This window comes from Scleropages formosus, unplaced genomic scaffold, assembly GCF_900964775.1.
Source record: "Scleropages formosus unplaced genomic scaffold, fSclFor1.1, whole genome shotgun sequence".
In the NCBI taxonomy this organism is placed as follows: Eukaryota; Metazoa; Chordata; class Actinopteri; order Osteoglossiformes; family Osteoglossidae; genus Scleropages; species Scleropages formosus.
This window is the reverse complement of record NW_021641046.1, coordinates 2,083-140,761: the sequence shown is the minus strand read 5'-3', so window position 1 is coordinate 140,761 and position 138,679 is coordinate 2,083. Positions and strand designations below refer to the sequence as shown.

Here is a 138,679-nt window from a genome sequence, read left to right as displayed (position 1 = left end):
GGTTGGACTGGGTCCTGCTCTCCGGTGGGTCTGGGGTTTGAGTCCCGCTTGGGGTGCCTTGTGATGGACTCGCGTCCCATCCTGGGTGTGTCCCCTCCCCCTCCAGCCTTATGCCCTGTGTTGCCGGGTTAGGCTCCGGTTCCCCGTGACCCTGTATAGGACAACTGGGTCAGAAAGTGTGTGTGTGTGTGTGTGTGGGGGGGCTTTTCTGGTACGTTCTTCACAAGTGCATGCATTTGTGCTGTACTTGGTGTTGTGGCTCCTGTCCATAACAATGTGGAATGAATGGCCTAACGGTAATTTTTCTTTCATTCTTTCAGAGCCAAGTAAGAAACAAGGTGTCCATTAAATGCAACTTTGAAAATTAATGTTTCTTAAAATAAACATACTGGAATTCAGTTTTGATTCTTTTAAACAATATGTATGAACATGAGCCATGATACCAAGTACAGCACAAATGCATGCACTTGTGAAGAACATATCAGAAAAGCCAGGATTGTTGAAATAGATTATTTTTGAAATGAACAAACTGAATAGCATAACTAATTTTAATGCGTGACTTAATTGCTGTTATCTTTCGCTTGTGTCAAAGACTTTACATGTCAGATTTAAAGATGAAATGGAATTATCCCAGGATTATCGGGCTAATCGGGAAACACATGTTCCAACCTAAAATATTATTGCCACTGTTAATTAATGTCCAGCTGTCTGTCTCACATACATGTCTGCAGGCTGCCTTTCAGTGCTGATACATGGTATGCAACCCTTCTGCCTATAAGTTGTTGTTAAGTGTCATTAAATTGATGTTGACTCTTGGTGTCCGCATAAATAGAATGGCTCTGGAAACTGTCATCCCTGCTTGTGTCTTTAGTGTTGAAAGGGGTGTGTTCATTGTCATCGTCACTGGCTCTGTCTGGTCTGCCTACCTGTTTCAGTACCCAGTAATCTAAATTGTAATAGTACACATTTTTATAGAATGTCCATGGAGAGTCAGAGACTGAGATTGCTCTTAAGAAGAGACTTCCTGATTTCACCAACTGTGACACCAGTGTAGCATGGTACTACTTTCCAGAACCAGGATGTGGCTTATAATGCAGTTTTAACCCAGCTTGTGCAAGGCAGAAGCATAACGGGAACCAATCATATTGTCTGTGCTATAACACACACACACACACACACACACACACACACACACACACACACACACACACACACACACACACACACAGATCACTTGTCCCAAGCGGGGCTGCGGTGAACGAGAGCCTAATCGAACAACACAGGGCACAAGGCTGGAGGGGAGGGGACACACCCAGGACAGGACACCAGTCAGTCGCAAGGCGACCCAAGCAGGACTTGAACCCCAGACCTACCCAAGAGCGGGACCCAGCCAAACCTCCTGCATCACTGCACCCTCCTGTGCTATAACAGTTATATTTTAAAGTTCCTTTGTGACTGTTTTCCTACATGAATTTTTAGATTCATATAGACAACATTACAGACCAACATTTTGATGAAGCAGAACGTTTATTGCGAAGTTCTCCATACAGTTGCTATATGGGTGTACTGTATATACTGTAGCAAAAAGGAAATGCTTCTCCCCCTACAGAGGGAATGGACCACAGGTCTCCTCCCTCTCTCCCATATTTCTGCAGCCAAACCCCTCAGACCCCCCCACGGTAGTGAAAACACACCATCTTTTCTCCTTCATCACTGCAGTCATTGTGATGTTCTCTCCACATTAAAATAGAGAATTGTTGTCATATTCTTTGAAGAATTACATCATTTTTCACAACCTGCTGATGGTGCAGGTTCATCCTTTCTGGAATCACCGAGTACTCGATTGTTTCCAGGTGCTTCTTGTTGGATGTCAGAGCCTGCCTTTGCTTTCGATGATAGGCTTGACATGAAGTCATGCTGGCCCTGGGTTGCTAAGCCATTGTGAGGAAACAGAGTTCTGCTCTGGGATGTGCAGCATCTTACGCCTAGTGTTTTGTTCATTGTGTACAGTGCATACACGTAGAAGTGCAGTGAAAAGTGAAATCTGTCAAAACTCAGATGATGTCAACAAATTTCTAGTTTACGATTCAGTTTCATCTTCTTACTCTTACAAACAGTAAGATTAAATGTAGGGATCAATTGCCTTGACCTTCTGGAGAAGTTATTTAGCCTACTTAAGGAAACTGAGCTTGCCATAGACATTACTTCGAAATGTCTGTTCATGGCGTTAACCCCTGCTTTGACTACTTGCGCAAACCAGGTCCTTAAACTGCACATCTCATCATCCCATCTTCCCGCCGGCTAATTGGATCCTTGTCTTGCCATGGCAACCACTGCCGAAGGCTGGGTGGGTGCCATGTGTCACTCAGCTGCTGTTTGACAGCAAAGTGAATGAACAAATGGGTATTTGTTAAGTGTCAGTTTAGTTTATGCTCTCACATACAGCTGTTAGCAATAGAAAGGAATTAGCACTGGTTAAGGTTAACCTCAGTATGGCAAAAAAAGGCTGGTTGTAATAAGCCCTACAAAGTGCTTCCAGCTCTTGAGACGGGTTTTGGAATTGTTTGCTGTCAGAGGTGATGTTTTGGCTGACCCCTGTCTCGGAGTTACGCTACGAGCCTACTATGGAAAATGTGCTGGGACACAAAGGATAAAACTGTGTCCCATTCACTTACAGCAGCAGCTTTTGAAGCACAAAATGGGATTACAAAAATGGATTTCTGGAAAAGGGATTAGGAAGGGGGTTTAGCAGTACAGGGACATGAAATCCTGTGGAAGGAGGGGAAGTGGCTGTTATAAAAAAAAAAAAAAAAAAAAAAAAGGAATAAGTGACACCAGTCCTAAATATACTCATTCTACTGAAGATCCTCAACACACTCATGGGTCCCTCCTATGGTATGCCTGTCAAATCACTATAAAGTCTCTCTCCCTGTATTTCTATGGCATGCAGAAGCAACTTACATTTGTTTTTCATCACCAGATGGTGCGGTGAATGTGGTGTGGAGGGTTGATGTGGTGGTTTTGCTTATGAGTCCTGGTGTTGCTACTGTTCTGTTGGTGTTATGGTTGTGAATGCTGTGCTTGATGTTCTGGTCACAACTACTGGTGCTGTATCTGGTGATTCTGTGGTGGTGAGTATTGGTGTTACTGGTGTTTTGGCTGTGATGGTGGTGTTGCTGCTGTTTTGTTGGTGAGTGAGTGCTGGTGGTGTTGTGGTTGATTTAGTATTCCGTTTGTGAATGTCATTGTTATGTTCGTGTTATTGGTATTGTTATGGTGAGTGAATTTTGTTGTGCTTGGCTGCAGTGCTGAGTAAAGACTTGTGGCAGATAACCAAGTTTAGCTTGAGGCTGAGGTTATGTGGAGCCTACCAGTAAGGAATTACCGTAGCAGAATAACAGTGCCATTAAACATAATTATCTGCACACTGGCTCTTTAGCTTAGGGGAACAACTGGGACCAGATGTGTTCATAATTTGATTTGTTTGTAATTCTGATGTCACTTAATCTACTAAGTCACAGTCAATAGAAGGTTAACGATACAGATGTCTCTCAGCATATTAACAGGTTAGGTCCTGTAAAAGTCCTGGATAAAGCTATCATAATAAAAATGTTATGGACATTTTAGAGGTACATTACAATGTGTCTTATTCACAGCATGAGAAAAGGCAAAGGGGGAAAGAAAGAAAGATTGAAGACAAGCGTGTGGAAGAGAGCCACCCCCCCCCCAAAAAAAAAAAGAAAATTAAGCAAAACCAGCTCCGATGGTGCATTCGCCCGTGAGCCTTCCAACAGAGGACTGAAAAAGTTTCTCTGAAAAAAGCCTTCAGTAAAAAAAACACAAAGTGTTTCTCTGGTGGTTTACAAATTGCTGTTAAAGGTAACACTGATGGTTTAAAAAAAAAAAAAATTCACTCCCCTGCAGAATTCATAGTGCCTATTTAAATAATTTGGTGACTGAAGTCATTAATAATAAATCTGTTATACATATATGTCGGTGTTATTCGTGCCCTGCATAAAATACTTTATTTGTATATTAATGCCATTTTAATCTAGTTTTCATCTGTTATTTCCAAAAGAAATAAGGCTATACTTTGACCCCCTCACAGTGGGAATTTGGGTGACTTCATGGAGCAAATAACATTGTTAAGCAAGCAATGGGTGTGTCTATAAAAATGTCCAACTGCACAGTTTCTAGCAGGAGCCAGTGTACATCTCCACAAAGTGTGCTATTTTAACTTAGGGGGAGTTCATGTATAATGAAATTTTGTATGTTCTGTTAAAATGTTGTGGTGAGTATGTATGTAATAGAAAAATGTACAGGAGGATGTGTGAAATCAAGGTAAACAATTTGTTCTTTTTCTGTATGCTTCATTTCATAATTTTTACTGATGCATTAAGCCTAAAGGAGCTCCAATCCTTTGAATTTATGTTCTTTTCCTTAGAAGAGTCTAGAAACAGTGTATGGTTAAAAAAAAAAGCCTTGAATAGTGGTTTTCATGACTGAAATCTGTGCTGATTGTGACATCATCAGGGCTTCCTGCATGGCATGTGTGAGGTGCTGACATAGGTTCTTCACTACAGCAGGTCTGGCTAAATTTGACGAGTGTGAATTTAACATTTGCCTATAGGTTCATTTCTTTTGTCCTCTGCTTCATTCAGATGAGTTGACCAGAGTCCTCTGTCAGTACAAACCCATCTAACACAGAGTGTGGTTCATTAAAGCAGAGGAAACTTTGTGTGATACTTTAGGAGTGGACTTACATTCAGGGTCATAAAAATATGTTGTGCTCAGCTGGCACGAAGGAGATGCTTTTGATCTTTAAAAGTTTGAACACTTAAGAAACCTCAGAAGCCCAGCAGCTATCCTGTGTCAAGCCAAACATTGTGTAAAAAAGCAGACAGCGCTCCCTACAGGAGGAAGTATAATGATGCCATACACAGTTTGCAGTTCATTTCTTCAACTGTTTGTATTGCACACATGACACGATTTCAAAGATAATGAATTTCATTAAGTTTATCATTCCTTGGGAAATAGTGTACTGTACTTAAAAAATAAAGATGCATGCATGTGGATAATACAACTGAAAGGCAAAGGGTTGCAGTGTTTAGCAGGGGTGGTGATATAGTACCAACTAGGAAGATCCAAAAAGACTTTCACAACTGGAGACTTTGGATTTTAAAGATGGGGGGTGCAGGGCGGGCACAGTAGCACAGCAAGTAGTACTGCTGTCTCACAGCACCTGGGAGATATGAGTTCAAGCCCTGCTTAGTCTATGTGGAGTTTGCGCTTTTTTGCATGTCGAGCTGGCCATGGATGGAGCGAGAAGCTCCTCTCTATATCTTCATCACTCCGGCTATGCTAGAATATTTCAGGTCATTTTACCTAAATTCATTCATTCATTCATTAAATGTTACACATTTCACCATCACCAAGAAGTGAATGGCACCATTAACAGTGTTTGGACAAACAGATTTTATTTCATTGCACTGCCTGCATTTTCATCATAAACCTATACATTAACAAAGATGTACCACCTGTGTTCCACCCACTGAACAGCATACAAACGCATGTTTGTAAACCCACCATGGCCTTCTTTTACCCCATCCTGAAGCCGATTTTCCCAACTACTGATTAGGATTTATGTTTTCGTTTTTAATTAGACCTAGAAAACTATGAGCGAGAGAAATTATCCTGAATGGTGAGTCACCCAACTTTCCATAAAGCAGGAACTGTGAGACTCAGTTAGTCATACCAATGAGTGAGCACGGTGGCACAGTGAGTGGTGCTGCTGTCTCTCAGTACCTGGGTGGTGTGAGAGGATGTGGATTCGATCCCTACTCAGTCTATGTGGAGTTTGGATGTTCTCCCCCTGTCTGCATGGGTTTCCTCTGGGTGCTCTGGTTTCCTTCCACAGTCCAAAGACATGCTGTTCAGGTTCACCCATAGTGTGTGAGTGAGTGACAGAGAGAGTGTATTCCAGTGATGCATGGATGAGGGACCCACTGTAAGTAGTGTATCTAGCAGTGTAAGTCACCTTGGTGAATAAGGTGTGTGGGCTGATAACACTACATAGAGTTCAGTAGAAGTCTCTTTGGACAGAAGTGTCTGCTAAACATAAATGTAAATAAACCAATGTCACTATATTGTACGTACTGTATATATGGGTGTTAGAGCTGCCACTTGGTGAATTTTACAGGGGGCAAGGATATAAAAAACAGGGAGTGGTTGCATGTGCCCCACATTACTCCAGTAAAATTATCCCCATTCCAACTTACAATGTCAAGTTGCTGTGGATAAAAGTGTCAATGAATAAATATAAATGTATATATTCTCCACAATTCCAAAGTACATTGTCACTACTAAGCACACTCACATGATTCTCTGTTTTATCAACTAGACTGAAACAACCAATTGAATCAAATGAAACTGCTCTGTTGTCTGACACTCGTGCCATCCTCAGGACACTGGCAGTCACCAGTGGCATCAGCACTATCATACTGAGAACTAATGTGTAATGGGATTCCTTAGAAGAGTCATCTGCTAATGTTAAATTCTGCAATGGTGTCAACAACAGGGTGTATCCCACTTCTACCACCAAAAAAAGTTATAGGGCTAAGGCATAGAAAGACAGATAAAGCATTAGAGGGCTTCACTGTGGCTGTTTAACAGCAAAATTCCTTTCTCTGCAGGTAAGCCTGGGAAGAAGACTCGTTCCAAGCACTGCACACTGGATGAATCTAGTGCAGTGAAAACTTGGGATCTCTGGAACTTGTTGGCCAAGGGAGTTGAAACAGAAATTTTACCCCCCTGTGTTCAAGAGAGAAGGCACAGGCCATGCACAGCAAAGGAGCACAGTAATGAATATTCCAGGCATGTCTAATTATACAAAGTGTCACATCTCATCTCTTCTTCAGCTCATTGTGCCTTTGCTACTGAGATAAACCTAACTGTGACAATATTTACTATATCATTCCTCAGGTTTCTTTATACACTTATATACCATAAATATGATTTCTTTCATCAGACTGTTATAAGGCTTCATGAGATCCACCACACTAGGCATCTGAACATATAAAAATTAGTGATCACCACATTCACTGAATTTTACATGTTTTATTCAGATTTGGTACAGCTAGGGTGTGTCTAATCGGGTCTGGCTAGTTACAGGAAATTAATGGGTGAAACTCTAATAAAGAACAGAGCACCAAAAGCTAGATTCAGAAGTCCAAACACATACAGTATCATTTCAAGTAAATAAGGTCTCTAAACCCCATCACGCACACTAGTTGAAGCTGCTTGTCCCATACAGGGTTGCAGCAAGCCAGAGCCTTCCCTGGCAACACAGAGCATAAGGCCAGTGACACACCCAGGATGGGCCACCAGTCCATTGCAAGGCACCCCAAGTGGAACTCAAACCCCAGGCCCACGAGAGAGCAGGACCCAGCCAAACCCCCTGTGCCACCACGGGTCTGTGGACCATACGTTCCAAAAAGAAGTATAGAACTTGTGCTAATGACTAGGAATGACATTAAAGGGTGTAACACATTAAGTGATTGTCAAGGTTAAGGGGGGATTCTCCTCAGTGTTGATTTCCCTTCACAGCAAAACCTTTGATTCATTTAAGCAATATTTTTTTTTATTCAAGCAATGCCTTTTGAAGGTTGTGTTTTATACATCAAGTTAACTGGATTGTGTAATACAAAATTAGTTCAATTAGCAGGGGGTGCGGTGGCACAGTGGGTTTGGCTAGGTCCTGCTCTCTGGTGGGTCTGGGGGTTGAGTCCCGCTTCGGGTGCCTTGTGATGGACTGGCATCCCATCCTGGATGTGCGCCCTCCCCCTCCAGCCTTACGCCCTGTGTTGCCTGGTTAAGCTCCGGTTTGCCACGATCTTGCTTGGGACAAGCAGTTTCAGCCAGTGTGTGTGTGAGCTCAATTACCAAAAAAATAAATGAAGGACCTCAGTTTAAAAAGAATACTCTGTAACAGACTGCTATCTATACTATGGTTTTCCCTGCATCAGCTATTGCCCTATCCTTGCAGTATGGATTCTGAACCACTATGAACCTATGCTGGCAAAAGCAGTTATGGATAGTTAGTGAATGTATAAGTTAGTTTCACAAAAAAGCAGAGGTGAAAAGCTAATCTTAAAACACATCAATATGTTCAGTCTGTGCTCACTGTCTGACAAACAGCTAAGAGTGACAGAGCTGGGATGAAGCTCACCACTTCTAGTGGTGATGTTCTCTCTTTTTGGGAGAATAACAAATGCTGCCCCAGGTGGAGGGACTTCAGTACCTTGAGGTCCTTTATACACATGAAGGCAAGGAACTGCTAGACTGACCAGTGCTTCAGTAGGGCAGCTGCAGTACTGAGAATGCTGTATAGGACGATGGTGGTACAGTGGTACAGAAGCTCAGTTCATGGGGAAAGCTTGAGTTTTTAGTCTTGGTCTACATCTCCATCATCACTTATAGTAACAGATTTTGGATAGTGACCATATGGAATACAATGTAGGTGTAATCAGTGAAAATTCACACCTGGAAACAAAGGAAAGAGCTTGGCAGTTACAGAGGCCCTTGGAGTTGAGCTGCTACTCCTTCAGACTGAATGGAGATACTTATGGTTAAAGCATCCGTTTCAAGATGTATGCTGCGCAAACCCCAAGGAAAAGAGGACCCAGAGCAGAATCAGTATATGCTGGAAAGATCATATTGGTCAGTTGGCTTGGGAATGCCTGGAGAAGTTTCAGGAGTTGGAGACAACTGTTGCAGAAAGCCAAGTCTGCTCTGCCCTATTTGGCCTGTTGCTCCATAAGGATGATGAGGTTTCTGAAAATTCATGGCGTAAATGGATAGTTCACAGTGCTGTACTGCTGCTAACATAGTTCAGTGTGATATAATCCTGCTGGCTGACAATACTGTAGTTCTGCTATCTAAAATACTGGAGGTAGCACATCTAAACTACATCGATCACTGAAATGTCATTTTGTTACCTAACATGGACCACTTTGCTGCAGTGCTATTGGACCTGTGAGCATTGCAGAGCTGCATCCACAGGGCTTGTTCGTGAGGCTACACAATTCCTCAAGGGAAGAGCAGGATGTCGGAGACTTCCGTCTTCAGCAGAACATAGAAGGGCACCCCACTGCAGTCTTCCACTTCCCTCACAGGGCCCTCATCCCACCTCATGCTTCTCTTATGGTGAGCCACTCCCTCTGTAACTAACTTCTCCAGTGTAGACTCTTGTCTTCTAGATGTTTTACATTTATTCATTTACCTGACACTTTTCTCTTACAATGTTAAAGTTACAATTACCCATTTATACAGCTGGGTAATTTCACTGGAGCAATTTTAGGGTAAGTACATTGCTCAAGGGTACTACAGCCTAAGCTGGCGATCAAACCTACAACCTTTGGATCCAAAGACAGTAACTCTAACTACTATGCTACCACCTGTCACATTTTCTTCACCACCATCCTTAGTGCAAGTCACTAGTGTGCTAGTTGAAAGTTTGCATGTGCTGTGTGTTGATGTAGGAAAGCAGCTTTATGAAATATAGCTTTCCTTTCTGACGTATCTTCTTCCATTTAAACAGGTCTGTCATGTGTTATCTTATTGCACTAATAAATACAACATTTTGAAAACTAGTGAATGTGGTGAGAGGGGGTGCGGTGGCGCAGTGGGTTGGACCGCAGTCCTGCTCTCCCGTGGGTCTGGGGTTCAAGTCCCGCTTGGGGTGCCTTGTGGTGGACTGGCGTTCCGTCCTGGGTGTGTCCCCTTCCCCCTCTGGCCTTACGCCCTGTGTTGCCGGGTAGGCTCCGGTTCCCCGTGACCCTGTAAGGGACAAGCGGTTCTGAAGATGTGTGTGTGTGTGTGTGTGTGAATGTGGTGAGAGGGGGGTGCAGCGGGCTTGGCTGGGTCCCACTCTCTGGTGGGTCTGGGATTCGAGTCCTGCTTGGGGTGCCAAGCGACGGACTGGGGTCATGTCCGGGGTGTGTCCCCTCCCCCCTTGGCCTTGCGCCCTGTGGTGCTGGATTAGGCCCCGGTTTGCCATGTCCCCGCTCGGGACAAGTGGTTTCAGACGGCATGAATGTGGTGATCATTAAAAATATGGGAATTGTTTATAAACACTTTTTCATAAACCTAAAAGGGATATATTGACGGTCTTCACAACTCAGAAGTTCTGCAAGGGCTGAAAGTCTATCTGTGTTGAAATCTACAGTAGGTGTATGCAGGTACAGGGTTATGGAGGGCTATGCTCTTGGCAAATAAAGTTCCTTATTAATAACATCTTATCAAGCAAAATGCAAATGTATGATCACAACTCAAAATGCACAAAAGGGCAATGCATTTTTCCACTGCCGTGTCCTCAGTCTTGTGAGGGTTAACTGTATTATGTAGCAAAAAAATAATTTGGTACATATCATCTGAAGTTCACTGATGATGCAGCAGTAAGGATTGCCGTCTTCATTCAAAGGTGTGGGCAGAGGCTTCACAAAGACCTCATATTCCTCCAGCGCAATTCCTCTGGAGAGGAATGGACCACCTTGGAGCAGAGCCATGGGTCACCACCATACTATGTCAGGAGGACGGACAGGTAATAATGATATCACCTTCTTCAACTTCCTGAAGGAGATGGCCAATAATTCAGTCAACAGGACTAGGTCTGTCCATTCAGTAAACAATACTGTATTACTCTTAGTACAGGTAACAGGAGAAAATGATACTAGGCTTTACTGTAGTTTTGAAGCCACAATTCTGAAAGTTTCTTACACTTCCTAAGTCTTTGTGTTCGGCTCCTCAACTTAAATGTAGCTCCCCATAGACCAAAGCAGAAGACCCTCTTCACACCTTCATCCGGCAGACTCACAGCTGCTCACCGTCTTTGTGATCCACTCAGGTCGTAGCATGGTACACCCCAGCACTCTGCACCACTGAGTCATGGCAAGCCTGGAAAAGACCACATCATCATGGGAGTGTTCAGACAAGGTGCCAGTCATCTCTGCTGTCCAGAGACCAGAAGATGGGCAAGGAAGCACGTCAATACCCATTTTACACTCCTCCAGGGGGAGTGACCTATTCAGACAGAAAGGACAAGAGGCCCTTTTTACTGCTAAAAAGGTAAGGTTGGACTGCAAGACCCTCAATTATGGCAGCACAGTCATTCAGGGTGGATACTTGTGTTTTGCCTGTGGGGTAAGTGGTTGTGACTTATTTTGGACATTTTCACAGCTTGCAATGCTGATGACATGGTGTAATTGTCTTATTTATGTTTTTATGTTGGCTGACTCTGGAAGCACTGGTACAGTTAGCATGGTACAGGTAGCATGCGAGTTAAACTTGCTGCTTTGCAGTCGATATGTCCTGGGTTCATATCTCCACTCGTGCTGTAGTACACTTGAGCAAAGTACTTAATTTAAATTATTCAAATGAAAAAGTCCTGAGGTGAAATTAGAAAATAATTGCAAGTGGCTTAGTATACAAACACAAGTCGCTTTGGAGAACACACACATTTTCTAAACCGCCTGTCCCATTCGGGGTTGCGGGGAGCCGGAGCCTAACCCGACAACACGGGGCGTAAGGCTGGAGGGGGAGGGGACACACCCAGGACAGGATGCCAGTCTGTCACGAGGCACCCCAAGCAGGACTTGAACCCCAGACCCACTGGAGAGCAGGCCCCAGGCCAACCCACTGCCCCACCACGCCCCCTCGCTTTGGAGGACAGTATCAGCTAAACTAATAATAATAATAATAATAATAATAATAATAATAATAATAATAATAAACTAGCAGTGATGCAGATATCCAGGCAGAAGCTGCTCATCAGTCCAGCTCTATGTCCAATTTCCCACAGGAAGATGCAGACTACCCGGATGTCCTGCAGCCCCTGGACCCAGGACCCCTGCTGCTTAACACACCCTGCACACATTCAGCCAGGCAAAGTGGACTTCAGGGGCCTGCCAAATAGGAATAACTGGCCATTGCTGTGCCAGTCTAACCCTGCCCCAGCAAAGATCATCATTGGTGAGGGTTGTCCATTTTATCTGTATCTCATTGCCCAGACACCTCCAGCTGGTCTCCAGCGTTAGTCTAACTCATGTTTGTTTGCTTGTTTGTTTGTTTGTATTTTTTTGTGGACATGCAGGAGATCAGCATGGAAAAACTGCCAGTTCCAGAAGAAGGCCGACTCGCTCAGCAGGGGTAGGGGGTGCCGTCAGTCATTTCCATTCCATTTCTTTTGCAGGCTTTCTAATGTAAGGGCTTTCTGCAGCTGGGCAAGTTACTGTAAGTCTAGTGAATCTGCCTAACAAAATGTTTCTGCTCCTTTTTCACCAGCCCTGTCTAGGAGGAGTGATGTTTGTGGGCCCTGTCTCTCCTTTAACTTCCCCTCTCCAGCGCTACTGTGATGCTAACTGTTACACCAGCAAGATCTGCTTCAGCAAGCTTCCCAATACCTAGGACCACATTTGCTGGGAGACACTGTTACCCTGAGGAAGAGAAATTAAGCTACTCTGGGAAAGTTTACTTATTCCATTGCAGAACTAAAGATAGTTTATATTTGTATCTAATATGAGTGGCGCAGTGGCGCAGTGGGTTGGACCGCAGTCCTGCTCTCCGGTGGGTCTGGGGTTCGAGTCCCGCTTGGGGTGCCTTGCCGCGGACTGGCGTCCCCTCCCCCTCCAGCCTTACGCCCTGTGTTGCTGGGTTAGGCTCCGGTTCCCCGTGACCCCCTATGGGACGAGCGGTTCTGAAAGTGTGTGTGTATCTAATATGCTAAAAGTTTTCTAACTACAGTACATGTAGTTTTAGAAGACAGTTGCATTGTTTTAACAACTTATTAATGATGCAGGAAATTCAACTTTATAGACGAATATCAGCAAATATATTCAGTATTTTTGGTTATAGCTTTCACTATTCTACCCATGCAGTGGCACAGCAGGTTTGGCTGGGGCCCGCTGTGTGGTGGGTCTGGGGTTCAAGTTCTTTACTCTGGGGTGCCTTGCAGTGGACTGGCATCCTCTCTGGGGTGTGTCCCCTCTAGCTTTGCGCCCTGTGTTGCTGGGTTAGGCTCTGGTTCACTGCGACCCTGCTTGGGACAAGCGGTTGTGGATATTGTGTGTGTACCCATCCATTTTAATCAGTTATTGTGTGTTACAGTGATCCATAAAGATGGGACACTTCTGTTGCAGAGCAATCACATGATGCACACAGCCACAGTTGTTTAAGCAACTCTTGCATTTCTAAAAATGTTTTTACTGCCAATTAGATTCATAGCAACAGTGGAGTTGCAGTGCCATGTGGGGCTGCAAATAAATCTGAATAAAACTGAAATCATGACAACTTCCTCCACAATGAACATTAGCTTCAATGGTGAAGACACAGACGTACCTGACAACTTTGGCCCTTGGGAACAACAGCAGCAAGGGGCTGAACATTCGAGAGATGCACAGAAAACTAGCACTTAAAGCTTCAGTGGAATATCTAGAAAGGGTCCTCAAATGTGCTCATGTTTTCAGTAGAACAAGGATTAGAATTGTTCAGGCAATGGCAGTCATTTTCAGTAAGGCAACAAGGATATGATAGCTGGACATTGAAAAAGTGGCATAGGACAAACACACTGTGCTGCTGGAGAAGACTTCTTAGAATATCCTGGAAGGCCAGGAGAGCAACCAGATGGATCTTTGATCAAATCCAGCCAGAAATCACACTGGAAGCACAGATGAAGGCACTGATGTTAAAATTCACACTTTGAACTCATCATGAGAAGACCTGACTCTGTCAAAAAGACCATAATGCTCAGAAAAGCTTGATTAAAAGCAAAAAAGATGACCAGCAAGCACATGAATGGAGTCAGTCACAATGACAAGACGCACTCTCCTCCAGCTCAAGGAGGCAATCTATAGCAATGGGCTCACCGAGAGTTGACATGAACTGTTTAACAACCGAGGGAATGGTTTGCATAGTAAGTTTGAAGATCTCATCTATTATTGAATTATGAACTTAAATTGTATCTGCATTGTAAGACCCTTTTGGCGAAAAACCCAAATGAACCAGTGGTCCACGTAAACAATACCAAAGCCAGACTAAATCGTGACTAATGTTAATAAAAATGCTTTTAGGACTTAAGTTATTTTAAGAATGCTACTACAGGTGTACCGCGTAACACTAACGCGTGGGAGCGCTGTCTCCCTCGCAGTCGCGTGCCCGGTTTTGCGTAGGGTTGCGACGGGCAGGACGCTGACCAATCACATTTTGCACAGGCAGTGACGAAGTTTCTAGGTCCTTCCGGGTGTATTTATAGAGCCTATTTAAAGGCTGCACCGAGCTTAGTGCGCGATTGTTGTCTGCAGTGAAACAGTGCGCATATTGCACTGACACGTAGTAGCGTCTCCTTGTGAATGACGCAAAGTCTACATTAAAACACCTTTGTTTTCTCCTTCAGTTGCTATCATAAGTAGGCGAAGTGCAAACGGTAGCTCTAAACCAAGCGTGTGAACTCCATTGAATCTGGATTTCATTTCGTTCGTTCGATTGTTTTGTTCTCCGCATTAGGACCACAACATATTATTTTGAACGCATAGCCTGCATGCGGACTGTCTGACCTTCCAGTAAACACTCGCTGTGATCAAAGCGGGGGGGTTTCGTGTCGTTTTCTTAACGGCCCCTACTCGGGTGAAGTGGCTTATTGTAAGTGATCTGGGGCTGTTCTTCTCCCTCTGCCCCGTCAGGGAACCCAAACGCTCCTCCCGGCCACTTCACCATAATCTCTACTTTAAAAACAAAAACAAAACAAAACAAAAAAAAAACTACAATGGTGGAATAATAATACTGTAGTGGCGACAAGGAAAGGAACGGGACGGAAAGGGAAGGGAAGGAGGGGAAACTAGGAAGCCAGCGGCTTCCCTCTTTCGGCTTTCTGGGTAAGTGATGAACTCGGCGAATGAACTCTCCCAACACTCGATATCCGCCCGGCGAGGACGCGCACTCGCCTGTGTGCAAGTAATCGTTTGCCGGCGTGGCCGTGGGAAGGTCCGCTTCTCGCCGTTTACAACATTGCTCGTGTCCGCATCGTCGCTCGTGAACGAAGTATCCGCCACGATGCCGGAATCGCGCCCAGGAAGGTCCCAGTAACGGTGGGTGTCGGGAAGAGCGAAGAGGGCGGCGGAGCGCCGACTCTCCGAGGTAACACGCGCGCTCCTTTCCGCCGCGTCCCGGCGCACGGTAGCCAGCAACACTTCACACATTTCGCTGCATTTCCTCCTCAGTCATAGTTAAATACTAATCCTAATAATTATAATGAAGTCAAGAGCCCGAGAAGTGCTCGCTCCGCGACCCTACCGAGGCGAGGTGCGAGCCGGCCCGGGCCCCGGGTGACTCGTGTCGTGCTCTCTCTCACTCACACACACACACACACACGACACAAAAAAAGCTGTTAAACCCACCCAGTAAGTAACACACATGATTTTAGCGCTTTATTGCTCCACCGCGGTGTAGTTTTGCTCCGAGGATGAAATGAAACCGTGTAGGAGCCGATCGGCGGTTAACACAGTCAGTGTGTCTGCCGGCCTGCTGCAGTGCCCACACGCCCATCATCATGTGGCTCTTTCTGGACGTTCGCTGTTGGGTTCCCCTCCTCTGTTTGAAGTGTGTCGCCATTAATGACATTGCGGTCTCTCTCAGCGGACTGAATGCGCCCAGACGTCTCGAGGAATGCTCCTGCAAGCCTCTTATCGCTATCACCGTTCTCTTACTCTCTTCTGCCAGCGCGCGTCTCCCTTCGGACTTCCGTGCGCGCAAATTACGGGCGAAAAGATGACAAAAGAGCGCGAGGCTGACGTGCGGAATGCGCTCTCGCGGACGTCGTTGTGGTTGAGCGGTTCCTGCGGGCGCGCGACGCAGCGCGTTTTGCCCATCGTTGTATGGCGCTCATTTGAAGCAAATTGTAAAGTAAAGCGATAATTGTTGATAAGCGGTGTGTCTGCTGGCCACCCTGCTGCGTGCAGAGAGTGAATCAGTTTTCACATTCATTGGCCCAGAAAAAAGAATGGACCATTGTGTTATTGACTGTTCGGGTGTATACCCAGCTGTATAAAAATGGGTACAAATAGTAGGTAGCTAAACATTGCAAGTTGTTTTGGAGAAAACCCGAAAAGCATCAGCTGTGCAAATAAATGTGAATGTTATAACCAAAGTGACACCCAGGCCTGGGAGGGTGCTGTACCATTTGCCTTTCCTGCTGACTAGTTGTTGGTGTGCCTTTCAATCCGAATGGACCGGAGGGGTCCCCACCCTGACCCCCATCTTTGCTGAAGGAAAAGGGTAAATTGTAGGAATTTGAAGAAAATTGAAACTTTATGAAAATAAAAACTTGTTCATGGGAATGTGTGGAGGCCACATTTTTCAAAGTCCTGGGTGTTTTTTGAGGTGTGTCATTTTTACAGTGGCCTGTGTCACAGTTGGGCACAGAGGCGATACGTTCACATTCTTTCCTGGAATTTCAGCCCATGGCTCTACAGCCCTGCTCCAGCAAGACCGCAGGTATTGTATGCAGGTGAACCGACAGGCTGGACTGGTTAGTCCATCGCAGGTCTTGCGGCGATGTGCTCCGAGCAGTCGGCCTGAGGTCTGTGTCACGCACGCCGTCCGCACGCGCTGACTCTATAAACCCCCTGCAGGTGAGCCATGACGGAGTACAAGCTGGTGGTGGTGGGGGCGGGAGGCGTCGGGAAGAGTGCGCTGACAATACAGCTGATTCAGAACCACTTTGTGGACGAGTACGATCCCACCATTGAGGTAATGTCTACTTCGCGCTTCGGTCATTCTTCATGTCCCCCGTGCGTTGCGCAATGAGGTACATGTCTCAGCTTCCAGCCAGAAGTACTTTTGGAAGAAAAAATTAGTAAGAGCAGGTTTGACTTGCTGAGGATTGAACACCCAGCTGTGGTTATGAATTAGTGGCTTCTTGTGTACGATTATGTACCTTTAATGTTTGAGACTGCGTTGTTGCCATAATAATGTTTTCTTTGGCTTAATACGTGTTTTATACTTGGATTCAAGACAACCCTTAGTGTTCTCGTACCTGCGGGTGGTAGAGCTTCCGTTCAGTGATGAGATGCAGTATCCAGCTATAGCCTGGGTCCTGAGAGGCTGTAGGCTATCTCAGAAAGGTGTTTGGCGTCACTATGGGTTCTTTCTCATGCTCCCTCTTCTTTTTCCTCATAGGACTCCTATCGTAAGCAGGTGGTGATCGACGGGGAGACATGTCTGCTGGACATTCTGGACACGGCAGGGCAGGAAGAGTATAGCGCCATGCGAGACCAGTATATGAGAACAGGAGAGGGCTTCCTATGTGTCTTTGCCATCAACAATAGCAAGTCGTTCGAGGACATTCACAACTACAGGTAATGAGCGATAGGAACATTCACAGCTGATTGGTAAAGGTGATAATGTAGGTAGGTCTGTGGTTGACTGCTGTCCCCTTCTGTTACACCAGAGAACAGATCAAGCGTGTGAAAGACTCTGAGGATGTCCCAATGGTGCTGGTGGGAAACAAGTGTGACCTGCCATCCCGAACAGTGGACACAAAGCAAGCTCAGGATCTGGCCAGGAGCTATGGCATTCCCTTCATAGAGACATCTGCTAAGACAAGACAGGTAAGTGCAGCGGTAGCTGAAGCGGACTTGTTCTTGAATTGCCTCATTTTTTTTCCTTGGGTTGTCGGTATCTAGATGATGCTTATGCCCCAGAAAGAGCACTATGCTCCTCTGTTTTGGTACCTTGTTCACAAGGGGTCCAAAACCACAAGTCTACTGGTTCTTAGTTTCAAGTCAGTTTCACTGTGTTAGAATCAGCTCATTTTCTCCCTCAGAACTGCTGAATCCTTTCCAGCATTCCTGAAGGGCCCGAAACACCATCTTTCTTGATCAGTTCTTTAACAATCACCTGACAGAACATTAGTCCAATACATTCTGTTACTACTGTGCATGTGTATGCTATTTAAATGTTGCTATAGATAACACCATTTTACTGACATATAACTAGCTATCAGATGAAGTTCTGCTTTTATATTTGAATATGCATATAAAGCTCTTTGTCTTCTGTTGAATACACCTTTGTGCGTTCAGTCTTATCTTGCTTTGTAGGGAAAAGCGCACGAGAGACGCACATGAAAATGTAACTACAGATTTCTTAATTTAACCGCGGTGGCGAGGCTGGGGATGCATCTGTAAGTGTATGTTCTATCTCGTCTTCCAGGGTGTGGATGACGCCTTCTACACTTTAGTGAGGGAAATTCGCAAACACAAGGAGAAGATGAGCAAAGAGGGGAAGAAGAAAAAGAAGTCAAAGAACAAGTGTATGGTCATGTGAAGGGTTGTTGTTCCCTGTAGCACAAGCAAACCAGCAAATGGCATCCTAAATACTCTCTGTCAAGAGTGTTACATTTTTGTAATTCACACTAAATTATTAACCCTGTCCACTCTGATGTTGGTGTAAATGAAACCCTTGAGCTGTCTTCCCTGCTTACTGATCCAGTGAGTGCTGTGTTGTGCTAAGACAGCTGTGCTGACATGATCCTCAATAACCTTGCCTGGCCTGTGCTTACCAGTCCCCTAAGGCTGTGCTCTGGCTGCTTCAAGGACCTTAAACATGGAAGTGTACAAAATGCAAGTGGAACAGCCAGCTGAGTTTATTCACATACAGGCAACCTAGTCTGTAGATGCACAGCTCTGGACAGGATACATAACCTTTTTTTTTTTTTTTTTTTTTTTTTTTTTAAATTTAACTGGCTAACTGTTTTTCAGTTAAATGAAAGGTTAAGTTCTCATTTTCTGGTTGAAATTTTTATAGTGTAATCCATCCCCATAGTAATACAAGTTGCCAAAGAATTTTTAACTGTACAGCATAATACCAATAGTGTCTTAGCATCTTAGAGAAGGTGCTGAAACTGTGAGGAAAACATACAAACGGTACACCCAGCCATCCAGATCAGTGTAAATTTTTTTGTTGTTGTCTCGGATATAGTTCAAATTTCATTGGGCATTTTTGTAAACTTTAAGTGATGGAAGATCTGAACGGTAACCTTTGTTACACCAGATCTTGTCTTGCTTCTTGTCAGATGAGACTTTTTGAAATGCTGTGTGTTAATCTCTAGAACTCTCCAGCCCTCTTGTAACAGATGGGACTTCTGCATTTTTTAAGAAAAACCCTTCTTTCCTCTTCTCTCTGAAGACAAGCCTCACTCCTCAGTGGATGAATCGCACAATCTGATGTGACGTTGTTACGCTGAGTATCCTGCTTCAGAATTAGTTGTGGAAGCGGTCCTATCCCTGCAGGAGGAAGCTTCTCTGTAATCACGAACTTGTGATACAGTGAGAATTCAGTGGTTCATCATTTGCAGTCACTTCTTACGAATATTGGCTGGGATTGCAGTTTTAATGTTGGATGTAAGAAGCAGCTCCAAAACACTGTTAGTGCTGGGGGAAAGCAGACTTCTGGTTTAAGGATGCGCTCTAACATACTGGAAGCAGTCACTTTTTCAACACCTTGTCTGTAACGGCAGGCTATAATAGTATTGACTGAAACCAAACTACAGTTCTCTCAAAATAGCATACACACTTTGTCATTCCTTCTTTTGAACTTTTTTGCATCTTTTCTGCTTTTTATAAAATATGCAATGTATGTGTATTAAGACCAGAAAAATTTTGTGATAAATGCTCTAAAAAGCATGTGAAGCAAAAAGGTTTGCAATTACACCCCCCCAGATTTCTTTTTTGGGTGCCAAGCTCGGGCTAAATTACTGATATATAATTTTTATGTAAAATGTTTTGTCATGGTTGTATGGTAACAATTGTGAAGGTGCGTAAGATTGTGCTTTATTTTCAATGAATGGTGCTGTGATCCAGGTTCAACCTTTTTCTTTCTTTGAGTGTGGACTGTGGAAGGGTCCGCTTCATGTCTGGAAACTGACCACTATTTAACAAGTTCTTGTATGGTGTTTGAAGGGGTTGTGCTGTATGGTGGGATGAAATTACTATATTTTGTCATAAATTTCACCACTGCTATTTAATGTATAATAAAAAAATCTAGTAAGGAATTCATTACTTTCTTTTAATTTTATCCTTATCAAAGAAGTGAAAAGTTGTCTTTTCATTGGAAGAGCAGCCTGCACCGCTCATCCCCGTCCTTACTGTCTTATGAAACAAGTAATTGCACCTGAGCTTAGTTTTTGCTGGTTATTCCTTGATTGTCCAGGAGAGGTCATGTTTGAGTAGAATACTTCTGATGTAGTACTTCTGCCCTCAATGTGTGGTAGTCCCAGGTTTGAGCTCTGGAGCAGAGAACGTTGACCATGTACATGTCTGTGCCAGGCAAAAGTTGACTGTACTCAGTGGGTGTGGAACCAGTGAAAAATAATAAAAAGGAATGGTCGTTACTCCCAGCCCCCAGTGCTCCCTCTATGTTTTGAGAAAGTAATTTCCTTCAGCTGAAGCTTTCATTTTTCAGCCACTTGGTGCATAACAGTTTAACTGGAACCAGTAAAATGCTTTCTGGCTGCGAGCTGTAAAGCTGAGATTAAGTTGGGCTCCATTTCCAATGACATTCATTTGCTGTGTCAGAATTCCTACCAATATATTTGCCTTTGTTTAGCTTCTTCCTGAGAGCTTTGCCTGAGAAATCCATACGTAGTTTCCTCCTGACATCCGTTTACAAAGGTGATAGCAGCTTATGTGATGAATCTGTTTATCACAGCAGCTGCAAGATCCAGTGGTGCAGAGGAAGGCTGATGTGGTAGCAACTGTAATCCATGGCGGGGCATTTTAATCAGCGTAGCGTAGGAGGTTAAACACAGGAGCAAACCTCCTGCCTCGCCTTCTCCACTGTGCTCTCCAAAGACAGAAATAATTCAGTCTTCTTACAATTAAGTTGCACACAGCTCACCGGAATGAGTTCTGCCTGACTCGGCTATTGTTTCCAGGGAGAATTGAGCACCTGTGACAGGCTTCCACACCCCAGTCTTGATTTCCAGTGTAGGCCCCCGACGCTGTGGCATCAAATGCTCTTCATTGGCTTCGACAGGGCGGTCATGTGAAGGACTGGGCTTAAGATATATATTAAAGGTTTGTGTTGAGGTCGCCTGAAGTGAGCTGATGCCAAAGCCAGCTCTGCTCTGCTGGGTGTCGAGCGAGTCAGCGAAGGAACATAGTCCAAGCATGATCGTTGGGAGGACAGAGCTGAGCTTCAGAGTTAACCTGACGGCTCAAAAAATAAAAACGGAAAGCTCGAGGAAAGACTTCCACAACTAGTACCCAGGAGTGTGTCTGAGAATCACAGGAAGCCCTGGCACCCCGTGTTCCAAAGCACCTCCCACAGAATTTCTCGGCGAATTTGGTTTTAGGCCTTCTCCAAGCCCATAAAACACATGTGGACTGGATTAGCAGACTCCCATGCCCCCTCAAGTATCGGCGAGAGGGTAAAAAGCTGATGTGCTGCTCCACAGCCAGGACAGAGCCTGCATTGTTCTTCTTCAATGTGAGGTTCAGCTGTCGGCTGGAGCCTCCTTTCCAGCACCCTGGCATAAACTTTCCCAAGGAGGCTGAGAAGTGCGATACCCCATAGTTGGAACACACTTTCCTGTCCCCTTTCTGAAAGATAGGGAGCACCAGCCCAGTTTGCCAATCCAAAGGCACTGTCCCCCAGGTCCATGCAACATTGCAGAGGCGTGTCAGCCATGACAGCTCCACAACATCCGGAGCCTTAAGCAATTCCAGGCAAATCTCATCCACCACCGATGCTTTGCCACTCTGGAGCTTTCCAGCTATCACCTCAGTGACTTCCACCAGGGAACTAGACTCTGATACCCTGGGAGCCTTGGGCCCTGACTCCTGTAAGGGAGACAAATCTCTCGGGTTTAGGAGTTCCTCAAAGTGCTCCTTCCACCTCCTGACAATGTCCTCATTTGAGGTCAGAGTTTCGCCACCTTTGCTGAGCACAGCTTGAGCGAAGCTCCTCCGACCCATCCTAAGCCGCTCCAGAACCTCTTTGAGGCCAACCCAAAATCATTTTCCATAGCCTCTCCAAACTCCTTCCGTGCTCTGGATTTGGCTTCTGCAACCACAGCTGCTGCTGCCTTTTTTGCCTGCCGGTACCTATCTGCTGAGTCGGGAATCTCCAGAGCCAAACAAGCCCTAAAGGTCTCCTTCTTCAGCTTGATGTCTTCCCTCAGCACCGCTGTCCACCAGCAGGTTCTTGGGTTGCCGCTGTGACTGGTGCTAACAAGCTTGTGGCTACAGCTGCGCCTGGCTGCTTCCTCAGTGGAGCTTTTCAACAAGGTCCATTCAGATGCCATGTCCCCTGTCTCCTCCGAGACATGGGAGAAGTTCTCATGGAGACGGGAATTATAATCATTCTGGACAGGGTCCTCTGACAGTCGTTCCCGGCACACCCTCACTATGTGCTCGGGTCTCCCGGATCTGTCCGTCAGTTTTCCCCTCCATCTGATCCAGCTCACCACCCTGATCGGTGACCGGTTGACAGTTCAGCACCTCTCTTCACCCGAGTGCCCAGAACATGTGGCCTCGAGTCAGATGAAACGATTACAAAATTGATTGCTGACCTTTGATCCAAGGAGCTCTGGTACCAAGTATACTTATGAGCATGCTTGTGTTCGAATATGGTGTTTGTTTTGCAACAGCGCTTTGTAGCGAAAAGCAAAAGGCCGCGTCCTGCTGTGTTGTCTTGGCAGCACCGTAGCTGCTACTCACAGGTGCAAAACCACAGGGGCGTTCACCTGCTCTGTCACCAGCCTGGGTTGGTTCACCCCTCCCTAGATGACCTGGTGTGCCGAGCCTCCCAAGAAGCATCATGTTGATGCTGATCGTCACCAGGACTCCCATTCGCCATAGCGCACACAAGGACTGCAACCCCCACCTCAAGCAGTCCAGCAACCTCAGTCTCCCAGATGCAAAGATTACTGATCTGTGCCACCAAGTCCAGCTGGAAGTCTGTCCTCGATATGGAGGGTTGCGCGTTGTCCGGCTACTTGTGGACTTTTTCGCATTAAATAAATAAATAAAATAAAGGAAGAGTAAGTACAAGGCTGTGTTTGCTACAGTACCTCAAGCAACGGTGCATGAAAGCACCAGCACCCACCGCTTGCAAAACATAGTTATCAGGACTTGAACCTCTGTAGGGAGACCCCAATGGATTTCAAGTCCATCGCCTTAACCACTTGGCCACGACTAACTGGAAAGTAAGACACCCCTGCCTCCCAGTGTAAACTGGCAAAAGAAACCAGCCAAAGACCCTTGATGAGCTGTCCAAAGTGGGAGTCGAACCCACGTCTCCTGGTGGTCTGTAACCTTAACACAGGGCCTTAGACTGCTCAGCCATCTTGACCTAGCCCTCCTGCACTTGTTACATGACTTGTGGAGGCCGATGCGCTGTCAGGGTGGGCTTTCGAGTGGCACCGAGAAGAGAAGAGCAGTATGGAGCTGCCTCCCCGTTAGTATAATAGCGAATATCCCTGCCTGTCACATGGGAGAGAGAAATTCCATTCCCTGACACAGAGTGCGCAAGACTTTTCCGAGCTGCGTTTGCTATGCTTCCATTAAGCTTGCAGCAGTGTATTACATCCATCCATCCATTTTCTCGCCCGCTTGTCCTTCTAGGATCATGGTGACAATAGGGAGAGGTGAGAAGCCCAGACGTCCCTGCCCCTCACAACTTCCTCCATCTCAACCCAGGGGACCCCTAGGCGCTCCCAGGACAACTGTGAGGTATAATCTCTCCAGCGGGTCCTGGGCCAACCTCTGGGTCCCGTCCCAGTTGGCCATGCCTGGTATACCCACAAAGGGAGATGCCCAGGAGACAATCTTAGCAGATTCCCGAACCATCTCAACTGGGTCCTCTCAATGCGGAGGAGAAGCGGCTCTACTCTGAGGTCCTCCTGGATGGTTGAACTCCTCACCCCGTCATGGAGAGCGAGTCCCACCACCCTGCGGAGAAAAGTCCTTTCAGCCTCTTGTATCCGTGATCTTATTCTTTTTGGTCATTACCCAGAGTTCATGAGCATAGGTGAGGGTAGGGATGCAGACTAACTGATCAGTAAATGAAAAGCTTTGCCTTATGGCTTAGCTCTCCCTTCACTACTACAGTCTGATACAGCAACTGCATTACTGCAGCCGCTACTGCCGCTGTGCAACCGATCTCACGCTCCCTTCTCATCCTCACTCGTGAATAAGAGCCCAAGATACTTAAACTCTTCCACCTGGGGCGGATTTTCTCTGCTCACTTGAAGAGGACATGCCACCCTTTTCCATGAAAGAAGCATGGACTCAGACTTGGAGGTGCTGGTCCTTATACCACTTGCTTCAAGTTTGGCTGCAAACCAGTCCAGTGCATGCTGGAAGCATCCATGTGACAATGCCGAAAGGACAACATCATCCACAAAAAGCAGACACACCACCTTCCGGCCCCCACACAGAATGCCCTCCTGACCTGGGCTGCGTCTTCATATCCTGTCCATGAAAACCACAAACGGGAGTGGGGACAAGGAACAACTTTGGTGGACTCCAACACCCACATTGAAAGAGCTTGACTTAATGCCGAGTATGCGGACCACGAGGGTTAGAGTTACAGCTAGGGTTAAGGTTAAAGGAAGGGTTAGGGTTGGAGCTAGGGTTAGGGCTGCAGCTCGGGTTAGGGTTGGAGCTAGGGTAATGGCTGCAGCTAGGGTTAAGGTTGGAGCTAGGGTTATGGTCGGGACTGGGGTTAAGGGTTGGAGCAAGGCTTGGGGAGGAGTTTAGGTTAGAGTTGGAGCTAGGGTTAGGGTTGGAGCTTGGATTAGGGTTGGAGCTAGGATTAGGGTTGGAGCTTGGGTTAGGGTTGGAGTTAGGGTTTGGAGCTAGGGTTAGGGTTAGGGATGCAGCAAGGGTTAGGGTTGGAGCTAGGGTTAGGGCTGCAGCTAGAATTAGGGTTGGAGCAGGGGTTAGGGTTGGAGCTAGAGTTAGAGCTAGGGTTATGGTTGGAGTAAGGCTTAAAGTTAGAGCTAGGGTATCTATTGGAGCTTAGGTTTGGGTTGGAGCTAGGGATATTGTTAGAGCTAGGGTTGGGGTTGAGATTAGGTCAGGGTTGGAGCAACGATATGAGGTGGAGCTAGTGATATGGTTAGAGCTAGGGCTAGGGTTGGAGCATTGATTAGGGTTGGAGCTAGGGTAAGGGCAGGTGCTATAGTTAGGGTAGGAGCTAGGGTTAGAGCTTGGGTAAGGGTTGGAGCTAGGGTAAGGGCAAGAGCTATGGTTAGGGTTGGAGCTAGGGTTAGGGCTGCAGCTGTGGTTATGGTTGGAGCTCTGGTTAGGGTTGAAGCTAGGGTTAGGGAGCGAGGGATAGGGCTGCAGCTAGGGTTATGGTTGGAGCTCTGGTCAGGGTTGAAGCTAGGGTTAGGGTTGGGAGCTAGGGTTAGGGTTGGAGCTTGGGTTAGGGTTGGGAGCTAGGGTTAGGGTTTGAGCAAGGCTTAGAGTTGGAACTTGGGTTAGGGTTGGAGGTAGGTTTAGGGCTGCAGCTAAGGTAGAAGGTTGGAGCTAGGGTTTACATTTACATTTCTTCATTTAGCAGACGATTTTGTCCAAAGTGATGTACATCTCAGCAAAAGTACAATTCATGCATTACATTGAGAGGAGACATAGCTGCAGACATGAAAGTCTCAAGCAAACCTAGTTTGTTCCCTACCACTTGCTACACCGAGGTTCATTATTCAAGTAGATGCATAAGATACAGACAAATCCCGATACCCACACCAATTTTTTAAATTTTTTAAAAATTTTTTAATTAAAAATTATAAGATACACAAATGAGCAGTACAATACCAGAGTAATGGCTGAATAAAGGTTGTATCTGGGGATGCTTCTGGAATCACGATGCGTGAACAGTTACACCATAGATGGTCTGAAGAGATCTTGGGCAAAGTGGATCTGGAAAAGGTGGGTTTTCAGACCGTTCTTGAAAACAGACAGAGATTCTGCAGTTCTGAGTGACAGGGGAAGGTCATTCCACCACAATGGACCCAGAACCGAGAACCTCTGAGCTTTGCCTTTCGTGTGCGGGACCACCAAGCAAGCAGAAGTAGATGAGCGAAGGGGCCTGGCTGGGGTGTACTGGTTGATCAAGTCCTGTAAACAGCCAGGAGCAGTTTTATTGATGCATCTGTACACAGTAACCAGGGTTTTGAATTTGATACGGGCAGCTATAGGAAGCCAGTGCAGAGAAATGAATAGAGGAGATTAGGGCTAGGGTTAGGGCTGCAGGTGGGGTTAGGGTTGGAGCTAGGGTTAGGGCTGCAGCTAAAGTTAGGGTTGGAGCTAGGGTTAGGGTTAGAGCTAGGGTTAGGGTTAGGGTTTTAGCAAGGTATAGGGTTGGAGCTTCAGGTAGGGTTAAAGCATGGGTTAGGGATGGAGCTAGATTAAGAGCAGGAGCTATGGTTAGGGTTGGAGCTAGGGTTAAAGTCAGAGTTAGGGTTGGAGCAAGGCATAGGATTGAAGCTTCGGTTAGGGTTGGAACATGGGTTAGGGCTGGAGCTAGGGTGAGGGGTAGCTCTAACCCTAACCTTAGCTGCAAACCTAACCCTTGCTGCATCCCTAATCCTTGCTTCACCCCTAACCCTCGCTCTAACTCTAAGTCCAAGCAAAACCAAAGCTCCAACCCTTTCTTTAGGTCCAACCCTAACCCTAGCTCTAATTCTTTCTCTACCTCCAACCTTAACCCTAGCTCCAACCCTTGCCACTGCTGTAGCCTGAAACCTTAAGCAATATTCCTATTACTTAACCCTAACCACAAACTCCTACCCGTCGCCCTAAACCCTAAGCCTTGACACAAAGTATTATCCCAACCCTATGCCCAAACCCCCACTGTTGCCCTAAACATTAAGCCTTAACACCAAACCCTTAACACTACCTGTACCCCTAAATCTGAAGCAATTACCCTATTAATTGACCCAAATCCCAAACTCCTAACCATCACCCTAATCCCTGAGCCCTGACACAAAGTATTATTCTAACCCTAAGCTCCCTACTGTTGCCCTAAACTTTTAGTTCTAATGCCAAACCCTTAAAGCTACCTGTAGCCCTCAACCTTAAGCAATTACCCTATTCATTAACCCTTACCCCAAACTTCTAACTGTCACCCTAAACCCAAACCCCCTACTGTTGTCCTGAACATAAAGTCCTAATGCCAAGCCCTTAAGTCTAACTGTAGCCCTCAACTTTAAGCAATTACCCTAGTAATTAACCCTAACCCCAAACTCCTATCCGTCACCCTAAGCCTTGGCACTAAGTATTATCTTAACTCTAAACCCAAACCCCCTACCGTTGCCCTAAACATGAAGCCCTTAACACTACCTGTAGCCCTAAACTTCTCGGCCTTTTGGCTAAGATCAAAGTGTAGTATCGGAGATTTTAGCAGGGGGCAGAGTGGAGCCGTGTTCAGGACTGCGTGTGGCATGTCCGCAGCTTTCCTGGGGCGGAGCTCTGCTTCCTCGTAGAGTTTTATTTTATTTTTAAGTAGCCCACTAAGCCTAAGGTGAAGGGCTTTGGGTGGCTTGTCCGCCGTCCCCACAGGGTGACGCAGAGATTTTGATTTTAACCGTTTTGTACTAGATTGTCCAGAGTAGGGTTTCCCTTGAAGACGTTGGCAACCCCTGGGGAGAACGAGAGACCATCACTGGCAGCAGGGACGATGGCTGGAAGGATGCAGGCATTGAAGAATATCATCCACTTCCGGGACAACGTTGTCGGATTTCACAAGCACATTCCATTCTTTTCTGAGATTGTCTTCCGACTCCTGGGACTTCTGGCGGAGGACATTGTCTGCATCCAGAAGAGCATCCAGAGAGAGGCAGAGCGTCCAGAGCGAGGCAGAGCATGGAGTCCAACACCGGTAGATGAGATGAAGTCTTTGGAAAGAATGGAGTCCCTGTTCAACGTAAGTTCCACCCTGAATGTATCATCTGACAGCACACCTATGTGTTGTGTATCACGTAGCATGTATTGCTTAGTTGCACCTAGTAACATTGTCGAACATTTCATTTGCTCGAAATGCGTGACAAATAATGACTTATTGTGGAAGGTCCGTGATTTAGAAGAACCCATTAAGAGTTTGATTTCTGTCCAAGAAACGGAGAGTTGGCTCGACTCGGTGTGTCCCAATGCCTCCGTAGTGTCAAACTCGGCGTCGACACTTACAGTCCCCAGTACAGCTAATGAGAAGCCGGGTACCCCAGAGTGCTCTCACGGCGACTGGGTTGCTGTTTGGAGTAAGTCAAATAAAGCGAAGCCTAAGCCATGGGTTCCTAGTTCGGGTTCTCCTGTCCAAACCCAAAATAGATATTCGGCTCTTAGCAGTTCACATAATAATATAATAATCACACACACACTCACACTCACACACACATTTTCTGAACCGCTTGTCCCATACAGGGTCGCAGGTAACCAGAGCCTACCTGGCAACAGAGGGCATAAGGCTGGAGGGTGAGGGGACACACCCAGGACGGGACGCAAGTCCGTCGTAAGGCACCCCAAGCGGGACTCGAACCCCAGACCTACTGGAGAGCAGGACCCGGTCCAACCCACTGCGCTATCGCGCCCCCAATAATAATAATAATAATAATAATAATAATAATAATAATAATAATGTGCTTATTTTGGGGGACTCGGCTATCTGAAATGTTAAGGTTCAGGGGCCTGGGGATCAAAGTGTTAATGTAAAGTGTTTCCCACGCGCACGTGTGTCCGACATGAAGGCTCGTGTCAGTTCTCTGGCCGATAATGTCATGTCAACTATGATGGTTCATGTTGGTGGTAATGATATTCGTTTTCAACAGTTTGAGGTGTTAAAGAGGCCAGAAGGAAATGTTGTAATCTAATAATGTCTGGCCTTTTACCTAGACTCTTCATGGGGGACATAGTCTAAAGTAGACTGATGTCCTTTACCAGGTGGTTGGAGACGTGGTGTCGCTCTAATTGTATATCATTTGTTAATAACTAGGATGATTTCTGGGAAATATCTAGGTTTTTCACGCATGATGGTGTACACCTCAACCGGAGGGGTTCATTTGTTCTCTCCCAGAACTTGGCCTGCAAGCTACAGGACTGACTCATCCATGGGTCGCTTCCTTTAGCAGCTGTGTGTACTGATGGGTCTGTTACTCGTTCTGGTACCAGCGGTCATTTCTCATGTGATGGGGTTTCTTGTGCTTTGTCCAGTGTGGGCCTCAAAACTTTAAATAAAAGCATTAAATGCAGCCGAAACATACAAACTATTATAAGGCCACGGCGTTTAATTAGACTTAGTGATAGGAGCGCTTGCAGAAACCTAAAATACATTAAAACATTCTCAACTTACCACCGAGGCCAAACTGTAATATAAAATGCTATCTGTTAAATATTTGTTCTCTAACAAGTAAAGCTGTTCAAGTAAATTACTTAATATTAAGTTACAAGTCCGATCTATTCTTTCTTACTGAAACCTGCTAGGTGAGTCCGATACGATTCCGCTAATAGACACCGCTCCGGACAGATATGATTATTTCCATAAATCTTGTTCTGTACGTCATGGAGGTGGAGTCGGCGTTCTTTTCAATAATACATTACAAATAACATTGAGAAATCGTGAGAATTTTACCTCATTTGAAGTTTTAGAGCTCGATTTCAAGTCAAAACCCAATATAATTCTATTACTTGACTTCCGTCCACTTGGACCGTACTCCTCAGACTTTTCTTGAGGAATTTAGCAACTTCCTATCTGATTTAGTCATTAATCATGACAAAATAATCCTGATGGGTGATTTCAATATTCATACAGACATGTCGTCGGATACTGTCGCTAATAGTTTTACGTCTCTCTTAAACTCCGTCGGTTACTGAAGTTGTTAATGGTCCTACTCATTCCCGTAACCATACACTCGATCTCGTCATAACCTACGGCGTAGATGTTCATGATGTTGATATTATTCCTTTAAACGAGGCTATTTCTGATCATTACTTATTAACCTTTGATATCTGCCGGTGCCGTCCGACCACAGTTAGACCAAAATCGTGAGGTGTATTGATGAAAATACTACTACTAAAATTGTTGATCATATAGAAGCTCAGATTTTGGAATGAGCGTAGATATTGATCAAATGGCTTTAGATTATAATTCGGTGGTAAAATTCACCATAGACTCTGCGGCTCCAACAAAAAATAAATTTATTTGAACTGTAACTGGTAAACACAAAGAGAAACAATGTAATTCTGCTTCCATTACTAACAATGAATTTATATAGTTTTTCAATAATAAATTAGAGAATATCCGCAAATCCATAGTGCCCTCTAATTCCGTCTTAGCCAGTGTAAGTGCTTATGATGATGATAATATTAGTTGTTCGCACCATCTCAGCTGCTTCGACGTAATAACTGTAGAGGAATTTACCGTGCTAATTCGCTCTATGAAAAGTACTACCTGTCCTTTAGACCCAATCCCCACTAAATTACTGAAAGCTGCAGTTCCGGTGCTTGCAGAAACTATTGTTAATATTAATACATCATTACTAAATGGCTGTGTTCTGAAAGCTTCTAAAATAGCCGTTATTAGGCCCCTACTAAAGAAATCGGATCTGGATTGTAATAACCCATGTAATTATAGACCCATCTCCAATCTACCATTTTTATCCAAAATTCTAGAAAAAATCATAGCTTCCCAAATTGTAAAATATCTTAATCATCATAATATATTTGAAAAATTTCAGTCTAGTTTTCGCATTGGTCACAGCACTGAAACGGCGCTCACACGTGTTGTTAATGATATTCTCACCTTTTCTGGTGCTGGTCGGATCTCTATTCTTATGTTACTGGACTTGAGTGCTGCATTCAATATTGTAAACCGTAGTATCCTACTGAGCAGACTTGAATACCTGGTTGGACTAAGAAGTACCCTTCTGAAGTGGTTTGAATCGTATCTAACTAACTTTGAACAATTTGTATTGAAATCTGATGACTGCACCCCCTCCATCTCAACTACAGTTTGGTATGGTGTGCCACAGTGCTCTGTGTTGGGACCATTACTGTTCTCACTCTATATGTTACCGTTGGGTGACATTATTCACAAACACAATGTGAATTTACATTCGTATGCCGATGACACACAGCTGTACGTATTGTTTAAGCCTGATGATCCCTCATGTGTTGTGTCTTTAGCTAATTGTTTTACCAGTATAAAATTATGGATGAGTAAAAATCTTTTATCTCTAAATGCCAGTAAAACAGAAGTACTTGTGGTGGGTGGTGATGCCAAAACTCTCAACATTATCATGCCAATCATTACAACAAATGGTATTAGCTTCAAGCGTTCAGATTGTGTCAAGGATTTGAGTGTCCTGCTGGATGTAAAGCTGTCATTTGTATCTCATGTAAATGCTTTGACTAAGTCGTGCTTCCTTCAGTTAAGAAACATAGCTAAATTATGGCGATTCATATCTAGATGGGATGCTGAGAAAGTGGTTTATGTTTTTGTTTCAAGCAGGCTGGATTATTGTAATGCTTTATTATTGGGTTGTCCATACCAGACTGTATCCAGGCTATAGCTGGTACAAAATGCTGCTGAAAGAATTGTCACTACAAGTAGGAAGTATGACCATATAACACCGGTACTTAAATCATTACATTGGCTCCTGCTCACATTTAGAGTTTATTATAAAATCCTTCTTTTGACCTATAAGGCAGTACGTGGCATTGCTCTGGCTTACCTTTGTGAGATTATCGATTCTCATATCCCTGGATGATATCTTTGTTCATTAGATGCAGGTTACCTTAAAGTACCTGTGATCAATAAGTCCTTAGTAGGAGGTTGCACCTTTAGCTATAGAGCACCTAAACTGTGGAATAGTCTACCAGTTACTGTCAGAAATGCCCTGTCTGTTTTTGTTTTCAAATTCTGACTAAAGACTTACATTTTCACTCAGGCATTCCACCTCAAAATGTAATTCCACTTCTCTTGGTTGTTTTTTACCACCATTATACACACATACACACCGTCTGAGCCACTTGTCCCATATGGGGTTGCAGGGAGCTGGAGCCTAACCCGGCAACACAGGGCATGAGGCTGGAGGGGGCACACCTAAGACGGGATGCCAGTCTATCACAAGGCACCCCAAGCAGGACTCGAACCCCAGACCCACTGGAGAGCAGGACAAGGTCCAACCCACTGCTCCACTGTGCCCCCCACCACTATTATAAGAATGCATAATAAATTAACTTAAGTAACAAATTACTAACTCTGTTCTTTCTTCTTGTTGAGCACTACCTCGCTACATAAGACCTGCGGAAGCTGGCCAGTGGTGACAGACAAATCCCATGCTGACTGAGGATGATGATGAACTGCCATGATGAATGAAGTGTTTCATGCTGAGCTGGGGATCCAAGATACCATTTAGCAACAATATCATTATTACTTGTTACACTGCCTTACAATTGTTACTTAATCTAGAATGCCCAGGAGGGGTTGGCAACCACTGGCCCATGGACCCCCAGAGATTTTTTTCTCCCTCAACATTCAGGTGGGAGTTTTTGTTCCTTTCCCCGGTGGCCAGTAGGCATACTTATAGCTCTATAAAAGTACTATATTATGGTAGTCATTAGTCAACTGTCTTCTTTGTTTGTATGTTTTTTCTTGCCATATGCCTGTGTTAAAGTGCTCTGTGTCACTGCGTGAGAAGAGCACTCTATAAAAATGAATTGAGTTGAATTGAATTGAATTGGAGGGGGTGTGGTGGCGCAGTGGGTTGGACCACAGTCCTACTCTCCGGTGGGTCTGGGGTTCGAGTCCCGCTTGGGGTGCCTTGCGACGGACTGGCGTCCCGTCCTGGGTGTGTCCCCTCCCCCTCCAGCCTTACGCCCTGAGTTGCCGGGTTAGGCTCCGGTTCCCCGTGACCCCGTATGGGACAAGCGGTTCTGAAAATGTGTGTGTGTATGAATTGAATTGAATTGAATGGGCGGTTGTCCTTTTTTGACGTCACGCTGGCAACCGACGAATGTAATCAGAGGGTGTTGGAGACGTGTAGGGTGGGTGCAATGCATTCTAAGCTGCTCCCCTAGGTTAGGGGTTGGAACGAATTTCAGGGATGGAGTTTGGGTTAGGGTTACAGCTAGGGTTAGGGTTGTGTGCGCTTGGTCCACCTCACTTTTCATTGAGCTCCTCGGGAGTTCATGTGCGGAGCGCATGAATCCACTTTCGTTCCATTTTACGCCTGTTCCTGGTGGACCAGTGGATGTTAGCTTCTAGACCTGTGATGTTTAGGCTGTCCAATCCGTGGTCTATGAAGTGGTTAATAAATGCAGTGGTCCTAGTTCTGTGGGAGATGCTGTATAGGTGTTGTTTCAGCGTGGTGTTGAGCTTGTGTTTGGTCTCCCCAACGTTTTTTGACACCTGTTGCAGGTGATCAGGTACACTGCGTTTTTTTGTGGACAGTGTGATTGATTGTCGGACAGGCTGTCCCCCTCCTCCCTGTATAATGTATTTTAACGGTGTGAAATGTTTGTAGTAGTCTGGTGGTTCCTTTGAACCTGAGTTAAATTTGTCCCTGACTAATAAGTCTTTTAAATTTTTCTTCCTTTTGTATGCTAAAATTATTCTAAAGCTTTGCAGTGGTGGATGACCCTCCTTGATTTCAGTAAAACAGTTTTTTAGTTTGTGGTTGAGTGTTGTGTTCCGGAGAGAGTACTTTGTTATCAGAGATATGACATTTTCGGAGCCCGGCACCCCTGCGCACTGTCGCTGTTGTAATGATTTCAGTGTTTGTGATTTTATGTGGCCTAACAATTGTCTTGTGAACCCTCTTGGTCGGAGAGCCTGGAACAAAACTGTGGCTGTATTCCTCAAACGAATTCATTCTGAACAGATTCTGTGGAACCTGATCAGCTGCGATTTTATTAGTTTTCTGAATGTGTGCTTAGGGTGATAACTGGATTTGTGTAGCAGACAATGTTTTTTTTTTTTGAAAAAAGACCTTAGTTTTTCGTGATTTAAGGCCATTCTGAGATTCACTGTTAGATACAGTGGTGTCCAGGAAGTTTACTTCCTGTGTGTCCCAGTGTAGTTTTACTGTTATTTTTGGATGGTGTGTGTTCATTATAGCTGTGAAAATGTTGAAGTCTGCGAGGCTGTGGTGCCAGACTACAAAAATGTCATCTAGATATCTGTAGTAGAGAAGTGGTTTGATTGGGCATTTGTCAAATAATGTTTGCTTCCAGTCTGCCATATATATGTTAGCATAGGCTGCTGCAAATTTCTTGCCCATTGCTGTGTCCTGGATCTGTAAGTAGCTTTTGGAGTCAAATACAAAGTCATTTCTGGTTAGGCTTATGTCCAGTAGTTTTAGTATTTCTACATCTGGTCTATTCTGGTCTGGATTCTTGAAGAGTCTCCTTACCGCTTCTAGGCCCAGATCTGCGGCAATGTTTGTGTACAGGCTGTTGATGTCAATAGTGAATAAAATTGCATCCTCTGGAATGGAAACGTTCTCCAGCTTGCTAATGAATTCGTATATGTCCTTCAGGTAGCTGGGATGTAGCTGGGACAGAGGGTTCAGGTAGCTGTCAATGTACTCTGCTATATGGTACGTTTCACTATTGCAGTCTGACACTATAGGTCTTCCTTTGGGGATCTCTCCAGGGATCGTCCATGTTTCAGGGTCTGCGCGTATTTTTGGGAGGAGGTAGAAATTTCAGGTCCCATTAAGTAATGTTTTTGTTTCTTTGTTATGTACTGGTGGGGGGTGCGGTGGCGCGGTGGCGCGGTGGGTTGGACCACAGTCCTGCTCTCCTGTGGGTCTGGGGTTCAAGTCCTGCTTGGGGTGCCTTGCGATGGACTGGCGTCCCCTCTGGGGTGTGTCCCCTCCCCTTCCGGCCCTACGCCCTGTGTTACCGGGTAGGCTCCGGTTCCCCGCAACCCCGTATGGGACAAGCGGTTCTGAAAATGTGTGTGTGTTATGTACTGTTTGATTTGTAACTGTTAAAATCTCGACTTGTTTTCGGTCCCAGTGGATGCGGGAGCGGAGTGTAATGTTCCGTATTACTTAGTTGTCATGTGGCCTTTTATTTGTACTGTTGTGCGTCCATTATTACGATTGGAGAACCTTTGTCTGCTGGTTTAATGACTATGTGTTTGTTTTTCCTTAGTGTCTGTATTGGCCCCCTTAGGGGTGGGCTGAGGTTACGTTTTTGGTTGTGTGTGTATGTGTGTATTTTTGTATTTGATTAATTTCTGAATATTGGGACTGACTTGTTTTAAATTTTGTTCCCATTTAGATAATTTGGTAAATGGAGTTAGCTGTTTCTTTTGTTGGAAATTGAAGTAGTCTAATAGTTTTAATTTTCTGTTGTATGAATGGATGTCCCTGTGGAGTTCCCCCAAGTCTGGTCCATCTGGTGTGGGAATGAAAGTGAGGCCTCTCTCCAGAAGTTCCTCTTCCGGTTTTGTCAGGGTGAACGTTTTGGACAAGTTGATAATGTTGGTGTGCTTTGTGTTTTTGTCACACGTCTCCACCCTTAAAAGTTTAACTGGTCCAGCCAGTGTCCGACGGTCAAATGCGCTGTTCCTGTTGTCCACCGTGTTACGTTAATATGGTCAACTTTGAATAGAAGTTTGCTGATCATTGGTAACAAACTCCCGTGTTGCTCAATGTGTTTGCTGATGGCATCCAGTGTGTTCTGTTGATCCCTGGTGTCAGGGATGAACACTGGAGACAGGTAAGTGGAGGACCCAAGTGCGGGTGAGTTTTTATTCAAGCTACCAGGTTCCAGGGACAAGGCGAAATCAAGGTCGGGGACAGTCGAAGGTCTGAGAGGCGCAAACATCATATATGGGGTAATCCAAGTTGTGGTCGAGGAGAACAGGCCAAGGGTCAGGAACAGGAAACAGGCAAAGCACGAGGCGATTGCAAGAATCCACACCCGAGTGTGGACTCAGAGCCCTTTTATGCCCGGTCTTCTTGAGTGGATGCAGGTGCAGCTGCCTGGCTCATTCCCAGGGGCATGACACCTGGGTAACATGTCTGAGTATTGTATCAGGGGCGTGTGTATGGAGGCATTCGAGAAAGTTTCCCTTGCCTCCCTCCACATGTGCTGTAGTTGCTTGATAGCTGTCTTGTACGGTTGTTGCAGATGGTTATGAAGTCCTACAGCTAATATTACCTGTTGTGTTTGAAGGTGTACATTTGTTTTTCTAATATTTTGGCTATGTGAAAGAAGTTGGCTTCTGGGTAGCGGTCTACCTGAACCCTGTTTGGCGTGGTGCCTGCAATTCTTCCTATATTTCCATCCCCTATAATTACGGTCGGTTCCCTTGCTTCTACAAACCCCATTTCCAGAAACGCTGGGACACTTTCTAAAAATGCAACAAAAACTAAAAACTGTAATCTGTTCATTCACTTGAACCTTTATTCAAGAGACAAAAGGACAATCAAAGATTTTCAGTGTTTTCACTGATGAACTTAATTCTATTTGTTGAAAATAAACAAATTTAGAAACTGATGCCTGCAACACACTCCAAAAAAGTTGGGACAGAGGCATGTTTACCACTCTGTTACATCACCTTTCTTTTTAAATACACTTTTTTATCACTTGGGAACTGAGAATACTAATTGTTACAATTTTGCAAGTGGAATTTCTGCCCATTTTTGCTTGATACAAGACTTCAGCTGCTCAGCAGTCCATGATTGTCATTGTCTGATTCTCTTCTTTGCGATGTGGCATACATTTTCAATAGGACAGATCTGGACTGCTGGCAGGCCAGTCAAGCACATGCACTCTGTGTCCACAAAGCCACCCTGTTGTTGCACGTCCAGAATGAGGCCTGGCATTGTCTTGCTGAAATAACCATTGACTTCCTGGGAAAAGATGTTGCCTTGATGGCAGCATATGTCTCTAAAATCCCAATATACGCCTAACCTTCACACATACGCAAGTCACCCATGCCGTGGGCACTGATGGACCCCCATACCATCACAGATGCTGGCTTTTGCACCTTTCACTGCTAACACTCTGGATGGTTCTTTTTGTCTTTGGGACGGAGAACTCAACATCCATTTTTCCCAAAAACGAGCTGAAACGTGGACTCATCTGATCACAGCACACATTTCCACGACATTTCAGTCCATCTGAGATGAGCTCAGCCCCAGAGATCTCGGCAACGTTTCCTCATAGAACTGATATATGCCTTCCTTGCATAATAGAGTTTCAGGTTACATTTCTAAATGCAGCAGCGGACTGTGTTAAGTGACAATGGTCTGCTGAAATACTCCCGAGCCCATGTGGCTATATTTGTCACAGTAGCATGACGGTTTTTCATGCAATGCCATCTAAGGGCTCGAAGGTCACGCCTTGCCCTTTATGCACTGAAATTTCTCTGGAGTCCATAAATCTTTTCATGGTTACATGAATATTATGTACTGTAGATGGTGAAAGACCTAAATTCTTTGCAATCCTGCATTGAGAAATGTTCTTTTTGAACTGATTGACAATTCTCTCACAAAGTTTGGCACAAACTGGTGAGCCACGACCCATCCTTGTCTGCAAAGACTGTGTCTTTGGTGGATGCTCCTCTTAGATCCAATCACGATACCCTCACCAGTTACCAATTCACCTGCTTATTGTGGAATCTTCCAAAACGGTGTTACTTGAATATTCTATAAGCTTTCACTCTTATTTTGCCTCTGTCCCAACTTTTTTGGAGTGTGTTGATGGCATCAGATTCTAAATTTGCTTATATTTACAAAATAGAATCAAACTGGTCAGCCAAAAGATTAAAAGAAATTTCTTTGTACTTTTTTTTCAGTTAAACAAAGGTTCAAGAGAATTTACAAATAGCAGATTTTTGTTTTTATTGCATTTTAGAAAGTGTCCCAACTTTTCTGGAAATGGCGTTTGTAATTCCCACTCTGCAATCTTCCTCTCTGTGGCCAAGTGTCGTGTAGGTTTCCGAAGTGCTACTGCAGTCTGTGGCACCAATTCCTCCTCCGAACTGACAGGGGGGGCTCCGGCTCCTGTGCATGTTTCTTATGTTATCGGTTTGCTCCTGTTCTACACCCCTTTCTGTACTGAGTGTTGCACTGCCGTCTATGGCCTGTTCTACTTTCAGTAAATTCTGTGTCCTTTCCACTGTAGTCTGTCTATTTTCCTCCCCGCTTGTCTGTTTTTCCACAACTGTTCTGCTCTCCGGGAGGGCCTCAATTATTGCTACCTCCTGGGACCCTACACTAGTGCTGGTTCTTATAGGTCCTGTACGTCTCTGTCCCTTTCCTCCCGTTCCCTTGCCTGTTTCTTCCGTCTCCTTCCCTTTGTCATTCTGTTTATTTACTTCACTGTAGCCATTTTCTGTTTATTTTGTTTTTCCTTTTGTCCCGCTCTGTCTGTCCTGTGGAGCCCTGGGTGGTGTGTCTGCTTCCCTATGTACTTGTGCTATTGTTTTACCTGTCCTACCCATTCCTACTCTGTTCTGTTCCGTGTTTGTTACTTGTGTGTATGTCCAGTGGCTGTTTGCCGGCCCCAGACAGGTTAATGTTCTGACCCTGTCTTTTTCCTTACTGTTTTCCGTTTGTTTATTAAGACCCAGGGTATGTTTCATTCTGATCAATGTTTCTTCTTTTAATTGATGTCTATATCTACTTTTTGCCAACTTCACTACCACCTCCCATTCTGCCTCCCTGGCTAAGTCAGAAATGGGATTTTGTGTATGTATTGTGCCTTCATAATGGGCCTGGAGTATATACATGTTACTTTTCATCCAGGCCTCCATGTTTTTTTTGTACTGTCTGTCACGTAATGTTGTTAGGGGATGAAGGTTTAATAAAATGGGTTATTTGGAGGTAGGCATAGGGTTGCAGCAAGGGTTATAGTTGGAGCTTAGGTTAGGGTTGGAGCTAGGCTTAGGGTTGCAGCAAGGGTTATGGATGAAGCTATGGTTAGGGTTGGAGCTAGGGTAAGAGCTGGATCTATGGATAGGGCAGGAGCAATGGTTAAGGTAGGGGCTAAGGTTTCAGCTGGAGCTGGGGTTAGAGCTTAGGTCAGGGTTTGAGCTAGGGGTAGGGTTGGAGCCAGGGTTATGGTTGGAGCTTAGGGTAGGCTTGGAGCTAGGGTTAAAGTTGGAGTTAGGGATAGGGCTGCAGCTAGGGTTAGGGTAGGAGGAAGGCGAAGGGTTGGAGCTAGTTTTAGGGTTGGAACTATGGATAGAGCAGGAGCTAGGGTTGGAGCTTGGGCTAGGGTTGGAGCTAGGGTTAGGGCTGGAGCTACACATAGAGCTTGGGTTACGGTGTGAGCTAGGGCTAGGGTTGGAGCAAGTCTTTGGGTGTGAGCTTGGGCTAGGGTTGGAGCTAGGGTTAAGGTTAGGCTGAGGAGAGTTATGGACTTCGTTTACACAATTGTATTTCAGTTGTTCTGGCAACACGAATTCTCTTCCAGGTTCTAGCATGTCAGTTTTGTTTTCGGTGTGTTTGTGCATGGTGGAGTGATGCTGGTGAATGAAGCGTTGCTGGGAGGTGTGTAAAGGCGTTACGTATGTGTGTCTGTGTGTTTATGGGGTGTCCAGTTGTGGGAGAGCATGTGTTGTCAGAGAATTTTTTTAGTTTTTTGCTGCAGAGTAATGTCCCCCCCTTGTGAGTCTTGTATGGAATTGCAGGTAGGTTGAAATTTCTGTGGTGAATGTGCTGTGATGTGGTTGGGGTTTAGGTATCCAGAGCAGGTTTGTATTCTTGGATAGGGGTAGGCTGTGGATGGGAAATTTTTTAAGAAAAAAAAAAATTTTGAGTGTGTACGAGTCGTGTGTAGGCTGGGGCTAGTTTTGGGGTTGGAGCTATGGTTAGGGTTAGATGTGGGGTTTGGTTTGGAGCTAGGGTTAGGGCTGGAGCTTGGGCTTGGGCTGCAGCTTGGGTTAGGGCTGGAGCTAGGGCTAGAGATAGGATTAGAGTTGGAGCATGGGTTAGAGCTGGAGATATGGAAAAGGTTGGAGCTAGGTTTCGGGTTGGTGCTATAGTTAGGTTTGGAGTTAGTGTGAGGGTTTGGACAATGGATGGAAGCAACAGTGGAGAACCGAAGTAGCAGGACCAAAAATTTTTATTTTTCTCTAATTAAAAAGATGGTATTCAAGAACACTTTAACCCCAGCCAAATACAAAAATAAACAGTGGGTTACAAAATAAAATAAGGCCTATGAGCCATGGGCTTAATCCCCTCACACCAACAGCAATACACAGCTCTCCCATTCTCTGAGTCAGTGCCTGTTTGCATGAGTCTGCGTGAGTCTCCTAATTAGTGACCAAATACAAGCTTTAGAGCAGAAACTTCGCCCTTCTGGCTACACCATAACAGCCTCAACAACTAATTCCAAAATGCATATTCCGCAAAAATAACACCCAACATAAATACAAAAGCATACAAACCATATGAAACATTTGTCTATTATAAATATCCCTATCTTACAATATATAAAACATTTATCCCACACTCACACACACACACACACACACACACATTCTCAGAACCGCTTGTCCCATACGGGGTTGCGGAGCCAACCCGGTAACACAGGGCGTAAGGTCGGAGGGGACACACCCAGGACGGGACGCCAGTCCGTCGCAAGGCACCCCAAGCGGGACTCGAAACCCAGACCCACCAGAGAGCAGGACTGTGGTCCAACCCACCATGCCACCGCACCCCCTACATTTATCCCATTACACAGTAAATCACCCCTGTCAAGTTGGTTGTGCCCAAGGACTCCTACCTAGAAATACCCTGAGTGATTCAGTTCATCTGGTTTGCAATACAGGCTAACCAGCACAACAAAGATGTTCAACTGCTGAATGGTAAGCAAAGAAACTACAAAAATGATCCTTGAAAACTGCAGTAAATGTCTTTACTTTTAACAACCACATGCATGTACTTGTCATATTTTAATTAAGGAAATGTTAATAGTTAATGACAAACGGATACCGGTAAGCCTTTCCCAACACCCAACCTGGTTCAAACAGAAAATGTTAAGTGAAATACTGGACCAAAACAAACAGTACAACAGTACAAAGTGAAATGCATGTGAACAGGTAGCAGCAACAACATGATTCAGTACTTCATTGAACAAATTTTTGCTAGCATCTTACTGATTCTTTACTACCAGCATGCCTGTCACAACTCAGGATGTGACAGTTAGGGTTGGAGCTAGGGTTGGGATTGGAGCTAAGGTTATGGCTAGAGCTATGGTTAGGGCTGGATCTTTCCTCTTTCTTGGGCTTCTTCTTTTCTGGGGATTTTGCAAACATGTGAACCTTATTCTGTTTTCCGCACTTGACGCAAATGCGTTATTTTTTTTGTCTCCAGCTTTGGGTCACCGTGCCCTGTTTCGGTCTCTACTTGTGTATGAGAGCATCAACACAACAGTTTTCTTACCCAGTTTGTCTTTGTTAGTTCCTGCTCCTTCATACAGTGTGCAGCGTTACATCTCTCCTTTAGAGAGCGAGGCAGAGCGTGCAGAGCGTCCAGAGCGAGGAGTCGAACACCGGTAGCCGAGACGGCGTCTTTCGAAAGAATCGAGTCCCTGTTCGACGTAAGTTCCATCCCGAATGTATCGTCTGACAGCAGAATGCGTATCGTCATCGCTCACGCTGACTCGGACAGGTAGGAGCTGTGCGGGAGGTGCACCTGGCCAGGTGAATGTTTCCACTAGTCCCTCCCTGGTCTCACAAGTTGCGTGTTTCTCATAGCCTGGAGGTGGACAATGTTCCATCCCAAGAACGGAGTCCTCTGGATTCGCAGGCGAGTCCAGGTCTGCTGCTGCACCCCTACTTCCCACTGAGCCAGCGGAGCGAGTCCTTCCTGTACCGTTCGGACTCCGACTATGACCCGTCTCCCAGGGCCATGTCCCGCAACTCCTCTCTTACCAGCGAAGGGTAAGAGGCTCCCGCTCCATATCTCTGCACAGTCTCTAAACGCACTGTGTGTATTACAAGCTCACTGACTAGTCCTCGGAACTCACAGCTGCAAACACAACTGGGGCTCCATGTGTGTTCGGAAGTCTTTTTTGTTTGTAAGTCCAAAGTCATTTTTCACCACCGAGTCACAATCCATGGAAGGTTAATTGTTATTGAGGTGTCACTTGATTGATTTGCTGATTGGTTTCTGTAAATGTCTCAGATAGCTATAATAGGTTAAAAAAAAAACCTTTAGAGACATTAGTATTTTTATTATTATTTTATTTTTTTATAAAGCGCTCTTCTCATGCAGTGAGACAGAGCGCTTTAACACAGACATGAGGCAAGAAAAACAGATACAAACAAAGAAGACGGTCAACTAATGGCTGCCATAATGAAGAACTTATTATAGAGCTATAAGTATACCTACCGGCCACCGGGGAAAGGAACAAAAACTCCCAACTGAAAGTTGAGGGAGAAAAAAACCTCTGGGGGTCCATGGGCCAGTGGTAGCCCACCCCTCCTGGGCATTCTAGAACATAACAATTTGTAAGCCAGTGTTTAACAAGTAATTATAATGTTGGTGAATGGCATCTTGGATGGACTTCAAGCTGTGTTCCAACTGAAAAATGATCCACTTCACCTTTCCTGTTGTTAACCACTTGGCCAGTTTGGGGTCCTGGTGGTCCAGAGCCTGTTCCAGAAACACAGAGCCCAAGGCTAGGCAGGGTACACTCTGCATGTGATGACACTCTGTTGCAGAATTTAACAATGACTCAAAATATGACTGAACATTGGTTCATATGGTGGAAAGAAACAAACTAACTGTACTTAAGAATCACGCGTCTCTTTCTCCTAATGTAATGAACACATTGTATTTTCGCTGGGATGTACGTCGCCTTGGAGAAAAGTGTCTGCTAACTGAATAAATGTAAAAAAAATATGTGACCTCCACAAGTTCCCATTGAATGCCAGGTAATGACTGATTGATTGATCCCATAAGCGTACGTAGCGTTCCTCATCTTGCTGTTGATCGCTGACACTCAGGATCCCCAGGCAGGAGCTGTAAACACTGTGGAAGTGAGCTGAATTCAGGTGGTCCCACACTCCTCTTCCATTTGGCTGCTCTTTACTGCCATCTCTCAGCTCAGAGGGTAAATGCAGGTCATATTTGTTCCTCCACAGATGTTTTTAAAAAAGAGTTAAAGAAAAGTGCAATCACAAATAAACTGGAAGATGTTTTTGCCTTTAGCAATTTGTGGCTCAGACATCCAAAACCTGAGGAGCCTGTGCGTAAAATGCTTAGTAATCACTTCTCCTCCAATACTGCGTGTTTCATTCACTGTGACTTTGAAGTCCCATTGTTTGTACCTTCACATGCCATCACCTTCCTCATTCCTGACCTTTCTTTGGACGTTTCTCACACATGCGCTGATGTTCAGAAAGGTCAGTTTGTAGTTCCCAGCTCAGCTGAACAGAATGTCTTTGCACTGTGGGAGGAAATTTTATGTACTTTGTTTTATTCACTAATTGTTGCTAGCACGCTTGACTTTTACGTCCTTGTCGTTCCTCTCCTCAGGCTCACAGAAGACTTCATTGTCCCCCCTTTTGCTCAGGTGAGGCTGTTTTGCACACGGAGTTGGTGATCCGAGTCCCTCGGTTCTTGAGCCCTGAATTCCAGCTGGGTTTACCCCTGAGGACGACTCATCCAGCCTAGAGCATCGCTCACAATCACTCATCGGGCTCTCCTCTCTTTCCAGGTTCTGGCAAGTCTGCGATCTGTAAGAAGCAACTTTGCCCTCATCACCCACGGTCAAGTCAGTGTCTTGCTTTCGGTGAAACCTGCCAATCCAAACTGTCACTGCAGTCAATGAAAACCATGTTACCACCTCGTCTGTGACAGTCTGTGAGTGTGTGAGAGCGTGTTTGACAGAGTGTGTGTGAGTAGCATTGTGTCACTGAACTGTGAAAGTATGATGCTTTGTGTGCTTCCTCGAACGTGGTGAAGCCTTTTTTCCATCGGCCTCAAAATAATGTTACATTCCCCACAATGGCCAGTAGGTGGCGCTGTTCACGTATCCCTGTTGTAACATGCAGGAGGTCTCCACTGGGAATGCAGCAAACCACTCCCAGGACAGTGCTCTCCGGTACGTTTAGTTCGATACCCTTTGCATCACTCACATTCACACTCGCACTCATCCACGCACAAACATCAGCACAGTCATGTGACCTTGATGTTGCCTTCATGTGACCTCACAGAGGAGACCTACCAGCAGCTGGCTCGCGAGACCTTGGAGGAGCTGGACTGGTGCTTGGACCAGCTGGAGACCATCGAAACGCACCGCTCCGTCAGCAACGTGGCCTCGACCAAGGTGCAGATCTCACCTGTGCTGACTGACACTCGTACCGTGGCACCGACAACCACCATGTGAGAGTGTGTGACAACGTGACCTGCGGTCATCCTTCCACTGTGTGTGTTTTCTCACTCAGACTGCCCCCCCATCTGTGCATAGCGTCACTTAGATTAACACCCAGCTGTGTGTGGTGCGTTTCCCGCTGCTGTCCAGCTGGGCACTCTTTGTGCACTTTCTTAGAGACGCCCGCTGAGTGCTACCGTGTGTGGTGTCTCTCTCCGAGTCTCACTGCTGTAGGATGTATGTCACGTCTCTCCATCTGCTCACCACTGTGGTGTTTTTCCGAAACACCAACACTGATCCTGAACAATGTGAAGATTCGGTTGCCAGGGAAACCTTTTTTGTTGCCATGGAGACTGGTTATGAAACGCTGTGGGTCTGTGAGGATGAGCATGAACAATGGACTTCACAGGGCTGTGTGTGTGTGTGTGTGTGTGTGTGTGTGTGTGTGTGTATTCACTGTGAGAGAAGGAGCACAAAACAAACACACGCTCTCATCCTGATTGACTCCGCCCACAGTTTAAGCGGATGCTGAACCGAGAGCTCTCCCACCTGTCTGAGATGAGTCGCTCTGGAGTCCAGGTGTCCGAATACATTTCCAGCACATTCCTGGGTGAGTGCAGCTGCTGCACTTGGACAAGGACTCCTGTGACACCAAGCCCACCTGTGCCTGAAAGCTACTCGCCTGTCTGCTTATATTTACACACTCAAACACACACCCTTTCATTTTTATAGCAGTTAATATCTAATATCACGGCTAATATCTTCTGATCAGTTACATTTTTATATATTCTGCTTTTCTTCTGAACACTGAATGCAATGAAAACTAATTTTACTACAAATGCGTGACTTTCCAGAGATTCAATTGGTACTACCTCCGTGGATCATTCCTCCTGCGTTTCCTCTTCCTGTGATGAAAACAAACGTTCCTTAACTGACTTTTTATGCCGCGTGGTTCAATGCTCCACTGAAAGTTTAAAAAATAAAACTATAAAAAAACACACCTTACTGAAACTGGGTGTGTGCGTGTGACAACCTCTACTGACCCTACGTACTCATACCTGTCTGCCTCTACCGGCCCTACGTAACCACACCTATCCGCCTCTACCGGCCCTACGTAACCACACCTGTCCGCCTCTACCGACCTTACGTACCCACACCTGTACACCTCTACCGACCCTACGTACCCACTCCTGTCCGCCTCTACCGACCTTACGTACCCACGCCTGTGCCCCTGTGCCGACCCTACGTCCCCACGCCGGTCCGCCTGTGCAGAACCTACGTCCCCACGCCTGTCCGCCTCTACCGACCCTACGTACCCACGCCTGTCCGCCTCTACCGGCCCTACGTAACCACACCTATCCGCCTCTACCGGCCCTACGTACCCACACCTGTACACCTCTACCGACCCTACGTACCCACTCCTGTCCGCCTCTACCGACCTTACGTACCCACGCCTGTGCCCCTGTGCCGACCCTACGTCCCCACGCCGGTCCGCCTGTGCAGAACCTACGTCCCCACGCCTGTCCGCCTCTACCGACCCTACGTACCCACGCCTGTCCGCCTCTACCGGCCCTACGTAACCACACCTATCCGCCTCTACCGGCCCTACGTAACCACACCTGTCCGCCTCTACCGACCCTACGTACCCACGCCTGTCCGCCTCTACCGGCCCTACGTAACCACACCTATCCGCCTCTACCGGCCCTACGTAACCACACCTATCCGCCTCTACCGGCCCTACGTAACCACACCTGTCCGCCTCTACCGACCTTACGTACCCACACCTGTACACCTCTACCGACCCTACGTACCCACTCCTGTCCGCCTCTACCGACCTTACGTACCCACGCCTGTGCCCCTGTGCCGACCCTACGTCCCCACGCCGGTCCGCCTGTGCAGAACCTACGTCCCCACGCCTGTCCGCCTCTACCGACCCTACGTACCCACGCCTGTCCGCCTCTACCGGCCCTACGTAACCACACCTATCCGCCTCTACCGGCCCTACGTAACCACACCTGTCCGCCTCTACCGACCTTACGTACCCACACCTGTACACCTCTACCGACCCTACGTACCCACTCCTGTCCGCCTCTACCGACCTTACGTACCCACGCCTGTGCCCCTGTGCCGACCCTACGTCCCCACGCCGGTCCGCCTGTGCAGAACCTACGTCCCCACGCCTGTCCGCCTCTACCGACCCTACGTACCCACGCCTGTCCGCCTCTACCGGCCCTACGTAACCACACCTATCCGCCTCTACCGGCCCTACGTAACCACACCTGTCCGCCTCTACCGACCCTACGTACCCACGCCTGTCCGCCTCTAACGGCCCTACGTAACCACACCTATCCGCCTCTACCGGCCCTACGTAACCACACCTATCCGCCTCTACCGGCCCTACGTAACCACACCTGTCCGCCTCTACCGACCTTACGTACCCACACCTGTACACCTCTACCGACCCTACGTACCCACTCCTGTCCGCCTCTACCGACCTTACGTACCCACGCCTGTGCCCCTGTGCCGACCCTACGTCCCCACGCCGGTCCGCCTGTGCAGAACCTACGTCCCCACGCCTGTCCGCCTCTACCGACCCTACGTACCCACGCCTGTCCGCCTCTACCGGCCCTACGTAACCACACCTATCCGCCTCTACCGGCCCTACGTAACCACACCTGTCCGCCTCTACCGGCCCTACGTAACCACACCTGTCCGCCTCTACCGACCTTACGTACCCACACCTGTACACCTCTACCGACCCTACGTACCCACTCCTGTCCGCCTCTACCGACCTTACGTACCCACGCCTGTGCCCCTGTGCCGACCCTACGTCCCCACGCCGGTCCACCTGTGCAGAACCTACGTCCCCACGCCTGTCCGCCTCTACCGACCCTACGTACCCACGCCTGTCCGCCTCTACCGGCCCTACGTAACCACACCTATCCGCCTCTACCGACCTTACGTACCCACACCTGTACACCTCTACCGACCCTACGTACCCACGCCTGTACACCTCTACCGACCCTACGTACCCACTCCTGTACACCTCTACCGACCCTACGTACCCACTCCTGTCCGCCTCTACCGACCTTACGTACCCACGCCTGTGCCCCTGTGCCAACCCTACGTCCCCACGCCGGTCCGCCTGTGCAGAACCTACGTCCCCACGCCTGCCCGCCTCTACCGACCCTACGTACCCACGCCTCTCCGCCTCTACCGACCCTACGCACCCATACCTGTCTGCTTGGTGTCACTATTTGCAGAAAAGGTACAGATACATGTGATTTCCCTCAGACAAGCAAAATGAGGTGGAGCTCCTGCCCCCCAACCAGAAGGAGCAGAACTCAGCACCATGTCAGACCAGTGGAGTTGGGGTTTTGTCCGAAGACTCCAGGACAACTCTGCCTCGATTTGGGGTCCACACCGAGCATGAAGATGTGCTGGCCCAGGTGAGCTCCAACATTCACGTGTCACTACTAAATAACACACACAGGTAGGTGCTCATGCACACTGTTATTCACAGAGACGGATACCACTACACATGAGTACACACACAGGCACTGAGACGTATTAAGTCCAGTATCATGACAGTACTAAAGTGCATCCACCTGGAGGATAAGGGGTGTGTGTGTGTGTGTGTGTGTGTGGGTGTGTGTGTGTGTGTGTGTGTGTCAAACTTGGTGAGCACGTTGATCTTTCTCTAATTTCAATTTATTGTGCTTTAACACAGACGAACACAGTCTTCGGGTTCTGTGGGACTATTACGTTCACTCTGTGACTCCTGTTTCTCACACTTGCATTATTCTTTCAAATTCCTCCTTCGCAGAAGGATAGAACATCTGCAGACTTCTCTTGTAACTTGGCACATCTTTCGTTGCACTACTTGCTGTGGCTGCACTGATGGAGGTGAAGCCGATGCGAGTCATCCGTGGCCGTCTGTTATTGTGACACTTCCCTGTTTCATCATCCCCTTAGGTGATACTTGGAGTTTTTAAATAGTGGTGACAAGTGACACTTTCAGCTCAGTCACCCGGGAGGAGCTCGGAGTAGAGCCGCTGCTCCTCCGCATCGAGAGGAGCCAGTTGAGGTGGCTCGGGCATCTGTTCCGGATGCCTCCTGGACGCCTCCCTGGGGAGGTGTTCCGGGCTTGTCCCGCTGGGAGGAGGCCTCGGGGCAGACCCAGGACACGTTGGAGAGACTATGTCTCCCGGCTGACCTGGGAACGCCTTGGGGTTTCCCCAGAGGAACTGGAGGAGGTGTGCGGGGAGAGGGAAGTCTGGAGGACTCTGCTCGGACTGCTGCCCCCGCGACCTGGCCCCGGATAGCGGAAGAAGATGGATGGATGGAAGTGACACTTTTCTAACTTCTCCAGGAACTGGAAAATCTGGATAAATGGAACTTCAGCATTTTCACTGTGGCTCAGCTGTCCTGTAACCGGCCACTTAGCTGCATTATGTTTGCCATCTTCCAGGTAGGTGTGTGTGGAGATTTGCAAGATGACCAGTCAAAGGCAGGCCTCAAGTCAACTTGAATGGATGTCCATCTGCTCCAGCTAAAATTTTCTATGTATTATTATTGATTTATTTTCTATTTTTCAATTGCCAGTTAGTTTTATCAGCATTTGCTTGTCTGTGCTGATGTACTTCATTTTATGTTCAATATATAAACTGACTCACTGTCAAAGTCAGTACTTCAGAGAGAGCAGGATGAGAAGGAGCTCCTTCGGACCTTTGGGATTGCAGTCATATGTTTCATTCCAACATCTTCAATGGACCTTGGCCAAGTTTACGTGGCTCTGTGTGTGTTTGCATGGCTGTGAGAAGGAAAGGGATCTCATGAAGACCTTCCGAATGCCAGAGGACACATTGATGGCCTATGTGATGACCCTAGAGGACCACTACCATGCGAGTGTGTCCTACCACAACAGTCTGCATGCAGCCGATGTTACGCAGTCCACTCATGTCCTGCTCTCCACGCCTGCCCTCAGAGTGAGCAAACATCTCATTAAATGTTAATATTCTAATGTTGGACAAAAACGCTTTCCAGCACCACACAACAGCAATATGTGCCTTTACACAGCAAGCTCCTTTTTTATCTCACGAGTGTCCAGATGTGACGGGTGGACACCTTATTCTTCTATGGCTGTCTAGAGCACTACAGTAGGGACAATCCGCCGTGGACAGTGATGTCCGCTACACCACCTGATGTCCTTTCTTTCGTGATTTCTGCTGGGGCAAACACTCTGCCTGCAGTCTGTGCGGTATCACACACTTCTAGTTTTTTTTCCACTAGAGTCGTTAGCAGACCAATAGCTTCTCATGAAGAACCGAAACACCCACCAGGAAGGACCTGCAGGCACATGCCATGTTGGTGCTTCTTTTAAAGAGGACCCCCTGAACGAACATGTGTGAATGTGTTTTGCTCTCTCTTTCTCTCTCTCTCTCCCCCCCTCTTTGTTAGGCAGTCTTTACTGATCTCGAGATTCTCGCTGCTCTCTTTGCAGCTGCCATTCATGATGTGGATCACCCTGGAGTCTCTAACCAGTTCCTCATCAACACTAGTGAGTCACTGCAGTAGAAAAGTGTAACTCTACAATGTGCATAAACAGAGCACAACAAATCAACGCAACAGCAGTGCGATACTGGACTCTGGGCACGACTTTCTTGTAACATATACTGTAAATTACAAGCAAGGACTGCTGACAATACATCGTATCAAACCAAAACTTGGCGAAGGCTTTAATCGCACCTGAAAAATGCATGAGTCTAACAAACCACAGACGTGGACTCACACTACTGAAAGATTGGTGGAACAGGGAATAAAGCAATGGACACCCAACTCATTTCACCAAAACACATAGCACAGAACCCAACAGCATATCATGTCTTAGGAGACCAGGCATAAAGTCAAGGTTCTGCTACTTATGTTTTTTTTTTCCCCAGATTCTGAACTGGCCCTGATGTACAATGACGAGTCAGTTCTGGAGAACCACCACCTTGCAGTGGGCTTCAAGCTTCTGTACGAGGAGAACTGTGACATCTTTCAGAATCTGAGCAAGAGACAACGGCAAAGCTTGCGCAGGATGGTCATTGACATGGTGGGGCCCTGCAGTCACACAGACTCTCCAACATCCCAGCAAAGGAAGGCAGAGGGCACTGACATATTCATGAAAACATTTGTAAATGCTGGTTTGGATTATCTTCTGGTTCAATTAATTGAAAAACTGTCATTTTCTGCTCCCCATGTAGGTCCTAGCAACTGATATGTCTAAACACATGAGTCTGTTAGCCAATCTGAAAACAATGGTAGAGACTAAAAAGGTGACAAGTTCAGGAGTGCTGTTACTGGACCATTACACTGACCGCATAGAGGTAAGAATAGATGAGTCGACTGAGGACTATACTAACCACAGAGAATGAGTAGGGGCTTCTATGCTGTAACATCTTGAGTGTGCTCTATGTGTGGATGGCACCTTTTGGCATCCCCTTCTTTGCAATGGGAGCTTTTTTTTGTTTTCTGCTCCTCAGCTGCTAGCTGGTTCTTCCAAAGAGTTAGCTACAGTTTTTCCTATTCTACTGTATTGTTTCTTGACTTGAAACTTTGTTCAGTGCTCTATGATGAGAAGAGCACTCTATAAAAATACATTGAATTGGACGGAATGGAACTGAATGAAACAACTTCAAAACTGTTATAAGACTGAAGTAACCATTCTGCTCTTGGTATGTGTATAAAAGTCATTCAGACATTTCATGTTTCTATATTTATATATATGTAAATCACAATAACTGCTATGGTCTTGTATGAGTGTGTGTCTGTATTAGGGTTAATGTGTATAAGGCTGTAGTAACCACCGGGATCCTGTGGGGGGGTCTTACTGCAGGTACTGAGGATCATGGTGCACTGTGCAGACCTCAGCAATCCCACGAAGCCACTGGCTGTGTACTGCCAGTGGACCGAACGTATCATGGAAGAATTCTTCAGACAGGGGGACAAGGAGCGTGAACGCGGCATGGAGATCAGTGCTATGTGTGATAGACACACTGCATCTGTGGAGAAGAGTCAGGTACAAACAGGGTGTGTGTGTGTGTGCGTGTGTGTATTGCAGGCAAACTGTACTGACGGATGCATTTCTGCTGTGACGTGGGCTGGTTTTGTTTACAGGTATGTTTGTGTCTTTGTGCTTTTATGAGTTTCATTGTTTTCTTTGTGTTGGTGGTAGAGGTATGGTTCACTTACGGATTTATGTACAGTTGTGGGAAGAAGTTCACAGTCCTATGGATTTCTTGAAAATTTCACATGAATGGCTTCTAAAATATGATTGATATTCATATAAGTTATAATGAATAAAAATAACACTGAAAACAATTTACATTATTATAATTCAAATTAGCCATGGGGGCGCGGTGGCGCAGTGGGTTGGACTGGGTCCTGCTCTCGAGTGGGTCTGGGGTTCGAGTCCCACTTGGGGTGCCTTGTGATGGACTGGCGTCCCGTCCTGGGTGTGTCCCCTCCCCCTCTAGCCCTACGCCCTGTGTTGCTGGGTAGGCTCCGGTTCCCCGCGACCCCGTATGGGACAAGCGGTTCAGAAAATGTATGTATGTATGTATGTATAATTCAAATTAGTGGGGAGTGCGGTGGTGCAGTGGGTTTGTCCTGTGCTTACTCTGGTGGGTCTAGGGTTTGGGTGTCTTGTGACAGACTGGTGTGCCGTCCTGGGTGTTTCCCCTCCACCCTGTGTTGCCGGGTTAGGCTCCAGCTTGCCGCGACCCCGCTTGGGACAAGCGGTTTCAGTCTGTGTGTGTGTGTGTAATTCAAATTATTTAAATATTCAAGATCAAGGAGGGGAAAAAGTATACGAACCTCTAGCAAACACAGTAATTAAAGTCAGGGTTTCCAGTTAGTGAGATGCCATTCAGGTATGTGTGTCTGAGGTGACCTGTTTCTTCAGTTTGGCTACCTGGCCTTCATAACAAAGACCAGTTGAAGTGTAACATGACCAGATCAAAAAAAATTTCAGAGGACCTCAAAAGAAGAATTATTGCAGCTCATAAAATTGGAATGGGCTACAGAAATATTTATAAAGACCTGAGCCTCCATCAGTCCAGTCAGGCACAAATAGAAGTAATTGAGTCCGAATGGACTATGTTCCGCTCCTCCATTGTCGGTGCGGCGGTTCGGAGCTGCGGCCATAAGGTCTCCGGTGCCTGTCGCGGCGGCAATCCCCGAACACGGTGGTGGACACCGGAAGTAAGGGATGCCGTCAAGCTGAAGAAGGAGTTCTATCGGGCCTGGCTGGCTCATGGGACTCCTGAAGCAGCTGACAGGTACCGACGGGCCAAACGGAGCGCGGCCCTGGCAGTCGCCGCGGCAAAAACTCGGGCTTGGGAGGAGTTCGGTGAGGCCATGGAGGAAGACTTTCGGTCGGCCTCAAAGAGATTCTGGCAAACCGTCCGGCGACTCAGAGGGGGGAAGCGGTGTTCCACGAACACTGTTTACAGTGGAAGTGGTGCGCTGCTGACCTCAGCTGAGGATGTTCTCGGGCGGTGGAAGGAGTACTTTGAGGATCTCCTCAATCCCTCCGACACGCCTTCCGTAGAGGAAGCTGAGGCTGGGGACTCGGGGGGGGACTCGTCCATTACCCTGGCTGAAGTTGCTGAGGTAGTCAAAAAACTCCTCGGTGGCAAGGCTCCGGGGGTGGATGAGATCCGCCCCGAGTTTCTCAAGTCTCTGGATGTTGTGGGGCTGTCTTGGCTGACACGCCTCTGCAGCATCGCGTGGAGTTCGGGAACGGTGCCTCTGGACTGGCAGACCGGGGTGGTGGTCCCTCTTTTTAAGAAGGGGGACCGGAGATTGTGTTCCAACTACAGGGGGATCACACTCCTTAGCCTCCCTGGGAAAGTCTATGCCAGAGTACTGGAAAGGAGAATCCGACCGATAGTCGAACCTCGGATCCAGGAGGAGCAATGCGGTTTTCGCCCTGGCCGTGGAACACTGGACCAGCTCTATACCCTCACTAGGGTGCTGGAGGGTTCGTGGGAGTTCGCCCAACCAGTCCATATGTGTTTTGTGGACCTGGAGAAGGCATTCGACCGTGTCCCTCGTGGCATCCTGTGGGGGGTACTTCGGGATTATGGGGTTCGGGGCTCGTTGCTACGGGCTGTTCGTTCCCTGTATGACCGGAGCAGGAGCTTGGTTCGCATTGCCGGCAGTAAGTCAGACCTTTTCCCGGTGCATGTTGGACTCCGCCAGGGCTGCCCTTTGTCACCGATTCTGTTCATTATCTTTATGGACAGAATTTCTAGGCGCAGTCAGGGAACGGAGGGTGTCTGCTTTGGTGGCCGCGAGATCTCGTCTCTGCTTTTTGCGGACGATGTGGTCCTGTTGGCTTCATCAAGTCAAGACTTGCAGCGTGCACTGGGGAGGTTTGCAGCCGAGTGCGAAGCGGCGGGGATGAGAATCAGCACCTCCAAATCCGAGGCCATGGTTCTCAGTCGGAAAAAGGTGGATTGCTCCCTCCGGGTTAGGGGGGAGTTGCTCCCTCAGGTGGAGGAGTTTAAGTATCTTGGGGTCTTGTTCACGAGTGAGGGAAAAATGGAGCGGCAGGTCGACAGACGGATCGGTGCGGCGTCCGCAGTAATGCGGTCATTGTACCGGTCTGTTGTGGTGAAGAGGGAGCTGAGTCGTAAGGCGAAGCTCTCAATTTACCGGTCGATCTACGTTCCTACCCTCACCTATGGTCATGAACTCTGGATCATGACCGAAAGAATGAGATCGCGGATACAAGCGGCAGAAATGAGTTTCCTCCGCAGAGTGGCTGGGCGCACCCTTAGGGATAGGGTGAGGAGCTCAGTCACCCGGGAGGAGCTCGGAGTAGAGCCGCTGCTCCTCCGCATCGAGAGGAGCCAGTTGAGGTGGCTCGGGCATCTGTTCCGGATGCCTCCTGGACACCTCCCTGGGGAGGTGTTCCGGGCTTGTCCCACTGGGAGGAGGCCTCGGGGCAGACCCAGGACACGTTGGAGAGACTATGTCTCCCGGCTGGCCTGGGAACGCCTTGGGGTTCCCCCAGAGGAACTGGAGGAGGTGTGCGGGGAGAGGGAAGTCTGGAGTACTCTGCTCGGACTGCTGCCCCCACGACCCGGCCCCGGATAAAGCGGAGGAAGGTGGATGGATGGATGGATGAGTGCTGTTGCAGCTCTCTCTTGGAGCTGTTGTCCTAGAAAGCTTACTGAAATAAAATATACACAGAGGTGACAAGGGACCCTAGAGTGACAGCTAATGATCTACAGGCATCACTTGTACTTGATAACCTCTGCATCGATTTACAGTAAGAAAAAACTGAAAAAGAATGGCGTTCATGAGAGGGTGCTGCACAGGAAAACCACTGCCCTCCAGAAACACATTGCTGTCATCTCAAGTTTGCAAAAGACCAGTAGGATATTTAACAATATTACTGGAAAAATTATTTGTGGAAATACGAGGTTAGAGTTTAACAAGGTTGTTTGGAGAAAAGAAAACGCAGCAGATAAACTCAAAAACTTCATACATGTTGTGAAGCACGGTGGTGGGAGTATCATGGTGTGGGGCTGCTTTTCTGCCTTTGGACTTTGAAGACTTACAGTTATCGAGAGAACAATGACTTCCAAGTTATATCAGGAAATGGACTGAAGGATAACATCCAATAATATGTCTGTGTGTCTGAAGCTCTGAAGAAGTTAGCAGTGTGACAACTTCAAAGAGGTGTAAATCAATGACAGAGCGGTTTACACAGAAGAAATCTTTCACTGTAGACTGGCCAGGTCCTGACTTCAGTCCTGCTGAAATGTGGTGAGGATGGGGGGTGGGAGATGGGCTTTTCTCAAGCTTTGCAGGCAGTAGAGATGCTGCTGGGTGGTCTTTATTATGACCTTGAGACCATTTACATTCACATTTATTTATTTAGCAGACGCTTTTCTCCAAAGCGACTTCCAATGTCTATTATGTAGCGTTATATGTTATATAACTATATAGTGTTATAGTATATTTGTGCAGAGGTCTTAATGTTTCAGAAAGTATTTTAACAAGTGTGTGTTGTGGTGTCAGTGGCTATCACTGACAGATGTCTATGTTTAAAGTGCAGGCCGGTTTCAGTGACAGGATTCTGTGTTTGTGATACAGGTGGGCTTCATTGACTACATTGTGCACCCGCTTTGGGAGACATGGGGAGATCTGGTGCACCCAGATGCACAGGAAATGCTGGACACGCTAGAGGACAACAGAGACTGGTACCACAGCATAATGCCGCAGAGTCCATCCCCACCAGCTGAGCAGGATGATGTGGACCATTTCCAGTTTCATCCAAATATCGAAGGAGATGGCCAGGACCTAATCCAGGAGAGGTGTGGAGAGAAGGATGATGGGGGACTGGATGAGACAGAGAATGAAGAAGATGTGGAAATGAAAGACAGAAATGAAGAGGGGGAGGATACAGAGAAGAAAACAGAGGATACAACTGAGGAAAACACTGAGTTGCAAAAAGAGACAGAGGAGGTAATAGAGGGAAATGAAGGGGAACACAAAACAGAGGAAGACCAAGAGGAGGAAACAGGGGCAATTAAAGGGGAAGAGGAAAGAGAAGAGAACCAGGAGGAGGAAACTGAGGGGAATGAAGGGCAACGGGAGATGGAGGAGAACCAGGAGGTGGAAACAGAGGAGATTAATGAAGAGGAAGAAAGAGAGAGAGAGAAGGAGCTCAAGGAGGAAGCTGAAGGGAATGAAGTACAAGAGGAGACAGAGGACCAAGAGGAAACAGAGGAGACTGATGATGTTGGATAGAATACTTAAAGAGCAGAAAGATGAATTGAATTAGAACACAGTGACAGTGAAGGAGGATGGAGTAGTTTTTGTCCTTCCAGAGTTTTTGAGAAACTGTGTATAAAAGTTGCTTTATGAGCAATTCCTCTCCAAGGCAAACCACAGGACCCTGAGCCTGAATTTTATGCTGAGATGGATAAAAACAGTGCATTGAAGAAAAAGGGAGAATGGTAGGAAGAGTGGCAGCAGTCCCACTCTGTTTACTTGCGTTAATTGATATACGCTTATGAAAAGTATAAATGCAAGCTGGCACTGTGTCTTTTTCTAAGCCTGAGCCACCAGCTGTGGTTCCAGCTGTTGCAGCAATGGATTGTGGGAGAGTAGTGGACTAATGTGAGATGTTTTTCCTTTGTCTTGTACAAATCTGTCACTAGTTTGGTGTCCTGTGATCTGCTAATTGTCCCACTTTTCCAGCACAGTGACACTGTGGGCCCAAAGGCAGGTGACTGAGACAAGTTTATACACCTTTTCTTTGAGTCACTCACCTGCACCCTGGGCAGAATAAACACACCTGTGCTTGCCCCGTGTCTTTTCTCAGATTTATCTTTGTGACAGAATTCTTCAAATGTTTCAAATGTTTAAAATTTTTTGTCATTTGCAATATAAATACACTGTTAATGTCATGTGAAAAATATAAATGACAATGTAAGATTAAATGTTTTTTAATAAGTTAATGAGTCTTTATTTAGGAACTGTCACACTTGTAAGAAGCAACATGAAGTGTCTCTACAAAAAGTAATATAGAGAATAATTTTCCTCCTACTGTTTATGTCAAGTTTAAAATTTTATAGCTTGGTTAAATTTAAACTTTTACATAAGGACTCAGATAAATTGAAACTGCACCATATCATATGTATTTTTGAAACTTGCCTAAAACATCTATTTTATAAATATCCAAGCATCACAGGACTGGGAAATTCACATTTTCTACATGCAAAAACTGAGAATACTCTTTTTGATCATTTAATACAGCGACTATGTAACAAATATAAAGCGAGACCACCTCTGAAATGGCTGTTTACCGCTGGTCCAGGGTTTCCAGGTCTTGTATTTTTTCATTGATTCTAGAAATAACACACGTGAATTGATCATTACTACTTTAAATGATTGTTTACAATCAAATACTGTTATCAGTTAGAAATATATAACCCAGGGAACCAAGGGATTACCAATTTAAAACGTGAAAGACTCTCTGATGTTTCCATTTGTGGAGCAGTTCAACGTCAACTTTGACGTTGCTAAGGACATTGCCTACAATCTTTTGATTTCATTTTATTCTGCAGATTACCCAGCTCTTCTCCACATTGTGAAATGCATTCTGATGGGCCTTTTAAAACACTTTTGGCAAATTTTGGATCAACATGTTCTTTTAAAATAAAACATTTAATAAAATGTTTGAATACAGACTCCAGTGATTTGTATTTCTGTTACTAGCGGTAGCTGTTCACAGTATAATGCTAAGTTATGAGCTGCTCTTGATCTGGTGGGACAGTGACTCAGAGGGCCTCCGTCACCACCGAGCTCCTCACGCTGTCAGAGTGTTGCTGCCCTGTGAGAACCTCGTATCTGTTAGCTGCACCTATGAGCTTGTTCTTTTGGTCACTACCCAGAGCTCATGACTATAACTGAGGGCGGGAACGTAGACCTACTAGCAGAGACTCTGGGGGGCGTGGCGGTGGTGCGGCGAGTCTGGGGTTCAAGTCCTGCTCGGGGTGCCTTGTGGCGGACTGGCGTCCCGTCGAGGGTGCACCCCCACCTCTCCATCCTCGTGCCCCGCGTTGCCGGGTTAGGCTCCGGTTTGCCGCGACCCCACTCGGGACAAGCGGTTGCGGACAGCGTGCGTGTAGCAAAGACTTTTGCCTGAGGAGGCAGCTCCATTTTCCAGCACCACAGTTCTTTACAGCATCTGATTACAGGCTTTTTGTTTCTTTTCATTTTCCTTGTGCTGTCACTCGTGAAAAGGACCCCAAGGTACTCCTCTACTTGATCCATCAAATCTCAAGCATACCGTAGAGTCCTGCGAGTGCAGAGCACTTTAAAGATGAGAGACAGGGCCTCATCCCTCTGACGCTTGTGGCCCTGACTCGTGTAAGGAGGATTCTTCTTCTGGGTGTAGGAGTTCCTCGGAACAAATTGTTCCACTTCCAAGTGAAGTCTTCACTTCATCATGTCATGTAAATCGCTTTGAGAAAAGCGTCTAAGTGAATAAAATTATCATCATGTAAATCATGGAAGCCGCGGCCATCGTCGTGGCCCGCAGCCACATTTCTTCAGTAACCCTCTAGTCTCTGTGTTCAGTTTTTTTTTACCTTCACTGCTTTGAGGCAACATTATGTTTTCAGTCGTATCTCAGTAAGAGTTGTGCTTCTGTTTCGAGTAACGCGTAAATGTTTACTTCGGGATTACTGTATTTGCGCCCTAGTTCTTAACACGTGCAACCGTGCGCACGCGCAGAAAGCGTGCGAGCGCGCGCGGGTGGGCGGAGCGCCGTCGCGGCCACAGTCTCGGTTTCGGTCTCTCTACTTTCGTTTTTTCGTGCTCGGACGCGGGGCCATGGCTGCGGAGAGCGCGAGCGTCGTCGCGGGGGTCCAGGGTTTCTTGCTGAAGCTGCACTCGTTCCTCCACGATGGAGACGCGAGACTCGCCGCGCTGCGCTGTCACGACACTATCGGGGACCTGGGCCAGGAGCTCATGGTGCACAGCAACGCGCCTCATCTCGGTGGGTTGGGGTTTAGTTAGTTAGTTAGGTTAGAGTAGGCTACTCTACTCTACTGTACTGTAGTAATAACACTAATTCTGATAGTGATAGTAATACAAAGTTAGAAAGAAGGCAGAGGAACAACGACGAGGAAGGCCGAAGGAGTTCCTCCTGGTGCGCAGCAGGAGGCAGCAGCGACTCGAACCGACCGGGTTCATGCAGTGATACATTCAATTGTGACGAAAGTTATGATGTGATAGTGATTTACTTTCGGACGCTTTTAACTTCTCGTTATCGTAACTATTTGTACCGACTTGCCAACATGGCCAGAGTTTTCTAATTAAAGAGCCGCCAAACTTTGTATCGGATCCGGTATGTTGCCAGTGTAACTACGTGAATTTCGGGGCACAAGAAGAAGAAGAACAGTTGAGTTGTGTTGTGTGCCGACTCACTCACTCACTCCCTGTAACTCTCTCTCTTTACTCAGTGAACTTCCAGGCGTCTGTATTGCTGTCAAAGGAGGACGGCTTGCTCGGCTTTTTGAGAAAATCCCTCAATAACAAAGGAGTAAGTTTATGAGTTTATTACGTATGGCAAGTAGTAGTAGTAGTAAGTACTACAAGACTAGTACTACTTGAAGTAGTCGCGTGGCGTCGCTGCTCGCTTATTAATATTGTTTTTTTTTTCTTTTTCTTTTTTTCTCCGCTCAGCTTCGGGACACCAGAGTGGAGGTCCTCGTCCTGCTGGAAACGCTTGTCACGAGGCTCTCCTCGTCCTCCTCTTCCAGGTCGTTGGACAACTACGCCGTTGACATCAAGGTACTCAGCGCGGGTGCAGCTTCTTCATTGATCGTTTTTATTTTGTGTTCTCCCATAATGCACTGCAGCGCGCCATCCTAGCTCGTGTTCAACGGGGATCCGCTGCGCAGCAATAGTGCTGCATGCTGTCAGAATACAGTAACTTTCTCAAATGCCCTTGTAGGAACACACTTTTAATGTTTTTAATGTTGAAACTATTTCTGTCAGTGCTGGTAGATAAAAGAACAAGTTGTGTTCCGTTTTGAGCTCTAAAGCTCACGTTTGAGAAGTAGCAGTACTTTAAATTACTGTGCTAATTTTCTCGTTTAATGGCGAGTGAGGAAATAAAACTGCCGGAAGTACAGAATTAAATCACTGTTTTCTCTCATCCAGCCTGCCAACGTACACTGTACCACTGGGCATTTCGGAAATGTGCAACTCATGTCCTTTCTCTGCCTTTCGGCTTTTCTAACCGACGCCGGGGGTATTTGACCGAGTGACATTTCTCGCATTACCTGCATAACTTCAGTAGAGTTGTCAGCAACTCACAGGATCCTCGAAAAGACGTAATCGGAGAATTTTCCCCGTTTGGACAAATGAATATCCTCAGTCTTAGCCAAAAACGCCAAGAAGTGATTTTGAAATAAGAAATAACTTTAATCCCAAATTAAAATTGCTATTTTACTCTCTTTGTAGGACACATGTCTTGTCGTCTATACAAAGGACAAAGCAGCCAAAAGTCGAGTACAAGCAGTGGAGCTTCTTATTAAGGTAATTTTAATTTCGTAAGTTCTCAAGTGATCTACTGACATAGGAGGTGGACAAAATAACAAACACTTCATTAAGGGCATAATGAGGAGTTGGCTCATCCTTTGCCTTCAGCTTACATTTGGTTATTTAGCAGGCATTTTTCTCCGAAGTGACCTACAGTGTTAAGCTACCTACAGCTATTTATACAGCAGGATAACTTACTGGAGCAATTTAGGGAAAGTACCTTTTCTCAAGGGTATTACAGCAGTAAGTGAGACTTGCATTGGCAACCTTTGGATCCAAAAGCAGCAGCGCTAATCACTGTGTTATTAGTCGCCCCATTTCAGATTCCGTTCTTGTCGGAAGGTTGTCGTACAAGCTGTGTGTTATGGGACATTGCACCTTTTTCAAGAAGAAATGCCTCCGCCGCTCCTTTCGGGGATGGAGGAGAGGGGCATCTACTTAGCACTCGGTACTGCAGATCGTCCCACAGCGGCTTAGATCTGTTGATTAGGAAGGCCGTGGAAGGCATGAAATTTGGGTGATCTTATTGTCTCCCATGAAATAGCCGCCCATACTTTTAGGGATCCGCCACCATGTTTAAAAGGTGGCAACTTTTGGTTGAAGACGTCCTTTGGCTTTTTCCAAATGTAAACCCATCCAGATTTCAGAAACAGGGTGGCAGATGACTGGTGAAACCATATTACTTTTTTTCATTGCTCAGGAGTCCAGGTTTTGTGCTCCACACCAGTTTATGCATGTTTGGGCACTGGCCGTGGATCAAAATGCTTTCTGAATAACAGTCCATTCATAAATTCCTGCTTTGTGAAGCTCAGAACATACAATTTTTGTTCTGACTGGGTCGCGGAGCTGTTGAAACAGTTCTGTGGTAATTTTCGAGCTTATGCTTTCGGGGCTTTACCAGCAGTCATGCGAAGTGTCCGTGGGTCCCTGTCATTGAGGTTCGACTTTTCCCAATGCACTTTGTCCATGTTTGACATGTGGCATCGCTATTTTTGAGATTACTCTTCTTGACCTATTTAATAATTTAGCAGTTTTCGTCACCGCTCCACCTGTAATTCACGCACCAAATATTTGACCTCTTTGGAGCTCTGTTAGTTGCCTCATGTCACTTTGAAACTCCCATATGAAAGTACTCACCTTTGTAGCTCCTTTTGTAAGTCTGATTTAGTTAACAGATAAAATCCTTTTTCACGTCATCTTTTTGTTATTTTGGCTATTAGTTGGATTTAGTTGTTTGGTTTGCCCCCCATGTGTAAGTGTTAGAATCTTTGTTTAATTCAATGTTATATGTTAGTTTTTTTTAATCCTATTGCATTTGACCATATAGACAATTTTTCTTCAAGGTCCTGTATACGGTAAAGGACTCATGCGTAATTCAAGACTTCAGAGTTTCGGATTTATTTAACAAGTTTTATGGAGAGCTTGCTCAAAGAAGCAGGTTGCCTGACACAGGTGAGTTTTTATGTAGTTATTGTTTGGATTTTTCTACACTGTATGCTGTTAATAAAATAGAATAACACAAACCTTTGATGTGCAAACTTTTCCTTCCTGTAATGTACTAAATGGGGTCAGTTTACCAGTTTTCTATATGTTCTGGCTTCTCCTTCAGTTAAAATTTTTGGAATTCATTTTCTCACTTAAGTTTCAGTTATTAATATTTAGCCGATTTCTTTGTTCACAATTTTTATGATGGACAGATGATGATCACATAATATTACTGTCCTGTATTTGCGCTCGTCTGTTTGTAACACACTGCACCGTATGTTCTATGTGGCATGGAGGTCCAAGAGAATCAAAATTTCTTTCTCCTGTATGTGTAACTCACGCTGCTCCCAGGTGTGACTAACCCTGGCCAGTATGTGTGACCATGTGCATGTGTTGTATTCTCTGCTGTTGTTGCTTTAGTGCTGGGTGTCATCTATGAGCTGCTGGGGGTCCTTGCAGAGGTGTACCCTGGTGGAATGGTCAATAATTCTGATAAGCTCTTCAAAGCCTACATGGGAGAGCTGAAATCTCAGGTACTCTCAAAACGTACTGCTTCATATCCTTCTGAGCTGTTGTAGTTATAATTGCAACATTTTCACAAACACTAAGTTTCAGATACTACAATTTTGTGTGTAATTCTTTTTTGTAGATGACATCTTCTACAAAGGGACCCAAGCTGCCGCTCGTTGCAGGATGTCTTAAAGGACTTACTGCACTCATGGTTAATTTTACCAAGTCCATGGAAGAAGGTTTGTTCATCATGTGTATTTCTTTATTCAAGACAAGCATAACAAGTGAGCTTTATTCTGTTGGTTGCCGGCTAAAATAGCGGTAGAATCCGAGCATTGTGAACTTCATATGCATTACATAGATGGAATTTAATGCTTTATGTAAATAATATGAAGTGATAGGTGTTTTTTGTCTTTACAGCAAGGCAGTTAAATCTTTTTAACTGTGATAGGTTCTGTCATCTCATCCTAAGGATCTTGTCATTTCATTTATTGGAACAAACCTTTTTTTTTTTTTTTTTTAACAGATCCACAAACCTCAAAGGAAATATTTGTTTATGCTCTGAAGGCAATTAGTCCTCAGGTGAGACTTCACTCATTCACTCACTCAGATTTTCAGTAACTTTTTGTTGCAGTAACAAATTTTTCTTATGTGATTCACCCCTCATTTGTGCCATTTACACTGGATGAGTACAAGGATGTTTGAAAGTATTTTGCAGACCTTGGTTTTCAGTTATTTGCAGTGATAGTGCTGCGCTGATATATTGTTGATCATCAGCAGCCTTCAATGAAACATTTTTGTTTTAAACAGATTGAAATGAAGCAATATGCTGTCCCCTTTGGTAAGGATCAACTCAATGTTTTTTGCACAAATACTGTAACTCAAATATATGTGTTGCTTATTTGTCATTGCCCTCTTTCCAGCTGGACTGAGGTTGTTTGCAAGGCACTCGGCACAGTTCAGCAGCTGCTTCATGGAGCACTACAAGACAGTGTTTGATATAATGTACAAATGGTGTGGAGAGACAAACCCAGAGATGAAGACGACTAGCTACTATGCCTTGGAGTCCTTCCTTAAACAGGTGAGCAGCTTCTTCTGATGCGAGTTCTCTGGAGCAATAGGTCGGTTGGGTCAAGTTCTGTCTTTTCTAACTTCCTCCAGCTCCGTCAAGCAAAATTAGTGCACTACTGGCCATGGTAAGATAGACCTCCACCATAATTAGTATCTCAATACATGCTTTGCAATACAATATACAGTTTTTCCTAGAAATGTTCTTCCCTCACAATTAGCAGTTAATTCAAAATCAAATCATTATTAATAAAAGAAATTATAGTAAGCTTATTAAATTTCATAAAATTATGTTAATAGTATTTAAATTCTTTTGTCAATAAAATTATTGCTATTTGATAGTTTAATGCCGTTTGGCATTTTCGCACTGAGGCTGAGTGCTGTCACTGTACAGACTGACTATACAGTCTATGGCATTGTTCTGTCACCTCGCAGTTCCTGCTGTAATGTTACGACAGCCGATAAAGTGGCACTAGGATGGAAAAAAATGTGCGATTCGCTAAGGACACCATTCAGTTGGGGTATCTGCATCACCCTTGGGCACCTAATTACCCTGTGAGTGGAAATGGGGCCACAGTCCATTCTTGCAGACTGTCATGCCCACACTTTACATTTACATTTATTCATTTAGCAGACTCTTTTGTCCAAAGCGACGTACAGATCGGCAAAAGTACAATTTGTGCATTACGTTGAGAAGGAGACATGGCTGCAGACATGTGACTCTCAAGTAAACCTAGTTTGTTACATTCCACTTGCTACACCTATGTTCATTGTTCAGGTTGGTGCATAAAACACAGGATAGACAAATCCTGATACCCTCCTACCATTTTTTTAAACATATTATAAGATTTACATACAATTCCAGAGTAGCAGATGAATAAAGGCTTATCTGGGGATGCTCATGAAGTTACGGTGCATGAACATTTACACCGTACATGAGCTGGAGAGCTATTGGGCAAAATGGGTCCAGAAAAGGTGAGTTTTCAGACCCTTCTTGAATGTAGACAGAGTTTCTGCAGTTCTGAGTGAGAAGGGGTGATCGTTCCACCACAACGGAGCCAGAACTGAGAACATCCGGGCTTTACCTTTTGTATGCGGGACCACCAAGCAAGCAAGTAGACAAGTAAAGGGGTCTAGCTGGGGTGTAGAGGTTGATCAAGACCTGTAAATAGCTGGGAGCAGTTCTATTAGTGCATTTGTAGACAATAACCACACACACACACACACACACACACACACACACACACACCATCTGAACCGCTTGTCCCATACGGGGTTGCGGGGAGCCGGAGCCTAACCCGGCAAGGCTGGAGGGGGAGGGGACACACCCAGGACGGGACGCCAGTCCGTCACGAGGTACCCCAAGCGGGACTCGAACCCCAGACCCACCAGAGAGCAGGACCCGGTCCACCCCACTGCGCCACCACGCCCCTCAGACAATAACCAGGGTCTTGAATTTAATTCGGGTAGCTATAGGAAGCCAGTGCAGAGAAATGAGTAGAGGAGATACGTGGGAATGCTTTGGCAAATCAAACACAACTCATGCAGCAGCATTCTGTAATAGCTGCAGAAGTTTGATGGCAGTGGCAGGAAGGCCACACAGGAGAGAGTTGCAGTATTCAGATGGGAAGTCGCCATGGCCTGGACAAGTAGCTGGGGACTGTGTATTGCTGAGAGTGAGAGAGTTTGCCTTTCTCACTCCCAGCAATACACAGTCATTTATCCTGTTGCTCTCGTAGCACTAATTGCTGCTTCTTTAGCAAACTTCTTGCCATTATAACTGAAATGCATGATTATCTTTGTTGAATTGCTGCCGCTGAAGGGAAGCACAGTCTTACAAAAGCTTATAAACTGTCGTCTTTTTGTTGTTTCAATTTTGTTTTCAGATATCACAGGGAAGTTAAATGTTGCCATACCAGTGATTTATAATGAGCTTTTATATTCTCAGTGTCTAACAGAGCCACGTGGAGCGCAAAATTAGTATCGCAGATATTGAGGAATATTTCGACTATTTAGTGGTTGGATGTACAAACATTTTGAGTTATGAATGGACTTCTGGTCCCAGTTGTATTAGAAAGCTGAGATACAAATGCATACATCATTCTGTTGTACTTGATTTCTTCTTGATAACTGAATGTGAGCACAACCCTTCTTCTCAGACACTTTTTGCTCTTCTTTTCTGAGTTCTGAGATAAACTGCAGTCTCTTCCTTAAAGAACACGAGTCCAAGAGTAAGGTTTCCGCCGACTGCTCTACGTTTGATTGGCTCGTCTGTTCCGCAGGTGGCCGCCCTCGTCACAGAGAATGTAGAATTGCACAAGAGCAAGCTGAAATTCTTTATGCAGAAGTTCTGCACCATCATTCAGACGATGCACTCATCCCAGAAGGAGCTCTCCATCGCCATCCGAGGTTACGGGCTATTCGCTGCTGTACGTCTTCTTTCTGCTTTGTGACAGAAATGTGACTCAACATGTGGTTTGTCCTCATGGTGACAGCAGTGTGCCGTTTGCGTTTCAGCCATGTAAAGTCATGTGCCCCCAAGATGTGGACTTCATGTATACTGAGCTGATCCAGCGCTGCAAGCAGATGTACCTCACCGAGTCAGACACGCAGGATGACAACGTATACCAGCTGCCCAGCTTCCTGGACTCCATTGCCAGTGTGCTCTTCCACCTGGACCGGGTAACGTGTACCTTCTGCACCCTGTGCTTCTTTTGCCTTCTTTTAGTCCATGTGTTGCGCTTCACTCTCGCTATGTGTAGTAGAGTTATTTGCTATAATTTCTGAGCAGTCAGCTTCTGATTAAGTTGATAAAATAATGAAGTTATTTTAACAGCTCCCACAAAGTATAGTAGTCATGACTAGTGCATCATATTAGGCTCAAATGGTCCTTGTTCATGTCCATGGTGGGCACGTTCTTCTCTGTTGATGTATTCATAAGTTGTGATGTACTGTGGTATACTTTTACCTACCTACTTTTACATTACACTTACATTTATTCATTTAGCAGATGCTTTTCTCCAAAGTGACGTACATCTCATAGAAGATACAATGTGTGCATTACCTTAAGAGAAAGAGACATAGCTGCAGATGTGACTCTTGCGTGCAGTTAGTTTCCTTCACCATGTGCACCGGTGTTCATCAAACAAGTACTGCATAAAACTTTACCATAATATTGCCTATTCCTAGTCACCTTCCTAGTTTTTTTTTTTTTTTTTTTTGAGATGAACATTTATATTATATTATATTACAGGAGTGGCTCTGTAAAGGATTGATCCGAGCATGATCATGAACATTTACACCTTACATGAACCTCCCTCTGCGAGTAAATACTACGTTACACTGGAATGGCTGTATTGTAGAGGTTACTTGGTAGGGTTTTTTCAGGCAGCAGGTGCCGTAGTAGTTGGAGTTGTCCTTTATATCAAAGGGCCTAGGTTTGAATCCCATGTCCTGCTGTAGTGCCCTTGATCAAGTCCTTACTTTGATGGCAGCGTGGTGGCATGGTGAATAACTCTGCTGTCTTAGCCCCTGGGTGGTGCGAGAGGACTCCATCGCCATGGGTTCGATCCCTGCTCAGTTTGTGTAGAGTTTGCACGTTCTCCCCGTGTTTCTGTGGATTTCCTCCCACTATCCAAAGACATGCTCTTCAGGGAGTGACAGAGAGAGTGTGTTTCACTGATATGTGGATGAGTGACCCATTGTAAGTAGTGTATCTAGCAGTGTAAGTCACCTTGGTGAATAAGGTGTGGGCTGATAACACTATGGTGTTTGGGAGTCGCTTTGGAGGAAAGCTCCTCCTGAATGAATTGATGTAAACATACAGTAAAATTCACCCTGCCGTATGAATGGGAAATTAGTGTAAGCTACGTGGGATAGTGATGAAATGATTGCTCACGTTTCCTCTCTGGAATTTGGTGTGCAGTGTTTACTCTGTTCCTGGCTCTCACTGCTGCATCTCTGTAGCACAACAGTCCGTTGTTCTTCCAGCCTTGTTAGACATAGCCTGTCCACATTGTTATTGTGAACAGATCCCCGAGGTGTACACTCCGGTCCTGGAGCACCTCCTAGTGCTGCAGATCGACTGCTTCCCTCAGTACAGCCAGAGGATGATGCCCACCTGCTGTCGATCTGTCGTCAAAGTACTGACAGCCCTGGCTGGGAAGGGTCCCATCCTCTGGAATTTCATCAGTACTGTTCGTAAGTGGCGTTGCAGGAGACGTTCCCCATGCAGGTCAAGTTTTCATGCTTTGGCAAACTCACTTGGTCACTGCATTTGGTCAGAGGAATGGATGCATCTAAATTTGCTGACGTTCAGCTGTGTTGTCTTTTAGTGCATCAAGGTGTCATTCGGGTATGTTCCAAACCTCTTGTGCTGAATGAGGTGAGCGTGCTGAACACTTCTGTTAAGTTGCATTATTTTATTATCATTATTACTCTTGCACATGCTGGTGTCTATGATGCAGGGGTAAACTCCAACACATACGCCTATCTGTTACACTTCCGTCCATCAGGAAGACATGAAAGGTCCCAATGGTGGAGAAGCTGCGGAGGACGCCAAGGTTCACACGGGGAAGTGGAAGGTGCACTCCTATCGTGACTACCTGCCACTGTTCAAGGCACTGCTGGACTGCGAACACATGAAGGTGTTATAGATGTTCATAAACCAGAGTCTTGTATCTGTTGCAATACAGTATGATTTATTAGTTTAAAGGGTTTTTTTGAATGTCAAATTTTTGTCCAACGCATTGTCACATCAAACCAGCGATTAGAAACCCTGCTAACAAAAGCTTGTGCTGGATGATGTAGAGTAAACCCACCAAAGAAGTCCTATGAGCTAAATAGGGTTGCTCTGTACTTGCTCCATATTCTCTTAAGTGAACATTGGGTTCAAAACAAGCAAAACGTGTTTCAGGACTCCGGAATTCTGCATGTGAATTTCGAAGCTGAGCACATTGCACTGAAGTCCCTTAATCGGCTGCTGTATGATGAACTCATTAAATCAATTCTGAAGATTGTGAAGAAGCTCGACTTGTCCGTTCAGAAGATCAATGACAAAGAGGTGAGAATGGGTTTTTTTTTTTTTTTTTTTTTTTAAGAAAAAAAAAAAAACATCTCAAATGCTGAATGAGCTTAGCTCTTGTTGCCCTTTCTCCTGTGAATCCAGTAACCCAAAAATAAACCTGTGTTTGAATCCATCACCTAAGTCCCCCTCATTAGAGTAACTTATAATAACAGCATTTACACGCGTTGGTGTTGATTTCAACCAGTGCCTTTAACATTGTGCATCTTACAGGAGCAGCTCAAGAGTGTGGAGAGCATTGATGTTCCCTCCTCTGACCCCACAGCACACCTCCTACCCAGCAAACCCAACGACTTTATTGCCTTTGTCAACCTAGTGGAATTCAGCAGGTGTCCTCCTTCTTTCTCTTTGACACTTCAGTCTTTATGTGTAATGTTTGTGTCGTTCTGTACGTGGACCAAGCTATGTGTTTCCTCTACACAGTGAGCTGCTTTTGCAGAGCAACGCTGCCTACTTTGAGCCATGGGTTTACTCTCTGGGCCAGGAGCTCATACTCCGCTCCTCGCGATGCCCGCTTGTTAGCGGCTTCTACAAGCTGCTCTCCGTTACCATGAAGATCGCCAAGAAGTTCAAATACTTTCAGGTTACCATACATTCCTCTCACTCTTCTAACATAACACTGGCAGAATTAAACTTAATGTATTAACGTAACGTGTTAAAATTGTATTGAGCAGCACTTTCTTATCTTAATGTATTGCAACAGTGTGAAGGCTCAAAAACCGTTCCATCCAGCCCTCACAAAGTGGAGAAATCTTCCTGCTTTACACTGTTTGCCAAATTTGGAAAGGAGGTAGTCTTTATTCTTTTGACTGGAATTATTCATATTATTACAAAATGAATATTTGAGTGAGTAAATGTTTGCTCTGCAGGTATCTGTTCGAATGAAGCAATTCAAAGATGAACTCCTGGCATCATGCTTGACCTTTGTTCTCTGCCTGGACCATAACATTGTTGCTCTGGATGTGAAAGTGTACATCCCAGCTCTTCAGGTTCGACTACCTGCCTTGCCCTCAGCTCTGCCATACACTTTCCTCTCCTTAGTATCTCCAGTTCAACAGGAAGATAAACGTAGAACTGAGTGTGGTTTTCCAGTGCCATCTGCTTTCCTCATATTCTGTGGAGGGTGTGATGCCCCCTCACGTTCACCGCTTACATGACTGTGATAAGCGGTCACGTGCATGGACAGGTGGGAGGTGAACAGTTTTGTTGTGGGAGGAAATCTCTTTCGGTGTCTCACTTTCCTGACACGGACAGCTGGTACTGCTTGTTTTTTGGTGCAGGTTACATCAGTAAAATTTTATTTCATTGATGCTTTTTAGCTGACAACAGAAAGATGCAACTGGAACCATAACATTTTTATTAGTAGCATTATTCTTCTGTGTTTCAGCATCTTCTGAATTACCAGCTTCTATTTTAGTTTTCCATGTATTTGTGGGAAACCTGGTAAGACTCCTTGACCCTTTTTTTTTTTTTTTTTTTAACCTCCCCCTGCTTCCCTCTCTAGTGCAACAGATTTCACATTAATAAAAGTGTAAAGGTTTAAATTGCTGTGGTTTTAATTTGCTTTTCCTAGTTTATTTAGGTTTTAGAGAACTGTCATGTTCAATTTCTGTGAGCATTAGTAAAAATTAAAGTGGTATCAAATATTAACAGCATTACTTTGATTAAACTGTTTAGAATGATTTAGCTTGCAGTATTTGTAATAACTAATCAAAGCAATGCTGACTCTAGCTATTTAACAGTTTAAACAGTGTGCTGCTGTTGTCATTGTGCACCAGCTGCAACTGACGGTGAATCCAGTGATAATGAGTCCTTGGGTTCTTGTTTTCTTCGACCTTTGAAATGTGCAAAACATTCAATTAGAGGCTCAAGCACGTGTGGTTAAGGCCCCAGCCACAAATGGAGCCATCGTACACTTGAGCTTTCTGTGTTTTGACTGGCTTACGGTGCAGCAGGCGGACCCAATTGGCACATCTCTGTATTCTAACTCGCTGTTACTACATGCCTGTCGTGGTCCTCAGCACCTGTGATTACAGTAGTATTTAATGACAATGTTGAACTGCAGGCGGCCTTTAAACTGGGCCTGAGTCATCTGCCCCTGGCTGGCGCTGCCCTGGATGCCCTAGAGGAGTGGTCATCCTTCATCCCCCAGCATGTCCTGCAGCCATACTACAGGGAGGTGCTGCCTTGTTTGGATGCGTATCTCCAAACGGCTGGCTCCAACGGTGAGACATTTTGGACGAGGACAGTCCCTGCTCCATATTGCTGTCTGGGGAATTGTCTGTGTGCACTGAGTTCAGCCCAACCCTAGCATTATTCGATGGGGTCAAAAGTGAACGTATAGAAAAATTATTTGTTTCATTGTCTGCTGCAGGAAATGCACATATTTTGCACCCAGTTGTTTGTGCTCCTGAAACCCAAGTGTAACCAGGTGATGTGAATGCACAGCGATTGTGCTTGTTTTTAACAATATTTTTAAATTTTGTCAACCTGGTATAACAAGAACTTACGAACTGCTACCCATCGACGGTAGACACTAACATCTTACTGTTATTTTTAAAATGACTTTTAATATCACTGAGGTTTTTTCTGAAATATTGTGTGCTTGTACAATATTTGTGTGTTTCAGAGGAGGGTCAGAATGCCTGGGAAGTGAGGTGTCTTTCTTCTAGACTCCAGAAGGGATATGGCAAAGTGCTGATGAGACTGCTGAGGAAATCCAAGCATCTGTCCCTGGTGAGGTCCTGGAGGACACGCACTTCTTTTTACATACCAGGTTTGCTGAGGCTGGATTGTGGAACAAATGGCTGAATGAAGATAAAGGATGAAAGGAGTCCGGTTATGTGACAGGACCATTCATTCCAGCTTGTTGTTGTGACTTTTTTAAAAAAAAAAAAAAAAAAAATGATTTTGACACGATGGTACAGTAAGTGACTTTTCAAAACAGTTTGTCAATTTTAAGTGTCTTTCCATTCTAATATCTGGTCACCCAGGGTTCAGTTATGTGTGGATAAGCTGTAATTTTGAAACAGCAGCCCAGGTGGAGAAATAAATGAACTGATCCAGTTTTATTGGGAATGACTTGTAAAGTTCCTTAACACTGCATTGCAATTGATGCCTTATGAGTGGATTTTATATGCAAAATTAGATGTTTCATTCCAGTATGGATTTGGACTCCAGTCACTTTGATCATGGTATCAGGTTTTCAGGAGGCTTTGTGTTTCTTCTAAGGGAGAGGACTCTCCAAGTATTGCAGTGAAATATCGTGTGGTGAGACTTCTGGGACGACTTGGTGGACAGCTGAACAGAAGTATGGTCACAGGTGAGATCTTCTTGTATAGTGTGTGAATGTTTCCTGAATAGTGGATTCCGCTATCCTGAGTTGATTGAGCTGATTGGTTGGATGATGATTTTAAGACGAAAATAAACTTTAGCTCTTAAGAAAGCATAATGTTGCCTTGTAGGTGTGTTTTAAGGTTAAATGGTCCGTGTTTTTTTTTTTTTTTTTGGACTCAGCCATGTCCAGTGAAGAAGTCATGAAAAAGTTTGTGGCCTGGGACTCTGAAAAGAGGCTCAACTTTGCTGTTCCCTTTTCTGACATGAAGCCTGTTGTCTACCTGGATACATTTTTACCACGAATCACGGAGTTGGCCATATCCTCGGCCGACAGGCAGACCAAGGTACGTTCTTTGACTCTCAGCATCCTGGTGCACACTGAAACACATGTGGTTTCACCTTGATTTAGCTTGGTGCTGTTGTCATTGCTGGTGTAGGTGGTGGCATGTGAGCTCCTCCACAGCATAGTCGTTTACATGTTGGGGAAGAGCTCCCAGATTCCTGATGGCAACAAGAGCAGTCCGCCCATGTACCACCTCCACAAGCGAATCTTTCCTGTGCTGCTGCGTCTGGCATGTGACGTGGACCAGGTAAAGGACTGTCAACTTTAGACCGTGAGCTCAAGGAGACACTGTTGTTTCAGTTCCGTGAAGTCTTTGTTGACAGTTGGTGGTCCTTGGAGTTGCTGCTGTTGCTTGTGGACTTGATGGGGTTTTTTTTTTTTTTGTACCTCCCCCTTCTGATGTCATGCTGATGAATATACTGCCAAAATATCTTTTTTGTAGATAATGATACATTCTTTGTTTAGGTGACAAGGCAGCTGTTTGAGCCATTGATCATGCAGCTCATTCACTGGTTCACCAGCAACAAGAAATTTGAGAGTCAGGACACAGTTGCTGTTGTAGAGGCCATTCTGGTAAGTTATCATAGTGAGTAGTTAATAGCCGTTTCTTTTTTTTTTTTTTTTTTTTTTACTACTTATTTTTACCAGAGTGACCTGAAATGTTAAGCTGCTTCTACTAATTTATATTGCTGGGTAATTTTCAGTATCAAGTCAGGGTAAATACTTTGATCAAGGTTGATCCAGTGGGTCAAGGGGTGTTGAATCCAGGGTCTTCTGATTGCCAGGTGACGCCTCTGACTATAGTGCCACCTAGTGCCTCCTGCAAGAGACAGCTAGGTGCTATAGAAATCAGAACGAGCTTTATTGCAAAGTATGTTCACACACACAAGGAATTTGTCTTGGTGACAAAAACTTCCAAAGCACAGACAGAATGACAGTGACAAGACACAGATGAGAAGATAGAATATGTGAATAAACGATAAAAAATATAGAAAAAATATAAAGTACCCAATATACAAAAAAACAGTCATTAGATGTATGTACAGGTATGTTCTATACAAATGCAAGGGAATGTGAGTAAGAGATATGATGTGATAAATAGATATAATTATAAATAGCATTGTGTATTGCACTGGTTTACTTACTCTCTAGGGGGAGTTTAGAGCTGTTCATGAGGTAGATGGCCTGAGGAAAGAAACTTTTTTTCTTGTGCCTGGCTGACCTGGTGCTCGGTGCTTTGTAGCGCCGGCCAGATGGCAAAGGTTCGAAGAGGAAGTGGCCTGGATGTGAGGGGTCTAGAATGATTTTGCTAGCCCTTTTACTGACTCTGGACGAGTACAGTTTTTGGAGAGCTGAGGGGGGGTGTGCCGACGATTCCTTCAGCCGCCTGGACTATCCACTGTAATCTTCTGATGTCTGATTTCGTAGCTGAGCCGAACCAAACAGTTATAGAGGTGCAGAGGACGGACTCGATGACTGCAGAGTAGAATTGCATCAGTAGCTCCTGTGGCAGGTTGAACTTCCTCAGCTGGCGAAGGAAGTACAACCTCTGCTGGGCCTTCTTCACAATGGGGTCTATGTGGAACTCCCACTTCAGGTCCTGTGAGATGGTAGTGCCCAGGAACCTGAATGACTCCACTGTTGCCACAGTGCTGTTCATGATGGTGAGTGGGGATAATGCTGAGGTGTTTCTCCTGAAGTCCAGAATCATCTGCACTGTTTTGAGCATGTTCAGCTCCAGGTTGTTATGACCGCACCAGACAGCCAGCTCTTGGACCTCCTGTCTGTAAGCAGACTCGTCACCATCCCGGATGAGGCCGATGAGTGTGGTGTCGTCTGCGAACTTCAGGAGCTTGACAGAGGGGTCTTTTGCGGTGCAGTCGTTGGTGTACAGGGAGAAGAGCAGTGGGGAGAGCACGCATCCCTGGGGGGCGCCAGTACTGATCGTGCGAGTATTGGATGAACATGAGCGTTTGCTGAAAAGATACATTTTTACATTGTGTTTTCTGTGATCGTGTAAAAATAAGGGTAACACAATGGGTTTAAAATACACAGCTGTTTCTTTAGTAAGGGATTTGTTTGCTTGCTTGGTTATGTATTTTGTCATGTATCCATATACAGCGCTTTAGAGGTAATTTAATTTTAACCTTCTCAACCTGCTTACTAGACGACCTCAACTGTTCTGAACAGTTACACCATCTTTTACTGGCTCTCTGAATGAATTCCAGAGATGTAACGCAATAAAGCAAATATTAGAAGGTAGGGGACAGCAAGTCCTCAGTGTTGTTGTGCATTGTGTCCATGTACTTTGGATGACACGCTTCCTTGTTAGCAGAGTTGTTATTCCCATTATTGCCAACACTCGGTCTTTGCTCCCAGGACGGGCTGGTGGACCCCATCGACAGCACTCTTCGTGACTTCTCTGGGAGGTGCATCCATGAGTTCTTCAAGTGGTCCCTCAAACAAAGCACGTCCAAGCAACAGGAGAAAAGTAATGTTAACATCAAGTCCATCTTCAAACGTATCTACAGCCTGGCCCTGCATCCCAGTGTCTTCAAGAGGTTGGGCGCGGCCTTGGCCTTCAACAGCTTCTACAGGCAGTTTCGGTAATGCATGTTTCCGATGGTGATCACCTGTGTTCTTAACCACCCAGTGCTTGATGGAATAATTAACATTCAAATGTAATATTTACTGGAGTAATTATAACTGCAGTTTTTCTTTGTCATATGTGTAAAGGTTGCATGTTGTAAATGTATCATTTATATTAATGACATGACTGACCAGGGTTATTATGTACAAAATACTTTTTTTAATTAGAAAATTCAATTTATTTTTGTAGGGTGCTCTTCTTACAGTGATAGAGAGCACTGAAGAAAGGGCTAGGAGAGAGAGTACAAAAACATTGTTGTAACAAAGACAAAAAAGGGAAATGCTGAGTCGTTACTGAAAGATTTGTGTTGTGTTTTTGAGTGTGTTTGTCTTTGCAGGGAAGAGAAGTCACTTGTGGAGCAGTATGTGTTTGAAGTGCTGGTCATATTTGTAGAAAGCTTGTCTCTGGCTCATTTGGATGAAAAGGCTTTAGGTAAACTACTGCTGTAGGTTGTGTGTTAAATTTTTTTAAATGTTCTACTGATTTTTTTTTTTTTTTAAAAAAAGTTGGTTGTGCTGTATCCTCCACATTTCAGGAACTTTGCAGCAATGTGGTGATGCCATTGACCACTTGAAGAAGATCATCAAACACATGGCGGCAACCCTCAGTCAGCCCCTCAGAAGACGCATTCCAAGGTTGATATTAATGTGAAACAATTTTTTTTTTTTTTATGTACTTGAGGGTATGCACCTGTTTGTGTAAGTGATAAAAGGTTGTTTTTCTACTTCCCTCAGGGGTTTCTCTCCAGAGCAACACCTTTCCCTGTTGGACGTTGTCATGTGGCTACTGATCCAATGTGGACGCCCTCAGACTGAATGCAGACACAAATGCATGGAGTTGTTTTATGAATTTGTGCCCTTATTACCAGGTGACTAATTTCACTGTTTACAGCAGAGCACAGGAGAATTGTTTTGATTACTGTTTGTTTTCCATTTTTTTTGTTTGCTTGCTTATTGAGTGACGTTCTTCTCTTTCATCTAAAGTCTTTTTTTAAGCCTAACTCTAAATACAAATTAAGTAACTATGTAATTTGAAAAAATAACTCAACCCTTTACCCACTTTACTAAGCAGCAGAATTTCAAAAAGGGAAACTGGGACAGTAAATACTAGTTTAACTGCTTAAGATGAACTGAGTGTTCAGTATTATTTAAATGGTAAAGGCTTAGATAGTAAAGGCTTCTGGCTGCACGAAAACATGAGAAATCTGAACACAAGCATTCCCAAAACTCACATTTTTGTAAGTCCACATGCCTGTTTTTTAATACTAGTTGGTATATTTAAAAAAAATGAGAATATCCCCATTTTATTTAATGTTAAAATGTACCAAGTACCATGAGTTGGTGGTATTTTCCCCTACATTAAAGTAGATTAGTGTATTTTTCTCATACCTCTGCACTGTTTTCATGTCTAGCACTGCTTCAAATGGATATGATGCCAAATAAGTGGAAAGGCTGGATGTTGCCGAACGTCCAAACTGTCGCAGTCTATTAACTGGATGTCTTTTGTCGCTCAGCCAGTGAAGATCTGACTGGCATCTGCTTATCACAGCATTTCGAGGATACAAAGGGTGACTGTCTTGCATTGTGCGGAAGGTGACTCTGCTGTCATTGTTCCTTGTCCCAGGTAACCGAAACCCAGCTCTTTGGCTTGCGGATCTGCTCTTGGAGAAGGGTGTCGGCTTCCTGATCAGCTGCTTCGAGGGCGGCGGCCATGCCAAGGGCTCCTCGGGACTCCTCTCTTGCAGCACCCTCCATGTGCGAGGGCCCTTCAGCCTGCGGGCCACCCTGCAGTGGATGGACATGCTGCTCGCTGCTCTGGACTGCTATAGTACCTTCATCGGGCTGCACTTTCTTAAGCCTCATATGATTCTGGGTGAGCACTGCTTAGCCACGTGGAACTGCTTTGTGAAATGTTGAGAGAGAGACTTCATTTGGAACCTGTTTCTTCCTGCTTGTCCTCCTTCAGACTCCAAAGAAAGGTCAGTCTTCCTGAAAGCTCTTCAGTTCTTCATAACAGAACTGGCCTCGTTGGACATTGCTGCCGTGGAGCGCAATTTGCTTCGTGGGCAGATCATTTCCACATTCAGTCCCAAAGAAAGGGAAGATTACAACTATCTCAAGGGCACCATCGTGGTGCGTCTCATCGAGTTTGTCACCATTGTGCTGGAGAAGTGCCATCAGGACTTGTGGAAGGTATCAGAGTGTTTGAACATGAAGCCATTCCAGCTAACTTCGTAAAGCGGTAGCATGGTACACTACCATTGTTTACGTTTACCATAGTTAAATGTTCCATTTACAACGGAAATGAGATCAGTGAAAGTCCTAATGAGAAAATGGGAATAAAGATGTAGTTCAGGCAGTGAGATATGTGTATAATGCATAATATGCACACAATTATTAGCAATTTCGTATGTAAAGTGGTTAAACGCATGCATTGTTAAATTGTTTCCGGAGTTGGTAAATTGAAGTGGATTCTGCTCTGACTTTGTGTGTATAAGTATGACCCCCTCTTCCTGCTGCTCAAAATAACCATGAAACATGTCTTTTTTTTTTTTTTTCTTTTTTCCTTTTCTTTTCTTTAAAAAAAGCTCCTTGAAAAGGACATCTTCAGTGACTCTTTCATTGACCTTGTGACCATGGTGGTTTGTGAGCCGGCGACCATTGGGTTCAACGTGGCCGACGTGGAGGTGATGACCAACCTGCCAGACGTTTGTGTCCGGCTCATGAAGGCCCTGGTGATGTCGCCATACAAACACCGCTTTGAATGCAGCATCAGGAAGAAGATTTCTCCCCAAAGGTTGCTCAGATGTTTAGAATTTTACCCAGTTTACCTAATCTGACCCATGTTTACTGCCATCTTTCTGAATGTGTAGACTACTGTAAAAATTTGCAGTGAACACCTGACATCCTTCCCTGCTCAGTTTCATATTTTCTCAGCTTTCTTCTGTGTGTGGCTTCCTCAGTGTCGAGCGGCTATGTGCTGTTGACCTCTTTGACCCAGAGGTGAGCGGAAGTCATACTGAACTGGACCAGCTGCTCTCTGCCTGTAAGCAGTTGTGTAAAGCAGGACTCCTTGTTTTTACTTTCAACAGCCAGGTACCCAGCTCTTTTCAGTCTCTTCTTTTTGTTGAAGTAAAGATACAGGGTGGTGTGATCAATAATCATGGTCACTAATGGTGGCTGCACTAGTGACCATGGTGGATTTATTATTAATTTAGTGCAGTAATTACTGCACTTTTTGTGACCCTTGTAAAAACAGGCTGACTTGGACACATCCCTGGGACGCAAGCTTCTCTTGGCTGTCTATAAGGGTGTTGCCCCTAGAGAAGGCAGTGTGTGTCTGCCCTCCATGGACATGCGCAGTCTCAAGCTGGCAGATGGACTCCTCCAGCTGGCCTTGTCTACAGGAGGACAGGTGAGACCCTCCCAGTATGTATGGTAGGATGGGTCCTTCTCAGAGTTATGGATTTTTGAACAATATTTTTTTTTTTTTTTTTTTTTTTTTTTTTTAACAAATCACACACATGACAAGATCGTTAACTCAGAACAATCAACTTAGCCAGGGGGAATAGAGAAAAAAAAAAAAAACAATCCAATAACCGGACATTACATCAAGACCTTCAAAATATTACAATAATAAAGTCTTAACGCCCTTCTTATCACACTCCTCAAGTTCCTGAGTATGGGTGTTATGTTACAAGTTGGCAGACATTGCACGTTTTTATGTGATGAATCAGCCTGGCAGTAAATGTAACACCAGGAAAAACCATTTTTTTCCTCCAGGAATTTGAGTTTGAATTTAAATTGAAACGAATAAAAAGAATAAATGCTTCTGTACTGTGTTTCAATTTATTCTGTGTTTGAACAGGTTTTTACACAACCTGCCTGAATAAATAGGAAGAAACACTATAATTGAGTTTACGTAGAAATATTGTTTCTGCACATTTTTTTTTCCTGAAATACCTTGCTTAATGAGTTCTTTGTGCATTAATTAGGTAGGTCCCCATATGTCTTGATTTTCATTCTGAAATACTAAAAGGTTTAGATGTTCATCTATAGTAAAAATGTCGCACCATATATCTCTTGGTTTCCACGTTATGTGTATGATTAAGATTTGCGAGTAAGTTTTGGGGACTTGTAACAAAAAAGATGTTCCACCAGGTAACTGTTTCTGTGTTCTACAGACTGAGCTAATGATGGAGCTATTGCTAAAGAACATGAAGATGCCCGAGCTGCAACTGGGCACCTCGAACCAGAGCTGTACTACCTTCTCACATGGGGAGTTGTTCTACACTCTCTTTGAGACAACCATCAGCTCCGAACTGCTCAAAAATGCAGATTCCACAGTGCCCGTCCTCATGGCGTGCGCCATCAGTAATACCAGCATGGTGAGATGTCCTCTTAATTCCTGCCAGCATGGTGCTTGAAAGCTAGGCGAGATGTGGAAGCCACTCAGTATTACCACCAGTTTGTTACTGAAGCTAATGTGCGACTTCATCATGGTGCTCTGGGGCAGGTGAGCTCCTTGCTCAACGCGATGCTGGATCACTGTTTCCGTGAGCGAATTCTGCGCAAGAGCCAGGGCAGCAAGTTGGTGGAGAAGCTTCTGGGGCATTGGAGCTCCCTGAATCCGTGGTGGGCCCAAGACACGGCTTGCACGGAGAACAAGATGGCGACGCTGACCCTGCTGTCCAAAGTGCTTCAGGTAGCAGCACACAGGCTCTTTGAAAGCACACGTTGGCTCTTGGTTCTGCAGTTTCTGTGGCCAAAGACAGTTACGTTCTCAATATGGGCTTCTCCCCACAGATTGATGCTTCGGTCTGTTTCCACACTGGACACAAAGCATTTGAGGAGGTATTCAGCACTTACACGTCCATTCTTATGGACACTGTGCTGCCACTCAGTGTCAAGGTGAGCGTTTCAATATTTCCCTATGCCCTTTCCCTTGACCATAAAGGTCAAGTCTCGTGAGCTTTGGTTAGTGGACATAAATTCACTCTTGCGCAATGCTCTTGTGTCCTTAGAGTCATGCTCTGACAATGCTGCCGTTCTTCACCACCCTTCCGGAGGCACCGCTAGCAAAGCTACAGGGTGCCTTGGAGCTGCTGGTTGCGTCCCATTTCCCCATGCAGTCGCATGAGTTCACCAAGGGCTCCCTGGACTGCAACAATTACCTTGATTGTGTTAAGAAGGTCCATAACCTGTGTAACTGCTTGTTTGCCAATCAGCTTTAGTTTTCACATGAAATATTTTGTTGCATAGTATTTATAAGCCTTATTTCCAGTGTCATTTGCATTCTGCTGTGTTCAGTTTTTGGACGCCCTGGAGCTTTCCCAGAGTCCGATGCTGCTAGTCCTGATGGCTGAAGTTCTTTGCCGTGACCAGAAGCACATCATGGAGGAACAGTTTCAGATGTGTTTCAAAAGGATTGCCAGCAGGTGAGGTTGAGAGAGCTCAGATGGTCTCATGTCACAGTTGGGATGGAGAGGAGTCGACTTTTCCCAGTTCACATTTTTAGTGGTAAAAAGCCCTAATGATGAGTCTTCCTCTTAGTGTTGTCCTGACTGTCTGGTGTTTGTGTGTCCCACTCTCTGGCACTCAGACCACATTGCGATAGGCAGGTGCAGCTGCTCACTTCCGTGTTCCAGGGGCTTCAGGTGGGGGAGCAGCGTTTCTCTGCCGTAAACCAGGCCACTCTGGAGCGCGTTCTACTGCCGCTCCTGCTGCACTGCAGCCCCGACGCCCTGCGGTGCTTCTTTGCAGCCACCGTCACTGACATCGTGGCCGCCTTGCAAAGTCGCTTCACCAAGGTACCCGGCGCACAGAGGCTTCCTCTCGTGATTAATTCCGATACACTGACTGCGTGTTGGGTCAGAATGAATCATATGGTTGGAGAGACATCACTTGTCTCTCTCTGTGTTTTAATGTGGAGAAATGTAATGTTGCTGCTACATGCAATAATACACAGGGAAAGATGTTCAACCCCTCGTGCGAAAATCAAGGGGGGCTGGACACAAACCAGCCATGCCACCAGTATTCCATCCCTCCCAAAACCCCACATACCCCTCACCCCCCCCACCAAACAGTTCCCTCCACTTTAAAAAAAAAAAAAAAAAAAAAAAAATCACCATCCTCTTCGCTGGGAGCCACCGCGAGCACTTCGTTGGGGTTGTCAAGTGGACACCTTCCTTCATTGATGTTTCATTGAATTGAGCCCACGACACCTCCAGAAGGCTCAACGGTGAGATCTGGCTTCCCAGACCCACCCCCCTTCATGCCCACAGTGCCATCCCAGCGACTCCACCCACCAAAAGACCTCCCACCCCAGCCATACATCGACCACCAACAAACCAACCAACACACCACATCAGCATATGGAGGTGACAACAAAACTCAAACCATTGATGTTCACATAGGCAAGTACTCCCCACTCAAGTGTGCTTCCCCCAAACACCCTGATGCCTCCTCATCCACAACCACTGACTGGATCTTTCTGCTACCTCTGACAAGCCTTTAATGGCTGCTCTTAACGACTGACCCCTAAAACCAAACTCCAACAGCAGCGACGTGGTTGATTTTGCAACAAACCCTCTAGTACCGATCTCCACCGGTCTAATAACGCACTGCCAGCCTCGCTCCCTCACCTCACCAGCCAACTCAGTGTACTTTAGTTTCTTCCTCTCAAAGGCATCTTCCAATGAGTTTTCGAAGGGTATTGTTAATTCAATGAAGTACACTATCCGTGCGCCCTCGGAGTACAGCACAATATCGGGTCTTAATGCCGTGACCGCAATGCACTGTGGCATCTGCAGCTGTTTTCCCACGTCCGCTACCAACTTCCAGTCTCGCACTTCACCCCACTTAAAACACGTACCGCCGCGTCCACGCGCGTGGCATGCAACGCTCTCCTCCTCCCGCACAAAAGAAATTACCTTATTTCTCCTGCAGCGCGGGAGTGAATTGACTTCAACCCACTTGTTCTCCAACAAGCATGCCAAGGATTTTAGCACTTCATTATGCCTCCAAGTATATCTTCCCTGAGATAAACTAACCTTACATGCGGACAAAATATGCCTCAAAGAGGCTATACCACCACACAAGCTGCAAGTCGGCTCCGTACCTACCCAGCGATTAAGATTCTGTGGAGTAGGGAGAACATTGTAGGTGGCTCCGATGATGATGCTATTATAAATGTGACTCGAAAGATTTAAAAAACCCAGAATACAAAAATGCTTGTAGCTTTCCGCATCACCTTTAATTGAACATTGTGGTGATAGGACCCTTCCCGCGATCCCTTTCCATGCCGTGCAGAGTGTATTAGGTATGTTGTGTTAATGGTGATGAGGTACTGGGGCCGGTTACCTTGTATGTGTATCTGCCGTATTTGGTTGCTCACCACCAGTATGTTCCTGTTACACCTCAGGTGCTCTGTAGGGTTGTGTGTATTTTGCACAACAAACTAGTGGTTTGTTCCTGTGAAACACAAATAAAAGAGCAAACAAGTACAAACCTTAGCACCCTGAGTCATCTACTTTCATGTGTACCGTATCTGCATATTTTAACTACAGTTCTGTCTGTGTGCACCTTATGGGGAGTTGTAAAGACATTACTTGAAAATCCAACATATTTACTTTTGAACGTGGTGGGGTCTTTGTCAAGAGCCGAATATGCCGTTGAATAGGAGTGTTGCTTGCTCACGCTCGGCTCATAAGTGATCGGTGACACCGCTATAAACTGGTTCCATCAGCCATATTAAGTACAGCAGCACTTGGATCTATAATTGGCTGTTTTTCAGTCCAACGAGACACTGTTCGAGAGCCAGGTGATGAAGAAGGACGGCTGTTACAAGGTGATGGAGGTCCTCTACTCGCGCCTCCCCAAAGATGAGGTTTATTCCAAGGCGTCGAAAATCAACGAGGCCTTCAGTGGAGGTCGTTCCGAGGGCAACGAGTTATCAAAGATCATGCTCAAGTATGTAATGTGTGCTGGTTGAGGAAGGAAAGAGCTGTTCCTTTGGTATTTTCATCTTGAAAAATCTCAGGCTTACCCAATATTTTGAAGTCTGTAACCTTCATTTTGAAGGTATCAGTTGTATGGAACAGAGTTTTATTCGTTGTTTCTGTTAAAAATGTACTTTGCTTGTGACAGCAAACCAGAATCAGCATAAAATGATTCTGATGACATGTTTATGGCTATGTGTGGTTGTTTTATTAACAGTAGATCATAATAGATTGACTCCTTTGTGAAGGTGCTGCTTTGAGGCCTTCACAGAAAACATGGTGGGTGAGACGCAGCTCCTGGAGAAAAGGAGGAGGCTCCACTGTGCTGCATACAACTGCGCCATCGCTGTTGTTGCTTGCTGCTTCAACGAGACCAAGTTCTACCAGGGCTTCCTGTTCACGGAGAAGCCCGACAAGGTGAGAGCTGCACTGCCCTTTCACGTTAGCACATCTCCTGAGCAAACTGCGGGCAGCATGGACAGAACAGTGACAGCCTGGGATAATGAGAGGAGGCTCCTTGTCTCATTCACAGCTGACATTTTGCCTCCCTCAGTATCAGTAAATTGTCTTCTCCCTTTTTCCAGAATCAGTTAATTTTTGAGAACATTGTCGACACTCAGCGAACATACAGATTTCCAGTGGAAGTTGAGGTAAAGTTCTTTTCTTTTAACTTGTTCCTTTTTGTTTTGGTGTCATTTACAGTTCCTCTACTCCAAACACTAAATACAGCTAATATTCAGTTCAGCTCAATTTATTTTTATAGAACACAGGCAAAAGGGCAAAGAAACAAAAAATAACTTGATTACAGACTAGTGTAACATATTATCCATGCAGTTATTAAAGCTGTAAGTATGGCTTCAGGCCACAGAGAAAATGAATGAAAAACTCTCAACTGAAAAGCAAAGCAGAAAAAAACTGTGGAGGTCTAGCTGCTAGTGGCTTCCCTGCCTCCCAGCATTGTAGATGAAATAAGACTTCTAAGACAACTAATAATAATATTGTTGCTGTACGGTAGCTTGATTTCCCAGTTCATCAAGGTGCGTCTTGTCCATCATGGCAGTTGGTCTTCATCTTCAGTCAGCATGGGATGCTTCTGTAACGGCCGGCCGGCAAGCTTCCTCAGCTCTTATTGTAGGAAAACAATGCTGAACAAGAAAAAATTTAGTAACTTACACCTTAAAGAAATTAGACAGTTTAATACAAAGGTGGGGAAAAACATAAACACAGCTAAGTGGAATTCAGTTCTGTGGTGATATGTCTCAGTAAACATAAGTCTTAAGTGTGGATTTGAAGACAGAAACAGGCAGGGCATTTTTGATAGTAACTGGCAAAGTATTCCACAGTTTAGGTGCTCTGTAGCTAAAGGCACGACCTCCTACTGAGGTCTTATTGATCACAGGTACTTTAAGGTAACCTGCATCCAATGAACAGAGATCGTCCTGAGATAAAAGAATCAATAATTTCACAAAGATAAACTGGACTAATGCCATGTACTGCCTTATAGGTCAAAAATAGGATTTTATAATAGACTCAGTGTGACCGGGAGCCAATGCAGTGATTTCCGTACTGGTGTTGTATGTTCAAGCTTCCTAGTTCTAGTAACAATTCTCACAGCAGTGAAAAATACTGCAAGTACATACTGTATTGAAGAGTTTTGAAAAATAAGACATTTACTCTTTTCCTCAAGGTTCCTCTAGAAAAGAAGAAGAAATATGTAACCATCCGGAAGGAAATGACAGGCGAGCATGGAGGTATGATTGAGTGCTGGAGATGTGTGTACTCATTTTTGCATGCACACATGCACTCACACTCATTGGTTATTACCTTTCTAACTATCCTTTCAGAAGGACCTCAGTACCTGTCCTCACAGTCCTGCATGGACAGCAGTCTCAGTGAGGAAATGAGCCAATTCGACTTCTCGACTGGCGTCCAGAGTTTCTCCAGCAGCTTCCGAGCTGCAGTGAACCACACATCAGCCAACAGGAGCCTGGTACACATGGATTCTCTCACACGGATTCCACAAGTAGGATTTGTCAGCCTTGGTGATGTGTTTTTGTATGAAAGAGCTCTGATACAATGGGCCTTTTTTGTGCTGAGCATTAGGAGCAGGCAAAGATGGTCTCCCATGATGAAACAGTGGAACTGGAGATGGATGAGCTGAACCAGCATGAATGTATGACAAGCATGACAATGCTGCTGAAGCACATGCAGAGGAATAACATCACACCCAAAGTGGAGCAGGTGTGGAATATGCTGTGTACAATCATTAAGCTTACTGTATACAAATATAGGTAGCAGTATTTTATAATATATATTAATACCAGTTCTATGCTGTGTATAATCATTAACCTTACTATGTAGAGTAGTAATGTAATAATGTTGGTATATGTCATAACAATTTATTAATTGTAATAATATGCTATGTGTACTTTGTTGCACACTGGCCATAATGATGCTCTATAAAAATGCATTGAAACTTACATTGCATATCTTTAAACGTTGTGCACCCACGCAATTTTTAACCAGTACACTGAAAACAGGAAAAAAAAAAGGAAATGGTCAATCTCTCATTTCATTACTTTTAATGGCAACTGTGAAGAGATAGAAGAAACACTTGAAGCTGGTTAGTCTTACGATTGTGAAACTAAGTATTGATTCTTGGGTGCCAGTAATTTTGTTAGTTTTTTCTCTACAGTGAAAATGTTAAGCTTTAAAATGTTTTTTCCATTAATCTCATTTTTGTCAGTGAAAGTAACAAAATGAGAAGGGAAAACATTTCTTTTTTCGTGTTATATGTTAAGAAATTATAAGACATTGACAATTGCTTGGGTGCCAATAAATTTGACCACAAATATGTGTCATTCCCTGCTCAGAGCAAACAGTTACTGAAATTGGATGTGTGTGTGGCTGTGTGCGTGCATCTTGTCATCCAGATTCGTTCATAACGCAGTCCCTTCTTGCAGGGCTCTTTTCCTAGTGATCTGCCTCCTTGGATGAAGTTTCTGCACAGCAAGCTTTCAAATCCATCGACACAGCTCAACATCCGGCTCTTCATTGCAAAGCTCATCATTAATGCAGAAGAGGTAAATGCCCTCATACACAAAATTTCTTTTGGCGTTTGGATGATGAGGCCACCATCAGCTCGGAATTGTTTGGGTGGGGCGCAATCTTGGTTTTTTTTTTTTTTTTTTTGCCCCCCCCAATTTTGTCTGTGCCAACATTTTGATGATTTTCATTGTTTTTATTTTTAATTACATGATGTGGCCAGCTTTGTTTGTGTTTAAATGTTCTTGGAGCTGTATGTCACTTTGGAGAAAAGTGTTTGCTGATGGAATAAATGTAAAAATAGTGGCCTGAAAAAAGTCTTCACAACATGCTAAGGGTGCTGATAGCGGGGGTTCCATGCCAGTTTGACATTAATTTGAAGAGCTCTGTTTTGCAGGTGTTTCGGCCATATGCCAAATTCTGGCTGGGCCCCCTCTTACAGCTCATTGTGTGTGGAAACAATGGCGGAGAGGGGATCCACTACATGGTCGTGGACGTCGTCGTTACAGTTCTCTCGTGGACAGGCCTGGCCGCACCCAAGGTTTTCTTTACCTCGCCATGTGTAAAACGTTTTCTTTCTTCAAAGTGTTTAGACAATGTACAACTGTATATCAGCTCTTACGATTTTTCTTTTTCATGTCTCGCACAATAATGCAGATGCCAATGTTTGCATGTCTCCTGCTTCAGGGGAACACCAAGGATGAAGTTTTGGCCAATCGACTTCTTGAGTTCCTCATGAAGAACTGTTCTCATCAAAGACGAGCAGTTTTCAGACACAATCTGGAGATCATCAAGACCGTGGTGGAGTGCTGGAAAGACTGTTTGGTGGTTCCCTACAGGTCAAATAGACAAGTGTTATTGTTGTACACCTTGCCTCAAATTGGACTCTTTTAACATCTGAATAAAGCAAAGCTCAACAAATGTAACATCTGTAAAATTCTATATTCAATAGGTTTAACATGTGAATAATTGAAACCTTACTTCAAAATCAAAAGGCCATTTTTTCCTGTGTTTGCATAGTCTGATGTATGAGCAATTTGCGGGAACAGACCTCAACAGCAAAGACAACTCAGTGGGGCTGCAGTTGCTTGGCATCATCTTGGCTAATAACCTCCCTCCTTATGATGCCATGTGTGAGATAGAGCAGGAGAGGTAAAGACAGGTTCATTTCTACATACAAATTATTATTATTATTATTGTTTTTATAGTTACAACTAGTAATGTTGTGCTTGTTTGCTTTGCATTAAGTGAATGTTTTCATTTCATTCAATTTTAGGTACATAAGGTCCTTAGTCAACAACCTTTCTTTCATAAGATTCAAGGAGATCTACTCTACAGCTGCAGAGATCATTGGCTGCATGATGCAGTATGCAGCTGAAAAGAATAAAGTATGTCTCCATTTAAAAAAAAAAAAAAAAAAAAATCATGGCTATTTTTGTCATATAAAGGATCATTTAAATAATCTGTCCTATAGCTGAGTAAAAGTTGTTCTCAGGAGTGTCTTGTTTTTGACCAACGTCATTCTTTTGTCCAAAATAAAGAAATGTCTTCATCTGCTGGCATTTTGACAGGCAGTATCTTAACTCGCTTCTACAGTCCCTGTGTTGAAACTGGTGGTATTTAAGGACCATGACACAACTATAAAGTAATTGTATAAAATCTAACAGAGGTGAAACATCTCAAAGCCATAAGAACTAATCCTGAAAGAGTCAAATTTTAGGTTCTCAGGTATTGGCCACTATACATCCAGTGATCAAAAATATCTTCATGAGTCTCCCCCCCCTTCTTGGTGGGTTTCTTACCAATACTGTAATCATTTGTTTTGAAGGAGTTCACTGGGCCCTTGGTTGATCTTACTGCTAGTAAGCTAATGGATCTCAAGAAGAATGACAAGGATGACCTATTTATATCTTGCTTGAGTAAAATCTGCAGACACTACCCTCCTTTCATGGATCGGTAAGATTTCATGGTTTGATCTTAAATACTTTTCTGAAGAAGGATGTCTTCTAGTCCTTACCCGTAGGAATGCTCTAAGTGCTGTGTGCATAGTCTTTACTCAGAAGAACCATCCAGAAATGCTGGTTACCATGCTTTTTATGTAACCTCTGAGCTGCTCCTTGGCAGGTTTGTGCACCACGTGTTCTTCCTGTTGCCAAAGATGCATGGAGTGTTAAAGATCCACTGTCTGGAGTGTGTATTTAGCCGGGCCACCGAGATCCCACACGTTTACCTGGAGCTAAAAAGAAAGGACTTCCTCCAAATGATGGGGCACAGGTTAGTCCTACAGCTAGCTTGATGTACATCAGCTGTCATTCTAGTTTTGTTCTTTAAGTTGTTCACCTCCACCTTCTTACAGGGATGAGGCAAGACAAAGAGTCTGTTTGGACATTGTCCACAAGATCCTGTCAGTCCTGAAACCAGAAGAGCTGCGTGAGATGTTGGGTTCAATAACTTCCTTCATCACACATCCATCCCCTGTGTGCAGAGAGAGAATGTATGACATTCTCATGTGGATCTATGACAACTACAGGTGATCTTGTACCTTTGCTTCAAATCTTTCATATCTGTCCTGAACCACACTATCGTTATTAATGGAATGTGTTTCATGCATGTTTAAGTGACAAAGAGAGCCAGTCGGACTGCACCTCCCTAGAAGTGTTCAACGCATCGAAGGAAACTCTTGTACAGGGCCTTGTGGATGAAAGCCCAGGTCTCCAGTAAGTGCAAAAGTGTTGATTTATGTCGGTCATTTTTGTGCTCAATTTATTCATAAAATACTGCAGCTTTGCAACCTACTACTTATTTATTTTCACCACAAATTCACAATCAATAAAAGGTGGAAAATAGTCATCCCTTGGTTCCATTTACATTTATTCATTTAGCAGACGCTTTTCTCCAAAGCAACGTACATCTCAGAGAAAATACAATTTGTTCATTACATTAGGAGAAAGAGACGTAGTTGCAGACATGTGATTAAGTAAACCTAGTTTTTCTTTCCATCTTATGCACCGATGTTCATTGCACGAGTAGCTGCGTAAAACTCAGGACGAGTAATCCTGATCACCTTCCTACATTTTTTTTTTTTTTAAAGGTACACAAACATTTACATACAGTATGGGAGTAGCAGCTATATAAATGCTTCTCTGGGTATAATCATAGAGTCAAGGTGCGTGAACATTTGCACCATACATGAGCTTGAGTGATCGTGGGCAAAGTGAGTCTGGAAAAGTTGAGTTTTCAGATCCTTCTTCAATATAGACAGAGTTTCAGCAGTTCTGGTTAATTGCCACATTAGGTTTAGTAACATTGGGTACATCTGCAACAAGCTGAAGGTGCATTAAAAATGCATTTGTTTTCCTGCCCTTACATGTCAGTAGGTTTGTGTTTGCTCTTTAGTGAATACCTGTGGTTTTGTTTGACTGTTCTCTGCTTTACAGGCTGTATGTGAGGAACTTTTGGAGCCGCGAAAGCTGTCTGCCGACGGCAACTGCGGACCGTTTGCTCATGGTGTTACGCTCCCTGTACTCCAGTAAAATCGAAGAGCACTTCCTCAGCTTGGCTACCGGCCTGCTTCTGGAGATGACCAGTCGCAGTCCTGATTACACTCGTCCAATGTTCGAGTATCCGCTTTCTGAATGCAAGTTCCAGGTCAGCAGTGGCCAGTTGTAACAAGCTTTTTGAGTTTTGGTGAACTGGCCCTAAAATGTGGCCAAAAACAGCCACTTTTACTGCAGATCATGAGTAACACTTCCTAACTGTCAGTTGAAGTCTTCGGGAGATGTCATTGGTTGTTGTCAGCTGTCAGTCATTTCTAGGGAAATGGCAAAGCATGAGCATTATCAACACCTGTCCGCTGTTCATATTGTTGCACTTTAAGGACCGTTGGCTTTCAGCCACAGCTTTTCCCAAAAAGAGCCTGGGAGAATTTGTTACAGCTCAGTTTATTGAGAAACTCCATATCCTCATATTGAGTCTCCATTAAACATAAGATACTTCATTGTCACTGTGTGCAATACAATGAAATTCTGTGTGGCAACTCTCATGAACAGCAGCAGAAAGAACACTTGAGACAAACAAATGAGTAAATGAGTTAAATAAGAATTAGATTCAACTTTGCTGTTCTCAGTTCTTAGCGTTTGACGGTGGATGTGGGGGAGTAGTGGAGGCGACGTTGGGCAGTGAGGGTGTGATGGAGGCCACTGCTTTGGGAAAGAAGCTGTTCCTCAGTCTGTTGGTACGGGATTTTATTGTCCTGAACTGTATGCCAGTTGACAGAGGCTCAAACGGGGAGCGACCGGGGTGTTTGGTGTCCTTGATATGAACGTTTCATGGTGTTAACACACCACACGTGTTGTATGTAGGGTACACAACATGTGCAAAAGTCAGTAATTATAATGTATGGCACTACATGACCGTGGGACGGTTGGTAGTGTAGCGTACAGCGATTAGGAGTTGTAATCTGAAAGGTTGTTAGTTCAAATCCTGCTCGCCCTGCTGCTGCAAGACACTCACCCTGAACTTTGGCTAGTTATTTGCCATCGAAGGACACGAGTCCAAATCCCACTCCTGCTGTACTACCCCTTGCAAGGCACTGACTCTGAACTGATACAGTAAAACTCTTAAGTGTCTTATTGTGAAAAACTGCCATTGTAAGTATGCTTTGACAAGGGTTTCTTCCACATAATACAACTGCTAATAGCAAGTGGACTTTGTTTTTTAAATTTCTTTTGTATTTATATCCTTGGTCCTTTTCATCTGTTTTCCTGGCACAGCAATTTAAATTTACTTCAAAGATACATCAGTATGTTTTCCCAGTGAGTTAAAGTTGTATGTTGATGTTGTCAGCATTGCAAGTGGTTCAGGGCATTTGAAAGCCTAATTTTTGCATAGTTCGGACCTAGAACTTTTTTGCTTTTGCTGGTTCTACTCGAATAGATGTTTGGATGAGCACTTCTGCTTGTGTTGTCGTCTGTTCAGGTCACTTTGTTTTTCGGAGAGCGCTCTTCTCATCGCAGTACGACACTGCTATAGAAATTAAGTTGTAGTGCAACCAAAGACAAATATGGACAGTGCTCTTCAGGGAGGCAAGGAAACTCAAATCAGACTACAAAGAAGGAGAGAGAAGTACTTTGTACTCAGTACCTTTTACTTGAGTATTATTTTTGACTTTTCTGTCCCTGTGCTTCATGCAGAGAGGTGTACTTTGTTTCTGAACCTGTAGCCCCCCCCCCCCCCCCCCCCAGATTAATCTGATCTGCTGGGCTCTGGTGCGTTTCCTCACCCTACTTACTGTTGTCCTACTCCAGGACTATGTCATTGACTCCAACTGGCGCCACCGCAGCGCAGTCCTCACACCCATGTTTGTGGAGACGCAGACCAGTCAAGGAAGTGCAAGCTTCCAGTCTCAGAGTGGACCTGCGTCCTCTGGTGGGCCTGCGGCCGGTCCTCTGAGAACGACACAAAGCTCGCTGGAGTTCACTCCGACGCAGACTGCAGGTACCACATGGCCACCTCTTATGGCTACTTGTGCAAATCGGTGTGAACTCGGAGTAAATGAAAGGGCGTTCTGTTTCCTGTTCCCTGGAAAAAGGAAACTGAAGATTGCGGCGTTCGGATTTAAAGGAATTTACTTGGTCCGTTCGCAATGTGAACATGTTGCTTTCTTTGAGTTTGTAGGATAATGACATAAATGTGTGAAATAGAGTAGCTTTAAGAAACACAGGGACAGGTAAATGGTTTGTTTTTTTTACATGATCAGTTTCAGGTAAGCGCTCGTCCTACAACTGGCTCACGGGCAGAAGCGTCGACACCCTGAGCGAGTACCCAGTGCAGTCCTTCTCCTCGGAGTCGTCGTCCTCTCTCGTGGCCTTCGGAAGGACTAACGGGCAGCAGTTGACGAGAAAGTCTGTGGGTGCCGAGTTCGGCACGAAGCAGCTTGTCGCTGGTGACATTGGCAGGGAGAGCAAGGCGAGAGGTGCGTGTGTGTGTGTGTGTGTGTGTGTGTGTGTGTGTCTTTTTGTATGTCACTAATGACTGCTGCAACATCCCACATCTTGCTTTTGTCAGCATAGGTGTAATGCAACGCTACATAGTTACATGTATGTGTACTTATTTAGCAGGCGCTTTTCTCCAAAGCAACTTCCACTGAACTCTATGTAGTGTTATCAGCCCACACAACTTCCACACACTATTCACTGCACTGACTTATACTGCTAGATACACTACTTACAATGGGTCACTCTTCCATACATCAGTGAAACACATTCTCTCTGTCACTCACGCTATGGGGGAACCCGAACAGCATGTCTTTGGTGTTCATTGGAAGTCGCTTTGGAGAAAAGCATCTGCTAAATAAATAAATGTAAATGTAATGGAAACACATCTTACCTCCTCACCTGTTTATACACGAAGATCATGGTCCAGAAAAGAGGACTAACTTCAATCAAACCTTTGTTTTAGTCGCAAGTGAGCAGCAGGCAGACATCTTGAGGCTGAGGAGGAGGTTCCTGAAAGACCAGGAGAAAGTTAGCCTTCATTTTGCTAAGAAAGGGATCCAGGAGCAAAGACAAGAGAAGGTAAGAAGGTGACCCATCCGGGGGGGAAAAAAAGGAAAGTTTACTAGTGACGTGCAGGTTGTCCTTCCTGGACTGAACATGAGCATCTAGCTCCTTGATGGAGGAAGAGCTGAGCTGAAGAGGGTAGGGAGGACCATTCCTCTCTACCTCTGGAGACAACCAGTATTTGCTATATGTTAGATGTTTTTTGTGTGTAAAATTTGTACCTGCCTATAATACTGTACGTGTTGACTAGAGTATATATATACACACACACACACACACACACACACACACACACACACACAGTACAGTAATGGTGAAGAAAAACAGAAACACAGGATAGCAAACGTAAGGGGGGACGTGAGGGGTTTTATTTGCTCTTAGTGCGAGGAAAAGGGGTGACAGGGAACAGGGAGCATGGGGCTTCATGCAGGTCAGGGAGGCAGGGAGCCTCGGGTTGGTCCGGACGCCGCCGGCATCATCTTCGGGTTCGTCTCTGTCTCTTGGGATTCGTTCTCCTCTTCCATCTCTTCCTTCTACTGCCAGTCGCCGGGGAAGAAATAGGAAAGGTTATCAGCCCCAGCTGTGGCTCCTTTGCCCCAGTCTCTGCCCCCTTCCTGGGCAGCCTCGGCATGCTACACCCTCGTAAGCCCATGGTGACTTGGGGTTAGAGCATCATTTGAGAACTCTTATTTTAAAATGTTTCATTTCACTTCCATTAACCAAAACAAACATACACTGTACGGAAAATAATTGTTAATCATCTCAATCACTGCCAGTTTTTAGCTTTGGAAAAATCTGACTTGTGTAGCTAAGCAAAATACTGAATGATTCTCTTTGCTTTTGTATTAAATTTTATATATATATATATATATGTTATATATAGAGAGAGTAAACAGTACAAGAGTTATTACACAACGAAGAGCAATTTTAAGGTCTCAAATATGCTTATTCATAATTTTTTGTCCTCATGACTGGACATTACACCTTTCCTCAAAGAAACACAGAACTACAGATGATTCCAGATTTGGACACATTCTCGAAGCTCACTCATCACTCCCTGTAGAAGTAATACAAACATAACATATATATATTTCCTGAAAGCTTGACTCCGATTCTGCTGTTCTTACTGCATTCCAGACATTGTGTCTTCAACGCACATTTTGCCTTTAGCTTAGCTCTAGAATCACCAGTGTGAATGTTCAGGCGCTATGAATCCACGCTGCAAGACCGTGAACTGTCGATATTTTATTGACCTAGTTTTTCAAATGTTAAAAATGAATTCAGAAGGTATGTAGTAACATTACCTTTTTGTATTCATCACTAAATTTCATGTCTAAAGTCAAAAACAAATGTACATTTATTTCTAGGAAGGCTTCTGCATCTTACTGTGCAATAGTAAGTTCATAATGTGTTAACAGTGCAGTAACTGGCCACTTACACATGAGATGTCCATGTTTGAGATTTCTTTCAGCCTCGTCCTGCAGTAGACACCTGTGCCTGGTGTTTTCTGATCTACAGGAACAAATAGCGGATTGGAGGCTCCAGAAAGAAGCCAAGGTGACCCTGTATCGCAGCTACCGCCTGGGAGAGTTACCCGATATCCAGATTGAACACAGAAGCATCATTGCCCCCCTGCAGGCCCTTGCTCAGGTTAGACCTTGGACAAGTTCCCTACTGTATGAAAGAAGTGTAGTGAGGGTGATGTTGGCCTGCAGCGTAATGGCAAATGGCGGTGTGTCCGTGTAGAGAGACACGGATGGCTGGTGCCAGTTTAAATACTGCACAACACTGTGTGCTGTATCACTCTGTTCGTACATTGGAGGAAAGAGACTTAAACATCATTTACACAACTGGGTCATTTTTACTAAAACAGCTTTAGGGTAAGTGCTTGCTCAAGGCTCCAGCAATAAGAGTTGGGATTCAAATCTTGGGGGAACATTCATGTCATGTATCCAGCCACTGTTTCTAATTTAATTCCCTTAAGTTTATATTGCTTTAATGTCATTTAAGTGACTTGGGTCCTCCTGTTGACTCTCCTGCAGAGAGACCCAATCTTTGCCAAGCAGCTCTTCAGTTCCCTGTTTGCTGGGATAATGTTGGAAATTGAGAGCTCTAAATCGGCTGCAGAGAGAAAGAGTACCAATGAAGAGCTGCTGCAGGACATGAATAACTTACTGAGCAAGAGTGTTGTTTACTTCCCCCCCTTTGTAGCCTGTGTTCAGGTAAGAATTTCTTTGTACATGGACATTTAAATGAATGAAATAAGTTGATAAGAACAAAAAGGATTAATAAGCAGGGTATGTTCAAAACGGTCAATGATGTTCCAGCCTTTGGAGAGTTGGTTTCTCATAGATATAAATGGATGTGTGCATTGATCATTTGGAAAAGCCCATTTTTTCATAGTGTTGAAGAGGAGGAAGTCTCTGGAAACCACAGTATTTCCGGTTGGCTGTCCTACACAACTCCAGATTGCGACTGTGGTCTGGATGACATCACACACTGACCCCACGTGTGAAACACACATGGCATACAGGATGTGTGTACTGATTCCCAGCCCCATTCCCGTTTCCAGCCCCGACACGTCCTGTGTGACACTACCCAGTGCTCACAAGCACACTAAAGTCTCCTCCCACCGTACTGCTCATGACCTCCGTTTGCACAGTCTCTCCGCTCCTCCTCAGCATCCATGCTCAAGCCCATCCACAACATCTGAGCTGTGTTGAGCAACACGGGCAGCCTTCCCAGGGAAAAGGCATATTGCCTGGACTCACTGAAACTGTGCCGCTGTCGCAGCCCTCAGCAAGCTAAGACATCCAGCGATGCGGCAACAGAGCCGTAGACGAGCTGTACAGCAGCTCGGCGTTCACTGTGCGCAAAGCTCTCCAACGGATGTATATGTATATTTATTAATTTAGCAGACTCTTTTGTCTAAAGTGATGTACATCTCAGCAAAAGTACCATTTATGTATTGCATTAAGAGAAAGAGACACAGCTGGAGACACGTGACTCGAGCAAACCTAGTTTGTTGCCTACCACTTGCTGCACCGAGGTTCATCGTTCATGTAGGTGCATAAAACACAGGATAGACAAATCCTGATACCCTCCTACCAATTTTTTTTTTTTAAATTTTTTTAAATAACATAAGATACACAAGCAAACAAAAACAATGCCGGAGTAGTGGCTGAATAAATGCTTTATCTGGTGATGCTCATGAAGTTACGGTGCATGAACATTTACACTGTACATGTGCGTTTAACTTTATTTCACTGACGCAGCTTTGGAAAGAAGCTAATAATAGTAGGCTGGGTAATTTCACTAGTGCAATTTACGGCAAGTACCTTGCTCAAAGGTTCTACAGCTGTAGGTGAGATTCGAACCTTTGGATCTTAAGGCAGCAGCCCTGACCTCTACACTGTCTGCTGCCCAAAGTGTAGAAGTGTGCGTCAAGGTACAACAAAAGAGATGAGATAAGAACAACGAAAAGAACAGTGAAGGAAAATTCTGTCCACTTTGTAAAAACAGAAAAGACCCAAAAAACTTGGTGTTTCTGTGGTGAAGGCAGCACCAGAAGTAGAGAAGATTTGGTTGACAACAGACTGTGTGTGTGTTTATTTTCTAGGACATGAGCTACCACCACAGGGAGCTGCTGCCCATCTCCCCCGAAATCGTGAGCTCCAGCTGTCTGGCCAGTTTGCAGCAGCCCATCGGCATCCTGTTGCTGGAGGAGAATCTGGTGCAGCAGAGGGGACTTCTGGAGGCGCCGGCCGCCAAACGTTCCCGCAGGGAGCAGCCGCCTGATACGACGCGCTGGATCCACCTGGCCAAGTACAGCCTCCTCTTCCTCATTTAGAGCACTTCTTCTCATGCAGAGCCGAGCTATGACTTGCTGGCACTCGTCGTACGAGTTCTCGAAAAAGCAAGCTGTGTGAAATGCACTCCTAATGAGAGAAGTAGACCATGGAAGAATACCTTGCTGGGTACGGGTATATTTTGGTACAAATCCAGTTTGCGACCCTCAGATTGATGAAGCAGAGCTGAGAATGAAAGCTGGATATAATTTTACATTTACTTATTTAGCAGATGCTTTTCTCCAAAGCGACTTCCAATGAGCTCTACGTAATGTTATCAGCCCGCAAACCTTATTCACTGTGGTGACTTACATTGGCTAGATCCTCTTACAATAGGCCACTCATCCATACGTCAGTGGAACACGCACTCTCTGTCACTCACACTCTAAAATTGAAGAGAATCTTCCCTGACTGGGAATTGAACCCGGGCCGCAGCAGTGAGTGCGCCAAATCCTAACCACTAGACCACCAGGGAATATGTGATTTACTGACTGCGGTCACACTCCACATGTCTGCCAGGTCTTCACACTTCAGACATTCCTTTTGTGTCAATGTCACTGCTGTTGTTTTCAATCAGACTGTACAGGTCCCTGGGGGACTATGATGCTGTACGGGGCATCTTCAGTGGAAAGATTGGGACTAAACCCATCACCCGTTTGGCTCTTCAAGCGGAAGCGAAGAGTGACTTTGGCGAAGCTGTGAAGCTCTACAACGAGGTGATGCGGAACATCATGCCATTGACTTTAAAATGAGGGGCTTGTTTGCTATAAAAGCGTCTTTTTTTTTTTTTTTTTAATTTAAAATTTGATGTTAAATGTCATTCTAGGCCTTAAACACAGAGGAGTGGATGGATGGCGAGCCCGGTGACACAGAGAAGGACTTCTGGGACCTCGCTGCATTGGAAGCTTATAGCCACCTGACCGAGTGGAGGTCGCTGTGCTACTGTGCCACGGTCAACATCGACAGCAACTCACCTGTGAACCTGGACAACGTGTGGACCGACTCCTTTTACCAGGTGCCGCAGTTGCTTGCCGTGAAAAGGTTTTTGAAATACTGTGCAGGCTGTGGAGAACCCAGCACTTGTCATGCTAAAGGGTGGGGCTTTCTCATTAGGAGGTGTACCTGCCCTACCTGATGCGCTCCATGTTGAAGCTGCTGCAGCAAGGTGAGCGTGACCAGGCCCTCTTGAGCTTTGTTGACAGTGCGATGAAAACTGAAGAGCGGAAGAACGTGATGGAAACGCACTACAGTCAGGAGCTCAGCCTGCTGTACATCCTACAGGAGGACTACGACAGAGCCAAGTACTACATCAATAATGCCCTGCAGGTCTTCATCCAGGTCAGGACCTGAGCAGTAGAAGGAGTGTACTATCCATGTTGATCAAATTTAATTAATATTTTCTATTCTACTTAGAGCTACTCAACTATTGATGTGCTGCTCAACCAAAGCCGCCTGGCAAAGTTGCAGTCGGTTCAGCCTCTGACGGAGGTTCACGACTTCCTTCATTTCATCTCAGGAAGTGGTGAGGTTTTTAATTTTTTAATTTTTAAATTGTTCTTAAGTGAGCAGCACGCTGCCAGAGCAAGTAGTGCTGCCACCTCACAACACCCGGGTGGTGGGAGAGAACATGGGTTAGATTCCCCACTCAGTCTGTGTGGAGTTAGGATGTTCTCCCTGTGTCTGCGTGGGTTTTCTCTGGGTGCTCTGGTTTCCTTCCACAGTCCAAAGAAATCCAGTTCAGGTGAATTTGTTTCTCTAAGTTGCCCTTAGTGTGTGTGTGTGTGTGTGTGTGTGTGTGTGTGTGTGTGTGTGTGTGTGTGGCTACCCGGCGATGAAATGGCATCCCATCCAGGGTGCAAACCCCCCCCCCAACCTTCCGCCCATTACTTCTGGGGTAGGCTCCAGTTCACTTTGACCTTGCTCTGGACAAGGGGTTATTGAAATTGAATGGATGTTCCTCATTGGTGGGTTAGGTTGTCAGTGCAGACTTCCATGGCGTCCCGTTGCAAAAAGATTTATTTTAAAATTAACACTTAATTGCCTTTAATTTATGTAAGTAATAAATGGAGCATTTCTGAGTCTGTGAAGTTTCAACTGCTTCCCCCCCCCCCCCCAAACATGCAGAATTCCTCTTACTGTTTCCCTTTTTCTGTTTTACATAGAAAACTGTATATCTAAATTATTTCCACTGTTTTAATAACACTTAAAGAGGCATCAGGAAAGTTTGTTTTCCAGTATAAAAAAAATACTGAAAGTTGTTGAATGGGAAGAACCATCCAAAACGTGTTTTAATCATTCTCCAAGTGTCGCCACATTCTCTGAAGAGTCTCCTAACAGTCTGGACCAGTCGATATCCTGACGCCAAAATGGACCCAATGAACGTGTGGGACGACATCATTACAACTCGGTATGTCGAGTAGCGTATCGGTCTTGTGGTCGTCATCCATGCTCGTTAACAGGAATGTGACTCTCTGGGTTCTTCATAGTTTCTCACAATTGTAGCCAGAGTTCCTAGTGAAATTAACAAATTTGTCAGTTTACTTTAAAAAAAAAAAAACCTCAAGTGCACATTCCTCTTTTTCCCAGGTGTTTCTTTCTGGACAAGATTGCAGAGAGACTGACAAGCTCAACCCCCGTAGACATGGAAGTGGCTGAGAATGATGGTATAATGCAAGAAGTCAACTCTCAGAAGCCAGAGAACTTGAATGTGATGATTAAGGACTGCAAGTTCAGTATGAAGTTGAGGATGGCTGACAGTGCCAGAAAGCAGGTGACACGTTGAGCTCCTGTATTTCAGAAGGCTGTTAGCATCACAAAGACCTTGGCTTACTTATTGTGCCTCTGATAGCTGGTTCAGCACTCTTGTCACTGCGTGAGCAGAATTCTCTATGAAAATAAATGGAATTGAATCTTTGCACCCAACTGTGTGGGCTTGACATCAAGAACTGTGAAAATGTTTGCATTTTTAACAATTATATATAAAATAATGTCATGTTTTACAATAATTGTTGTTTCTCACACTTGTAATAATAATTACTTCAGAATAACTTTGCGCTGGCCACCAAGCTGCTGAAGGAGCTGCACAAAGAGGCGAAGACGGAGAGCAGCTGGCTGCAGCGCTGGATCTACAGCTTCAGCCATTTCAACCACAAGCGCAGCCAACACCTAAGTCCCGTGGAGCAGATGACTGCGATGCTCAAGGTGGCGCCACTTCTCGGTATGGCTTTCAAGTACTGGTATCTGCACTGTGGTGGTCCTGGAAAGCGCTGCCACAAAATCTCTCTTCCATCCTTTCTCGTTCTTTGTGCTGTTCTGCAAAATAATAATATGCAGTGCAATGCAAACATTCTGGCTGTTCTTGAGAGGAGGGAACCATGTCGCTCAGCAAAGTGTTGTCCTCCAACATCCATGCACGGTAAGATGCCTTTTCAACAGCGAAGGTAAACAGTCCCAGGGTTGGAGCAGTTAGTTTGGTACCTGCTCTGGAGACCTTGATTATGGCCCCTAGCTTGGACAATAGGTCTCTTCCTAATAGTTTGACAGGGCAATTATCGCTTAGCTGGAACTTGTAATGTATTTTTTCGGAGTGACCTGGGGTATTCGCTGCAAGGGGTTGTGTTTCAGCCAGGAGCTGGAACAAACCCGTTGCTCCGACAACCTTCGTGAATTGTCTGTTGGTTGGGGTCCCCGGTGCCTCTGCGGGAAACACTTGAGCAGACGTTGTCAGCACTGCGGCTTGAGCCTCATTTTTGGCTTTTTCGGACTTTGGTTTAATAGTGAGGTCAGTCACACGTTTCTGTGCTGTTTTGAGCGCCTTTTCTTTTTCTACAGTCTCCCACTCTCTAAACTTACGTAAGTACATGTCATTACAACAACACCCACTACTCTGATTCCCTTGTAAAATACTTTTTGTCTTTTGGATCAGTGCAGGGTCTAGCGAACCCTCTATCGGCCAGAGCTCTTTTGTCTTTTCATTCCATTTTCTACACTCATTCTTAAATGGCTTACCAGTTTCCTTCTCTACCATTTCCCTGCAATTCTTCTTTTGCCCACTAGGGCCCAATCCCAAGGATCGATTATGACCATGTTTCTGCATTTATCTTTCAAACTCAGTTTCACCATCCGGGTCGTAGACGGGGTCAGGGGTTAAGATATGGACACTATCACCTTGCCCCACGATCTTGGTTTATTATATTATTTTTTCTAATGCAAGCAGCCAACCTACTGCAGTGCACCCTTCGTGCAGGTCAAAGCAGATACTTAGTTGCGAAGTTAATTTGTGCCATACTCTGTCCGAGGACAGTCTGTGGGACAGGCCAGCCCTAAAATTTTATTGGGCTTGGTCACTAACGGGTCTCCTAGGGGAGCGAACGTCCTTCCTTTCTTGGGGTCCTCACGGCTGGTGGATTGTGCCCCGGAAGAGCTTTAGGCAATCCCGGACGAGCCCCCAGGAATCTGTGGGAGAAAAATGAGCCACACGGACAATAGAATATATTCTCTTTAATGCACAGTATACGTTAACGTGGGAGGGTCTCTGTGCAGAGGGTCTCTGTACCGAGGGTCTCTCTGAACAAAGCATACAGCAGTTACTTACACACCTGTTGCGCTGAGGCGATACGCCCCTTCAGTAACTTTCTGCTTTCACGGGCTCGTTCTTTTCCGGGATTGTCCGAGCCTGTGAACCTTATTCTGTTTTCCGCAGTTGACGCAAACACGTTATCTGTTCTGTCTCCAGACTTCGGTCACCGTACCCTGTTTCAGTCTACTTGCGTATGAGAGCCTCAACATAGTCATTTTCTCAGCCAGTCTCTCTTTGTTAATTCCTGCTCCTTGATACAGCGTGCAGCATTACATCTTTCAATTATTTTCCATAAGCACCTACCTTACTGGATACTGCATAGTTATATTTGCTTTTAGCACTAATGTCGAATATTAAATTTTCTCTCACAATGGTCTTGGCAAAGCCTGAGTGTTGCTCTTCATTATGACAACTGAGAGAGTGACAGCTGTGACTCTGTGCACTGCAAGCCAAGGAAAACTGCCTGATTGACATCATGAAAATTTACGATGTTTTAAGTCATTTTTCATCATCACACTGCCCAGGTATTATACTGTACTCTGAAATAATACTTGGTATGATATGCATGGACATAACAAAAACCTATTGCATTGTTTTTTATTTTATGATTCAATAACCAGTTACTACATGGGCTCAGCATGTAGCTGCTGAGTCCTACAGCCCAAAGTAGTTTCAGTTGGCTCTTCTTGCAGAGCATTTGGATCTTCTAGCAGTGGAAATGCTTTTGCTCTACTGTGGAGATGTCACTTTGGGCTTCCTACACAGCGGTCTGCGTTGAGCGAGTTGGCAGTGTTGGTCTCCTAAGGAGTAAACTTGATGGTGAGACACAGTTATTACTTGTGGACATCTGCACACAGGTATTATTTTGAAACAGTTCCAAACTGTTGGCTTAACTTAGAGAAAATCTGGGATGACCAGTATATGAAGCCACAGCAAAAGTTTCGTTCAGTCGGACCCAAAGGTTCAAAATCTCAAAGCTGCAATGGAAGGTAATAATCCTGTGAAACATGAAATGGAGTTTACTTTGTGAAAGTAGAGATGGTGAAAAAAGTGATGCAGTGAACATGCATTTGACACTTCTTTATGGTTAACTAAAGGTTAAATACAATTGGCTGTCATGAATATTTAATTTGTTTTCCTAATGCAATTCATGCCACTGACTTTGAACATTGAACCACCTAAATAGATCTGTCCTTCCCAGTATGCAGAGAAAAAAAGTTCATGCAAACTTGGAAAGTCACAGTGTGTTGCATCTTGCAGAAGAGATTGAGGTGGACAATGCAACGTGCCAGGTTTACCTGGAGCAGAGGATTTTATTGGGCACCACGTTCTGCATCATGGCCTCAGCAGTAAGCAAGGACGTAACCGTACTGGAAAAGCTTGGAAATGATAAAGTGGAGAGACTGCTGAAGATGTCTGGATCATCATCTGTTTGCACTCAACAGGTAAATTGTCAGTCGTGCTTTTGGTGACGCAGCAACCCCCACTGAGATGAAGCCGTTCTGTTTACAACGTGATTGTATAAGCACAATTGATGATGTAGCTGTTGGAAGGCGATTAATCCCACCCTTAACACCAATGAGATTAAACCATTTTGTACTGTAAAACTATCACTGTAATTGCTAATGTCATTGAAGGTGATAAATCCCACACTGAACACCACTGGGATGAAATCATTGTGGTTAGAATGTTGAAGGTACGTTGAAGATAATAAATCCCACTCTTGGCGCAACTCAGATGGTGGTCGGTCTGCGGTGCCGTGCATTGGAGCTCCTGCGCAGCGCAGTTAGAACGGTGGACGAGAAAATGGAGTCCCTCTCCAGTTCTCACATGGACACCCCTGAGGCCATCAAAGCCTACATGGCCCTCGCAAACTTCTGTGACCAACGACTCCGTGAGGAGGAGAAGAGCCCAGATGGTGATTGCCCTTTTGTGCTCTTTATGTTTGTGTACTGTGGGGGCAGCAGGTGCCACAGTGGTTACAGCTGTTGCCTCTAGACTTGAAGGTTATAGGTTCAAATATTAACTTCTGCTGTAATACCCTTGGGCGAGGTACTTACCTTGAACTGATACAGCAAAAATCGCCCAGCTAACCTTAATTGTTGTAAATGAATGAATAAATTTAGTGTGTGGCTTAAATGTGAACCTCACCTACTTGGTCCCTTTTCCAGTGGTTTTGCCTCATTCTTACATCAGTGCATCTTTTATCTTGCTGTTAAAGCAACAACGGGTTGTCAGGACAGCTGGTAGCGTAGGTACAACTTCTGCCTTTGGACCCAAAGGGCTCTGGTTTAAATCCCACCTCTGGCTGTAGTACCCTTGAGCAAGGTACTTACCCTGAATTGCTCTGCTAGAAATTACCCAGCTGTACAAATGGGTAAATAATTGGAGGTAGATTTGCATTGTTAGTCACTTTGGAGAAAAGCATCAGCTGAATGAGTAAATGTGAATATTTTGTTATGATGCATAAAGGTGTTTTCGTATATAAACAACCGGTCCGGGCTATGGAGCTTTCTCAGTAAGCATGTGCAGACAGTGGCCAGGCACTTTGTGCCATGCAAAGGACTGTAAATGAACATTTTTGTTGACAGAAATTATATGTATGCAGACATTCCACAGAAATTAAATAAATATTTGCACTGTCCTTCAATGGCTGTGTGACGTAAATCTGCCCAGTGTTACAGTTTATAACAGCTTGTTTTCATTTCCAGTTTCTGAGTTTCCTGAACTTCCAACTTTCCCTGCTCTTGTGGTGGAGATGCTCATAAAAGCCCTGAAGCTGAACTCCAAAGAGGCTCGAATGAAGTTCCCACGGCTTTTACAGATCTTCGAACTGTTACCACCAGAGACCTTGAGTCTCATGGCCAAAGAGGTTAGTCGTTTTTATGTTGGCGGAGCACAGGTTAAGGATGGTTTTTCCTTTTTTTTCCCCCCCCCCCCCCCTCCCCATTTTGTTAAACATTTTGAAAAGTTTTTTCTGGTCTTTATCACTCTTGTCAGGTATCATCTGTACCGTGCTGGCAGCTTATTTCTTGGATCAGCCAGATGATGGCACTCTTGGACAAACCAGAGGCAGTGGCTGTGCAGCAGGTTATCGCAGACATAGCGAAAGCGTACCCACAGGCCCTTGTGTACCCTTTCATGATCAGCTACGAAAGCTACATGTTTGACAACTCTTCGACTGGGCATAGGAACAAGCAGTTTGTCGCCAGGTATCATTAGAGTCCTGTCAAAGAGCCTGAAGAGACTAACAGGTCCTCTGTGCATGCTGAATAACTGAAATGAAAGTAAACACACACACACACACACACAATAATATTGTATAATTCATTCATTATGGCTGCAGCTTTGAAACGTCAGGTTTATCTTTGGCAGGTTGAAGTCCCAGCTTGATGAGAATGGAGTTGTGAAGGACTTTGTAGATGCTTTGCAGCAGCTGACAAACCCAGACATGGTTTTCAGGGTAAATGATATTTTCTCTGTCAGTCTTTCTCAGAAGTTGTGTGTTAATCAATGAAATTTGAAGACATCTTAATGCTCTCACCTCTGCTTTGGAGAAATGCATCAGTTAAGTAAATTACATCTGTTCAATTAGGGGATGCCTTTCTCCAAAGTGCCGTACATCTCCAAGAACAAAAGAAAAATGTAATGCACATTACACTAGCATGGGAGATTTAGAGGCAGATGTGAATCCTGAGTACATTCGGTTTATTTCATACCACAGTAGAAACCAGTGTGCATTATACAAGTAGCTGCATGTACGCTTTTTGGAAGGAAAAAAAAAGTAAATGTAATCTGTGTTCCACAATTTACACCAGGACTGGTGGGACAGTGTGAAGAATGAACTGGAGAAACAAAGTCCAGACAGGACGATGATAAAACGGATGTTTGACGACATGTTTTCTGCATTGGGGGATCACAGAGCCGTGGGCGTTGGCTCCTTCCGCAAGAAGTTCATACAGGTGCAGTTACCTTTTCGCAGAAATATTAAGGAAAATGCACCTACTACAGAACCTCACAAGTATTTGAGGATTCCACTATTCAAATTAGAATGAAGTATTTACTTGTAATTTTTTATTCATGTTTTTGTTTGCAGAGATTTGCGAAAGAAATCGAGAAATTGTTCGGTTCAGATGGGTCCCGCCTCTTTGCGAAGAAGGGGGGCGAGGATTTCTTTATGCTGGTTAATGGCTTGGTGACCAAAATGCGACATTTCCAAAGCGACCTGAAGGAGCCGGGGAACCTAAAGGAGTATTCCCTGTGGATGAGCAACTTCCGCGTGGAGATGCTGCGCAGTGAACTAGAGATCCCAGGTACAAGCGCTACAAATTGCCATTTCTTTTCATTCTGTGGGCATCACTGAACCACATGAAGGCCTGTAGCAGGATGCTGTTTGCCCAGTTCCCCTGTGCCCTTGTAGAATAGCCCCTTGTGCTATTAAGATAAATTACTAATTTTCAAAGATAAGAATGTTTTTTGTCTCGTTTTAATTGATAGGGGACAGCTGGTAGCGTAGCGGTTAGCACTACTGCCTTTGGACCCAAAGGTCGCAGGCTCGATCCCCACCTCCGGCTGTAGTACCCTTGAGCAAGGTACTTATCCTAAATTGCTCTGGTAAAATTGCTCAGCTGTATAAATGGGTAAATGATTGTAAGCATGTAATAATTGTGATCTTAACATTGAAAGGTGCTTTGGAGAAAAGCGTCAGCTAAATGAATAAATGTAATTGCATTTCCTTCTCCATTTTCTGAAGTTTCTCTTGCAGAGGGAACAAATCCCATATTTACCCTCCAAACTGATTGATGGCAGTAAAGAACACCCACACAGAGTAGGAGTGTGAAATCACTTCAGTTCAGCTCAGTTCCACAGGGTTTACAGTTTGCATGTTCCTGAGTGTCAGTGATCGATAAGATGGCTAATGTTGAACGTGTTTATGGTATGAACAGCATGTACTGACTTGCTACTGAAGTGGCACCCAACGAAAGTGCCTCATAACCGAGTTTATCATTTTCATGAGATTCATCTAGTTAAATGTTTTTTGTGTGTTTTCTCACAGGACAATATGATGGCAACTCCAAACCCCTGCCGGAGTATCATGCGAAGATCAGTGGTTTTGACGAACGGGTGTGTATGGTTTTGTGCGTGCGTGCATGTGCATGTTCAGGCCCTTGAATACCTGTATGAGCTGCTGATGTTGCCCTGCGTTCCTTCAGGTGAAGGTCATGACCTCCATTCGGAAGCCTAAGCGACTCATCATCCGGGGAGACGATGAGCGCGAGTATCCGTTCCTGGTAAAGGGTGGTGAAGACTTGCGGCAGGACCAGCGCATCGAGCAGCTTTTTAGCATCATGAACACCATCCTTTGGAGTGACGCCACCTGCTCTCAGAAGAACATGACGCTGTGCGTCTATAAAGTCGTCCCCATGACAACACGGTGCGTTCTCTCATTTTCGTATTTTTCTCTGTGTGTGTGTGTGTGTGTGTGTGTGTGTGTGTGTGTGTGTGTGGTTATTGCTGTAATACAACTGTCCTAATTCTTTTTTTTTTTTTTTTGTTATACATTTTGCAATTTTGTTTTATTGTCTCATCATTTTCAGTAATGACCGTGCTTTTTGGATCCAGTCAGTGAAATTTATGTAGCAAATTCATTAGGTCACTTACAGATTAATATTGATTAATGTTAACTATGCTGGATATCACTCTAATCATTTAGATGACTTTCAAGAATAAATCAAATTAAGAAATTTACCAGTTTAGTGTGGGGTGTTGATTATTTCAACAAATTAGCCTTGACTCTAAGGTCAGCTCTCAATGGTCAGTAACGCACAATGTTTAGTTATGGTGTCCATGGGTTTGTGTCTAGGAAACGTTGTGCAGCATCCGTGCGATATCTGTCCGATACATTGTGGTTATGCCCTCAGCGTTGGTCTCATTGAGTGGATGGAAAATACCTGCACCTTGAAGGATTTCCTTCGCAGCAGGATGTCTGAGGAAGAGCGCAACGATGCAGAGAGGTACTGTCTTAGCCTGTGCTTAATGTTTACCTTCACAGACCTGCGAAGGTCCCTGGTGCAAAGTCTGTAACTCATGGGTGTCATTTCAGGACTTTTAATGGCATCTTCACATCAACTTAAGTTCTTGTGTCTGGAGCCACATTTACATTTATTCATTTAGCAGACACTAAAGCGGCATTCATCTCAGCAAAAGTACAATTTGTGCATTACATTAAGAGAAAGAGACCTGGCTGCAGACATGTGACTCAAGCAAACCTAGTTTGTTACCTACCACACCACTTGCTGCACCAAGGTTCATCGTTCAGGTAGGTGCATAAAACACAAGACAGACAAATCCTGATACCCTCCTACCAATTTTATTTTTAATTTTTTTTTTAATATTATAAGATACACAAACAAGCAAATACAATGTCGGAGTAGCAGCTGATCAAAGGCTTTATCTGGTGATACTCATAAAGTTACGGTGCATGAACATTTACACCATACATGAGCTGGAGAGATCTTGGGTGAAAAGGGTCCGGAAAAGGTGAGTTTTCAAACCCTTCTTAAATGTAGACAGAGTTTCCACAGTTCTGAGCGAGAAGGGGAAGGTTATTCCACCACAATGGAGCCAGAACCGAGAACCTCCGTGCATTTGAAACGTGTTGATGAGTTGCCATGGTAAAAGTGTTTGTAAACACTGAAAAAAGTGGTTAATGTCATCTGGACTGCCTTAATTGTTTGCCTTTTAAAAGGTGCGGAGCAGCCAGTAGCATAGTGGTTACAGCTGCTGCCTCTTGACCCAAAGGTTGTAGGTTCAGATTTCTGCTACTGCTGTAGTTCACTTGAGCAAGGTACCTACCCTATATTCCTCTGGTAAAATTCCTCAGCTCTATAAATGGCTAAATAGGTATCTTACCATTGTAAGTTGCTTTTGAAAAAAGTCCCTGCTGCATTAATAAATGTGACTAGTTAAAAGCAAATGGGTTATTGAAAGCATTATTGTAGAAAAGCTGATTTTGCATTTATACTGAAACAAAACTTGTATTTATCTGCACTTGTCTGTGCTGCAGACCCCTGAAGGCCTTTGAGACTTGGCTGGGAAAAGTGGCTGGGAAGACTGCAGGGGTCCCGCGCTATGCAGAACTTTACAAGTAAATACTGTTGCATTAGAATTGTCATGCTCTCTGACATTCTATGGTGTTACTTGCGTGCTCACTTGTTTGTGTTTCATCACGTTTTGCACCATTGTATTTTAACCTTCCAGTTTTTCATTATTTAAATGTTACATTTGGCTATCATCTTCCTCAAGCCATTCCACACACACACTATCACAAGTTTACTTCATAAAATAATTTTTTAAAAATTAATTTTATCATTAATTAATATGCATTATATTTTAATGTGGGGGGTGTGGTGGCGCAGTGGGTTGGGCCGGGTCCTGATCTCCGGTGGGTCTGGGGTTCGAGTCCCCCTTGGGGTGCCTTGCGACGGACTGGCGTCCCATCCTGGGTGTGTCCCCTCCCCCTCCAGCCTTATGCCCTGCGTTGCCGGACTGGGCTCCGGTTCCCCGCGACCCTGTATTGAACAAGCGGTTCTGAAAGTGTGTGTGTGTGTGTGTGTGTGTGTGTGTGTGTGTGTGTGTGTGTGTGTGTGTGTGTTGCAAACCCCTTCTGTCATCTGCCTCACCTTAGAGCTATGTTTCTGTTAGTTAATTTTTATGTTTGTGAGCCTGGACTTAAACATGCAATATAACTTGCAATTTTTAGCACTCTTAATAAAGATGAACAAAAAAAACTTAAATAATGTTTTTAAAAAGTCTTATTCAGAATTTAAAATGGCTTCATTAAACTTGTGCCAATATTGATGTAAAATGTATTAGTATAGCTGTGTATCCTCAGCAGGATCTTTGGCGTTTCTATTCATTTTACTATGGTTTTGATTCTCATTGAATGATCTTATATCTCAAAGGAAAGCCAAACGAGATGAGACTGTAGCCAATTTCAAGAAAATAGAGAATCTTGTACCAGAGGATCTTCTAAGGTGAGCATTCAACATCATCCCAGTAATAATAGAAACTAAGTTGCAGAAATGCAGTGTGGGTATGTACTTTTTTTTTACGCTTCACATCAGTTAAGTACATTCATAGGACCAGCACAGATAATGATCAGCTTAGGGGATGAGGATAAGAACTTTAAGCTATTCTAAGTACAAAGGACGATGAGGTGACGTCGAGCATAAGAAACGCAGAACCTTGGTTTTACATGTGATTCAGTTTATGGTGCCGAGTGTAGAACAGTATAGGGATTCTGATGCAGATGAAGTACTGATGTTGTGTCACTGTACTCCACTTTCCTTACTGGCCAAACAAAACCACTCACAGAAATTTTTTTTCTTTTTTCTGGTCTTCCACCAATTTGCCAAACCCAACTCTTTACCAGCCCAAGGCACACTGTTATGGCTCTAGACACAAGAGAAGTTGGGCTTTACTGGAATGATCTGTAAGCCTCTGATCATTGATTTGAGTGTCTCCACTGTTCAGGAGAGCTTTCATCAAGATGAGCACATCACCAGAGGCCTTCCTCTTCTTGAGGTCCCACTTCACGGCATCACATGCCCTCATGTGCATTAGTCATTGGCTCTTAGGCATCGGAGACCGCCATTTGTCCAACTTCTTGATCAACATGGAGACGGGAGGAATGATTGGAATTGACTTTGGTCATGCCTTCGGAACTGCCACACAGGTACGTGTCTTTCATTGCTTCGTTGCCTGCCTCTGGAATTTCTTTCTGACCCCACCCATAGTTTTATGGATTTTGGTCAACATACCACTGAAGTGGTCATGTTGTCCTCCTTTAAGGTTTAGGAATTAGAGCCTTCCCGGCACCGGGAACAGGTATTCGGGGACAGAACTTCGGGTTCTGCCGCGTCGTTGTGGGGCTCGGGAACGAAGGCGCGGGCATGTGCGGGGTTTGGAAACAGTGATCGGGCATGCATCTGCAGTGCTCTTCCTCCTCCTTTCTCGTCTATCTCGCCCCTCACTGGGAGACCCGGGGGGAAGAAATAGAGGTGGCACTTAGTCTCAGCTGTGGGCGGCTGACCTCGGGCTCCACCCCCTTTGCTCGTCGCCTTGTCATGCTACACCGGGACTGAGTGCAGCATTGTGGAATTGGATCCTGGATTTCCTCACCAACAGACCCCAGTGTGTGCGGATTCGCAGTAATACCTCCTCCCCACTGATCCTCAACGCTGGCACTCCACAGAGAAGTGTCCTGAGCTCAGTGCTATACTCCCTGTTCACACATGACTGTGTGGCCAATCACAGCTCAGCACCATCATAAAGTTTGCTGACGATGCCACCGTTGTGGGTCTGATCACCAACAATGATGAGACGGCTTACAGAGAGGAGGTGAGGCTCCTGGCAGAGTGGTGCCAGGACAACAACCTGTCTCTAAATGTCAGTAAAACTAAGGAGCTGGTGATTGACTTCAGGAAACAGGATACGGTTCAGGTACCCATCTACGTAGAAGGGGATGTTGTAGAGAGGGTCAACAGCTTCAAATTCCTCGGGGTCACCTTCACTGCCAAACTCACATGGACTGAGCACACAGCATCGACCATCAAAAAAGCCCATCAACGCCTCGACCTCCTCAGGCGTCTGAAGAAAGCTAGGATGTCCACTACAGTCCTCACCACTTTCTACAGGTGTCCTATGGAGTCCGTCCTCACAGGGTGTATTACATCCTGGCGTGGCAGCTGCTCCATACAGGACAAGAAAGCCCTACAGAGGGTGGTCAAAACAGCTCAGGAAATCATCGGCACACAGCTACCAGCAGTCGAGGACACCTACACCACACGCTCCCTCAGAAAGACAATGCGCATCATGAAAGATCATAGTCACCCCGCACAGGCACTTTTTTCTTCTCTGCCATCTGCAAAGCGGCTCAGGTCTATTTGAACCCGCACAGCTAGGTACAGGAACAGCTTTTACCCCACTGCTGTAAGACTATACAACACTAACCAATGCGCCACCTTTAGTAACTAAAGTTGGACTGCTCCACCCAAGCGCATTGGTAAATTACACTGTCACTTCAAGCATTCTCATTCCCTCGTTCTGAGTTCTGACTGTTACCATTATTGTTACTACTGTTACCATTATTTATTGTTATTGCTGTCACTGCTGCTATTGTTATTTACTGTCATTGACACTGTTTTGTTTGTCATTGTTTTGTTTGTGCACTATTCCTATTGTCCTTGCCCATAATCTGTGGAGAAGCATTCAGGAAGATTTTCATGATACATGTACATGGTACTTGTATCCATGACAGTAAACTTGGACTTGCAACTTACCTGTTGTTAACCGTGGTCTGAAAATGTTAAATCGAAAATTCCAGAAATAATTGATAAGTTTAAAATTGTACGCCGGTCTGAGAAGCATGATAAAATCTGCTATGTCCTGCCCAGGACGTGTATCATCCCTTTATCCAGTGTGTCCACGCTGTATCCACTACCCGCACGTTTGTCCCTCGGTAGCGTCTCGGTTAGTACGTATAGGGTTCGGTACTATCCGCGGTTTCAGGTATCCGCTGGAGGTCTTGGAACATATCCAAGGGGACTATGCTATATGATTATGTAGAGAATTTAAGTTCCAGTACGGCACTGTATGCAGTTACTGAGAGTTACTCTAAGCACCTGTGTGTTATAATAGTGTGTTCATCTCATTAAACAGAAATGATAGTTTTTATGAACTATATTATGCAGTTAATAAAGCAAAACTCTTCTTTCCTGAGCAGTTTCTCCCAGTGCCAGAGATGATGCCATTCCGCCTTACCAGGCAGTTCCTCAGCTTGATGCAGCCCATGCGAGAGTCTGGCCTCATCCAAAGCACCATGGTCCACTGTCTCAGGGCCTACCGGGCCAGTCCTGACCTGCTACTTAATACAATGGACATCTTTGTGAAGGAGCCCTCTTTGGACTGGAAGGTACACCATACCAAGTTGAGTCTTCTATAGTGATGTCCTTGTGATGTCAGATATTTCAAAATGTGCTCTACTAAAGGATTCTTTGCAATATTTAGAACTTTGGGCTGAAACAGCTGAAAAAAGGGGGCACATGGACACAGAGCGTGAACACCAAAGACGTGAACTGGTACCCTGTGCAAAAGGTGAACTTCGCCCGCAGGAAGCTGGAGGGTGTAAACCCCGCTGTCATAACATGGTATGTTCATTTGTTGAATTACTAGTTGGGACGCTTGCACATGGTATTATGTTGCTTTTCTTAGTATAGTATATATTTTTAAATTTAAGTGATACTTTTCTCCAAACTGACTTAGAACATTAACCCATTTATACAGCTGCATGATTTTACTAGAGCAATTCAGGTTAACTACTTTGCTCAAGGGTACTACAGCTGGAGGTGGGAATCAAACCTGCACCTTTGGGTCCAAAGGCAGCAGGATGTAGCTTTCTGTCATCTGAGTCTCTTTGAGAATTGAAATGTGTCACATATGAATTTAGTTGAAAGGCTGTGCTCATGGAACAACCAGACTCTGATCAGAGCTGTTAACCGAATACATTGTGTATCCCAAATTATCCGAACTCGCAGGGCGCTGAATATCTACAATGGCACATTAAGCTGGTTTTCTGCATTCGGTTACATTTTACAGTGTATCAGTTTTAATTGTACATTAGCCTTAGCATATTTACATAACTGAACACTGTAGACATACAAATTGGCCATCCAGTATTACCAAAGTGCAAATAGTGGAAAACTGAACCTGAAGTAGATGAAAATTGTGAAGAACGTTGTTCTGTGTTTGTCTTTAAAGTGAAGAACTACAGCTGGGCTTTGAGAAGGATCTGGCTTGCAAAGGTATGTTGGCAGTGGCACGAGGAGAGGTGGAGCACAACGTTCGAGCCCGCGAAGCAGATGATGGGCTGTCTGTGGAAACCCAGGTTGACTGCCTGCTGGACCAGGCCACAGACCCAAACATACTGGGAAGGGTTTGGATAGGCTGGGAAGCCTGGATATGATTTTATGTTTACAACTTTTGTCTCCTGGTTACTTTCTCTAATGTAATTTATACCAAAATTGTGTAAACATTTCAGTGGCCAATTTTCCTAGCAGTGGCCTGTGTTATTGGAAAATTGCTGGACAAAATGCTTTTACTTACAATTGTGGAAATAAATTTTTTTTTTATCATCTCATCCTTGTTGTTTCTTTTGATTTCTCTCGCTTTTATTGTTCTCTTCAGTTCGGTGTACTCTTTTTAAGAGTACTTTGTCAAGTGATGCATTTGCATTGCCTATCTCAGTGAAATAGCCATGTTGACACCCTGTGGTTGGCAGAGGAAATTAAGCCGCTTGGTCTTGCATCATGGAGCTGCATGATGGCAATGCCAAATGGTTTTTTTTTTTTTTTTTCCTTCTCCCATGCCCCAAAATGTCATCTAGATATCTCTAGTAGAGAACTGGTTTGACTGGGCATTTGTCAAATAATATTTGCTCCCAGTCTGCCATATATATATCTATACAATAATACACAGGGAAAGATGTTCAACCCCTCGTGCTAAAATCAAGGGGGGCTGGACACAAACCAACCACGCCACAGGATTCCATCCCTCCCAAAACCCTACCAAACAGTTCCCTGCACAAGAAAAATCAGCCCACATCATGGGCAAACACCATCCTCCTTGCCGGGAGCCACCACGAGCACTTCATTGGGGTTGTTAAGTGGACACCTTCCTTCGTTGATGTTTCATTGAATTGAGCCCACGACACCTCCAGAAGGCTCAACGGCGAGATCTGGCGTCCCAGACCCACCCTCCTCCATGCCCACAGTGCCATCCCAGCAACTCCACCCACAAAAAAAGAAAAAAAAAAAAACCCACTCCAACCATACATCAACCAACCAACCAACACACCACATCAGCATATGGAGGTGACAACAAAACTCAAACCATTGATGTTCACATAGGCAAGTACTCCCCACTCAAGTGTGCTTCCCCCAAACACCCTGATGCCTCCTCATCCACAACCACTGACTGGATCTTTCTGCTACCTCTGACAAGCTTTTAATCGCTGCTCTTAACGACTGACCCCTGAAACCAAACTCCAACAGTAGCGACGTGGTTGATTTTGCAACAAACCCTCTAGTACCGATCTCCACCGGTCTAATAACGCACTGCCAGCCTCGCTCCCTCACCTCACCAGCCAACTCGGTGTACTTCAGTTTCTTCCTCTCAAAGGCATCTTCCAATGAGTTTTCGAAGGTTATCGTTAATTCAATGAAGTACACTATCCGTGCGCCCTCGGAGTACAGCACAATATCGGGTCTCAACGCCGTGATCGCAATGCACTGTGGCATCTGCAGCTGTTTTCCCGCATCCGCTGCCAACTTCCAGTCACGCACTTCACCCCACTTTAAAACTCGTACCACCACAACCACGCGTGTGACTTGCAACACTCTCCCCCTCCCTCACAAAAGAAATTAGCTTGCTTCTTCCACACTGCGGGAGTGAATTGACTTAACCCGCTTGTTCTATAATATATATGTATATGTTAGCATAGGTGCTGCGAATTTCTTTGCTCATTGCTGTGCCCTGGATCTGTAAGTAGCTTTTGGAGTCGAATACAAAGTCATTTCTGGTTAGGCTTATGTCCAGTAGTTCTAGTATTTTCACATCTGGTCTATTCGGGTCTGGATACTTGTTGAAGAGTGTCCTTACCGCTTCTAGGCCCAGATCTGTGGCAATGTTTGTGTACAGGCTGTTGATGTCAATAGTGAATAAAATTGCATCCTCTGGAACGGAAACCTTCTCCAGCTTGCTAATGAAGTCGTATGTGTCCTTTAGGTAGCTGGGATGTAGCTGGGACAGAGGGTTCAGGTAGCTGTCAATGTACTCTGCTATATGGTACGTTTCACTATTGCAGTCTGACACTGTAGGACTTCCTTTGGGGATCTCTCCAGGGATCGTCCATGTTTCGGGGTCTGCGTGTATTTTTGGGAGGAGGTAGAAATTTCGGGCCCGTGGAATTTCAGGTCCCGTTAAGTAATGTTTTTGTTTCTTTGTTATGTACTATTTGATTTGTAACTGTGTTAAAATCTCGACTTGTTTCCGGTCCCAGTGGATGCGGGAGCGGAGTGTAATATTCCGTATTACTTAGTTGTCGAGTGGCCTCGTATTTGTGCTGTTGTGCGTCCATTATTACGATTGCAGAACATTTGCCTGCCGAGTTGAAGACTATGTGTTTGTTTTTCCTTAGTGTCTGTATTGCCCCCCTTAAGGGTGGGCTGAAGTTACGTTTTTGGTTGTGTGTGTGTGTGTGTGTGTGTGATGGATCGTATTATTTTATTGTTGTATTTGATTAATTTCCGAATATTGGGACTGACTTGTTTCAAATTTGGTTCCCATTTAGATGATTTGGTAAATGGGGTTAGCCGTTTCTTTTGTTGGAAATTGAAGTAGTCTAATAGTTTTAATTTTCTCTTGTATGAATGGATGTCCCTGAGGAGTTCCCCCAAATCTGGTCCATCTGGTGTGGGAATGAAAGTGAGGTCTCTCTCCAGAAGTTCCTCTTCCGGTTTTGTCAGGGTGAACGTTTTGGACAAGTTGATAATGTTGGTGTGCTTTGTGTTTTTGTCACACGTCTCCACCCTTAAAAGTTTAACCGGTCCAGCCAGTGTCCGACGGTCAAATGCGCCGTTCCTGTTGTCCACCGTGTTACGTTAAGACGATCGACTTTGAAGAGAAGTTTGTTGATCATCGGTAATGAACTCCCGTGTTGCTCAGTGTGTCTGTTGATGGCGTCCAGTGTGTTCTGTTGCTCCCTGGGTAACATGTCCGAGTATTGTATCAGGGGCGTGTGTATGGAGGCATTTGGGAAAGTTTCCCTTGCCGCCCTCCACATGTGCTGTAATCGCTCGATAACTGTCTTGTACGGTTGTTGCAGACAGTTATGCAGTCCTGCAGCTAATATTACCTGTTGTGTCTGGAGGTGTATGTTTGTCTCTTTTTTTTTTCCTAATATTTTGGCTATGTGAAAGAAGTTGGCCTCTGGGTAGCTGTCTACCTGAACCCCGTTCGGTGTGGTGCCTACGATTCTTCCTATCCCCTATAATTACGGTCGGTTCCCTTACTTCTGATTCCCACTCTGCAATCTTCCTCTCCGTGGCCGAGTGTCGTGTAGGTGTCCGAAGTGCTTCTGCGGTCTGTGGCACCAATTCCTCCTCCGAACTGACAGGGGGGGCTCCGGCTCCTGTGCATGTTTCTTATGTTATCTGTTTGCTCCTGTTCCGCACCCCTTTCTGTACTGAGTGTTGCACTGCCGCCTATGGCCTGTTCTACTTTCAGTAAATTGTGTGTCCTTTCCACTGTAGTCTGTCTATTTTCCTCCCCGCTTGTCTGTTTTTCCACAACTGTTCTGCTCTCCGGGAGGGCCTCAATTATTGCTACCTCCTGGGACCCTACGCTGGTGCTGGTTCTTATAGGTCCTGTACGTCTTTGTCCCTTTCCTCCCGTTCCCTTGCCTGTTTATTCCGTCTCCTTCCCTTTGTCATTCTGTTTATTTACTTCACTGTAGCCACTTTCTGTTTGTTTTGTTTTTCCTTTTGTCCCGCTCTGTCTGTCTGTCCTGTGGAGCCCTAGGTGGTGTGTCTGCTTCCCTATGTACTTGTGCTATTGTTTTACCTGTCCTATCCGTTCCTACTCTGTTCTGTTCCGTGTTTCTTACTTGTGCGTATGTCCGGTGGCTATTTGCTGGCCCCAGACGGGTTACTGTTTTGACCCTGTCTTTTTCCTCACTGTTTTCTGTTCGTTTATTAAGACCCAGGATATGTTTCGTTCCGATCAATGTTTCTTCTTTTAATTGGTGTCTATATCTACTTTTTTCCAACTTCACCACCACCTCCCATTCTGCCACACTGGCTAAGTCAGAAGTGGGTTTTTGTCTGTGTATTATGCCTTCATAATGGGACTGGAGTATATACATGTTACTTTTCATCCAGGCCTCCATTTTTTTTTTTTTTTTTTGTACTGTCTGTCACATAATGTTATTAGGGGAGGAAGATATAATAAAATGGGTTATTTGGAGCTAGGCATAGGGTTGCAGCAAAGGTTATAGTTGGAGCTTAGGTTTGGGTTGGAGCTAGGGTAAGAGCTGGATCTATGGATAGGGCAGGAGCTACGGTTAAGGTTGGGGCTAAGGTTTTGGATGGAGCTGGGGATAGAGCTTAGGTGAGGGTTTGAGCTAGGGTTAGGGCTGGATCTCAGTATAGAGCTTGGGTTAGGGTTGGAGCTAGGGGTAGCGTTTGAGCTATGATTCGGATTGGAGCAAGTTTTAGGCTTGGAGCTAGGGTTAAAGTTGGAGCTAGGGATAGGGCTGCAGCTAGGGTTAGGGTTGGAGGAAGGCGAAGGGTTGGAGCTAGTTTTAGGGTTGGAACTATGGATAGAGCAGGAGCTAGGGTTGGAGCTAGGGTTAGGGCTGGAGCTACACATAGAGCTTGGGTTACGGTGTGAGCTAGGGCTAGGTTCGGAGCACGTCTTTGGGTGTGAGCTTGGGCTAGGGTTAAGGGTTGGAGCTAAGGTTAGGGTTAGGCTGAGGAGAGTTATGGACTTTGTTTGCACAGTTGTATTTTGGTTGCTCTGGCAACATGTGTTCTCTTCCAGGTTGTAGCATGTCAGTTTTGTTTTCGGTGTGTTTGTGCACGGTGGAGTGATGCTGGTGAATGAAGTGTTGCTGGGAGGTGTGTAAAGGCGTTGTGTGTGTGTGTGTGTGTGTGTGTGTGTGTGTGTGTGTGTGTGTGTGTGTGTGTGTGTGTGTGTTTATGGGGTGTCCAGTTGTGGGAGAGTCGCATGTGTTGTCAGAGAATTTTTTTAGTTTTGTGTTGCGGAGTAATGTCTCCCCCATGAGTCTGTGTGAGTCTCCTAATTAATGACCAAATACAAGCTTTAGAGCAGAAACTTCGCCCTTCTGGCTACACCATAACAGCCTCAACAACTAATTCCAAAATGCGTATTCCGCAAGAATAACACCCAACATAAATAGAAAAGCATACAAACCATATGAAACATTTGTCTATTATAAATATCCCTATCTTACAGTATGCAAAAACATTTATCCCGTTACACAGTAAATCACCCGTCAAGTTGGTTGTGCCCAAGGACTTCCACCTAGAAATACCCCAAACGGTTCAGTCCATCTGGTTTGCAATACAAGCTAACCAGCACAAGAAAGATGTTAAACTGCTGAAGGGTGAGCAAAGAAACTACAGAAATGATCCTTGAAAACTGCAGTAAGTGTGTTTACTTTTAACAACCACCTGCATGATGTACTTGTCGTAGTTTAATTTAAGAAATGTTAATAGTTCAGGACAAACGGATACCGGTAGGCCTTTCCCCCAGCAGCCAACCTGGTTCAAACAAAAAATGTTAAGTGAAATACTGGACCAAAACAAACAGTGTAACAGCACAAAGTGAAATGCATGTGAACAGGCAGCAGCAACAGCAAGAGTCAATACTTCACTGATGGTATTTTTGCTGGCATCTTACTGATTCTTTGCTACTGGCATGCCTGTCACAGCTCAGGATGTGACAGTCAGGGTTGGAGCTAGGGTTAGGGTTGGAACTTTCCGCTTTCTTGGGCTTGTTCTTTTCTGGGGATTTTGCAAACACCTGAACCTTATTCTGTTTTCCGCACTTGACGCAAACGCGTTATCTTTTTTTTCTGCAGCTTTGGGTCACCGTGCCCTGTTTCGGTCTCTACTTGTGTATGAGAGCATCAACACAACAGTTTTCTCACCCAGTTTGTCTTTGTTAGTTCTTGCTCCTTCATACAGCATGCAGCGTTACATCTCTCCTTTAGAGAGCGAGGCAGAGCGTCCAGAGCGAGGAGTCGAACACCGGTAGCCGAGACGGCGTCTTTCGAAAGAATCGAGTCCCTGTTCGACGTAAGTTCCATCCCGAATGTATCGTCTGACAGCAGAATGCGTATCGTCATCGCTCACGCTGACTCGGACAGGTAGGAGCTGTGCGAGAGGTGCACCTGGCCAGGTGAATGTTTCCACTAGTCCCTCCCTGGTCTCACAAGTTGCGTGTTTCTCATAGCCTGGAGGTGGACAATGTTCCATCCCAAGAACGGAGTCCTCTGGCTTTGCAGGAGAGTCCAGGTCTGCTGCTGCACCCCTACTTCCCACTGAGCCAGCGGAGCGAGTCCTTCCTGTACCGTTCGGACTCCGACTACGACCTGTCTCCCAAGGCCATGTCCCGCAACTCCTCTCTTACCAGCGAAGGGTAAGAGGCTCCCGCTCCATATCTCTGCACAGTCTCTAAACGCACTGTGTGTATTACAAGCTCACTGACTAGTCCTCGGAACTCACAGCTGCAAACACAACTGGGGCCCCATGTGTGTTCGGAAGTCTTTTTTGTTTGTAAATCCAAAGTCATTTTTCACCACCGACTCACAATCCATGGAAGGTTAATTGTTATTGAGGTGTCACTTGATTGATTTGCTGATTGGTTTCTGTAAATGTCTCAGATAGCTATAATAGGTTAAAAAAAAAAAACCTTTAGAGACATTAGTATTTTTATTATTATTATTATTATTATTATTTTATTTTTTTATAAAGCGCTCTTCTCATGCAGTGACACAGAGCACTTTAACACAGACATAAGGCAAGAAAAACGGATACAAACAAAGAAGACGGTCAACTAATGGCTGCCATAATGAAGAACTTATTATAGAGCTATAAGTATACCTACCGGCCACCGGGGAAAGGAACAAAAACTCCCAACTGAAAGTTGAGGGAGGAAAAAAAACCTCTGGGGGTCCACGGGCCAGTAGTAGCCCACCCCTCCTGGGCATTATAGAACATAACAATTTGTAAGCCAGTGTTTAACAAGTAATTATAATGTTGGTGAATGGCATCTTGGATGGACTTCAAGCTGTGTTCCAATTGAAAAATGATCCACTTGGCCAATTTGGGGTCATGGTGGTCCAGAGCCTGTTCCAGAAGCACAGAGCCCAAGGCTAGGCAGGGTACACTCTGCATGTGATGACACTCCGTTGCAGAATTTAACAATGACTCAAAATATGACTGAACATTGGTTCATATGGTGGAAAGAAACAAACTAACTGTACTTAAGAATCACGCGTCTCTTTCTCCTAATGTAATGAACACATTGTATTTTCGCTGGGATGTACGTCGCCTTGGAGAAAAGTGTCTGCTAACTGAATAAATGTAAAAAAAATATGTGACCTCCACAAGTTCCCATTGAATGCCAGGTAATGACTGATTGATTGATCCCATAAGCGTACGTAGCGTTCCTCATCTTGCTGTTGATCGCTGACACTCAGGATCCCCAGGCAGGAGCTGTAAACACTGTGGAAGTGAGCTGAATTCAGGTGGTCCCACACTCCTCTTCCATTTGGCTGCTCTTTACTGCCATCTCTCAGCTCAGAGGGTAAACGCAGGTCATATTTGTTCCTCCACAGATGTTTTTAAAAAAGAGTTAAAGAAAAGTGCAATCACAAATAAACTGGAAGATGTTTTTGCCTTTAGCAATTTGTGGCTCAGACATCCAAAACCTGAGGAGCCTGTGCGTAAAATGCTTAGTAATCACTTCTCCTCCAATACTGCGTGTTTCATTCACTGTGACTTTGAAGTCCCATTGTTTGTACCTTCACATGCCATCACCTTCCTCATTCTTGACCTTTCTTTGGACGTTTCTCACATATGCGCTGATGTTCAGAAAGGTCAGTTTGTAGTTCCCAGCTCAGCTGAACAGAATGTCTTTGCACTGTGGGAGGAAATTTTATGTACTTTGTTTTATTCACTAATTGTTGCTAGCACGCTTGACTTTTATGTCCTTGTCGTTCCTCTCCTCAGGCTCACAGAAGACTTCATTGTCACCCCTTTTGCTCAGGTGAGGCTGTTTCGCACACGGAGCTGGTGATCCGAGTCCCTCGGTTCTTGAGCCCTGAATTCCAGCTGGGTTTACCCCTGAGGACGACTCATACAGCCTAGAGCATCGCTCACAATCACTCATCGGGCTCTCCTCTCTTTCCAGGTTCTGGCAAGTCTGTGATCTGTAAGAAGCAACTTTGCCCTCCTCGCCAACGTCTCATCACCCACGGTCAAGTCAGTGTCTTGCTTTCGGTGAAACCTGCCAATCCAAACTGTCACTGCAGTCAATGAAAACCATGTTACCACCTCGTCTGTGACAGTCTGTGAGTGTGTGAGAGCGTGTTTGACAGAGTGTGTGTGAGTAGCATTGTGTCACTGAACTGTGAAAGTATGATGCTTTGTGTGCTTCCTCGAACGTGGTGAAGCCTTTTTTCCATCGGCCTCAAAATAATGTTACATTCCCCACAATGGCCAGTAGGTGGCGCTGTTCACGTATCCCTGTTGTAACATGCAGGAGGTCTCCACTGGGAATGCAGCAAACCACTCCCAGGACAGTGCTCTCCGGTACGTTTAGTTCGATACCCTTTGCATCACTCACATTCACACTTGCACTCATCCACGCACAAACATCAGCACAGTCATGTGACCTTGATGTTGCCTTCATGTGACCTCACAGAGGAGACCTACCAGCAGCTGGCTCGCGAGACCTTGGAGGAGCTGGACTGGTGCTTGGACCAGCTGGAGACCATCGAAACGCACCGCTCCGTCAGCAACGTGGCCTCGACCAAGGTGCAGATCTCACCTGTGCTGACTGACACTCGTACCGCGGCACCGACAACCACCACGTGAGAGTGTGTGACAACCCCCCAAACGTGACCTGCGGTCATCCTTCCACTGTGTGTGTTTTCTCACTCAGACTGCCCCCCATCTGTGCGTAGCGTCACTTAGATTAACACCCAGCTGTGTGTGGTGCGTTTCCCGCTGCTGTCCAGCTGGGCACTCTTTGTGCACTTTCTTAGAGACGCCCGCTGAGTGCTACCGTGTGTGGTGTCTCTCTCCGAGTCTCACTGCTGTAGGATGTATGTCACGTCTCTCCATCTGCTCACCACTGTGGTGTTTTTCCAAAACACCAACACTGATCCTGAACGATGTGAAGATTCGGTTGCCAGGGAAACCTTTTTTCTTGCCATGGAGACTGGTTATGGAACGCTGTGGGTCTGTGAGGATGAGCATGTACAATGGACTTCACAGGGCTGTGTGTGTGTATTCACTGTGAGAGAAGGAGCACAAAACAAACACACGCTACGTACGGTGCTGTGTATTATAAATGTACTGCAAAGTATACACGTTTAAGTCCTTAAATAAAAGGTGAACTTTTATTAAGAAATCCAAGCACGCCGGGTGCGTGGTGCCTCAGCAAGCGTGGCCAGGTCCGATGAGTACGAGTTTCAAGACGGTCGGGTTTCAAAGCAGGCGAGCGCAGAGGCTCCATTTAAGGTGCTACGTACGGTGCTGTGTATTATAAATGTACTGCAAAGTATACACGTTTAAGTCCTTAAATAAAAGGTGAACTTTTATTAAGAAATCCAAGCACGCCGGGTGCGTGGTGCCTCAGCAAGCGTGGCCAGCTCCGATCAGTACGAGTTTCAAGACGGTCGGGTTTCAAAGCAGGCGAGCGCAGAGGCTCCATTTAAGTTGCTACGTACGGTGCTGTGTATTATAAATGTACTGCAAAGTATACACGTTTAAGTCCTTAAATAAAAGGTGAACTTTTATTAAGAAATCCAAGCACGCCGGGTGCGTGGTGCCTCAGGCAAGCGTGGCCAGCTCCGATCAGTACGAGTTTCAAGACGGTCGGGTTTCAAAGCAGGCGAGCGCAGAGGCTCCATTTAAGGTGCTACGTACGGTGCTGTGTATTATAAATGTACTGCAAAGTATACACGTTTAAGTCCTTAAATAAAAGGTGAACTTTATTAAGAAATCCAAGCACGCCGGGTGCGTGGTGCCTCAGCAAGCGTGGCCAGCTCCGATCAGTACGAGTTTCAAGACGGTCGGGTTTCAAAGCAGGCGAGCGCAGAGGCTCCATTTAAGGTGCTACGTACGGTGCTGTGTATTATAAATGTACTGCAAAGTATACACGTTTAAGTCCTTAAATAAAAGGTGAACTTTTATTAAGAAATCCAAGCACGCCGGGTGCGTGGTGCCTCAGCAAGCGTGGCCAGCTCCGATCAGTACGAGTTTCAAGACGGTCGGGTTTCAAAGCAGGCGAGCGCAGAGGCTCCATTTAAGGTGCTACGTACGGTGCTGTGTATTATAAATGTACTGCAAAGTATACACGTTTAAGTCCTTAAATAAAAGGTGAACTTTTATTAAGAAATCCAAGCACGCCGGGTGCGTGGTGCCTCAGCAAGCGTGGCCAGCTCCGATCAGTACGAGTTTCAAGACGGTCGGGTTTCAAAGCAGGCGAGCGCAGAGGCTCCATTTAAGGTGCTACGTACGGTGCTGTGTATTATAAATGTACTGCAAAGTATACACGTTTAAGTCCTTAAATAAAAGGTGAACTTTTATTAAGAAATCCAAGCACGCCGGGTGCGTGGTGCCTCAGCAAGCGTGGCCAGCTCCGATCAGTACGAGTTTCAAGACGGTCGGGTTTCAAAGCAGGCGAGCGCAGAGGCTCCATTTAAGGTGCTACGTACGGTGCTGTGTATTATAAATGTACTGCAAAGTATACACGTTTAAGTCCTTAAATAAAAGGTGAACTTTTATTAAGAAATCCAAGCACGCCGGGTGCGTGGTGCCTCAGCAAGCGTGGCCAGCTCCGATGAGTACGAGTTTCAAGACGGTCGGGTTTCAAAGCAGGCGAGCGCAGAGGCTCCATTTAAGGTGCTACGTACGGTGCTGTGTATTATAAATGTACTGCAAAGTATACACGTTTAAGTCCTTAAATAAAAGGTGAACTTTTATTAAGAAATCCAAGCACGCCGGGTGCGTGGTGCCTCAGCAAGCGTGGCCAGGTCCGATCAGTACGAGTTTCAAGACGGTCGGGTTTCAAAGCAGGCGAGCGCAGAGGCTCCATTTAAGGTGCTACGTACGGTGCTGTGTATTATAAATGTACTGCAAAGTATACACGTTTAAGTCCTTAAATAAAAGGTGAACTTTTATTAAGAAATCCAAGCACGCCGGGTGCGTGGTGCCTCAGCAAGCGTGGCCAGCTCCGATCAGTACGAGTTTCAAGACGGTCGGGTTTCAAAGCAGGCGAGCGCAGAGGCTCCATTTAAGTTGCTACGTACGGTGCTGTGTATTATAAATGTACTGCAAAGTATACACGTTTAAGTCCTTAAATAAAAGGTGAACTTTTATTAAGAAATCCAAGCACGCCGGGTGCGTGGTGCCTCAGCAAGCGTGGCCAGCTCCGATCAGTACGAGTTTCAAGACGGTCGGGTTTCAAAGCAGGCGAGCGCAGAGGCTCCATTTAAGGTGCTACGTACGGTGCTGTGTATTATAAATGTACTGCAAAGTATACACGTTTAAGTCCTTAAATAAAAGGTGAACTTTTATTAAGAAATCCAAGCACGCCGGGTGCGTGGTGCCTCAGCAAGCGTGGCCAGCTCCGATCAGTACGAGTTTCAAGACGGTCGGGTTTCAAAGCAGGCGAGCGCAGAGGCTCCATTTAAGGTGCTACGTACGGTGCTGTGTATTATAAATGTACTGCAAAGTATACACGTTTAAGTCCTTAAATAAAAGGTGAACTTTTATTAAGAAATCCAGGCACGCCGGGTGCGTGGTGCCTCAGCAAGCGTGGCCAGCTCCGATCAGTACGAGTTTCAAGACGGTCGGGTTTCAAAGCAGGCGAGCGCAGAGGCTCCATTTAAGGTGCTACGTACGGTGCTGTGTATTATAAATGTACTGCAAAGTATACACGTTTAAGTCCTTAAATAAAAGGTGAACTTTTATTAAGAAATCCAAGCACGCCGGGTGCGTGGTGCCTCAGCAAGCGTGGCCAGCTCCGATCAGTACGAGTTTCAAGACGGTCGGGTTTCAAAGCAGGCGAGCGCAGAGGCTCCATTTAAGTTGCTACGTACGGTGCTGTGTATTATAAATGTACTGCAAAGTATACACGTTTAAGTCCTTAAATAAAAGGTGAACTTTTATTAAGAAATCCAAGCACGCCGGGTGCGTGGTGCCTCAGCAAGCGTGGCCAGCTCCGATCAGTACGAGTTTCAAGACGGTCGGGTTTCAAAGCAGGCGAGCGCAGAGGCTCCATTTAAGGTGCTACGTACGGTGCTGTGTATTATAAATGTACTGCAAAGTATACACGTTTAAGTCCTTAAATAAAAGGTGAACTTTTATTAAGAAATCCAAGCACGCCGGGTGCGTGGTGCCTCAGGGAGCGTGGCCAGCTCCGATCAGTACGAGTTTCAAGACGGTCGGGTTTCAAAGCAGGCGAGCGCAGAGGCTCCATTTAAGGTGCTACGTACGGTGCTGTGTATTATAAATGTACTGCAAAGTATACACGTTTAAGTCCTTAAATAAAAGGTGAACTTTTATTAAGAAATCCAAGCACGCCGGGTGCGTGGTGCCTCAGCAAGCGTGGCCAGCTCCGATCAGTACGAGTTTCAAGACGGTCGGGTTTCAAAGCAGGCGAGCGCAGAGGCTCCATTTAAGGTGCTACGTACGGTGCTGTGTATTATAAATGTACTGCAAAGTATACACGTTTAAGTCCTTAAATAAAAGGTGAACTTTTATTAAGAAATCCAAGCACGCCGGGTGCGTGGTGCCTCAGCAAGCGTGGCCAGCTCCGATGAGTACGAGTTTCAAGACGGTCGGGTTTCAAAGCAGGCGAGCGCAGAGGCTCCATTTAAGGTGCTACGTACGGTGCTGTGTATTATAAATGTACTGCAAAGTATACACGTTTAAGTCCTTAAATAAAAGGTGAACTTTTATTAAGAAATCCAAGCACGCCGGGTGCGTGGTGCCTCAGCAAGCGTGGCCAGCTCCGATCAGTACGAGTTTCAAGACGGTCGGGTTTCAAAGCAGGCGAGCGCAGAGGCTCCATTTAAGGTGCTACGTACGGTGCTGTGTATTATAAATGTACTGCAAAGTATACACGTTTAAGTCCTTAAATAAAAGGTGAACTTTTATTAAGAAATCCAGGCACGCCGGGTGCGTGGTGCCTCAGCAAGCGTGGCCAGCTCCGATCAGTACGAGTTTCAAGACGGTCGGGTTTCAAAGCAGGCGAGCGCAGAGGCTCCATTTAAGGTGCTACGTACGGTGCTGTGTATTATAAATGTACTGCAAAGTATACACGTTTAAGTCCTTAAATAAAAGGTGAACTTTTATTAAGAAATCCAAGCACGCCGGGTGCGTGGTGCCTCAGCAAGCGTGGCCAGCTCCGATCAGTACGAGTTTCAAGACGGTCGGGTTTCAAAGCAGGCGAGCGCAGAGGCTCCATTTAAGGTGCTACGTACGGTGCTGTGTATTATAAATGTACTGCAAAGTATACACGTTTAAGTCCTTAAATAAAAGGTGAACTTTTATTAAGAAATCCAAGCACGCCGGGTGCGTGGTGCCTCAGCAAGCGTGGCCAGCTCCGATCAGTACGAGTTTCAAGACGGTCGGGTTTCAAAGCAGGCGAGCGCAGAGGCTCCATTTAAGGTGCTACGTACGGTGCTGTGTATTATAAATGTACTGCAAAGTATACACGTTTAAGTCCTTAAATAAAAGGTGAACTTTTATTAAGAAATCCAAGCACGCCGGGTGCGTGGTGCCTCAGCAAGCGTGGCCAGCTCCGATCAGTACGAGTTTCAAGACGGTCGGGTTTCAAAGCAGGCGAGCGCAGAGGCTCCATTTAAGGTGCTACGTACGGTGCTGTGTATTATAAATGTACTGCAAAGTATACACGTTTAAGTCCTTAAATAAAAGGTGAACTTTTATTAAGAAATCCAAGCACGCCGGGTGCGTGGTGCCTGAGCAAGCGTGGCCAGCTCCGATCAGTACGAGTTTCAAGACGGTCGGGTTTCAAAGCAGGCGAGCGCAGAGGCTCCATTTAAGGTGCTACGTACGGTGCTGTGTATTATAAATGTACTGCAAAGTATACACGTTTAAGTCCTTAAATAAAAGGTGAACTTTTATTAAGAAATCCAAGCACGCCGGGTGCGTGGTGCCTCAGCAAGCGTGGCCAGCTCCGATCAGTACGAGTTTCAAGACGGTCGGGTTTCAAAGCAGGCGAGCGCAGAGGCTCCATTTAAGGTGCTACGTACGGTGCTGTGTATTATAAATGTACTGCAAAGTATACACGTTTAAGTCCTTAAATAAAAGGTGAACTTTTATTAAGAAATCCAAGCACGCCGGGTGCGTGGTGCCTCAGCAAGCGTGGCCAGCTCCGATGAGTACGAGTTTCAAGACGGTCGGGTTTCAAAGCAGGCGAGCGCAGAGGCTCCATTTAAGGTGCTACGTACGGTGCTGTGTATTATAAATGTACTGCAAAGTATACACGTTTAAGTCCTTAAATAAAAGGTGAACTTTTATTAAGAAATCCAGGCACGCCGGGTGCGTGGTGCCTCAGCAAGCGTGGCCAGCTCCGATCAGTACGAGTTTCAAGACGGTCGGGTTTCAAAGCAGGCGAGCGCAGAGGCTCCATTTAAGGTGCTACGTACGGTGCTGTGTATTATAAATGTACTGCAAAGTATACACGTTTAAGTCCTTAAATAAAAGGTGAACTTTTATTAAGAAATCCAAGCACGCCGGGTGCGTGGTGCCTCAGCAAGCGTGGCCAGCTCCGATCAGTACGAGTTTCAAGACGGTCGGGTTTCAAAGCAGGCGAGCGCAGAGGCTCCATTTAAGGTGCTACGTACGGTGCTGTGTATTATAAATGTACTGCAAAGTATACACGTTTAAGTCCTTAAATAAAAGGTGAACTTTTATTAAGAAATCCAAGCACGCCGGGTGCGTGGTGCCTCAGCAAGCGTGGCCAGCTCCGATCAGTACGAGTTTCAAGACGGTCGGGTTTCAAAGCAGGCGAGCGCAGAGGCTCCATTTAAGGTGCTACGTACGGTGCTGTGTATTATAAATGTACTGCAAAGTATACACGTTTAAGTCCTTAAATAAAAGGTGAACTTTTATTAAGAAATCCAAGCACGCCGGGTGCGTGGTGCCTCAGCAAGCGTGGCCAGCTCCGATCAGTACGAGTTTCAAGACGGTCGGGTTTCAAAGCAGGCGAGCGCAGAGGCTCCATTTAAGTTGCTACGTACGGTGCTGTGTATTATAAATGTACTGCAAAGTATACACGTTTAAGTCCTTAAATAAAAGGTGAACTTTTATTAAGAAATCCAAGCACGCCGGGTGCGTGGTGCCTCAGCAAGCGTGGCCAGCTCCGATCAGTACGAGTTTCAAGACGGTCGGGTTTCAAAGCAGGCGAGCGCAGAGGCTCCATTTAAGTTGCTACGTACGGTGCTGTGTATTATAAATGTACTGCAAAGTATACACGTTTAAGTCCTTAAATAAAAGGTGAACTTTTATTAAGAAATCCAAGCACGCCGGGTGCGTGGTGCCTCAGCAAGCGTGGCCAGCTCCGATCAGTACGAGTTTCAAGACGGTCGGGTTTCAAAGCAGGCGAGCGCAGAGGCTCCATTTAAGGTGCTACGTACGGTGCTGTGTATTATAAATGTACTGCAAAGTATACACGTTTAAGTCCTTAAATAAAAGGTGAACTTTTATTAAGAAATCCAAGCACGCCGGGTGCGTGGTGCCTCAGCAAGCGTGGCCAGCTCCGATCAGTACGAGTTTCAAGACGGTCGGGTTTCAAAGCAGGCGAGCGCAGAGGCTCCATTTAAGGTGCTACGTACGGTGCTGTGTATTATAAATGTACTGCAAAGTATACACGTTTAAGTCCTTAAATAAAAGGTGAACTTTCATTAAGAAATCCAAGCACGCCGGGTGCGTGGTGCCTCAGCAAGCGTGGCCAGCTCCGATCAGTACGAGTTTCAAGACGGTCGGGTTTCAAAGCAGGCGAGCGCAGAGGCTCCATTTAAGGTGCTACGTACGGTGCTGTGTATTATAAATGTACTGCAAAGTATACACGTTTAAGTCCTTAAATAAAAGGTGAACTTTTATTAAGAAATCCAAGCACGCCGGGTGCGTGGTGCCTCAGCAAGCGTGGCCAGCTCCGATGAGTACGAGTTTCAAGACGGTCGGGTTTCAAAGCAGGCGAGCGCAGAGGCTCCATTTAAGGTGCTACGTACGGTGCTGTGTATTATAAATGTACTGCAAAGTATACACGTTTAAGTCCTTAAATAAAAGGTGAACTTTTATTAAGAAATCCAAGCACGCCGGGTGCGTGGTGCCTCAGCAAGCGTGGCCAGCTCCGATCAGTACGAGTTTCAAGACGGTCGGGTTTCAAAGCAGGCGAGCGCAGAGGCTCCATTTAAGGTGCTACGTACGGTGCTGTGTATTATAAATGTACTGCAAAGTATACACGTTTAAGTCCTTAAATAAAAGGTGAACTTTCATTAAGAAATCCAAGCACGCCGGGTGCGTGGTGCCTCAGCAAGCGTGGCCAGCTCCGATCAGTACGAGTTTCAAGACGGTCGGGTTTCAAAGCAGGCGAGCGCAGAGGCTCCATTTAAGGTGCTACGTACGGTGCTGTGTATTATAAATGTACTGCAAAGTATACACGTTTCAGTCCTTAAATAAAAGGTGAACTTTTATTAAGAAATCCAAGCACGCCGGGTGCGTGGTGCCTCAGCAAGCGTGGCCAGCTCCGATCAGTACGAGTTTCAAGACGGTCGGGTTTCAAAGCAGGCGAGCGCAGAGGCTCCATTTAAGGTGCTACGTACGGTGCTGTGTATTATAAATGTACTGCAAAGTATACACGTTTAAGTCCTTAAATAAAAGGTGAACTTTTATTAAGAAATCCAAGCACGCCGGGTGCGTGGTGCCTCAGCAAGCGTGGCCAGCTCCGATCAGTACGAGTTTCAAGACGGTCGGGTTTCAAAGCAGGCGAGCGCAGAGGCTCCATTTAAGGTGCTACGTACGGTGCTGTGTATTATAAATGTACTGCAAAGTATACACGTTTAAGTCCTTAAATAAAAGGTGAACTTTTATTAAGAAATCCAAGCACGCCGGGTGCGTGGTGCCTCAGCAAGCGTGGCCAGCTCCGATGAGTACGAGTTTCAAGACGGTCGGGTTTCAAAGCAGGCGAGCGCAGAGGCTCCATTTAAGGTGCTACGTACGGTGCTGTGTATTATAAATGTACTGCAAAGTATACACGTTTAAGTCCTTAAATAAAAGGTGAACTTTTATTAAGAAATCCAAGCACGCCGGGTGCGTGGTGCCTCAGCAAGCGTGGCCAGCTCCGATGAGTACGAGTTTCAAGACGGTCGGGTTTCAAAGCAGGCGAGCGCAGAGGCTCCATTTAAGGTGCTACGTACGGTGCTGTGTATTATAAATGTACTGCAAAGTATACACGTTTAAGTCCTTAAATAAAAGGTGAACTTTTATTAAGAAATCCAAGCACGCCGGGTGCGTGGTGCCTCAGCAAGCGTGGCCAGCTCCGATCAGTACGAGTTTCAAGACGGTCGGGTTTCAAAGCAGGCGAGCGCAGAGGCTCCATTTAAGGTGCTACGTACGGTGCTGTGTATTATAAATGTACTGCAAAGTATACACGTTTAAGTCCTTAAATAAAAGGTGAACTTTTATTAAGAAATCCAAGCACGCCGGGTGCGTGGTGCCTCAGGCAAGCGTGGCCAGCTCCGATCAGTACGAGTTTCAAGACGGTCGGGTTTCAAAGCAGGCGAGCGCAGAGGCTCCATTTAAGGTGCTACGTACGGTGCTGTGTATTATAAATGTACTGCAAAGTATACACGTTTAAGTCCTTAAATAAAAGGTGAACTTTTATTAAGAAATCCAAGCACGCCGGGTGCGTGGTGCCTCAGCAAGCGTGGCCAGCTCCGATCAGTACGAGTTTCAAGGCGGTCGGGTTTCAAAGCAGGCGAGCGCAGAGGCTCCATTTAAGGTGCTACGTACGGTGCTGTGTATTATAAATGTACTGCAAAGTATACACGTTTAAGTCCTTAAATAAAAGGTGAACTTTTATTAAGAAATCCAAGCACGCCGGGTGCGTGGTGCCTCAGCAAGCGTGGCCAGCTCCGATCAGTACGAGTTTCAAGACGGTCGGGTTTCAAAGCAGGCGAGCGCAGAGGCTCCATTTAAGGTGCTACGTACGGTGCTGTGTATTATAAATGTACTGCAAAGTATACACGTTTAAGTCCTTAAATAAAAGGTGAACTTTTATTAAGAAATCCAAGCACGCCGGGTGCGTGGTGCCTCAGCAAGCGTGGCCAGCTCCGATCAGTACGAGTTTCAAGACGGTCGGGTTTCAAAGCAGGCGAGCGCAGAGGCTCCATTTAAGGTGCTACGTACGGTGCTGTGTATTATAAATGTACTGCAAAGTATACACGTTTAAGTCCTTAAATAAAAGGTGAACTTTTATTAAGAAATCCAAGCACGCCGGGTGCGTGGTGCCTCAGCAAGCGTGGCCAGCTCCGATGAGTACGAGTTTCAAGACGGTCGGGTTTCAAAGCAGGCGAGCGCAGAGGCTCCATTTAAGGTGCTACGTACGGTGCTGTGTATTATAAATGTACTGCAAAGTATACACGTTTAAGTCCTTAAATAAAAGGTGAACTTTTATTAAGAAATCCAAGCACGCCGGGTGCGTGGTGCCTCAGCAAGCGTGGCCAGGTCCGATCAGTACGAGTTTCAAGACGGTCGGGTTTCAAAGCAGGCGAGCGCAGAGGCTCCATTTAAGGTGCTACGTACGGTGCTGTGTATTATAAATGTACTGCAAAGTATACACGTTTAAGTCCTTAAATAAAAGGTGAACTTTTATTAAGAAATCCAAGCACGCCGGGTGCGTGGTGCCTCAGCAAGCGTGGCCAGCTCCGATCAGTACGAGTTTCAAGACGGTCGGGTTTCAAAGCAGGCGAGCGCAGAGGCTCCATTTAAGGTGCTACGTACGGTGCTGTGTATTATAAATGTACTGCAAAGTATACACGTTTAAGTCCTTAAATAAAAGGTGAACTTTTATTAAGAAATCCAAGCACGCCGGGTGCGTGGTGCCTCAGCAAGCGTGGCCAGCTCCGATCAGTACGAGTTTCAAGACGGTCGGGTTTCAAAGCAGGCGAGCGCAGAGGCTCCATTTAAGGTGCTACGTACGGTGCTGTGTATTATAAATGTACTGCAAAGTATACACGTTTAAGTCCTTAAATAAAAGGTGAACTTTTATTAAGAAATCCAAGCACGCCGGGTGCGTGGTGCCTCAGCAAGCGTGGCCAGCTCCGATGAGTACGAGTTTCAAGACGGTCGGGTTTCAAAGCAGGCGAGCGCAGAGGCTCCATTTAAGGTGCTACGTACGGTGCTGTGTATTATAAATGTACTGCAAAGTATACACGTTTAAGTCCTTAAATAAAAGGTGAACTTTTATTAAGAAATCCAAGCACGCCGGGTGCGTGGTGCCTCAGCAAGCGTGGCCAGCTCCGATCAGTACGAGTTTCAAGACGGTCGGGTTTCAAAGCAGGCGAGCGCAGAGGCTCCATTTAAGGTGCTACGTACGGTGCTGTGTATTATAAATGTACTGCAAAGTATACACGTTTAAGTCCTTAAATAAAAGGTGAACTTTTATTAAGAAATCCAGGCACGCCGGGTGCGTGGTGCCTCAGCAAGCGTGGCCAGCTCCGATCAGTACGAGTTTCAAGACGGTCGGGTTTCAAAGCAGGCGAGCGCAGAGGCTCCATTTAAGGTGCTACGTACGGTGCTGTGTATTATAAATGTACTGCAAAGTATACACGTTTAAGTCCTTAAATAAAAGGTGAACTTTTATTAAGAAATCCAAGCACGCCGGGTGCGTGGTGCCTCAGCAAGCGTGGCCAGCTCCGATCAGTACGAGTTTCAAGACGGTCGGGTTTCAAAGCAGGCGAGCGCAGAGGCTCCATTTAAGTTGCTACGTACGGTGCTGTGTATTATAAATGTACTGCAAAGTATACACGTTTAAGTCCTTAAATAAAAGGTGAACTTTTATTAAGAAATCCAAGCACGCCGGGTGCGTGGTGCCTCAGCAAGCGTGGCCAGCTCCGATCAGTACGAGTTTCAAGACGGTCGGGTTTCAAAGCAGGCGAGCGCAGAGGCTCCATTTAAGGTGCTACGTACGGTGCTGTGTATTATAAATGTACTGCAAAGTATACACGTTTAAGTCCTTAAATAAAAGGTGAACTTTTATTAAGAAATCCAAGCACGCCGGGTGCGTGGTGCCTCAGCAAGCGTGGCCAGCTCCGATCAGTACGAGTTTCAAGACGGTCGGGTTTCAAAGCAGGCGAGCGCAGAGGCTCCATTTAAGGTGCTACGTACGGTGCTGTGTATTATAAATGTACTGCAAAGTATACACGTTTAAGTCCTTAAATAAAAGGTGAACTTTTATTAAGAAATCCAAGCACGCCGGGTGCGTGGTGCCTCAGCAAGCGTGGCCAGCTCCGATCAGTACGAGTTTCAAGACGGTCGGGTTTCAAAGCAGGCGAGCGCAGAGGCTCCATTTAAGTTGCTACGTACGGTGCTGTGTATTATAAATGTACTGCAAAGTATACACGTTTAAGTCCTTAAATAAAAGGTGAACTTTTATTAAGAAATCCAAGCACGCCGGGTGCGTGGTGCCTCAGCAAGCGTGGCCAGCTCCGATCAGTACGAGTTTCAAGACGGTCGGGTTTCAAAGCAGGCGAGCGCAGAGGCTCCATTTAAGGTGCTACGTACGGTGCTGTGTATTATAAATGTACTGCAAAGTATACACGTTTAAGTCCTTAAATAAAAGGTGAACTTTTATTAAGAAATCCAAGCACGCCGGGTGCGTGGTGCCTCAGCAAGCGTGGCCAGCTCCGATCAGTACGAGTTTCAAGACGGTCGGGTTTCAAAGCAGGCGAGCGCAGAGGCTCCATTTAAGGTGCTACGTACGGTGCTGTGTATTATAAATGTACTGCAAAGTATACACGTTTAAGTCCTTAAATAAAAGGTGAACTTTTATTAAGAAATCCAAGCACGCCGGGTGCGTGGTGCCTCAGCAAGCGTGGCCAGCTCCGATCAGTACGAGTTTCAAGACGGTCGGGTTTCAAAGCAGGCGAGCGCAGAGGCTCCATTTAAGTTGCCATTTACGGTGCTGTGTATTATAAATGTACTGCAAAGTATACACGTTTAAGTCCTTAAATAAAAGGTGAACTTTTATTAAGAAATCCAAGCACGCCGGGTGCGTGGTGCCTCAGCAAGCGTGGCCAGCTCCGATCAGTACGAGTTTCAAGACGGTCGGGTTTCAAAGCAGGCGAGCGCAGAGGCTCCATTTAAGGTGCTACGTACGGTGCTGTGTATTATAAATGTACTGCAAAGTATACACGTTTAAGTCCTTAAATAAAAGGTGAACTTTTATTAAGAAATCCAAGCACGCCGGGTGCGTGGTGCCTCAGCAAGCGTGGCCAGCTCCGATCAGTACGAGTTTCAAGACGGTCGGGTTTCAAAGCAGGCGAGCGCAGAGGCTCCATTTAAGGTGCTACGTTCGGTGCTGTGTATTATAAATGTACTGCAAAGTATACACGTTTAAGTCCTTAAATAAAAGGTGAACTTTTATTAAGAAATCCAAGCACGCCGGGTGCGTGGTGCCTCAGCAAGCGTGGCCAGCTCCGATCAGTACGAGTTTCAAGACGGTCGGGTTTCAAAGCAGGCGAGCGCAGAGGCTCCATTTAAGGTGCTACGTACGGTGCTGTGTATTATAAATGTACTGCAAAGTATACACGTTTAAGTCCTTAAATAAAAGGTGAACTTTTATTAAGAAATCCAAGCACGCCGGGTGCGTGGTGCCTCAGCAAGCGTGGCCAGCTCCGATGAGTACGAGTTTCAAGACGGTCGGGTTTCAAAGCAGGCGAGCGCAGAGGCTCCATTTAAGGTGCTACGTACGGTGCTGTGTATTATAAATGTACTGCAAAGTATACACGTTTAAGTCCTTAAATAAAAGGTGAACTTTTATTAAGAAATCCAAGCACGCCGGGTGCGTGGTGCCTCAGCAAGCGTGGCCAGCTCCGATCAGTACGAGTTTCAAGACGGTCGGGTTTCAAAGCAGGCGAGCGCAGAGGCTCCATTTAAGGTGCTACGTACGGTGCTGTGTATTATAAATGTACTGCAAAGTATACACGTTTAAGTCCTTAAATAAAAGGTGAACTTTTATTAAGAAATCCAAGCACGCCGGGTGCGTGGTGCCTCAGCAAGCGTGGCCAGCTCCGATCAGTACGAGTTTCAAGACGGTCGGGTTTCAAAGCAGGCGAGCGCAGAGGCTCCATTTAAGTTGCTACGTACGGTGCTGTGTATTATAAATGTACTGCAAAGTATACACGTTTAAGTCCTTAAATAAAAGGTGAACTTTTATTAAGAAATCCAAGCACGCCGGGTGCGTGGTGCCTCAGCAAGCGTGGCCAGCTCCGATCAGTACGAGTTTCAAGACGGTCGGGTTTCAAAGCAGGCGAGCGCAGAGGCTCCATTTAAGGTGCTACGTACGGTGCTGTGTATTATAAATGTACTGCAAAGTATACACGTTTAAGTCCTTAAATAAAAGGTGAACTTTTATTAAGAAATCCAAGCACGCCGGGTGCGTGGTGCCTCAGCAAGCGTGGCCAGCTCCGATCAGTACGAGTTTCAAGACGGTCGGGTTTCAAAGCAGGCGAGCGCAGAGGCTCCATTTAAGGTGCTACGTACGGTGCTGTGTATTATAAATGTACTGCAAAGTATACACGTTTAAGTCCTTAAATAAAAGGTGAACTTTTATTAAGAAATCCAAGCACGCCGGGTGCGTGGTGCCTCAGCAAGCGTGGCCAGCTCCGATCAGTACGAGTTTCAAGACGGTCGGGTTTCAAAGCAGGCGAGCGCAGAGGCTCCATTTAAGGTGCTACGTACGGTGCTGTGTATTATAAATGTACTGCAAAGTATACACGTTTAAGTCCTTAAATAAAAGGTGAACTTTTATTAAGAAATCCAAGCACGCCGGGTGCGTGGTGCCTCAGCAAGCGTGGCCAGCTCCGATCAGTACGAGTTTCAAGACGGTCGGGTTTCAAAGCAGGCGAGCGCAGAGGCTCCATTTAAGGTGCTACGTACGGTGCTGTGTATTATAAATGTACTGCAAAGTATACACGTTTAAGTCCTTAAATAAAAGGTGAACTTTTATTAAGAAATCCAAGCACGCCGGGTGCGTGGTGCCTCAGCAAGCGTGGCCAGGCTCCGATCAGTACGAGTTTCAAGACGGTCGGGTTTCAAAGCAGGCGAGCGCAGAGGCTCCATTTAAGGTGCTACGTACGGTGCTGTGTATTATAAATGTACTGCAAAGTATACACGTTTAAGTCCTTAAATAAAAGGTGAACTTTTATTAAGAAATCCAAGCACGCCGGGTGCGTGGTGCCTCAGCAAGCGTGGCCAGCTCCGATCAGTACGAGTTTCAAGACGGTCGGGTTTCAAAGCAGGCGAGCGCAGAGGCTCCATTTAAGGTGCTACGTACGGTGCTGTGTATTATAAATGTACTGCAAAGTATACACGTTTAAGTCCTTAAATAAAAGGTGAACTTTTATTAAGAAATCCAAGCACGCCGGGTGCGTGGTGCCTCAGGCAAGCGTGGCCAGCTCCGATCAGTACGAGTTTCAAGACGGTCGGGTTTCAAAGCAGGCGAGCGCAGAGGCTCCATTTAAGTTGCTACGTACGGTGCTGTGTATTATAAATGTACTGCAAAGTATACACGTTTAAGTCCTTAAATAAAAGGTGAACTTTTATTAAGAAATCCAAGCACGCCGGGTGCGTGGTGCCTCAGCAAGCGTGGCCAGCTCCGATCAGTACGAGTTTCAAGACGGTCGGGTTTCAAAGCAGGCGAGCGCAGAGGCTCCATTTAAGGTGCTACGTACGGTGCTGTGTATTATAAATGTACTGCAAAGTATACACGTTTAAGTCCTTAAATAAAAGGTGAACTTTTATTAAGAAATCCAAGCACGCCGGGTGCGTGGTGCCTCAGCAAGCGTGGCCAGCTCCGATCAGTACGAGTTTCAAGACGGTCGGGTTTCAAAGCAGGCGAGCGCAGAGGCTCCATTTAAGGTGCTACGTACGGTGCTGTGTATTATAAATGTACTGCAAAGTATACACGTTTAAGTCCTTAAATAAAAGGTGAACTTTTATTAAGAAATCCAAGCACGCCGGGTGCGTGGTGCCTCAGCAAGCGTGGCCAGCTCCGATCAGTACGAGTTTCAAGACGGTCGGGTTTCAAAGCAGGCGAGCGCAGAGGCTCCATTTAAGTTGCTACGTACGGTGCTGTGTATTATAAATGTACTGCAAAGTATACACGTTTAAGTCCTTAAATAAAAGGTGAACTTTTATTAAGAAATCCAAGCACGCCGGGTGCGTGGTGCCTCAGCAAGCGTGGCCAGCTCCGATCAGTACGAGTTTCAAGACGGTCGGGTTTCAAAGCAGGCGAGCGCAGAGGCTCCATTTAAGGTGCTACGTACGGTGCTGTGTATTATAAATGTACTGCAAAGTATACACGTTTAAGTCCTTAAATAAAAGGTGAACTTTTATTAAGAAATCCAAGCACGCCGGGTGCGTGGTGCCTCAGCAAGCGTGGCCAGCTCCGATCAGTACGAGTTTCAAGACGGTCGGGTTTCAAAGCAGGCGAGCGCAGAGGCTCCATTTAAGGTGCTACGTACGGTGCTGTGTATTATAAATGTACTGCAAAGTATACACGTTTAAGTCCTTAAATAAAAGGTGAACTTTTATTAAGAAATCCAGGCACGCCGGGTGCGTGGTGCCTCAGCAAGCGTGGCCAGCTCCGATCAGTACGAGTTTCAAGACGGTCGGGTTTCAAAGCAGGCGAGCGCAGAGGCTCCATTTAAGGTGCTACGTACGGTGCTGTGTATTATAAATGTACTGCAAAGTATACACGTTTAAGTCCTTAAATAAAAGGTGAACTTTTATTAAGAAATCCAAGCACGCCGGGTGCGTGGTGCCTCAGCAAGCGTGGCCAGCTCCGATCAGTACGAGTTTCAAGACGGTCGGGTTTCAAAGCAGGCGAGCGCAGAGGCTCCATTTAAGGTGCTACGTACGGTGCTGTGTATTATAAATGTACTGCAAAGTATACACGTTTAAGTCCTTAAATAAAAGGTGAACTTTTATTAAGAAATCCAAGCACGCCGGGTGCGTGGTGCCTCAGCAAGCGTGGCCAGCTCCGATGAGTACGAGTTTCAAGACGGTCGGGTTTCAAAGCAGGCGAGCGCAGAGGCTCCATTTAAGGTGCTACGTACGGTGCTGTGTATTATAAATGTACTGCAAAGTATACACGTTTAAGTCCTTAAATAAAAGGTGAACTTTTATTAAGAAATCCAAGCACGCCGGGTGCGTGGTGCCTCAGCAAGCGTGGCCAGGTCCGATCAGTACGAGTTTCAAGACGGTCGGGTTTCAAAGCAGGCGAGCGCAGAGGCTCCATTTAAGGTGCTACGTACGGTGCTGTGTATTATAAATGTACTGCAAAGTATACACGTTTAAGTCCTTAAATAAAAGGTGAACTTTTATTAAGAAATCCAAGCACGCCGGGTGCGTGGTGCCTCAGCAAGCGTGGCCAGGCTCCGATCAGTACGAGTTTCAAGACGGTCGGGTTTCAAAGCAGGCGAGCGCAGAGGCTCCATTTAAGTTGCTACGTACGGTGCTGTGTATTAT

At 45.3% G+C, this 138,679-nt stretch overlaps 4 protein-coding genes and 2 long non-coding RNA genes across 9 annotated transcripts; all 6 read left to right on the top strand.

Annotated features, from left to right (window-relative positions):
• Positions 1–9,025: 9,025 nt before the first annotated feature.
• Positions 9,026–12,462, top strand: LOC114909782 (lamin tail domain-containing protein 1-like). The gene is made up of 6 exons (XM_029249578.1): positions 9,026–9,204; positions 10,481–10,600; positions 10,904–11,124; positions 11,858–12,027; positions 12,149–12,204; positions 12,340–12,462. Exons 1-6 carry the CDS (start codon positions 9,202–9,204, stop codon positions 12,460–12,462), a joined length of 693 nt encoding a protein of 230 aa, XP_029105411.1. The 5' UTR covers positions 9,026–9,201.
• A 2,175-nt stretch (positions 12,463–14,637) lies between these two features.
• Positions 14,638–19,695, top strand: LOC108933921 (GTPase KRas-like). 4 transcript variants are annotated; one of them, XM_018751343.2, is made up of 5 exons: positions 14,638–14,924; positions 16,680–16,797; positions 17,227–17,405; positions 17,498–17,657; positions 18,259–19,695. In XM_018751343.2, the coding sequence occupies exons 2-5, from the start codon at positions 16,687–16,689 to the stop codon at positions 18,370–18,372; spliced, it is 564 nt and encodes a 187-aa protein (XP_018606859.1). In that variant the 5' UTR covers positions 14,638–14,924; positions 16,680–16,686; the 3' UTR covers positions 18,373–19,695. The 4 variants fall into 4 exon arrangements, with proteins under 4 accessions (XP_018606859.1, XP_018606858.1, XP_018606857.1 ...); XM_018751342.2 differs by lacking the exon at positions 14,638–14,924 and adding an exon at positions 15,048–15,137; XM_018751341.2 differs by lacking the exon at positions 14,638–14,924 and adding an exon at positions 15,048–15,186.
• A 24,089-nt stretch (positions 19,696–43,784) lies between these two features.
• Positions 43,785–56,384, top strand: LOC108919708 (cAMP-specific 3',5'-cyclic phosphodiesterase 4C-like). The gene is made up of 12 exons (XM_029249579.1): positions 43,785–43,796; positions 44,077–44,126; positions 44,239–44,351; positions 44,913–45,006; positions 47,691–47,845; positions 48,769–48,867; positions 49,220–49,384; positions 49,857–49,956; positions 50,339–50,493; positions 50,645–50,767; positions 51,277–51,459; positions 55,551–56,384. Exons 2-12 carry the CDS (start codon positions 44,093–44,095, stop codon positions 56,205–56,207), a joined length of 1,878 nt encoding a protein of 625 aa, XP_029105412.1. The 5' UTR covers positions 43,785–43,796; positions 44,077–44,092; the 3' UTR covers positions 56,208–56,384.
• Positions 56,385–59,519: 3,135 nt separating this feature from the next.
• On the top strand, positions 59,520–113,081 carry LOC114909783 (DNA-dependent protein kinase catalytic subunit-like). Its single transcript, XM_029249580.1, has 85 exons — positions 59,520–59,537; positions 59,655–59,762; positions 60,438–60,512; positions 61,859–61,967; positions 62,421–62,533; positions 62,650–62,749; positions 63,037–63,092; positions 63,321–63,351; positions 63,434–63,591; positions 65,861–66,007; positions 66,096–66,260; positions 67,610–67,778; positions 67,913–67,962; positions 68,093–68,224; positions 68,494–68,640; positions 68,875–68,990; positions 69,085–69,244; positions 69,365–69,451; positions 69,531–69,650; positions 70,727–70,886; positions 71,291–71,397; positions 71,893–71,983; positions 72,178–72,341; positions 72,435–72,587; positions 72,806–72,913; positions 74,720–74,946; positions 75,328–75,422; positions 75,526–75,625; positions 75,725–75,858; positions 76,614–76,862; positions 76,956–77,182; positions 77,578–77,786; positions 77,953–78,085; positions 78,249–78,404; positions 79,174–79,377; positions 79,506–79,694; positions 79,796–79,900; positions 80,014–80,181; positions 80,300–80,427; positions 80,592–80,799; positions 82,785–82,960; positions 83,238–83,406; positions 83,574–83,639; positions 84,677–84,740; positions 84,834–84,979; positions 85,093–85,230; positions 85,953–86,072; positions 86,432–86,575; positions 86,722–86,873; positions 87,055–87,186; positions 87,311–87,422; positions 87,863–87,990; positions 88,159–88,308; positions 88,391–88,564; positions 88,653–88,751; positions 89,472–89,682; positions 91,341–91,530; positions 91,799–92,008; positions 92,494–92,609; positions 94,113–94,244; positions 94,637–94,816; positions 96,214–96,419; positions 97,020–97,158; positions 97,269–97,457; positions 97,556–97,780; positions 97,856–97,964; positions 98,747–98,849; positions 99,029–99,212; positions 99,485–99,659; positions 102,282–102,466; positions 102,759–102,939; positions 103,733–103,893; positions 104,022–104,233; positions 104,397–104,484; positions 104,840–104,983; positions 105,118–105,334; positions 106,078–106,145; positions 106,235–106,455; positions 106,943–107,035; positions 108,088–108,168; positions 108,986–109,057; positions 109,557–109,758; positions 111,808–111,996; positions 112,092–112,231; positions 112,842–113,081. The coding sequence occupies exons 1-85, from the start codon at positions 59,520–59,522 to the stop codon at positions 113,044–113,046; spliced, it is 12,174 nt and encodes a 4,057-aa protein (XP_029105413.1). The 3' UTR covers positions 113,047–113,081.
• Positions 113,082–119,239: 6,158 nt separating this feature from the next.
• LOC114909781 (uncharacterized) lies at positions 119,240–121,091 on the top strand. The gene is made up of 3 exons (XR_003797389.1): positions 119,240–119,303; positions 120,899–120,935; positions 121,080–121,091. It is a non-coding gene; the product is annotated as an uncharacterized LOC114909781 (long non-coding RNA).
• Positions 121,092–121,096: 5 nt separating this feature from the next.
• Positions 121,097–121,670, top strand: LOC114909780 (uncharacterized). The gene is made up of 3 exons (XR_003797388.1): positions 121,097–121,150; positions 121,431–121,480; positions 121,593–121,670. It is a non-coding gene; the product is annotated as an uncharacterized LOC114909780 (long non-coding RNA).
• Positions 121,671–138,679: the final 17,009 nt, after the last annotated feature.

Excerpts from the sequence above, each read along its gene's own strand:
- LOC108933921 (XM_018751343.2), top strand. The coding sequence starts at position 16,687 with ATGACGGAGTACAAGCTGGTGGTGGTGGGGGCGGGAGGCGTCGGGAAG. Across the intron at positions 16,798-17,226 it reads AGTACGATCCCACCATTGAG|GACTCCTATCGTAAGCAGGT; the intron begins GTAATGTCTACT and ends TTTTCCTCATAG. Across the intron at positions 17,406-17,497 it reads GAGGACATTCACAACTACAG|AGAACAGATCAAGCGTGTGA; the intron begins GTAATGAGCGAT and ends CTGTTACACCAG.
- LOC114909783 (XM_029249580.1), top strand. Across the intron at positions 69,651-70,726 it reads TGTACATCCCAGCTCTTCAG|GCGGCCTTTAAACTGGGCCT; the intron begins GTTCGACTACCT and ends GTTGAACTGCAG. Across the intron at positions 99,213-99,484 it reads CTGACAGTGCCAGAAAGCAG|AATAACTTTGCGCTGGCCAC; the intron begins GTGACACGTTGA and ends TAATTACTTCAG.
- LOC114909782 (XM_029249578.1), top strand. Across the intron at positions 11,125-11,857 it reads CCCTTTTTACTGCTAAAAAG|GAAGATGCAGACTACCCGGA; the intron begins GTAAGGTTGGAC and ends AATTTCCCACAG. Across the intron at positions 12,028-12,148 it reads CCCAGCAAAGATCATCATTG|GAGATCAGCATGGAAAAACT; the intron begins GTGAGGGTTGTC and ends GTGGACATGCAG.
- LOC108919708 (XM_029249579.1), top strand. The coding sequence starts at position 44,093 with ATGCAGCAAACCACTCCCAGGACAGTGCTCTCCG. Across the intron at positions 47,846-48,768 it reads ATGAAGATGTGCTGGCCCAG|GAACTGGAAAATCTGGATAA; the intron begins GTGAGCTCCAAC and ends TAACTTCTCCAG. Across the intron at positions 50,494-50,644 it reads GCAGGATGGTCATTGACATG|GTCCTAGCAACTGATATGTC; the intron begins GTGGGGCCCTGC and ends CTCCCCATGTAG.